Source organism: Somniosus microcephalus, chromosome 12 (genome assembly GCF_052327205.1).
Source record: "Somniosus microcephalus isolate GS21.2 chromosome 12, FLI_Smic_1.0, whole genome shotgun sequence".
Classification (NCBI taxonomy): Eukaryota; Metazoa; Chordata; class Chondrichthyes; order Squaliformes; family Somniosidae; genus Somniosus; species Somniosus microcephalus.
The window spans coordinates 88,970,277-89,114,455 of NC_140998.1; positions in this window are offsets into that span (position 1 = coordinate 88,970,277).

Sequence of the window (144,179 nt, forward strand, 5' to 3'; positions counted from 1 at the left end):
TCCATGTGAGGCCCAGGGATGCACTCCTGCTTCTCCTCGCCCACAAGGAAACTTATATAAAAAAATAACTTACCCAGGCCTCTTCTGGCCCTGGATCCTGTCTGTCGCCTGCTTTCTCTTCTGTCTTCTGTCCATTGTGGGCGTCTGCAACAGTTGGTCACCCAACATCTCCAACGTTTCTCATGTGCAAACTGTGTCAACTTGCTAGAACTCAGGTATGTCCTGTCCAACACAGAAAAGAGAAGGCTGAGGGGTGACCTGATAGACGTCTTTAAAATTCTGAAAAGGTTCGATAGGGTAGACGTAGAGAAAACGTTTCCACTTGTGGGGAGTCCAAAATTAGAGATCATAAATATAAAATAGTCACTAATAAATCCAATAGGGAATTCAGGAGAAACTTCTATACTCAGAGAGTTGTCAAAATGTGGAATGCGCTTCCACAAGGAGTAGTTGAGGCAAATAACATCGACGCATTTAAGTGGAAGCTAGAAGAGTACATGAGGGAGAAAGGAATAGAAGGTTATGCTGATAGTTGAAGAGGGAAGATGGGAGGCTCGTGTGGAGTACAAATGCTGGGATAGACCAGTTGGGCCAAATGGCCTGTTTCTGTGCTGTAGACTTGATGTAACTCGATGTAACACACATCACAGGACCGCAACCCTTTCTCACCACCTCCTTTTTATAATTCTATTTCAAAACTAAAAATCTTTACCATCTCTTTTTCTTCTCTTCCTTCTGCTCAAAATGCTTTCATCATTTTTTATTCTCTCTCCTCTTGTGCATACCCCCCTGCCCTTGTGAAGGAATAGCCATATTCAGAAAAATACACCATCCTATGAAAGAAAAAATCTTATTAAAACATGACATACTGGGTCTGGAGGTCTGGAAGCCTTAACAGTCAAAAGCTGTAAACAGCATACAGGCTTTTGAGATAAGATAAGTTGTTGACACTGAATCAATAGCCTTATTGAAGTAAAAGGCTAAAGGTTCCAAAAAGTCTGAAGCCTTGGAAAGAACACAATAGCCATACCCAGTTTAGGTGTTATAAACCAACACTTCGGAAAGAAACACAGAATATCAAATGAAACACGGAGACACGAACCAGTGTTACAACCAACTGAGGTAAATAAGAATTGCATAGATCACCCTAGTTGAGGTGTTCTAAATGCAAAAGATACAAACAGAAGACCTTTGTAAGAATGACATCAAATAGATACAGCCATCACATTGTTTTTATGATAAATTTTGAACATCTAAAGGTAGAGGCACAAGTCTACTTGCTACAGCTGAACTAACTGTAAGAATAGAAGGAGTCAACATAAAAATGACTAGAGATAATTAGCTTACATCAGCAGAAAATTTCAAAGGATATACCACTGAGAAAGGGTAAAAAAAATGGACTTCCAAATGGGAAGATAGATTCGCTGAAAGGGGCAAAGCTCTGTAAGTTTTCAACTCTTTGAGTCTCGGGTATCAAAGGTATTTGATTTTGGTGGATATCCTGGAATAAGACTAAGAAATGTAAAAATGTAACGAAGAATATCTGAGAATAAGAATTGTAAGTTTTTGTATTTGGAACTGTTAATGTTGCGACTGAATCACCAACTGTAATTACATGTTGGTTCTTTAATAAATCTATATTTTTTTAGAATTGTCTCAAATAGTACTTCTGTATCAAACTCGCAAACTCAATCTCTGTACACTTTTTGGTGAGGAGTTGCAGAATTCTGGGGGAGTTTTCTGGACCCTCAAAATATCCGGAAGGTTACAGTCTAGCTAAACTTATTAAAAGTGCTATCTGGAGGATGGTAACATCTTCAGGCTGTTCCTTTCCTTTAGGGAGAGATAGTCTGGACCTTTAGACCCAATTAAGCATCTTTAGGATTCGGCTACCTCTAACTTTAGTTGAAAGTGAACGTCTAGGGAATACGCCTGATCTGGGCTAGCCCAAAAGGGGCTAGGACTAGTAATAATCCCTTTCAACCTGCCCCCTTTCCATGGATAGCAGCAAATAGCCCTATTCTCTGGAATTCCTTCTTTAAACCTCTATGTCTCACCACTTCTCTCTTTCACTTCATCCTTTAAAATTTCCTCAAAATATTTCTCTTTGACCAAGCTTTGGCCACCCCCTTTTAATCTCTCTTTTCCTGGCTTGGTGTCTGTTTTCCATAGTTGTGACGTGCTCTTGGACTTTGTTAGTTAAAGGCGCTATATAAATGCAAATTGTGCTTGATTATTAATGTCACTCCTCATATTTTTCTGTGGTTGTTGTATAGGGGTTTTCACTTCCCTATCTCTTGGTTTTAATTTACTGGGTGGAGTAATGAGTCTCAAACAAATTCAATTCTTCTCACAGCAGTCTCCCTATTGCCGTAAGTCATACAATTCTTAATGTAATATTACAATACAGTCCCCTCAACTTCAATTGATTGGACATATACAACCTCGATTGGGCTGCACTGCACGCAGAATGATAAGCTGATCAGTCTCTTCGTTTGCGAGGGTTCTCCCAATGCCTATCTTCTTGGACGGTATCTTCCCACTGCCTGCTAGCATTGGAGTGTCTGATTCTATGTTCTTTTATCCTTCTTTAGCGGCATGGGACAGTGTGTGATGGCTGGCATGGTTGTCCTCTTCGACTGCTCTGGGTTTGTTGTTTGGGTGGTCACCTCTCTTGATAGGTTACCTTCACTTGTGTGTCAAGCTTCTTCCAGTGATTTTTGCCCAGTTCTTCTGTTAGTAACATTTCTGCTATTCTAGACACACCACACCCTGTGCACTCACAATTTCAACAGGATATGGTTAACTACAATTGGTAAACAAGTCCAGAGTGCATCGCGCAGTTCTGCTGACTCACTCTAAGTCCTTTCAAGATATGTCAAGTTAATAGTCCCAGAATTCTTCAGTTGACAGCTCTAATATAGATGGTGTGCTTCTGGCAGTCTAAAGTTGTGTCTTCTGACTGGTTCATATTGATAACCTCCAATCACAGTGAAAAAGCTCATTTTTCTTATGAGACACTGACAAGCTGCCACATGGATTGAAAAGCTGACAGTTAACAGGTTTGATTTAAAATAAAAATCTATATAGATAGGACAGCATTGATTGCATTTTTAGGGACATTAGTATGACATTTACATCGTTCTGACTGATAATCACAAATAATAAGGTTTTAAACTTACCTATTTAATCAATTAGTAGATATCTATTAATCAGTTGGTTAAGTGACCATTCTGTCTAATGTGGCTGTTGGAAGAGAATTTGGGCTCAAAGCGGGTATACATTTAACAGCAATAGAATTAAATGAACACAGTTCAGCACACATTTCGTTATATGGGACCCTCGGGAAGAGTGCAACACTGTGGTATGCTTTATCTCACTAATTTTCTGGTACCTAAAGGTTCTATTTTCTCCCATTTGTGCAAATGCCAAATACTGTTTGCAGAAGCACAAATGCATTGTTGACAGCAGTAAACAAAAGAATTTGTTTCATAAAATCACAGAATGATACAGCATAGTAAGAGGCCATTTGGCCCATCATGCCTGTGCCGACTCTTTGGTACAGCTATCCAATTCGTCCCCGCTCCCCTGCTCTTCCCCGTAGACTTGCAATTTTTTTCCCTTCGCATATTTATCCAATTCCCTTTTGAAAGTCGCTATTGAATCTGCTTCCACCACCCTTTCAGGCAGTGCATTCCAGATCACAACAACTTGCTGCATTTTTTTTATGTCGTCTCTGGTTCTTTTCCTAATCTCTTTAAATCTGTGCCCTCTGGTTACTGACCATTCTGCCACTGGAAACAGTTTCTCCTTATTTACTCCCTTAAATCCTTCATGATTTTGAACAACTCTAGCCAATCTCCTCTTAACCATCTCTGCGTGTTTACTTTGTCCAAAGTATATTTGTGCATGCAGGCATTGTAAACAGCAGATTTTGTGCATCTTATAAATCTAATTATTAGGGTCATAGCTGGTCACGTATTCATTTCTCCAGTCTAACCTCAAGTAAAGTGTGTGCTAAAAAATGCCTGTTGAATCAGGTTTCCAGAGTGTACTGAAGAAATGGTCATTTTGCAGCATGGAACTGCAGAGTTCAATTACATGGATGCTACGGCACAGAAACAAGCCATTTGGCACAACTGGTGTTCATATTCCACATGAGCCTCTGCCCACTCTAGTTACCTCTTCCCACCTTGCCCTAATAACCCTCTATTCCCTACTCCCTCAATTTTCCAAACCAGGATGCAACAACAGGACAGGGAAGGAAAGCAGAGGAACATTTTGCAGGTTGAAACACTGGCTCTTATGTGTCACTTGCATGCGTATGCATTAACTGGTGAGAAATTCTGAGAACAGTGCATAACAGAGGTGAAAATGTGTTTATTGTACTACTCCTTGTATTCATCCCAAGATTAAACAGCTGAGAGGCAATCAATGGAAAAGCAAAAAAAAAATGTTGAGGCCTTGTTCATTGGAAGTGACAAGAGTTACGTGCAGAGTTCGAACAGCTGATGGGAGCAGGTGTTCAAGAAGGAATAATGAATTTTGTAGACTGCTTTGAATAGTGACCACTTGCAGTATTTCTGCTTGTACCATTTTGCTACTCTAAAGCAAAATAAGGTTGTGGGTTCAAGCCCCACTCAGGGACAGGAGCACATAATGTAGGCTGACAATTCAGTACAGTAGTAAAGGAGAGTTGCAGTGCTGAAGATGCCATTTTCTGATGAGACATGTAAAAGATCCCATGGCTCTTTTTACAAAGAAATGCAGGGAGTTGTCCCAGTGTCCTGGCCAATGTTCATCCATAAGTCAACATCACCAAAACAGCTTAACTATTGCTTAATCGCATTGCCATTTGTAAGAGCTTGCTCTGTGTATATTGGCTGCTGCGTTTTTCTTCAAAACAACACTAACTAAACTTCAAATTCATTGGTTGTAAAGCACTTTGGATCATGGGATCATGAAAGGCACTATATAAATGCAAGTTCTTTCTTTCTATGCAGCAGAAGTGCTGACGTAGCTATTAATTACTCCATTGTGGAGGAGCAGAAGTTAGAGGAGTAAAGAGTTGTTTTGGCTGAGGAGAGCTGAGGCAATTGATTACAGCAGCTGCCCAAGGGGGCATGTTGACTGTTCCCCTCCAAATAAACCTTATCACAAAAAGATGGGTGGCACAGTACTTACCAGAGTGCTACCACTGAGTTCACACTGACAAGAAACCTTTTAAATGTTCTGACTGTGGGAACTGCTTTAAGATCACTGCAGATCTAATTAAATAGATCAGTGGTAGCACTCTTGCCTCAGAAGGACATGGGGTTCAAGCTCCACCTGAGACTTGAGCACGTAACTTAGGCTGACACCCCAGTGCAGTGTTCAGGGAGTGCTGCGCTATATCATTACTGTTTGTGGGATCTTGCTATGTGTAAATTGGCTGCTACATTTCCTCACTTCAAAAAGTGCTTTGTTGGCTGTGAAAAGCTTTGGATGTCCTGAAGTTGTGAAAAGTGCTATATGATTGCAAGTTCTTTCTTTCTTTCACAGTTTTCAACAACAAGTCCAAAAGTCCCTAAGCAACAAAACCAATTTTTATTCAAAAAAACAAAAAAAGCCCTTCTGACAATACCAGCCTGTCCCTTAAAACAGATAGCACCAACATGGCTGTTCTGAAGTCAGTAACACCAGGTTTTTCTGGGAGCAGTTTCAGCCTGAAATGTACCTGGGGTTAATAGAGGAAGCTTGAATGAGGAGATCTCTTACACTGATTTGCATTGCTACCCCTATTCAGACACAGTCAAGTGCAGACACAAAGGAAGTTTCTGCACAGTGTTATTCAAGAACAAAGAATGAATGCCCATTTTTCCTCGATATTATACCCATTTTTCAGGCGTTATTTGGGGGCAGGGTAGAAGGAAATCAGTCCTACTGTCTATCCATCCCCACTGCTGTTATGTTTAAATGCAAAACTCACACATAATACAGGGATAGAGGATGGAACAAGTGAGATACCCCATGCCATTATAGAATTTGTTTCATTCACATATCATTGATTTATTTGAGAGCGAGAGTTTGGAAGGTATTGGGATTTGGGGATTGGAGGGCTCTGCAAAACTAGTGTATGCACTATATTAATAGTATAATCCATGATTGCAAGTTACCTTACACACTAATTGTTGACAAGTGCATTGTAGCCCATATAGTTGCATTATGTAACCGATATCGATACATGCATTTGTATATTATTGGTACAGGGCAAAGAGCCAGTATAGTGAATGCCCCAACTGTGGTACATAACAATAGACATAGAAGCAGCACCAAACTAGGGAGCCACTTGCCTCCATACATATGACAAAATGGTCTGAGCAATATAGGGGAAGTTCAAAGAGGGTTTGTCTTTTGTCCAATTATGATGAAGGTTCCATAACAAAAATATTAACATACCTTCTTCTCTTTCCCAGAAAGAACTGTTGTGCATTTTTGCCTTAATTCTGAAGATTACCCCTAACTGCCCCTTTCCATTTCACTCAACAGCCAGGCTCAAGTCTCCTCTAAGTGAGACTGCAAATATAATGCCAAATTCTGGACTTTTTTTTTGTGATAAGACTCAACCCAATGGAAACTAAGAAGCTAATCCCATAATCCCAAAAAAGCAGGAACTAAGTGTCACAAAACATATTTGAAAGTTCTTTATCTGAATGCACGTAGCATTCGTAACAAAATGGATGAGTTAACGGCACAAATATCTACATATGGGTATGATCTTGTGGCCATTACAGAAACATGGCTGCAGGGTGACCATGACTGGGAATTAAATATTCCAGGTTATTTAACAATCAGGAAGGACAGACAGGAAGGAAGGGGAGGTGGGGTGGCTATGTTAATAAAGGAAGGAATCACTGTAATACAGAGAAATGATATTGGGTCAAAGGATCAGGATAGTGAAACAGTTTGGGTGAAGATACGGAATAATAAGGGGAAAAAAATACTAGTGGGCGTAGTCTATAGGCCTCCGAACAGTTGCAACTCTGTTGGACGGAGTATTAATCAGGAAATAGTTGAGGCTTGTAATGAGGGAACAGCTATAATTATGGGGGATTTTAACAATCATATTAACTGGACAAATCAAATTGGGCAGGGCAGCCTTGAGGATGAGTTCATTGAGTGTATTAGGGATGGGTTTCTTGAGCAGTATGTAACTGAACCGACCAGGGGGCAAGCAACCTTAGATTTGGTCCTGTGTAATGAGACAGGATTAATTAAAAATGTCCTAGTAAAGGATGCCCTTGGAATGAGTGACCATAACATGGTTGAATTCCATATTCAATTAGAGGGTGAGAAGGTTGGATCTCAAACAAGCATGCTGAGCTTGAATAAAGGAGACTATGAAGGTATGAGAGCGGAATTGATTGGAGTGGACTGGGAAAATAGATTAAAGGGTAAGACGGTACATGATCAGTGGTGTACATTTAAGGAGTTATTTTACAACTTCCAAAAAAATATATTCCACTGAGGAAAAAAGGGTGTAAAAGAAAAGATAGCCATCCGTGGCTAATTAAAGTAATTAAGGATAGTATCCGACTAAAAACAAGGGCATATAAGGTAGCCAAATCTAGTGGGAGGATAGAAGATTGGGAAGTCTTTAAAAGACAGCAAAAAATAACTAAAAGATTGATTAAGAAAGGGAAGATAGATTATGAAAGTAAATTAGCAAAAAATATAAAAACAGATAGCAAAAGTTTCTATAGTTATATAAAAAGAAAAAGGGTGGCAAAAGTAAATGTTGGTCCCTTAGAGGATGAGACCGGGAAATTAGTGGTGGGAAACATGGAGATGGCAAAAATGCTGAACAATTATTTTGTATCAGTCTTTACAGTAGAGGACACTAAGAATATCCCAACACTGGACAAACAGGGGGCTCTAGGGGGGGGAGGAGCTAAATACGATTACAATCACTAAGGAAGTGGTACTTGGTAAAATAATGGGACTCAAGGCGGATAAATCCCCTGGACCTGATGGCTTACATCCTAGGGTCTTGAGGGAAGTGGCGGTAGGGATTGTGGATGCATTGGAGTCTTAGTTGCGGCTGCCACTGGTGAGGCGGCCGCAACTGAATTTCGGCTTGGGGCCGGGTTACCACAGCAACCGGGACGCTGCGCACACCGATGACGTCATCGGTGCCGGCGCAGCGCTACCGGTCTACCGCCGCGGAAGGGCCCCAGGCAATTTAGGAACCGGCGCCAATTGCAGCGCTAGGCCCTCTAGCGCCGCAAAATCGGTGCTAAGGGCACTGAATTTCTAGGCCAGTGTATTTAGACTTCCAAAAGGCATTTGACAAGGTGCCACACAAAAGATTATTGCTCAAGATAAAAAATCATGGGATTGGGGGTAATATTCTGGCATGGGTGGAGGATTGGCTATCTAACAGAAAGCAGAGAGTTGGGATAAATGGTTCATTCTCAGACTGGTAATCAGTAACTAGTGGTGTTCTGCAGGGGTCAGTGCTGGGTCCCCAACTCTTTACAATCTATATTAATGATTTGGAGGAGGGGACCGAGTGTAACATATCAAAATTTGCAGATGATACAAAGATGGGAAGGAAAGTAGTGAGTGAGGAGGACATAAAAAACCTGCAAAGGGACATAGACAGGCTAAGTAAGTGGGCAGAGATTTGGCAGATGGAATACAATACTGGAAAGTGTGAGGTTATGCACTTTGGCAGGAAAAATCATAGAGCAAGTTATTATCTTAATGGCAAGAAACTGGAAAATACTGTAGTACAAAGGGATCTGGGGGTCCTGGTGCACGAAACTCAAAAAGTTAGTATGCAGGTGCAGCAAGTGATCAAGAAGGCCAATGGAATGTTGGCTTTTATTGCTAGGGGGATAGAATATAAAAACAGGGAGGTATTGCAGTTGTACAAGGTATTGGTGAGACCGCACCTGGAATACTACATACAGTTTTGGTGTCCATACTTAAGAAAAGACATACTTGCACTCGAGTCAGTACAAAGAAGGTTCACTCGGTTAATCCCAGGGATGAGGGGGTGGACATATGAGGACAGGTTGAGTAGATTGGGACTCTACTCATTGGAGTTCAGAAGAATGAGAGGCAATCTTATTGAAACATATAAGATTGTGAAGGGGCTTGATCGGGTGGATGTGGTGAGGATGTTCCCAATGATGGGTGAAACTAGAACTAGCGGGCATAATCTTAGAATAAGGGGCTGCTCTTTCAAAACTGAGATGAGGAGAAACTTCTTCACTCAGTGGGTAGTAGGTCTGTGGAATTTGCTGCCCCAGAAAGCTGTGGAAACTACATCATTAAATAAATTTACAACAGAAATAGACAGTTTCTTAGAAGTAAAGGGAATTAGGGGTTACGGGGAGCGGGCAGAAAATTGGACATGGGTCTATGTTCGGAACGGTCATGGCCCTGTGGGTAACGGAGCGGGCCCAGGGGCCGTGTAGCCTGGTTCTGCTCCTACTTCTTGTGTTCTAATTATGTGTTAGATTTCAGGAGATGGTTCTATTACTGTTTCTGGCTGGGGTGGAGATCACCTTTTACAGAAGGTAAGTACTGTAGAAAAGATAGGGACAGAGTGATCTCCTGGACGAGTTACGATCGCCTATATGGGTCGGAGAGGAATTTCCCAGGTTTTTTTTCTCCCAAATTGGCCATTGGGTTTTTTATCTGGTTTTTCGCCTCTCCCAGGAGATCACATGGGTTCGGGAGGGATGTAGAGTGTTAGTAGATTTGAGGTTAGGATCAGATCAGCCATGATCTTATTGAATGGTGGAGCAGGCTCGAGGGGCCAATTGGCCTACTCCTGCTCCTATTTCTTTTGTTATTATGTTCTTATTTTCATGGGTTCCTTATAGACAATGGAGAAAATAAATTATCCTCTCGTCTGCCTGGCCTAGATTCAAACCCATGCTAACCTATTTTGCCACCAAGTCCTCAGGTGCCAAAAATATTTACAAAATTATTAGAATTTTTCTAATTAAACTGCTTTGAATCCAATCACCACCTTTTCCTGAGATTACCTTTGATGCCCTCTACTCCAGAAAATCCTTCACTGTCTCTCATCCCCGTCATTCTCTAAGTATGGCCTCTCATCTTTGCTCCCTCAGATCCAAGGGGTGCATAGCTGGCAGCCTGGCACACAACTGTTTTGCCATCCATTGCCCGATCTGGATGGACCACATCAAGATCCTTCAGGCCTTACTCTCCACTTCCCAAACCACCCACGACTCTATGTTTATTCTGGAGGGTAAAGGTAATCCCAGGCTCTTTTCCTTTACAAGCAACTACCTCCTTAAACTCCTATCCCCTGCCCTCTCCACTTCACCTCTAATAAGTTCGAGGAGCTCATGGATTTCTTTGTCACCAAAATATAGACTATCTGTTCAGTTGCACTTGCAGCTTCTGCCCCCATCTCCAGCATTCCAAACCTCACTGCAAGTCCCACCCTGCTTGGCCCCCATGATGGTTGACAGTGGGAATGGTGCCATCTCCTCAGACATTGTCTCACTCCATTTCAAAAGTATCATCACCTCAAAAACCCATTCTCAACCTCTCTGACCTTGCAAACTATAGCCCCATCACCAAACTTCCTTCCTTCTCCAAAATCCTTGAACATTTTGTCACCTCTCAGATCTGTGCCCATTTCTTCCTTAACTTCATGTTTGAATCTTTCCAGTCGGGTTTCCATCCCTCCCACAGTACTGAAACAGCCCTAACCAAAGTCATGAACAATATCCTGTGTGACTGTGACCATCGTGCTTCCCAACCTCTATGCAGCTTTTAACATAGTCAACCACACCAACCTCCTCCAACATTAGTTATGCTGAACCTTTATAAAGCTCTGGTTAGGCCACAACTAGAGTATTGCATCCAGTTCTGGTCACCACACTTTAGGAAGGATGTGAAGGTCCTTGAGAGGGTGCAGAGGAGATTTAGCAGAATGGTTCCAGGGATGAGGGATTTTAGCTACAAGGTTAGGTTGGAGAAGCTGGGGTTATTCTCCTTGGAGCAAAGGAGATTGAGGAGAGATTCGATAGAGGTGTACAAGATTATAACAGTTTTGGATAAGGTAGACAGAGAAAGGCTGTTCCCATTGGCTGATGCTACAAGGACTAGGGGACACAGATTTAAGGTTTTGGGCAAGAGATGCAGGGTGGATGTGAGGAAGAACTTTTTTATGCAGGTAATGACCTGGAACTCGCTGCCAACGAGGGTGGTGAAAGCGGAGATGATCAATGATTTCAAAGGGAAGTTGGATAGGCACTTGAGAAAAATAATCCTGCAGGGCTACGGGGATAGAGTGGGGGAATGGGACTGACTGGATTGCTCTACAGAGAGTCGGCATGAACTTGATGGGCCGAACGGCCTCCTTTTGTGCTGTATAACTCTATGGCCTAGAAATTCAGTATCGCCACATTTGGGGCGCTACAGCCGGGCGTTCGCTAAATTTAGCGCCCGGCGTAACTTAGCGCCACCTTCACCGAAATTGAGTTGCATCACCCCAAGAGGTTGCTGCTGCGCTAAAGCAGGCGGTGCACGACTATCATAAGGCGCTAAGCCGGCGAGCCGAGGCGCTACCACCGAGGGCGGGCGCAGCGCAGGTGCGGCGAGTTATCGATTGCAGGCAGACACGCTGGCGCCGGTCAGCTCTTAAAGGGGGAGGGTCGATTTGTTTTGCAGCCACGCCCTGCACACTGGAGCCCTGAATCTAGGCCTGGACAGACCTGCTGCGACATCGTTATGCCTACGACCATGGAGAAGGCCAGGGAGCGAGCGCAGCGCTTCAGTGAGGGGGCCCTGAAGGTTCTGGTTGGCACAGTAGAGCGCAGGCGACCTATCCTCTTTCCGGACAGTGGCAGGAGGCCGCTGCCCAGCGAATATAGAAAAGCTTGGAGGGAGGTGGCACACAGAGTGACCTCCAGCAGCATGGTCCCTAGGACCCCAACGCAATGCAGAAAGAAGTTCAACGACCTCACTTGGGTTGTCAGGGTGTGTACCCTTTCCAGTTTCCTCTTCATCCCTGCATGTGCACTTGACTTTCTAGCCAAAGGGTCCTGAAAGCCCCAATGCCCAGCCCTCATCCAACACCTATGGGACTCTCATGAAAATCACATGCACATTCACGACTTTACACACTGTCAGGGCTATTCCACCATGGGAGGCAGTGCAGGCAAGATCAGGGCTTGACACTGTCAGGGCAATTCCACCATGGGAGGCAGTGCAGGCAAGATCAGGGCTTAAAACTGCCAGGGCAATTCCACCATGGGAGGCAGTGCAGGCAAGTTGAGGGCTTGACACTGTCAGGGCTATTCCACCATGGGAGGCAGTGCAGGCAAGATCAGGGCTTCACATTGTCAGGGCTATTCCACCATGGGAGGCAGTGCAGGCAAGGTCAGTGTTGTATCCGTGTGTTAATGGAGACACGGAATGCAGGAGTTGGTTTAACAGGTGTTTACTGAACAAAGTCTGGAGGTGAACTAAAAGATACAAGACGCTATACAGGCTTATATACCCGAGTGATCACTACCGGTATTACAGTACACAGGGGCTCTTAAAGGTACATACACTACAATTCCTCCCCTTTTAGATAATTAGTACATAACATTTTAAGTAATCATTAATTAACATGTTTACAAGAACAATAATCTACACATTTGCTGCAGTTAATCAATTATAAGTCAGTCTCTCTGGAGGCTTCCTGGCTCGGTCCGGATAATGCCTCGGAGGTGTAGTAGTTTTCGGTGGTGTAGTAGGTTCTTTTGGCAAGGTCGATTCGGCTTGAATGCCAGTGTCGGGTTCATCTGGTTCCAGTATCACCGGATCGGAGGTAGATACTATGGGTATCTCTGCTTCATCATTAGGCGTATAGAGTTGTGGTGTAGGTTGTCCCTTTTCAGATGACTCTATGATCTGGTCAGCATGGCGCCTTATTATGCTTTCTCCAATGTCCACGGTATACATCAACGGTTCTAGTCGTGTGCAAATAGTTCCAGGCTGCCATTTCTCGGTACGGTAGTCCCGGGCCAAAACTTGTTGACCTATCTGGAAGGTTCTAGTTGGCCTTTCATTCATGCCTTGAAATTGCCGGTTCTCTACGTCCCTTCTGATGTTTGGCTTGATCAAATCCAGCCGGCATCTTAGTCTTCTGTTGAAAAATATCATGGCGGGAGTTTGGTTTGTAACCACATGTGTTGCATTCCTGTGCGCAAACAAGAAGTTATCTACCTTATGTTGTAGATTTATGTCTTCATTACCCATGGCCTTTATGGCCTTCTTGAAGGCCTGGACAAACCTTTCAGCTAATCCATTGGTGGCGGGATGGTATGGGGCGGACGTGTAGTGCTTAACCCCATTGTTTTTTAAGAACTTCCTGAATTCTTCGGACACAAATTGCGGTCCATTATCAGAACAGATCTGTTCAGGCAGCCCATTCCTGGCAAATATGGTCCTTAATACTGTGATGGTTTTTTCCGTGGTGGTGGAGGACATCTTTATTACCTCCGGCCACTTGGAGTGTGCATCAACCGTGATTAAGAACATTGAGTCCATAAATGGACCAGCAAAGTCGATATGCACCCTTTGCCATGGAGATGAGGGCCACTCCCATGGATGTAGAGGGGCTTGTGGTGGGGCGTTTTGGACCTTCTGGCATCCGAGACAGCTCTTGGTCATTTCTTCGATGTCTCCATCAATACCTGGCCACCACACAAACGCTCTGGCTAGGTTCTTCATTTTCACTCCACCCAGATGCCCCTCGTGAAGCTCCTTTAGCACTTTATCCTGGAGTTTGGGTGGAATCGCCACTCTGGATCCACACATCAAGGTTCCTCGGCACACTGACAGCTGTTCTCTTCTTTGCGAGAATGCTGGCAACAGTGGTTCGCCATGTGCTGGCCATCCCTTCACTGTTAAATCGTAGACTCGTGAGAGAGTCGGGTCATTTCTCGTTTCCTTTTCAATGGTAGAATTTGTTACTGGTAGACATTCCACTATGGTTGAGTGGAACATCTCCACTGGGTCTACTGTAGGTGCCTCCTCTACCATTGGCAATGGTAGGCGCGATAAACCGTCAGCATTCCCATGCTGTTTTGATCCTTTGTATTCTATGTCATATTGGTGTGCCCCTAGGAAAAGGGACCACCTCTGTAGCCTTTGCGCTGTCATAATGGGAACGCCCTTTTTAGGGTTGAATATGGAGACGAGGGGTTGATGGTCAGTCAACAAGGTAAATTTTTGTCCGTGTAGGTAATGGTTGAATTTCTTCACTCCCCACACCAGGCTGAGTGCTTCCCTGTCGATCTGGGCATAGTTACGCTCAGCTGAGTTCAATGAGCGTGACGCAAAAGCTATCGGCCGCTCTGAGCCATCAGGGAATCTATGCGATAATACCGCTCCTACGCCGTAAGGGGATGCATCGCACACCAGTCTGATTGGCAGTGATGGGTTGTAATGAGCCAACACTTCCTTGGACGTGATCAAGCCTTTGCATTTATGGAAGGCACATTTACAATCGTCGCTCCATTTCCAAATAACTCCCGTTTGTAGCAGTGCGTTAAGAGGGTGCAGAACAGTTGACAAGTTCGGTAAAAATTTATGATAGCAATTTATCAATCCCAGGAACAACCTTAATTGTGAGACATTTTCAGGTGCTGGGGCCTTTATGACCGCTTCAATTTTTTCAGGTGACTTATGCAACCCTTCTTTGTTAATTATATGGCCATAATATGATATTTGTTTCTGGAAAAATTCGCACTTGGGGCGATTTGCTCGTAGGCCCCGTTCTCTCAGCCTAGTGAGCACCTGCTCCAAATTGGCAAGGTGCTCGTTGTCGTTTTCTCCTGTTACAAGGATGTCGTCTAGGTAGCATTGAGTCCCCGGAATCCCCTGCAGGACTTGCTCCATAGCTCTTTGCCAGATAGCTGGAGCTGATGCTACTCTGAAAACCAGTCGATTTTACTGGTACATGCCTTTGTGTGTGTTTATCGTGAGATACTTTTTAGAGGCCTCCTCAACCTCCATCTGTAGATATGCCTGTGCCAAGTCAATTTGGTGAAACGCTTCCCTCCGGATAGTGAGGCGAAAATATCTTCTATCCTCGGAAGAGGATACTGTACCGTGTGAAGGATCGGGTTTACAGTCACCTTGAAGTCCCCACAGATGCGAATTTTTCTCTGTTCTTCAGATTTATCATTATTCAACGTTTTCTTCATGACCGGGATGATGGGTGTTGCCCACTCGCTCCAATCTACCTTGGATAACACGCCTGCCTTTTCCAAATTCTCCAGCTCTGCCTCGACTGCTGGACGAATTGCGTATGGCACTGGCCTTGCCTTAAAAAACTTGGGGATTGCCGCATCTTCTACTTTTATTGAGGCGGTGATGCCTTTCAAGGTTCCTAGTTCCTGTTGAAACACTTCTTTGGCGTTGGCCAAGATGTATTTTAATCGTTCAGGTATGACGTTATCATCATTTTTTTTCTTACTTGTCACCGTCAGTGCCTGAATGGAGTGCCAGTCTAAACGTATCTTCCTGATCCATTCACGTCCCAACAGCGGTGGACCACCATCTTGCAGAACGTATAAATACAACTTCTGTATTTCCTTGCCGTTGTATACAACAGGCACCCTTATTTTCCCTCTGGGGTATACTTTCTGCCCCGTACATGTCTTCAAGATAATGGATGTGTCTTTCAAAGGTATATGCGGAAATAGCCACTCGTAATCCCGTCGACTTATGACGGTCAGAGCTGATCCTGTATCTAGCTCCATTTTAACTGGGGACCCCGCTATCGTGAGGGTAACCCAAATGGTCTGGTAATCTTCTTTGGCAATTACATTATGTAATTTGAGACAACTTAGTCTCTTGTTTCCAGAGTCGCTATCGTTCTTCTGGTCTTCGGAGCTACTGTCCGTCATCATTTGTACCTTTCTGTACTTTTCCTTATTGATTTTTTTTCTGTCAGTGGATTTTTTGTTTCCAGATCGGCATACACGTGCAATGTATCCCATCTTTCCGCATTGCCTGCATGCTTTGTCCTTGAACCAGCAGTCCCTCTGGTCATGGGTGGCTCTGCCGCAGCGATAACATCTTCTCGAAACCCCGTGTCCTTTCATGGGTGCCGAAGTCCTGTGGCTTTTGCTGTATCTCTGCAGCTCCTCTTGCTGCTGCTTCGTATGATACAGCCACACTGAAAGCCTTGTCCAGTGTCAAATCTTTCTCAGAAAGTAGCCTTTTCTGTGTTCCTTCACTTAGGAGACCGCAGACGAATTTGTCTCGTAGAGAATCTGCCAGTCCTGCCCCAAATTGGCAGTGCTTTGACAGCTTTCTTAATTCGGTGAGGTAATCAGCATTACTTCCATTCTTGTGCTGATTCCTCCTGAAGAATTTGAATCGTTCCGCTATCAGCAGCGGTGTTGGGTTTAAGTGCTCCTGTAGGGTATCAACAATCTCCTTAAAATTCTTGTCCATCGGTTTGACTGGAGTGATTAAGTTTCGTAACAGCCCATATGTCCTTGCGCCCATCAGATTTAGAAGTACCGATGCCTTTTTTATCATCCTTTACTTCATTCGCTGTGCAATATACCTCCACTCTTTCCACATATGTGGTCCAATCCTCTATATCACTATCGAAAGCAATAATATTGCCAGTCTTAGGCATCCTGAAAATCAAAAATGGCGCCTCCCGCGCTTTCCTTTCTTCCCTGCCGAGAAAAAAAAGGCGCCTCCCGTGCTTTCCCGCCACTGCCGCTGCTGACAACGCTGTTCTCCGCGGTTTTTATTTACACAGATATTTTTAATAGTTGGAGACTCGTTCCCGCCGGACTCTCTGGGACCCTTCCCTCCCTCTGCTTGGTCCGAATGCCGACCTGCTTTGCAGCGCCGGCCGTCTCCCGAGTGCTCCACCCTCCGTCTCTGTTTGCCTCCGCCTTCTGATTCGCTGCTCGGCCCCGCTGCAGAGCCACCCGATCGAGCCCCAGCCCGCCGCCCAGGAAGGATTAGTGCAGTATCTGCCACCAGCCTGGCTAGCTGGTGAACTCACAGTTTTTTTTTTTCTTCGACCTTCGTTTGAGGAATCGATCTCCTTGAGGTGCTGCCGAATTGCAGGTAAGTCTGTTTCCAATTCGTCGCCACTGTTGTATCCATGTGTTAATGGAGACACGGAATGCAGGAGTTGGTTTAACAGGTGTTTACTGAACAAAGTCTGGAGGTGAACTAAAAGATACAAGACGCTATACAGGCTTATATACCCGAGTGGTCACTACCGGTATTACAGCTCACAGGGGCTCTTAAAAGTACATACACTACAGTCAGGGCTTCACACTGTCAGGGCTATTCCACCATGGGAGGCAGTGCAGGCAAGATGAGGGCTTGACACTGTCAGGGCTATTCCACCATGGGAGGCAGTTCAGGCAATATAAGGGCTTGACACTGTACTCAGAGCCCGTCCTTTCTCTTGCAGGGCAAGCTGGCGCACAACAGGAGGCAGCAGCTACGGACCGGGGGAGGCCGTCCTGAACTTAAAGACCTCAGCGACCTGGAGCAGCAAGTGGAACGGATTATGGGAGGCTGGCTGATTGGCCCCGTCGCCACTGGAGATGCCGACCCCGTTCTGGACAGCAATGGTAAGGTCATCACCTTTTTGACCTCTCTCTTTCCACTTGTGCCTCACACCAGCATCCTTTGCCACTCTCGAACCAATGCAGTGCATTGCAGCACTCATGCCTCCCTCGCTGCCACCCTGTCCTCACTCTAAAGCAACTCTTGTGCCTCCCTGCTTTCAGATGCTGATTCGCCAGGTGAGGAGGCGGGCACTCAAGCTGGCACTGTGTGTGAATCGGATGGCGAGGAGGAGGAAGAGGAAGCCAGACCATCAGTGCCATCCTCAGCCGAGGCAGCCCATGGCCATGATGGGGACATGTCTTCCCTGGAGGGGAGCAGGGGGGAAGGGTCTGATGAGGGTGAAGCTCCGAGGCCCAGCGAGCTGCAGCAACGCGGGAGGGGTAGGGAAGCTCGGCGGCCTTCTCACCGGAGGCTGAGTGCAGCCTTCAGTCCTGCTACAGTGAGCGCAGAGGAGGTGCGTCTCCTTGGTGAAATGGGCGCCCAGGCTGAGCGCAGTCACATTGAGCTCATGGCTGCAGTGGCAAGGATGCCTGACTCCATAGAGTCACTGGCAAGGAGCGTGCAGGAATTCGGGGCAGCACAGGCCAGGAGTCTGCAGGACTTCGGGGCAGCACAGGCCAGGAGTCTGCAGGATGTCGCTGCATCACAGGCCAGGAGTCAGCAGGATGTCGCTGCATCACATGCGGCTTCCAGCCAAGTGCTTAGTCGTGCTATGCATTCACTGGCTGGTCTGATGCAGACACAGATCAGGGCCACACGGGCACTAACTGCTGCCACCCTCGCTGGATCGACCAGGAATCACCGGGGCCCTCACCTCGCCGCAGCAGCCCAGCAGTCTGTGCTTCAGGAGATTGCTGCGCATGCTTCAGTGCTGGCCCGTGCGAGTGCCAGTGTCTCGGCCGACCAGGGAGTACCTGTGCTCTGTCAGGTTGGCAGCCCCCTGCTGCCAACACTGTCACTCCTCCACTGCATCCGCCACCACCCGTAGGATAGACTGCTGCTGCCCAAGCAGAGTTGGAGCAGTCAGCAGCCGGGCCCTCCAGGCCCAGAGCTGGTCCAGGCCGTCCCCCAAGGGCATCTGCCGACTCACTATCTGACCCTCAGCAGCCTTCCCCCAGCCTTGCTGCAGCCACTGGGGTCCCATTGAGGAGGAGCTGCAGGGCGGGAAGGGGCCAATCGCGCAAGCGAGGCGGATCACCCTCGCAGGCTAAAAAGTAGGAGGTGTGGCAAAATGTTGAGTTTTTTATGAAGGCCGAGAATGTTGTGTTACTTTTTTATGAAGGCCGAAGATGTTGTGTTAGTTTTTTATGAAGGCCGAGGATGTTGTGTTTGTTTTTTATGAAGGCCGAGGATCATAGTCATTTTTGTTTCACTGTTTTGTTTATTTTCTCCAGGTTGTGAGAGCCAGTTATGTGTCTGTTTTTTGGGGGGTTTCTCTGTATTTGTTTGTCATGCGGGAAGGGCACAGAGTTTGTTAAATAAAAAATTGTCTTTATTCAGATTGTCCATGTTTGCACTTTGAACTATTTGTTGCCTTGACCACCTCAGGGTTTGCGGAGCGGCTCCATTCATGTTCTTTCAATGGCACAAGCCATTCCCTGAGAGGGGGCCTAGAACCGACTTGCAATAAGCCGCTGATGGACGGCCCTTGCACTTTGTGCCTCCCTCCCGTCTTGGTGCTCCTCCTCCTCCTCCTCCTCCTCTGGTGGTCCTCCAATGTCTGCTGGCAGTGGCTGAGCCCTGAGGATAGCCAGGTTGTGCAGCATGCAGCACACTACAATGAAATGGGAGACTCGCTCAGGCGAGTACTGTAGGGCTCCCCCGGAATGGTCCAGACAGCGGAATCGTTGCTTTAGCATGCCGATTGTGTGCTCAGTGATGTTCCTGGTCGCTTGATGGCTGTCATTGTATCGTTCTTCAGCAGGGGTGGTGGGCGCACGGAGCAGGGTTGCCCTTGTCCCTGAGAAGCCAGCCTCCTGGGTGAGCCGGGGCTTCAAAAAAGTCTGCCACAGAAGTCTGGCGCAGGATGAAGGCATTGTGGCTGCTGCCTGGAAAGCGGGCATTGACAGCTAGTATGAGCTGCCTGTGGTCACACACCAACTGCACGTTCAGCAAATGGTAGCCCTTCCCGTTGTGGTAATCCTCGGCATTCTCTAGTGGCGCCCGCAAAGCCACATGCATGCAGTCAATGGTGCCCTGGACCATGGGGAAGCCCGCTATTCTTGAAAATCCCATTGCACGCTCTTGCTGCTTGTCCAGGGTCATGGGGAAGGAAATGTACTGACGTCTCCTTCTGAAGAGGGCATTCGTGACCTGGCGGATGCAGCAATGCACCGCGAACTGAGAGATATTGGCAATGTCCCCAGTAGCGGATTGGAAGGAGCCGGTGGCATAGAAGTTGAGAGCCACTGTCACCTTCACTGCCACCGACAGAGACGTCCTGCTCCTCAGCTGAGGCTGCAGATCTCTCTGAAGCAAGTGGCAGATCTCAGTAACCACCTACCTTCTGAATTGAAGCCTCCGAATGCACTGCTCCTCAGACATGTTGAGGTAGGAGAAGTGCTGGCGGTATACCCTGGGAGGGTAAGGCCTCCTGTGCCGACGCCTGTTGGCCCTTCTCCGTCTGGCCACGATTGGCACTCTCTCTCGGCGTCTCTGAGCCCTTTCAATGCAATGCAGAAACCCAACGTTTCCACCCATTGCAGCCCCCATTATATGTGGCCACTCAAGGCTATGGCACTGAAAAATAAATCCAACTGCAAAGCTCTGGCCTGAAGCCAGAAGTACCTGTGCGAGCGATGAGTCAAAGCAGAAAGCTCTCTCCCTTTGTCTCTCTCCAAATCTCTCTCTCTCACACAGAAGGAGTGGAACAAAATGGCTGCCACAAAGAATGCAGGAAGAGTCCCCTTTAAATAGCGCCCCCCCAGCCCCACAGCGACTGGGAACCGTTCCACTCAACCAGTCGCTGGGAGCGCCAGGCAGAAAGAAGGGGGGCGCCACTGAAGTTCCGGTTCAGGGTGCACCAAGGGCGTTGCACCATGAAATGACGTCAGGATCTGTGCGCGCAGCTGAGCGGGCACTGCAGTTTTGCGCCGCCGCTAATTCTTGACTCAAGTTCGCGAGAGGTGCAGGTCGCGCCGCGCCCGGGCGCTAGCCACTTCGCGCCCCACTTCTCACCCTCTTAAGGCACTAGCGGCTGGCGCTAACAACTGAATTTCTAGGCCTATGTCTCTATGGGGGAGAAATTCGGTATCGCCCCGTTTGGGGTGCAATTACCAGCCGGGTGCAAAGTTTACCGCCTGGCGTTAATTATCGCCTCCGACTGCAAACTTGGCCTCTATCACCCCTGGAGGTGATTGGAGCACTAAATCAGGCGCTACACACCTCACTTGAGGCACTAACGCCGAGGAGCAAGGCGCTACCTCAGAGCACTGGCGAAGCTCATGTGACGTCAGTCAGCAATGGAACACAGATACACTGGCGCCGGCCAGTTCTTAAAGGGAAGGGTCGACCTTGCTCTCCATCCACACCCTGCTCATTGCAACCTTGAATCTCGGCCTGAAGAGACCTGTACATCAAATCTGCTGGAAAGAACAATGGAGAGACCTAGGGAAAGAGCTCAGAGTGCAGCCCCCAAAGTCTCTTCTAAATCGATGCAAGGAAGGTCAAATCAAAAATGAACCTGCAACGTGCTGCTCAGTACCCTAAACTCCTTCACACAGCGTTGAATATCTCCAGGAGTCTCTCTCTCTCAGAATGCGTGGTGCAAAAATGTCACCGACAAAAAAAGGCAGGAAGCGGTCGCCTTTAAATAGTGCTCCCCCGGTCTCTTCCCGACCGCAAAACATTCTCTCTACCTATCGTTGCTAGTGGCAGGTAGTAAGGCAGGGGGCGCCACTCAATATCCGGTCCAGGGTGTTCCCGGGGCGTTGCACGTTCGACTGACGTCACGATCTGCGGGCGCAGGAGATCGTGGAGGTAGTGTTTAGCACCGCCGCAAAATGTCTGGTCAATTTCGCGAGCGGCGCAAACATCGCCGTTCCCGGGCACTAGTTGCTTTGCGCCCCATTAGCGCCCTCTTATGGTGCTAACGGGAGGCGCAAAGCAACCAAATCTTTCCCCCATGACTCTATAACACCGTTCCTTCACTTTATCCAACTCAATGGGACTGTCCTCATTTTGTTCCACTCTTCCCTATTTGATCATAGTCAGACCAGCTCTAACAATAACTTTTCTTCCCACCACTACACCATCACCTCAGGATCTTTGCCCCCCTTTCTTCCTCATCCAAATTTTGCACCTTTGTGACAACCAGTCTTATCTCTCTCGACCCCTCCACTGTCTTTGTGTTGTCTGACTGCTTGTCTGAAACCTTGGATGAGCTGCAATTTCCTGCAGCAAAATACTGGAAAGACCAAAACCACCTTCTTTGGACCCCGCCACTGAACATCCCCTGCCTGGCAACTGTCTTAGGCTTAAGCAGACTGCTCACAACTTTAATTTCTATTTGACCCTGAGCCGACCTTCTGACTCCATATCCTCTCGATCGCAAAGACCAAGATTTTTGTTCGGTAAGGGTATCAAGAGATATAGAGCAAAGGCGGGTAAATGGAACTGAAATACAGATTAGCCATGTTCTAACAGAATGGTGGAACACGCTCGAGGGGTTGAATGGCCTATTCCTGTTCCTGTGGCCATTTATTTCCATCTCTGTAACATCACCAGCCTCCACGTTAACCTCAACCCCACCTGCTGCCTAAACCCTCATGCAAAGCTTTATCAGCTCCAGACTCAATTACTCCAAAGCTCTCCGGGCCAGCCCCCCCATCGTACACACTTCCTATAAACTTCAATTCAACCAAAACTCTGCTGCCTCTACCCCATCCCACACAAACTCCCACTCGCCCACTGTCCCTGAAGCAGAATTTTAAACCTGTCTTGGAGCTTTTGTTCTAGTCTCTAATACTACTTTAGATATTGGGTCAGAGTCGTCCATATCCTTAGGAGTTACACAATGTGAATAATTCATTTTTCTTGGCCTGCTTATCTCACAAATTCCATTGGGCATAAAATGTTACTTCAGACAGTCAGTCAAATTTCACCGAACAATAGCTATCTGAGCACAGCTTAACAAACACTTTTGCAGCTCTTCAACATGGTCTGTCGTGAAATATTAATTCCCTCATGTGGCCATTCCAGACTAACTATATTCATAACAATTATTGGTTCTCCTGATCCTAGCACCAGGGGAATTTGAGACTAATAACAAAATGACCTTCTCTTTCAGATTACTATTAAAGCATACACTAAAGAATGGCATATTCCAGTGCACAGAATAAATGATCATTCACCCCATTAAATGCTCAAACTTCACTCAAAAAGTCTTCATCAAGTGCTCCATTATGGAGTGAGAGCATTTCCTTATCGATACTGTCACTTTGCTACAAGTACAGAAATGATAAACAGTCAAATGTTTCACTGATCAGGACCACTCTCACCTTTTATGGGTTTTTAACCAAGTTTCATCTTTTGCAGACTGATTTCTTCAAGGTTTTCCTCATATTTCACTGTCACTGGCTTTCAGCCTTTGCCTTATTACTGCAGCTCCAGCCATGTATTTAAGACTGCATCTTTTCGATCAGGCACTGATCGGAGGCTGGGCGGGGGGGAGGCAGGGATTCAGGGGGTTGGCGAGGGGGGCGATCAGCTGAAGGATTGGGGGTCAAGGGGTCGACAGCGGGGGGGGTCGGCCGGAGCACTGGCAAGGGGGGAGAGAGGATCAGGGCCGGCCACCGGAGGATTGTGGTTGGCCTCAGCATCTTCGGTGGGGTGGGGGTGGGGAGGTCTCATGGTGGGGATCGGAGGCCTGGGGAGGAAATTGGAGACCTCGTGGTGGGGTCTCCGATCGCGGGCGGTGTGTTAGGCAGGGACCCTGGATCCAGGAGGTAGGTATAAAGCCACTTACCTCCCGGATGCAGCAATCCCCGCCTCGCTTTAACTGCCAGGTTTCACGAATTGTGTGAAACCCGTCCACATGCAGTTAAATTCAAAATGGAGGTGAAAAAAGGGGATTTCAGCCTCATTATAATATTTAAATTGATGTACTGCCCTGTGGGGGTAGGTTGGTCGCCCGCCCCCGTCCCGCCCCCGTTAAAACTGGAAGTGGGCGGGTTGGATGCGGGATCAGGTCGGGAGTCCCATTTTTAATAACTTAACTGCCCCCCACACGCCAAACTCACCCGTTTTTTGGGGGGAAATTCTGGCCAATGCATTTGCCTTTCTTACTGTAGCTTAACGCACAAGGAAGCAGAGTGCTGCATGTATCCAAAGCAGAAGAGGAACATCTTTTACTCCTTCACAGCAATTACTTTTTTAATCTGTTTCCCTCCTATTCTTATACCAGCATCCTTTAGATTTAACAACAGAACTGAATTTTCGGTGACAGATATCCTTAGTAGTTTAAACAATGGCCGCAAATTTCCAGGCAAAACACTGGTGAGGCTAACAGCGCTCACCGTTATTTAAGTGTAAATCACACAGCAGGCGAGGGCAGGTGTGCGGTTGAATGTCAAAAAATGGAAGTTGCTGTCAGAGATGCGCTCCCCCGCCATTAGCTTCACAAAAACTGAATCACCATTCAAATGCATTGAACAGCATGAAGTTCCTGTACTTGCATGGTAGATACGAACTAAACTCACCACAGAATGTTAGGGCTTGTCCATTTCTGTCTAAGTACCCTTTTTAACAGTGTGATAAGTCATAGGGCTGGATTTTGCGGGGGGTGGGGGGGTTGGGGTGGGTGGCGTGGTCAGTGGGTGCGATTGGTGGCGGGTCGGGTGGGAAAGTGTTTTTTTTCCCCAGCAGGTTGGGACCCCACCGTGAACCCACCACCATGCGGGCAAGGCAATTAAAATCATTAATGGCTTGGTAACAGCCACTTATCAATGGTTTTTTCCCAGCTTTTGGATTTGACAGGTCGCCCACTGGTTTCCTGCTGTGCCTACACCTTGTCTGTGAAGCTGAGTGGGAGGTCAGTAGCCATTGAATCAGCTGATGAATTGACAGCTTCAAATGTCAAGTCAAAGCTCCCAGCTGATTGAGATATGATCCCTTAACCACTAGCTTCAGTATGCTGTAAGTCTTTGCGCAAGTCTCCATCCAGTCTGACCTCATTACCTCTCCCATCATTGACAGATCGCTTCTGTCATCTCTACTTCATCTGCCATCTATTCCATTAGTATCAGTGCCCTTTATACTCTTTCACCTTGGTCCTCAGAATCCCACCACGATCAGCCCCAACACCAACATCACCGGGCACACCAGCAGCACCAACAACAACACTAACCTTCTCCGCAATCAACTGATGCTGCACAGGACACAGGGCATCATCACCTGACCACATTGCTGCCCGGGAGGCCAGGAATGGCCTCACTGTGGCCAGATTTACTTCACTTGATGCTGTTCACCCTGGCTGCCACATGATGCGCCAAGTTGGCACCACTCCCACACCAGCACCATAAAGCATCCCTAAAATGCCCAAGCCATTCCTTTCACACTCATTACTATTGCGGGGGTATCCTTATGTCTCACCATTCGTTGTAATTCACTAAGCCACTTCCAAAGGTGCACACAAATCTGTCCAAGAACGCAAAGTGTTGAAAATAAAGGTTTCAATGTTTGATAGCACAGTAACAGAAAGTTTACATGAACATTGCATAAAACATCCAAGTGCCTACCCTTGTGTGTTGTTAGTTCGTATGATTGGACTAGGATGAGGGCGAGTGTGAGGGGTGGCTAGTGAGATGGGGAAGTGATAATGTAGATAGAGAGGGATGGGTGGAGATGCAAGGTAAGTTGGTGTGGGTAAGGATGTGCAGGAGTAGGGTAGGGAAGGCAGAGTGATGGTGATGTGATGAGAGGCACAGCAGGATGAGGTTGAGTGTGGCTTGGCAGTAACGTTTCGTGATCTACTGAGATCATTGAAACATTTGCGGCACTGCACCCAGGTCCTCCTGAACACATCTCTGCTTGTGCCCTCCTCTGCAATGTGCAACCAGTCTGTGTTGATCTCCTGGGGAGGTCACTTCCACCCATGGGAAGGGAAGACAACCTCCCTGTGTGCTGTGGCTCCCTCCATAAGCATATGGAGAGAGTCATGGGAGAGCCTGGGTGCAGCCCTGCACCTCTGTGCACTGTGCAGTGCTTGTCAGTGTTTGCAGCACCTCAATGCTGCAGAACACTGACAGCACAGATGTCAAAAGAAATTTGGCCATGGTTCCTTTAAGGCAATTGGCTGATGACGTATCATCAAATGACATCACCAGACCCGCTTCTTCTAATTGGCCGGTAAATGCGCTGGGCGGGCTTAAAAAGCCGAATTAGGGTAAATTAATTTCAGAGGCTGGGATGGAGACAGCAGTGGGGTTGGGACTCGCCACTGACGTCCCCCGCCGCGGACCTGTCGAGGTTCATAAAATCCAGCACTTAATTACCGCTGAATAATCTGTCTGGCACTGAAAATTAACCATTAGAAATGTGGAATCTTATTCCTTCAGCTTTTAATTGTTGGAGATATCTGTCTCTTTTTTAATCTCCTTCTTAATCCAACCTTTCTTTCCCTGTTTTTATTTCTCTTTCTGTACTTGATTTGACATTTAATTCAATATTCTAACCTACGCTTCCTGGTTCAGACCCTGCATTGTTTATTTAACAATCCTTCAATCTGACTGGTTAAGGAGATACCCAGTTGCTTGTCCTGTTCACACAGATCCCAGATGCCCTGTAGAGGGCACTGTGCCATTTCCATCTCACATTTACAGCAACTGCCAGTGCAAGATCTCATTGAAATTAAACGGATAAGGGAAAATCTAACTAATGGTGGGTGCCATTTATTCACTGGCTACAGTAAATTCTGGCCCGTTATTTCCATGGGGAATACAAAGACAAGGAGGCTGAGCAGTTGGCTTAATCAGCACCTCAATGGAAAAGCTTCCATTCACACCAGTGGAGCATTAAAATTTCAAAGTACTGATAACACTACCCTTCTTTTGTAATCTACATAAAATTCGCAGCAAGCAACATTTAGAACTCAGAACATCAAATATATTCTGTACAAAGCAAAATCACACATTTAAAAATAATTTTTAGTGGTGTCATTGATTTTGCTGCCTAAATATTTGAAGGGCACAATTGTTATATTTTTACAACATAAAAATATTATTTTAGGCTCTGAAACAAATATACTGAGACTGTTTGGATCTGTCATAGATATAAGGTACCAGGGGCCATAGACTTCCCAACCCAATGAGCATGAGCTGGTCATTGATTTACAAGATAGGTTAATAAAATATTTATTCTTTGCAGTCTTTGGGGAAAACAACTTCGATGTCTAGCCCATTATCATTTTAATCTGGTAAACCTTTTGATCCGGTGCTTTAAAAAAAAGTGTGTGAATACACTTTGCTTTCAAAGCCCAACATTTAAAAGTAAACTCTTTTTCCAAATCCTTTCTGTGCAAAATGATCAAAAATCCTGAAATATGACACAGTTACCAGGATACTTTAGAGAGAAAACTCACTGCATGCTTTGCACATCTTTTAATATCTATGTATGGATAATTTAACAGAAATATATTAAACCAATTGATATATTAAAATGAACATGAATTAATACAGAACATATCAAATATATTAAAAGTCTATTATGAATGATCCAGACGGTTCCATGCTGGAATAGGCGGGTTGGGGATGTAGAAAAAACTATTTAAAACACCACACAATCCTCACTACTCTGACACAGAACCTGCTAGATTATTTTTATACCACATGCAGAAACACTTTTTAAATTCATAGTTTACACAAGGATGCAAGATTATAACATTGATCAATGATGGTTAATTAGATCTTTTTTGGTTAATGTCTATTAATATGTAATTATTGTGCATTGTCCATTACTGAATATTCAATCACCCTCATTCAGTCCACACTGTATAATGTTCACAATTATTCGACATACTTATACAACTGTAGAAATTATAGAATGTTCTATCTTTAACAGAGTTTTCCTGTTGAGCTTGACAATTTTCAAGAACTGGATTAAACATTAAAGCAGAAACTATCCTGAACATAAATAAAAGAAACTATGATTGCAAGTGATAATGAAGTACAACTAGCTATCTTTAGTATTAGGATGATAATGGAAAGGCTATGTCATCCTTCTAGAAAACAGAGTACTGCATTGTCACCTGTTAAAAGTCAGGAAGTTTATTTTATCTGTGTACAAATGCTGTTAGATAAATAAGTTTGCCCTGAATTCTCCCATGCATGGGTGCAAGGCATGTTTTGGCCTATGTATGAACTATAAGTGCACTTTTTGCACTCATTCAAAGTAATTTACCATTAATAGTAAGTGGAGAAACTCCAGAACTGTACAGTCTTTTGAAAAGTATTGGATAAGATTGCTGAGTAGTTGAAATTTACCTTAAGTGATCAAAGAACCTAGCTGAACGTCAGAATGCTCTTCAATTACATCAAAAAAAACAGGAAAAAATAGATTGAGGCAGTTATAAGAGTCACCTCAGGCCGCTGTACATAATAAGGAGATATCATCACAATTTAATGACTGGCATTCTTTAAAATTAATACTGGCATTAAAATAATTCTAATAGAAAAGCCTCAGCTGTGATCTTTGAAGCGATCACAGGAAGCTGGGGGCTCTGTTGTTGATGAGATTACCACAGATTCTGGTGTCTCTAAGTACATGTTTAAATGTAACAAATCTCAATACTTTGCACACACAAAGTAACATTTAACTCAATGTTTATAAAAAAGTAATTTTTGTTAATCCACATATTGTGTTCATGTTCCCTCATCTGTGATATTGGGCTGAATAGCCTGTATCTGCGCTGTAACAATCTACAGGTGTAGTGGTGTGCTGGGAGTGAGCCTTTGGCGCAGTGCTACGATTCCCGCACTCTGGGCCAGGAAGGTGCAGGTTTCAAACCCCACTCCAGACAGTCCCACTGAGTGGAGTCAGAGCTCTGGCTTTGAATTTGGGATACTTGTGTGGTGTGGGTGCCCCACCCCCCCCCCCCATTGTAGGAGCCCATAAAACTCTTCTGCTGTATGGGACTAACCACCCTATTGGCTGGTATAAAGATGGTTACAGCCATGGAAGGAGCTGTGCTGCTCTGCCAAGGACAAACAGTTGGTTTGTAACCCAGCAGTCCTTTGGAAAGGATAATCTTTGCTCCAGTCTTTTTCCCATTTATCTATTCTCTCACCATTGTTATAAAACATTGGCAATTAAAGTAAACTCTGCTTACATCAGACATTGCAGAGCTCATTAATCCTGGTAAGACCCAGTGTCTGTTTCAATTGTAACTTATATTTTGTGTTGTATGAGGAAATTCAATACCAAAAATGACAGGTTGGTTTATTTCAGTCAGATCTGCTCACAAATAAATGGCTAAATTGACATTTTAGGCTGCAGCATTAATGTATAAAGGCTTGGTTAACAGTACAGGAAATATGGGCCCATAATATTGATTATTGTAAATTTAAACATTTTAAACATTTTCCAAATCTGCTACCATTGTAAAAGGATAAATCTAACTTTTGTTAAAGTACCAAGACTCATATCTAAATGAACAAATCATTCTTTGAGAGAGCCTGGTTTATTCAGTACCTAAATATTACAAACATTATCGATATGCATGCATTTTTCAGTTTATTTTTAAAACATCACTGATATAGACATGTTCTATTTATTGGACACGGTCATCTCGTCCTCTATAAATTTGTAATGGTGAATGGTACTGTTAACAACACTGTACTCTGCCATAAATCTCCCTTGTTTGTCAAAGTAACTTCTTATTGGAATTCTGGAAAGACAAGCATGAAGAATTATGTAGTTATTTCCACTGATAACACTATGATCCGATGCTGTTCTTCACAATTATCAGAGGTACTTCAGTTATGTCAACAGTGGTACAGTGGACCAAAGAGGTGAAACTGGTGGGTACAGTGCTACGGCTATATTTTATCACATTTTTACAGTAGTAGATTCAGACAGGTAACAAAGTTTGGGTCTCGCTCCTAGGCTGCGATTTCACCTACCGAGGCAGGCTCTGTGCGGCCGAGGTAGGTGGCGAGTTGCGACCCCACTCCTGGCTCCATTCCGCTCTGTGAGGAGAATTTTTCATTGATGGGGCTTGTTAAGCCCATCCTGCAAGGTTCCTGGCCAATTAAAAGGAAGTGGATCTGATGACATCATTTGATGACACGTCATTAGGTTTCCTTAAAGGGACCATGTCCAAATTGATTTTGACAGTTGTTCTGTCAGTGTTCTACAGCATTGAGGTGCTGCAAACACTGACAAGCACTGCAAAGAGGTGCACGGTTGCACCCAGGCGCTCCCATGACTCCCTCCATATGCTTACAGAGGGAGTCACAGCACGCAGGGAGGTCCTCTTCTCTTCCAACGGGTGGAAGAGACCTCCCCAGGAGACAAATGCAGCCTGGTTGCACATTGCACAGGAAGACACAAGCAGGGATGTCGTTAGGAGGACCAGGCTGCAATGGCGCAAACCTTTCAATGATCACAGTAGATCATGAAACGTTAATGCCAAGCCACACTCAACCTCATCCTGCTGAGCCACTCATCACATCCCCATCACCCTGCCTTCCCTACCCTACTCCTGCACATCCTTACTCACACCAACTTACCTTGCACCTCCACCCATCCTTCTCTACATTATCACTTCCCCATCTCACTAGCCACCCCTCACACTCACCCTCATCCTTATCTAATCATAGCAACTAACAACACACAAGGGTAAGCACTTGGGTGTTTCCGCCAATGTTCCTGTAAAGTTTCTGTTCATGTGTTGCCAAACATTGAAATATTTATTTTCCGCACTTTGCCTTCTCGGACAGGTTTGTGTGCACCTTTGGAAGTGGCTTAGTGAGTTGCAGTGAATGGTGAGACATAACGGTATCCCCGCAATGTGATGAGTGTGAAAGGAATTGCTTGGACATTGTAGGGATGCTTTATGGTGCTGGTGTGGGGGTGGTGCCAACTTGGCACATCATGTGGCAGCCAGGGTGTACAGCATCAAGTGAAGTAAATCTGGCCATTGTAAGGCCATCCCTGGCCTCCTGGGCAGCAATGTGGTCAGGTGCTGATGCCCTGTGTCCTGTACAGCATCAGGTGATTGCAGAGGTATTGTTGGTGGTGATATTGGTGTGCCTGGTGATGTTGGTGTTGGGGCTGATCGTGATGGGGTTCTCAGGACCAAGGTGAGATTTTTTCAAGGGCACCGATGCTGCTGGAAGAGATGGCAACTGAAGTTGAGATGACAGAAGCGATCTGTCAATGGTGAGAGAGGTTGCTCCAAGGACGTGACAGTGGATAGATAGTTTACTCCAAAGATTTCCAACCTACATAAAGCTGAAAAGTGTATTCCAAATCCAGAAGGCTCTAGCTTCTAATATTGGAAAGTGAACAGCTGTGAAATGTTAGCTTTTATACCACTTTTGCATCTGTCACCTATTCAAAACAATGGAGAGTCATTGAAAACCCGACCTACTTATCTGACGTGATCCCCGAGCGCCGTGAAACTCGTCAAAAGCTGGAAAAATGGTAAGTACAAGTGCTTAACTATGTCAATTGGCTTCCCCACTGCTTGGTGTCGGGTCTGTAAAGCGAAGACAATACCGGCACTTGGGAAACTGACATGGAAGTGGGTTGTCAGCGGGATCCCGACCTGCTGTCAATCTTTTCTATTTTGACAGGGGACCCACCTCTGAACCCTCCCTCTGAGCCCCTTGCAAAATTCTGGCCCTAGTGTCAGCTGTGGTTCAGTGGTAACACTTTTGCCTCTGAGTTAGGTCATGGGTTCAGGACCCACTCCAGAGAGTTGAGAACAAAATCTAGGCTGATACTCCAGTGCAGTACTGAGGGAGTGCTGCACCGTTGGAGGTACTGTCTTTCAGATGAGATGTTACACTGAGGCTCTGTCTGCCCTCTCAGGTGGAATTAAAAGATCCCACGGCACGATTTCAAAAAAGAGCAGGGGAGTTCTGCCTGGTTAATATTTATCCTCAACCAACATCACTTAAAAAGCAAAAATAAAAACAGAAAATGCTGGAAATACTCAGCAGCATCTGTGGAGAGAGAAACAGAGTTAACGTTTCAGGTTGATGACCCTTCGTTAGCAGATTATCTGGTCACTATCACATTGCTGCTTGTGGGACCTTGCTGTGCGCAAATTGGATGCCAGGTTTCCTACTTTACAACAGTGACTACACTTCAAAAGTACTTAATTGGCTGTAAAACGCTTTACAGCATTGTGAAAAGTGCTATATAAATGCAAATTCTTTCTTTCTTCTTTATTATTCCTACAGATGGACAAAATGTCTAGATTTGAAACAGCTCTTAAGAAACAGCTTTAAGAAAATGATAAAGTGCTGTTTTTTCTGCAGGATAATGGAAAGGTAGTAAAAGTTCAGAATAGGCTGAGCTGTCACCATAGTAATAACACCAACATAGAAAAATCAAAGGTAAAGATTGTTTCTGACCATCTCAAAGATTTTGATAACATTTGAGAATGAGTTCTCCTCATATAAAAGTTTTTATATGAAACAGTCATCTTTCAAAATAGGCAGAAAACATTTGGATTGTAAGCACTTGCATGCCTACCAAAAAAATACGAGCAAAAACTGACACAGCCCAAAAAGCCAACAGCTCATAATATAGACCCATGACACATGAAGACAAGGAAATAGACTGAAAGTACAGTGGCACACAGCTTAGAAGCAGTGGTGATTTAGAAATTACTGAGGGTGAATGTGAGTGCTGATGGCATCAGGTTTATTTTCTTCAGGGTATGCCTCCCTCAGTAGATTTTGATTTTTGATGCCTGATTTGGTACCTTTCTCAGAATTCTGGCGCCTGCTGTAATTCCAAGTGTAATTTTCAATTTTTTTCGTATAAAAGAAAAAACATTATCACTCCAAACCCACTTCCTATCTTATTTCCAAACACTGGTAATTCCACAAAGATAGTGGCACAATTATCAAAATAAGCCAGCTAGTGCATTCACATGAGGGAAGAGCCACCTTATCAAAAAAACTCCACAATATCAAAGGTAATAAACTTTCACACAAGACAAGGGCTAGGTATGCTCCAGAAAAGAAAACAAAAAATTAGAAGTTGCACTTTAAGCAACTTTTTTGTTATATATAATTTCTCATAAAATATAACTTCTAGTATCAGCTGTGGCTCAGTGGGTAACACACTTACCTCTGAGTTAAAAGGTTTTGGGTTCAAGTCTCAACTCCAGGAACTTCAGCACATAAATCTAGGCTGACTCTCCAGTGCAGTACTGAGTGCCGTCTGTCAGATGAGACGTTAAACCGAGGCCCCGTCTGCTCTCTCAGGTGGACGTAAAAGATCCCATGGCACTATTTTGAAGAAGAGCAGGGGAGTTATCCCTGGTGTCCTGGCCAATATTTATCCCTCAATCAACATAACAATGCTATTTGTGGGAGTTTGCTGTGTGCGAATTGGCTGCCGCATATCCCACATTACAACAGTGACTATACTCCAAAAGTACTTCATTGGCTGTAAAGTGCTTTGGGACGTCCGGTGGTCATGAAAGGCGCTATAGAAATGCAAGTCTTTCTTTTTTCTTTTCTCTGATGGCAAACGCTAAATAATCACACTGTGACTTCTCAGAAACGAACAGCTCATTTTAAATTTTCTGCCTTATGTTTGCGATAAACAAAGAATGAGATAAAGTAACACCAGATAGGTTGGAGGGCGAGACTGGAACCAATCTGTTTTTGACATCTCACCTCCCATACGATTGGAATGGTTGATACGGACAATCTCCAATGCCAGTAAAAAAACTGACACAGAGTTTGAAAAGGGGAGAAGCTCATCGGTTAAAAATGCTGATGTTTGGTATGTATGTAAGCACTACAACTGTTGCGATTCTGCCATTTATCTTAAAGAGCAGTTTTCCCCATTTTAGTGGAAATGAAAGTAAATCTTAAAAACATCAGCAGGAAAAAAAAAGGTGCTAAAAAAAACCCACCTGAAAAGCCATACATGAGATTCGGCTGCAGTGCTATTCAGGTGCAAAACAGGGACAAAAGATTAGCACCTATTTTGTCTGTGCATAGCATAAGTATTTAAGGTACTACTTGGGTGCTAACCTAAAGAAACTTGTCCCTACAGTATTTAAATAATTCTTGTACAGTGTTCCCTAACTTTCTACTTTGATTTTAGGTTAAGTTGAATATTATGGGAGATAGAAATTAAACGTGCACGTGTTCAAACACCAATAAACAAGTGACTGGTATCATTAAGTTATGAACTTTATTCGATTTTACAGAAATTACGTGACACTTGTACTAAAACACATTAGGAATGAAAATTCATAGCTCATCTGGTGCACTCCTGCTGTAACTCCCGACATCAGCAGTTCCCGTGCCTCTGGCTCTCGCAGTGTAAGGCTGGTGGCTGTTAACATGTGACAAATAGTGAAAGTGGGGCCTACCTGAAAGTCCAGGTTGAGATTGTGACATGGACCCGCGAGGAAAAGGTCAGGACCTTTCCTTAAATTATCGAAGTGGCCCCCTTACAAAAGGAGGGACCCAACAGCCCCTTGGACAACCACTGTTCTGCTGCAATATGCTCCCTTATTAGCAAGGGTACCCACCATTGGAATTCCAATCAAGAGACCATCCCCTGACCTCGTGAACTGTGGTGGGATCAGCAGAAGTCCCAGGTGGATGCATCATGATACCTGTCCCACTATTAGTTTTTGGCCCTATTTTCTGTATTTCACCACTGCAATAATATTTTAAAACATTGATTAATTTGTAGTTATATTTACCAATCTGCATGTATTCTTGCTCCTGATATTTTAACATTTGCACTACGAATTAATTTCCTGGTAGATGTTGTGGAAATTTAAAGGCAAGTAACGACAATACGAGAAAGTTTTCCTCCAACGGTAGTAAAGGTTAAAAATGACTTTTCTGGTGATGCAATGGCAGATGTGAGTTAATACCCATGATTATCCACACTTTCGTGGTTTTCTGTCTGATTTCAAAATACCTGCTTCATATTTCATAAATATAACTTCAGTGATATTCAATAATATTCCGTAAACTTCAGCTCATTCAAAACTCTGCTGCCCGTATCCTAACTCACACTAAGTCCTGTTGACCCATGACCCCTGTGCTCACAGACCTACATTAACATCTGGCCCAGCAACGCCTCAAATTTAAAATTCTCATGCTTGCGTTCAAATCACTCCATAGCCTCTTGACTCCCTATCTCTGTAACGTCCTCCAGCTCTACAACCCTCTGAGATCTCTGCTCTCCGCCAATTCTGGCCTCTTGAGTGCATGTATTGTGTGTTCTCCTCCCACCTGTGGTGGCGCTGTCACAGCAGATAAATGGTTGGGTGTTCTCGGTTAAGTTTAGCTCTCTTTGTTCGGAACTTGCCAGAACTTCCTTTCCTTCCAATAAAGCACTTCATGTTTGAATCTCTGAGTTCTGAGTCCTAAATTGTGTCTAGGTAGAAAGGTACCAACACAACAAGAGGCGACGAGGATCGGATGAATCTGTGTTGTGGGAACTTTCTTGTTTTCGACTACAAAACACTCGGAACAGAGACGGGTGCAGTGAGTAATCAGAAATTTTAATTTGAAACGTGAGATGGCTACTATATTAGGAAACATCGGTGATTTTGATGAAAATGTGGAGCAATGGAGTGCATATACGGAATGTTTTGACTATTTTGTATTGGCGAATGCGGTGGCAAATGAAAAGGTCGTGCCTAACTTTTTGAGTGTAATCGAGCCGAAGACATTCAATTTACTTCGCAGCCTCGTGCAACCAGATAAGCCAGGAACTAAAACATATAAGCAACTAGTGGAAATTCTTAGAGCACATTTTTCACCAAAACCTCTGGTTATTGCTGAGAGATTTAGATTTCACAAATGGAATCAAGAGGAGGGGGAATCAGTGACGATGTTTATTGCTGCTTTAAAAAGGTTATCAGAACACTGCGAGTTCAAGGAGGTGCTGAAGGACACCATTAGAGACAGACTCGTGTGTGGTCTGCAAAATGCAGCCACACAGAAGCGCCTTCTTACTGAGGACAACCTTCCTCTTGAAAAGGCCATTGAAATTAGTGTCTCCATGGAGATGGCGGAAAAGGAGGCTCACCAGTTGAGTTCAACAGGGAGAGTTCACAAGGTGTCGTCTAAGCCTAAAGGTGCGCGGAACGGCACATGTTACCGTTGTGGGAAAATGGGCCATCACGCTAATGACTGCTGGTGTACGGAGCTGGAATGCCAAAATTGTGGCAAAAAGGGTCACATTGAACGTGCCTGTAGAGGTAAAAAAAGAACAGACAGAGCTGGGAAGCATGGAAGCCAAATGTCTGTATTTGGACAAGAGAGGAAAAAGAGTGTTCATACAGTGCAGTATGATGGAACAAGCAAAACCGAGGGGAGCGACACCTCTGAGGAGGAAGAGGTGCACATACTGATGGTTGCAGGTGATTCAAATGGCTACTGGGTGTCACCACTGGTGGAGGGACAATCAGTGCGGATGGAGGTGGACACAGGCACGGCTGTGTCCCTTGTTTCAGACACTGTCTACAACAAAATGCTAAAGCATCTTACCCTTCAGCCAACAAACATTGTGCTAAAGACGTATACCGGCGAACCTGTGGCCATGAGAGGCGCCATTGAGGTGACAGTTAAATTGAACAGACAGACTGCAAAACTGCCACTGTATGTGCTAAAGGGAAATTACCCATCGCTACTGGGATGTGCGTGGCTAGAGAAAATCACGCTGGACTGGCCTGCGGTCCGCATGATGTCAAAAGGGGAGTCAGGTCTGACTGCAGTGTTAAACAAACATGCAGAACTCTTCAATGGAGAACTTGGGAGCATGAAAAAGATTAGCGTGAGACTGGACATTAAACCTGACAGCAAGCCGAAGTTTCACAAAGCCCGACCTGTACCCTATGCAATTAGGCCAAAAGTTGAGGCTAACTTGGAGGCCTTAGTCGAGAATGGAGTCCTGGAGCCTGTGAGTGTGAGCAAATGGGCCACACCCATTGTTCCTGTCCTGAAAAAGGATGGATCTGTTCGAATCTGCGGGGATTTTAAAGTGACTATTAACCCGGTGCTGTCTGCGGAACAGTACCCTCTTCCCCTCATTGAGGATCTTTTTACGGGCCTGGCCGGAGGGCAAAAGTTCAGCAAAATAGACTTATGCCAGGCTTATCTACAAATGCATGTCGATGACAAATCAAAGGAGCTGCTGACAATTGTGACACACAAGGGGCTATACAGGTACTGCCACCTTCCGTTTGGAATTACGTTGGCCCCTGCTCTATTCCAAAGGGCAATGGATCAGATTTTGAGTGGACTGCCAGGAGTCCAGTGCTACCTGGACGACATCCTTGTCACTGGGACAAATGAGGAGGATCATCTTCTGAACTTGGATGCGACACTACAACGACTGAAAGAGTACGGACTCAGAGTTTGTAAAGACAAATGTGAATTCTTTCAGTCTTCAGTTGAGTACCTGGGGCATGTGATTGACACTACTGGCCTGCATAAGGCGCCGTCAAAGGTCAAGGCGATCGTGGAGGCCCCAGCACCCCAGAATGTGAGCCAGTTATGTTCATTTCTGGGGCTACTTAACTACTATGGGAAGTTTATTCCAGACTTAGCAACATTGCTGAAGCCATTACATCAGTTGTTATGTCAAGGCAAAACATGGAAATGGACTGAACTGTGCAACGAAGCTTTTGCCCAAGCAAAGAAAGCATTGCTGAAATCGGAGGTCCTGACACACTTCGACCCAAAGCTACCCGTGCAGCTAGCATGTGATGCATCACCATATGGTGTGGGAGCAGTCATATCCCACATCATGCCTTCGGGTGAAGAGAAACCTATCGCCTTCGCATCACGCACCTTGAACAAGGCCGAGAGTAACTATGCGCAGATCGAGCGCGAGGCCTTGGGAATCGTTTTTGGAATTCGAAAATTTCATCAGTACCTGTTTGGGAGAAGGTTCACACTCCTGACGGACCACCGTCCATTGACTTCAATCTTCGGGCCCCACACCGGAATTCCGTCTCTCGCTGCAAGCAGGATGCAAAGGTGGGCTTTACTGTTGTCAGGACACACATACGACATCAAATATCGCAAATCAGACTTACACGGCAACGCAGACGGTCTCTCGAGGCTACCCTTGCCTGTTACTCCCCCAGAGCCTCGTCAGATAGACATCTACTTTAGACAAGTGGAGGGAGCACCTGTCACTGCAGTTCAGGTGCGAAGGTACACCCGCAACGATCCAGTCCTGTCTGAGGTAATGGACAATGTCATTCGAGGGAGAGCTATAGGAGATTCTCCTAGTTTGAAACCTTACGTTTCAAAAAGAAATGAGCTCTCCGTCCAGGCAGTTTGTCTTCTTTGGGGACGCCGTGTCATCATTCCGCCTCCTCTGAGGGAACCTATACTGCAACAACTTCATACAAGCCACAGTGGGATGGTTCGGATGAAGGAAATGGCAAGAAGTTACTTCTGGTGGCCAGGTCTCGATGGGAATATTGAGGAGAAAGCCGAAACATGTTCCCCATGTCAAAGGGTCCGGAATGTTCCACAGCTGGCAACCCTACACCCCTGGGATTGGCCTGCAGAAGTGTGGCAGCGAGTACATGTGGACTTCGCCGGTCCTTTCTGTAGTGTATGTGCCTTTAAGTCAGAACTACTTTTACAGCTTCTGTATACTGTAGTACCGGCAGTGACCACACCGGTATATAAGCTTTGCGCATGCCTCTGTACCCCCAGTCTAGAGATTACCCTCCTCCAGTAAAGACCTGTTATTTGTTAATGTACAGCATCCGTGTGATTATTTAATAATAGCATATCCACTGAACCACGGATCCAACAGTGGCAACGAGTGTCGATTCGAATCTATCTGCAACATAAAAAAAAATTAAAAAAATAGTCGAGGCCAGGAACACGGGCGTCGACCATGAGCAACCGCCCAGCAGTCAGGCAGAGATCCAACTTTGCAGGGGAGGCTGTGGAGAGCCGGGCTTGGTTCCCCAGCCACAACGAGCAGTAAGAGACCGACGACAGGTCCAGCGCAGACCCTTCCCGAGCAGCGGCGGCTGGAGCCGACCGACGGCGGAGAGAGAGCCGAGCAGCGTCGATGGGATAAGACAGGAGTGAAGAGCGCAGGGCGCAGCCGGGGGTTGAACACCGAGCGGCGTCGAGGCAAATAAAACAAACCGGAGAGAGAGAGGGTAAGAAACAGCCGGGTTCTAGACTGAGCGGCGTCGAAAAATATAAAAAGAAGAACGCGCAGAGCACAGCCAGTGCTCACGGGCTGAACAGGGTCCGCGGTGTGAAGAAGGGTGAGCGCGGGAAGGAAGGAATGCGCGGGAGACGCCATTTTGTGCCAGCGGAGAAGAAGGGGAAGCGCGGGAGGCGCCATTTGTGATAGTTAACGCACACCCAAGGATGCCGAAGAGTGGCAGTATCTCTACATTCGACAATGAAGTCGAAGATTGGGCGACATATGTGGAACATATTGAGGTGTACTGCAGGGCAAATGAAGTGCCAGATGCTAATAAAGCACTGGTTCTGTTAAATTCCATGGGTGCAAAAACTTATGGGTTACTGCAAAATCTAATAACCCCAGGGAAGCCGGTAAACAAGAATTTTGAAAGCATAGTAGAAATCCTACAGGACCACTTAAACCCCACACCGCTGCTGATAGCAGAACAATTTAAGTTCCACAAAAGGAACCAACACAAAGACGAAAGCAATGCTGAGTACCTAACGGAACTGCGCAAGCTATCGAAACACTGCCAGTTTGGAGCGGGACTAGCAGACACGTTAAGGGACAAGTTTGTGTGTGGGCTTAAAGTGAAGGAACCCAGAAACGGCTTCTATCAGAAAAGGACCTTACGCTGGACAAAGCTTTCAGTATGGCAGTATCACACGAAGCAGCGGCAAGGGGTGCTGCAGAGATACAACGGAGACCGCAAGAATATGGCACCAATGAAATGTCCTATGGAACAGGGAAGTGCTATCGCTGCGGCAGAACAACACATGACCAGAAAGATTGTTGGTTCAAGGACCAAGTGTGCAGACAGTGTGGGAAAGCAGGACACATAGCAAGAGTCTGCAGGTCTGGGAAGAAAACCAACAGTAAGAAATCTCCACAGGAGAAGTACAAAAAGGTACACCAGGTGATGGACAGTGGTTCAGACGAACAGAAAAGTGACACAGACTCCGGAAGCAAGGAGCTGGGTTGTCTGAAACTACATAAGGTAACCGAAATGGAGGATCACCAGACTATCTGGGTTACACTCAAGATAGACGGAGTCCAAGTGGAAATGGAATTGGACACAGGGTCAGCCCTAACCGTCATAAATCAAAGAGACTACAAGCGGCTATTTTCACACATACCCTTGAAAGCGACAGAGATTGTCTTGAAGACGTATACAGGGCAAAAAGTCTACCCCAAAGGAAAAATAAGGGTGAAAGTGACATATAAAGGCCAGGAAATACCTAAAATGGATATATATGTATTACCAAATGCAGGACCACCACTGCTAGGACGTGAATGGATCCGGAAGATACAATTAGATTGGCATTCCATACAGGTGCTGAAGGTTGAGGCAAAAAAAGGATGACGACGTCACACCGGGACGACTGTCAAAAATGCTAACTGACGCAAAAGAAGTGTTCCAGGAGGGACTAGCAACACTAAAAGGAATAACAGCAACAATTAAAATAGAGGAAAATGCAAGCCCAAAGTTTCTGAAGGCCAGACCAGTGCCTTATGCGATCAGACCAGCTGTTGAAGCAGAGCTGGAAGGGTTGGAACATTCAGGAGCACTGTCCAAAGTGGACTGGAGCGAGTGGGCTACACCCATCGTTCCTGTAATGAAGAGGTCGTTGAGTAATACACCTGGGGAACCAAAGAAGGTCCGCATATGTGGGGATTTTAAGGTGACAGTGAACCCAGTCCTTCACACGGTGCAATATCCGCTTCCATGAATTGAGGATATTTTCGCCTCGCTATCTGGAGGTAAACGCTTCACCAAAATTGATCTAGCCCAGGCGTACTTGCAAATGGAGGTAGAAGAAGCTTCGAAACATTACCTTACGATCAACACTCATAAAGGTCTCTATCAATACAACCGGCTGGTGTTTGGAGTAGCCTCGGCTCCGGCTATCTGGCAAAGGGCGATGGATCAGGTCCTGCAAGGGATTCCAGGGACCCAGTGTTATTTGGACGACATCTTGGTCACGGGCGAAAATGACGGTGATCACGTCGCCAACTTGGAGAAGGTGCTCACCAGATTAAAGGAGTATGGGCTACGAGCTAATCACCCACAAGTGCGAGTTTTTCCAGAAACAGATCTCGTATTGTGGCCACGTCATCGATGAAGAGGGGTTACATAAGTCCCCTGAAAAGATTGAGGCAGTAGTCAAGGCTCCAGCACCGGAAAATGTGTCACAACTGAGGTCGATCCTCGGGCTGGTAAACTACTACCACAAGTTCTTACCAAATTTGTCTACGGTATTACACCCGCTGAACACCCTACTGCAAACAGGGGTACCATGGAAGTGGGATGATGAACGTAGACGAGCTTTCCAGAAGTGTAAGGAATTGATCACATCAAAAGAGGTGTTGGCCCATTTCAACCCAGCACTAACAATTCGTTTAGCATGTGATGCATCACCCTACGGTATTAGAGCGGTGCTGTCGCACAAATTCCCTGACGGGTTGGAGAGGCCAGTAGCCTTTGCGTCTCGGTCACTAACCTCAGCCGAGCGCAACTACGCCCAGATTGACAGGGAGGCCCTCAGCCTAGTATGGGGAGTAAAAAAATTCAACCACTATCTGCATGGGCAGAAGTTCACCTTGCTGACTGACCACAAACCACTTGTCTCCATCTTTAATCCTAAGAAGGGCGTTCCAGTGATGACTGCACAGTGGTTACAAAGATGGTCCCTGTTTCTAGGGGCGAATCAATATGAAATAGAATATAAAGGCACGAAACAGCATGGGAACGCTGATGGGCTATCGCGCCTGCCACTGCCTACTGTGGAGGAAGCACCAGCAGTGGACCCTATCGAGATATTTTATTCGTCAATAATTGAATGATTGCCAGTAACAAACGCGGATATAGAGAAGGAGACCCGCAATGATCCGATGCTGTCACGGGTATATGAATTGACGGTGAGGGGATGGCCAACACATGGCGACTCACTGTTGCCAGCATTCTCATCCAGAAGAGAACAGCTGTCATTATGACAGGGGACAGTGATGTGTGGATCCAGAGTGGTGATTCCACCCAATTTAAGGGAGAGAGTGCTAAATGAGCTACATGAAGGTTATCTGGGGGGAGTGAAAATGAAAAGCCTTGCTAGGGCTTATGTGTGGTGGCCGGGAATCGATCAACAAATCGAAGACCTAACTAAGAGCTGCTTAGGATGCCAGAAGTTCCAAAATGCACCACCACATGCCCCTCTACACCCATGGGAGTGGCCCTCCTCTCCATGGCAACAGGTGCATATTGATTTCGCTGGTCCATTCATGGACTCAATGTTCTTAATAGCAGTGGATGCTCATTCAAAGTGGCCTGAGGTGATAAAGATGTCTTCAACCACTACGGAGAAAACGATTGCAGTCCTACGGACCATATTTGCCGGAAACGGTTTGCCAGAGCAGATTTGCTCTGATAATGGACCACAGTTTGTGTCCGACGAGTTCCAAAAATTCATGAAAAGGAATGGGGTAAGGCATTACACATCTGCCCCGTATCATCCAGCCACAAATGGATTGGCTGAGAGGTTCGTACAAACCTTTAAGAAGGCGATAAATGCCATGTGCGACGATGAAATTCCACTACAGCATAAGATGGACAATTTCTTATTAGCCTACAGAAACGCAACACATGCAGTTACCAACCAGACCCCGGCCATGATGTTCTTTAACCGAAGGTTGAGATCTCGTCTGGACTTGCTCAGACCAAATGTGCGAAGAAATGTTGAGGACAAACAATTCCAGCTCATCAATGAGAAGCCGAGAAGGGGCTTCAATGTAGGGCAACCAGTCTTGGCCCGTGACTATCGAACAGAGAAGTGGCAACCCGGAACAATATGTACAAGGCAGGGGCCATTAATGTACACAGTGGATGTCGGGGAGAACATTGTGAGACGCCACGTCGATCAGATCTTAGCGTCACAGGAACGCGTCAACCCCATGTCTCGAGTACCTGGGGATGAACCCGACATACCGGTAGCATCTACTTCAGACCCAGTAGCAGTGGAACCCGATGAACTACCCGATGAAAAGGGGTCAGAATCGCCTCTGCACCAAGAACAAGAACCTCTGGAAAGGCGCTATCCCAAAAGGGTCAGGAAGCCGCCCCATAGACTGAATCTATAAATGGACTTTTGTTGTTTAAAGTACATGTTGAAATGTTAATTGTTATTTGAATGTTAGGGGTATTACTAATCTAAAAGGGGAGGAATTGTAGTGTATGTGCCTTTAAGTCAGAACTACTTTTACAGCTCCTGTATACTGTAGTACCGGCTTTGCGCATGCCTCTGTACCCCCAGTCTAGAGATTACCCTCCTCCAGTAAAGACCTGTTTATTGTTAATGTACAGCATCCGTGTGATTATTTAATAATAGCATATCCACTGAACCACGGATCCAACACTTTCGAAGAGAAGATGTTTATGGTGGTTGTAGATGCTCGTAGCAAGTGGCCGGAGGTCGCTGTGATGAGGTCTACCACGGCAGAGAAAACAATTGAGAAACTTGGTGAGATGTTCAGCCATTATGGCTCACCGGAACAACTCGTAAGTGACAACGGTCCACAATTTGTATCACAGGAGTTTGCAACCTCCCTGCATGTGAATGGTGTCCAACACATCAGGTCTGCGCCCTATCATCTCTCTACTAATGGCCAGGCAGAAAGGTTCGTGCAAACTTTGAAGCATGCCTTGAAGGCATCGCAAGGTCAGGGCTCAATCCACCAACGTCTGAACAGCTTCCTGTTGTCCTACAGGAACGAGCCGCATGCCACAACCAAAACTTCCCCCGTTTCGCTCATGATGAAGAGGCAGTTGCGGACAACTTTTGACTTACTCAAACCTCCAAGGGCAGAGCAGGTTGTCCATTGTCAACAACAAGCTCAAGTTGAAAAGAGAGAGAAATGATCCAAGGAGAGACGGTTTCATCCGGGAGAGCACGTCCCAGCTCGAAACTACAACACTGGACCGAAATGGGTTCCTGCTACGGTGATCGCGCAGATGGGCCCGGTGTCTTACACAGTTGAGACTGCTGAGGACGTCGTCTGGAGAAGACACACAGATCAACTGTCGCTAGGAGCAGAGACAGCCACAGAGGCTCCAATGGCTGGTTAGCCTGAACTGTTTCCGGATGATACCGCAAACCAGCATCCCTTGCCACAGTGCTCTTCTCCAACACAGGAAGTCAAAGAGACTGTTCCACCTGTGCAAACTCCTGACTTTCAACTGACACAGGCACCTTCTCCATCTAGGCCTGTGTCAAAGCCTGCTGCTGTGGAAGCCAGCAATGACCGCCGGTATCCTGTCAGAGAGCGGCGGCCTCCAAGACGCTTGGATCTGTAGGCTTAGCGACTTACCCACAAGACTGGGGCAGAATAAACCCCAGGGTAAAGTCAGGGTTTGAGGCAGTCTACCTCTACCCTAGGTTCGTTGAGTGCATTGAAAGTAACTTACCTGTTGAGGAATAATGTGGACCTTCCATTTAAGAGGGGAGGAAATGTTATGTATTGTGTGTTCTCCTCCCACCTGTGGTGGCGCTGTCACAGCAGATAAATGGTTGGGTGTTCTCGGTTAAGTTTAGCTCTCTTTTTTCGGAACTTGCCAGAACTTCCTTTCCTTCCAATAAAGCACTTCATGTTTGAATCTCTGAGTTCTGAGTCCTAAATTGTGTCTAGGTAGAAAGGTACCGACACAATATTGAGCATCCCCGATTTCCTTCGCCCTTCTAGTGGTGGCCGTGCCTTCAGCTGCCAAGGCCCCAAGCTCTGGAATTCCCTCCCTAAGCCTCTCCGCCTCTCTACCTCTCTCTCCTCCATTAGGACGCTCTTTAAACTGAATCTCTTTGACCAAGCTTTTTGTCATCTGTCCTATATCTCATTTGGCTTGGTATCAAATTTCGTCTCATTACGCTCCTGTGAAGCGCCTTGGGACGTTTCACTGTATTAAAGGCAATATATGAATGCCAGTTGTTGTTTTAATGTGGTGCCACAAGTTATACTCAGTTTTCAAATTCGTGTTGATCCTCTGTGACTGATACCGCTTGCTCTGATGGCATTTATTTACTGAATATTAAATAAAATCTGTTTGGTCTGTCCCAATAATCTATTTCTTTACTATTCAGCAAATTACAATGTGAATTGCATCGTTTGCATACTTGTCTTAGCACATTTTCACTTAGGATATGAAGGAAAATGATCAGAGACTCCCAGAAAAAGATAACACAGGGGGAAAAACAGGCAGAATGAATGAGAGCCAAGTGTTTATAATATGCGAGCACTGCTACTTCCTGATCTCAGCCTGGTCTTCAGGGTATCTATTAAGCAGATTTTAGGTGCTCCACCAAGGTTGAAGAAAATTAATGGGCAAACTCACATATCTCCTGCCAACGAGTGACTGAGTAGTAAAAGAGCGAGGTCAGAGAGCGAGGTCAGAGGGCGAGGTCACCTGTCTAGTCACGTGGTTGGGAAATTATGTAATGCTTAGCAACCCGAAAAGGGGGATCATCTAAACTAGATAAAGATTGTCTTTTCAGGAAAAATACTTCTCCCTCTTATATTCCTGGGAAAATAGGAGGTAATGAGATCTTTGAGGAAGAGGAAAGCTGTCAGTAAGTCTCCAATTCTTTGCATAGGAATGTGTTGGCACACTTTTATTCTTGGAAAATTACCAGAACGATTATTGCCACGTATTTTCCCCTCATTTCTCTCAGGAAATTTACTAGAAAGACTGTCCTCATAATCCAGTTTCCACAGGCATGGCTGTGATGTCACATAGCAACAGATACCAGTGCTTAGCAACAAGGCTAAGAAACTCCAGCTCACTCAGTGAACAACTAAAATCTCTCTGTCATTAAATCAGGTGTTAGATTGTAACAAATCAGGGTAATTATCTCAAAATACAATTGAAAATTGTTGTTCAAATTGGCTATGTGACAAAGGTAAACTATCCCTTCTTGTCCCTCTCAACCTGTCTGCAGCCTTTGACACGGTTGACCATATCATCCACCTCCATCGCCTCTCCACCATCATCTAGCTGGGTGGAACTGCACTCGCCAAGCTCCGTCCTTATTTATCCAGTCGTAGACAGAGAATCACCTACAATGGTTTCTCTTCCCGCTCCTGTACCATTACCTCTGGTGGGAAGGATCTATCCTTGGGCCCCTCCTATTTCTCATCAACATGCTGCCCCTCGGCGACATCATCCAAAAACACAGCGTCAGTTTCCACGCTGACGACACTCAGCTCCACCTCACCACCACCTCTCGACCCCTCCACTGTCTCTGATTTGTCACATTGCTTGTCCGACATCCAGTACTGGATGAGCAGAAATTCCCTCCAATTAAATATTGGGAAGACCGAAGCTATTGTCTTCAGTCCCCGCCACAAATTCCGTTCCCTAGCCACCGACTCCATCCCTCTCCCTGTCAACTGCCTGAGGCTGAACCAGACTGTTCGCAACCTTGATGTCATCTTTGACCCCAAGATGAGCTTCTGACCAGATATCCATGCAATCACTAACACCGCCTACTTCCACCTCTATAATGTCACCCTGCTCCGCCGCTGCCTTAGCTCATTTGCTACTGAAACCTTCATCCATGCCTTGTTACCTCTGGTCTTGACTATTCCAACACTCCTGGCTGGCATCCCACTTTCTACCCTCTGTAAACTTGAAATCATCCAAAACTCTGCTGCCCGTGTCCTAACTCGCACCAAGTCCCGTTCACCCATCACCCCTGTGCTCACTGACCTACAATGGCTCCCAGTTAAGCAACGCCTCAATTTTAAAATTCTCATTCTTGTTTTCAAATCCCTCCATGGCCTCGCCACTCCCTATCTCTGTAATCTCCTTCAGCCCCACAACCCTCTGAGATATCTGTGCTCTTCCAATTCTGGCCTCTTGAGCATCCCTGATTTTAATCGCTCCACCATTGGCAGCTGTGCTTTCAGCTGCCAAGGCCCCAAGCTCTGGGATTCCCTCTCTAAACCTCTCCGCCTCTCTACCTCTCTTGCCTCCTTGAAGATGCTCCTTTAAAACCTACCTCTCATGAAGCATCTTGGGACGTTTTACTACATTAAAGGCACTATATAAATACAAGTTGTTGTTGTTATGGTATAATCTTTATAACATAATTCAAATTAGTGAGCCATAAAATCCTCCTTAACATTTCTGTTAAGTACTTTAGAAAGTTGAAGACAATACTTTAAACAATAATTTTGATGGATTTCCTTTATACAACTTTAGAAACTAGTGTATTTTCATATATCTCTCACATGCCAAAGAGGGCTGGATTTTGCCGGTGCTCAGAGGGTGGGTTTGGAGGCGGGTCAAAGGTTAAAATCATTTTGATTGACAGCAGGTTGCGATCCCGCCGTCAACCTGCCTCCAAACAATTTTCCCAAGTGTTGGGTACCCGATTTGCGCATGGACCCGACACCTAGCAGCGGGAAGACGATTAAAGCCTATTAACAGGTAGTTGCTAGTAGTTGACAGGCTATTTTTGGATTTTGCCGCTTCTGCCTTGAGTTTCCTGATGTCCGGACACCACGCCAGGTAAGTGTGGTGTGTTGTGAGTCTGCTTTAATGTTTCTGGATTGATGACAGCTGCAGAAGTGGTGTGAAGGTTCTAATGTTGCACTGGTGAGTCTCAGAGGTAAGAAAATGTTGGGAAATGCATTTTTAGTACATTTACATTTGTTTAGGTAACAAGTTTTGAAATTCATGTCCAGTGCCACCTCACTGGGAGAACCTCTCTCACCAGCGACAGATCACTTCTGTCACCTCACCTGCAGCTGTCATCTATTCCAGCCTATGGTGGGAGTCATTGGAGAGCCTGGGTGCAAGAGGTCACCTTTGTGCAGTGATTGTCATTGTTTTCAGCACCTCAATGCTGTCAAAAACTGAGAAATCAGCAGCCAAAAAAAAATAGTGTGTGGTCCCTTTAAGAAAACCGGCAGATGACGCATCATCAAATGACGTCAACTGGCCCGCTTCCTCTTAATTGGCTGGCAAGCCCGCAGGGCGGGCTTAACAAGGTCAATCAATGTAAAATCACATCTGTGGGCCGGATGCAGCTGGGGGCGGGAATGGAAGCCGGAAACCACCTGACCCACACCCAACCCGCCTCCATTGATAAAATCGCAGCCTAAATGTGGGCTTTCACATAAAGTATGCTTAAACATAGAGGAATAGATTGATTTCTGGAGTGTCATCATTCAACAATCTTGGTGTCATAATCTATATCTGTACAGGGCCATTTTGCTATTCTGCATATGATTTTTTTCAAAAGGGGCTTGCCAACTTGAACATAGATGTTTTGAATTTGATAGAAATCAGTCAGTAAATTGGAAATACGCATGAACTGGGTGAATTTCATTCATCCTGGTTCATAGTTCAGTTGCCCCCTCGTTTCTCCATATTGATGTGTACTGCAATCATTAGCTTGCATTGTCACCTAATAGACGTGTAAGATTCACAAAATTGATATTGTATTAATAAGGGTCGAATGGCAGAAGAGGCCATGATTTTAAAGACTGTTTTAAAAGAAGCCCAGGAAAAAGGGGCATTCAAAATGGCCGCCAGACCCCGTGACCAACTTATTGGGACACTTTAAAATGGTTCCTGCAGTCCTCAGACAGCTTTGTGGATTCAACCCACAGTAGGTTCTGGAAGCCGTTTCTGAGAGAACGAAACCAGACACCCACACATACATAAAGATTGGATGCAGATCCAGTCAGATCGGCCTGTAGATAAAGGCCATCTAAATGTTTACCCAGACAAAGGGGAACAGTTCCATATTCATAAAGAACGCATCAAGGACCCATTAAAGACATCAAGAAGACATTAAAAACAATGAAGGTCATTCCAGACCAGAGATGGCCCGTTACCGGCCATCCAAGAACAGTTTAAAATATAATAACTACCCCGTTGTGCAACCAGCCCGCCAAAATTAAAACAAAAGACTAACCTGATTTGGCGCGAGATAAGGGCTTCTGCTGAGAAGTATAATTGGGAGACACTGGGGGTCGCGAAAGGGAGGCTTCATCTTAGATATTGGGAAGAGAGAGGTTCCTTTCTTCATCATCTTCGTGGGATCTTCGGTAATAGCCGTTACCTTCGATAGCAGCTGGAGTTCGGAGAAGAAGACGGTTCGAGCCGGCGTCCCGCCCCGGGATAAAACATCGCGAGATCATCGACCAACCCCGGGCCATTGACGAAATGGGTGGTAGTAAAAGTACCGAAGAAACCTTTTCATAGATTCATAGAAGATAGGAGCAGGAGTAGGCCATTTGGCCCTTCGAGCCTGCTCCGCCATTCAATGAGATCATGGCTGATCATCCAATTTCAGTACCCTGTCCCTGCCTTCTCCCCATATCCCTTGATCCCTTTAGCCTCAAGAAATATATCCAACTCTTTCTTGAATATATTTAATGAACTGGCCTCCACCGCCCTCTGTGGCAGAGAATTCCACAGGTTCACCACTCTCTGGGTGAAGAAATTCCTCCTCATTTCAGTCCTAAATGGCTTACCCCTTATCCTTAGACTATAACCCCTGGTTCTGGACTCTCCGGCCATCAGAAACATCCTTCCTGCATGTAGTCTGTCCAGACCTGCCAAAATGTTATAGGTTTCGATGAGATCCCCTCTCAATCTTCTAAACTCCAGTGAGTATAAGCCCAATCGACACAATCTCTCCTCATACGTCATTCCTGCCATCCCAGGTATCAGCCTGGTGAATCTTCGCTGCACTCCCTCCATGGCAAGAACGTCCTTCCTCAAATAAGGTGACCAAAACTGCACACAATACTCAAGGTGCGGTCTCACCAAGGCCCTGTACAACTGTAGCAAGACATCCTTGTTCCTGTACTCGAACCCTCTTGCTACGAAGGCCAACATACCATTTGCCTTCTTAACCGCCTGCTGCACCTGCATGCTTACCTTCAGCGACTGGTGCACAAGAATACCCAGGTCTCTTTGCACTTCCCCTTCACCCAATCTATTGCCATTCAAATAATAATCTGCCTTCCTGTTTTTGCCACCAAAGTGGATAACCTCACATTTATCCACATTATAGTGCATTTGCCATGTTTCTGCCCAATAACCCAAACTGTCCAAATCGTACTGGAGTTTCACGACATCCTCCTCACAGCTTACCCTCCCACCCAGCTTTGTGTCGTCTGCAAATTTGCATATATTACATGAACCTACATGAAAGCCGGCTAGGGGCTTCCAACCGTGGTCAAGCAGATGATCTCCGCCGACATCCAGGCCCGTCAGTGTCCAGCCTGTCTGTGACCTTCACCTTGAGAGAGAGAGAGAGAGAGGTGTGGCGCAGCCCGCTGTGGCTCCACTGACCACGAGGAAACAGGACGCCTGAGGGGATCAAAACGCAGACCTGTTTCAAAACTCTATATTTTTCCAACTGGATTGGTGAGCATGTTTCTGGCCCTTCATAATCGGATCTAGCTAGGTTAAAGAGGGTGGTCATTTTGGGTATAATTAACATGAGTTGTTGTCCCTCGATGTTCCGTGTGTTTCCCCATTTTATGATGATCTTTGTAAGGTATAATATGCCTGTATCCTTTTTTGTTAGTACTGTATTGTTATGATTTGTTTTTCCCTCCCATGTACCCTTTTATTTGCTTGCATTTGATTTGTTTTTCCTTATGCAATAAAATATCATTTCCTTTCATTAAACCTGGTCTATAAGAGTATTCTCTACATTGTAGTTCCTGCACTTAAGACCAGTGTCTAGAATCTAAGGGGTGAGTGGGTCGAACCACTCAAGGTTTTTCTGTGCAAAAGAGAGAAAGAGAGAGAGAGAAAGAGAGAGAGAGAGGCCTCTGAGAGAGAGTGACCTCTGCGATCTGCGAATCTCTTGAGAGAGAGAGAAAACCCCTTACAGAAAATGGCGACCGCGGCAGGACAGTGGCAGCAGGATTGCAATGGTTTAGACCCAGGTTTGAATGGGCGAAATGTTATGGATGAGAGGATAGCGGATTATGTCTTTGGCAAGATAAATCTCACTAAGCAGTGGATTTCCGATCTCTTACTGGATGGGCGTCCGGTAGACGCAGCCATCAGGTGGACAGAGAGCAAAGAGCATAAGAAGTCAGTGGAAAAGGCAGTGTGGCTGATGTGTTCCAAAAACAAGTCCAGATTCTGGACAGAGTCGTTGCAGCACAGGCAGCCAAGATCACTGCCCAGACAGCAGAGATAGAGGAAAAGGCCATGGGTGGGGAAAAACTCATCACAGCGCTTCACGCGCTGAATCAGGAATGCCAAGTAGTAGCCAGCCAACATCAGGCTAGAATAGAGTACCTGGAGTGCCAGGTTACTGAGGCAAAGATCCATGAGGCGAGAATACGGGAGAAAAACGCCCGCCTCACACAACAGCTAAGAGCGCAGGAGGAGAGAGTATTGGAAGTCAAGGCAGCTTACAAGCTATCCCTTGAACATGGGTTTGAGAGCACAGACCACGGCCCCTGCCAAAAGACCATAGAGGACCTGAGAATGGCCCTGGTTAAGGCAAAAGGCATGGTATGCCTCATAAGCCCAAAAGCAAGTCAGATTGACTTTTTGCAGGAATCCAAACATCCGGTTCCTTGCGAGGTAGCTATGGCACCAGCCACTGAGCCCTCAGCCCCGCCGAGTTATAGCGAGGCTTGGCAGGAACCAGCAGGGGTGGTAAAACAGGAGGTAGCCAAGATGGTACAGGAGGAGGAACAGCCCCTGGTAGCAAAGCTGGAGGCGGCACCAATGTGTCCTGCTCGGCACCAGAGGTTCGGTCCCAACGAGGACAATGGTGATCCCGGACCCCACATGAAACAGCTCGTGGTGCCCTACGCTGCCCCACAACTAAGATCCATGGTGAGCCACCTCCCAAGACTCACGGTAAAGGGAGATCCCTCAGTTCATTTCAGGGAGATAGAGGAGACAGCCGCCATCAATGATTGTGATGATCTTGAACAGGCAAAGATGCTGCTCTTCTCCCTGGATAGCACAATCCTTCAGTGCCTCGCAGACGAGAGTAAGAGGGGGCGAAAAGGGTATACAGATCTCAGGGATGAGGTCTTGGAAGTTATGGGAGTGGACGACGGTAATCTGTTCCAACGGGTGGAAGGGACTGTGCAGCTAACTGGAGAATCCCCACGGGTTTTCGCAGAAAGACTGTGGCCAGTATATCACGCAGTTGTCCGGGCATGCCAGAACGGGTTGGAATGAGTGCCGAATAGCGGGTTCATTGGCTCCGTTGCTTGGTTGCTAACAGCTTGCCACAGATACAGGCCTTAGCCAGGTCCTGGTTTGACCCCCAAGGTCCCGGCGTCACGGGGGAGACGGTGCTCCGCCAGCTCACCGTAGCTTACAAGAATTGTAGAGGTCAGGAGACACCTCCCTCTAAGGGAAAAGTGCATGAGGCAAAATCCACAGCCCCAAGTAAGAAGGAGTGGCGTCAGGAGGGGAATCACCCTGCCCAAGCCAAGCTCAATTGCTACGGGTGTGGGAAGGATGGACATTGGCGCAAGGACTGTAAGAATCCGTGGAAGGATAATAAAGGGAAATCTCCCACAGCCCAAAGCCAAGCCCAAACCACCGCCCCAGCACCAGCCCAAACCCAAGCCGCAGCTCCTGTCCCAGCTAAGGGAGCTGGTGCGGCTATGGATCCCGCTGCGATAGAATCGATCATAGAGACAATGCGGTCTCTGATGATCGCGCAGGGGAAGATAGCCGCCACCACCGGTCTTGTCGTTCCCGAAACCCTGACCGCTGCACCCAAATGACTAGAGCCGGTGCAGCCCATTTACTTGTGTGCGCTGCGATATGATGAATGGAGACGGCCCCTCATGGAGATGGAGGTGGAAAAGGTAAAGGGGATCTATCTGTTGGATAGGGGGGCATCATGCACCGTGATCCACGCAGATAACCCCACCACCTCACCTCTATCCACCGGGGTTCCATATATTCTGTCGGGCTTCACAAGCAAGGAACAGGCTGGCGTGCATTCCATTCCCCTCTCTATTCATTTAGGGCCACTCCGCACCACGTGGAAGTGTATACTGATGAAGTGGGAGGTGGAGGGTGGAAAGGGGATCCTCAGGTCCGATTTCTTAGCAGAACACGGGATCCTCGTGGACCTAAGAAATCACTGTCTTTGGGGAGCGATTAAGGGTAAACGAGGCGAGGTAGTCATCATCCCAGGGAAGGGTGAAAAGGGGACCCTGTGTACTGTGAAGCCGAAAGAGGGCTACGGCCTCGAGCTCATGGTAGCAAGTGTCCCACAGGGTCTGCAGGCATTCGTGTCAGACCATCTGACCACGTTTGCCACTCACAAGCACGATTGCAGGAGGGTCACCGGGTTTGAGGTCAGAGTAGACGGAGACCCCATGGCCCGACCCCAAAAGCAGTACAACTTCCCCAAGGAAGCGGAGTCCGACATGGAGACAGCAATGTTTTCACTGGTGCAGCAGGGCGTGTTGAGACTGATAGCCACCCATGTAAACTCTCCTTTATGGCCGGTGAGGAAGCCGGACGATTCATGGAGAGCCACGGTGGACTACAGAGTCCTCAATAGTAACATCCCAGCCTGCGCACCGACAGTAGCAGCAGTTGCAGACCTGATAGGGAGTATTCCAGCCTCCACGACCACATTCACGGTTCTGGATATTTCCAATTGGTTTTGGTCCATCCCTTTAAGGAGGGAGGACCAGTACAAGTTTGCCTTTACCTTTAAAGGGCAACAGTACACCTGGAACTGCTTGCCATAAGGTTTCCACAACAGCCCCAGCATTTTCCATCAGTGCATGGCAGGGTGTTTAAGAGAGTTCAGCCAGCCCAATCAGCTAGTGCAGTATGTGGACGACTTGCTCCTGTTCACAGATTCCAGAGAGGAGCATGGCCCACTATTAGCCGAGTTATTGGAGCTGTTAGGCAGAAAGGGTTTTAAGGTAAACTCAAAGAAGGCACGGATCGGCCAGCAGGAAGTAAAATTCCTGGGTCTGACCATCCGCGCTGGAAAGGGAGTCATAGACCAGGGTGGACAGAAATTGGTGCAAGACCCACCGGTCCCTCCCACCGTAGCCCAGAGTTGGGAAATTGGAGACAAAGTCATGGTGGGGAGTCACAGCCAAGAGGGGAACCTAGAACCGCTGTACGTGGGGCCCTACAGTATTGTAGACAAAGCCAGCCCCATGGTTTACGCAGTGAAGTTGCCCCGGCGCACCAAATGTTTCACGTCAATCAGTGCAAACTGTTTAAGCCAGGTGCAAAAGAGCCAGCAACTGAAGCAAGGTCTGAGGGTGAAAATCCTCAGCCCGAGGCGTGCAGTAAGTCACAGACCACACAGGCTGGAACTACAGCCTGCATGGAGGGAGAAGCTGTCCCACCCACCTGGGAGGTTTCCCCTATGGCCTGGGACTCAGACGAGGAGGAGCCCAAAGATCAAGGCCCTCCCCTTTATCCGAACGCCATTGGGGGGGAACCCAAACAGGAGGGGGGGCCCGAACAGCAAGGCCCCACCCTCGACACGATTCTGGAGGAGGTGGAGTCGGAGGACGGCGATCCCGCCCTCAACTCAAGCTTAGGGGAGGTAGAGATTGGGGGCGGAGATCCTCCACCTGTAAGGACAGGTGAGGAGGAGTCGTCTGCCACAGACCCAAATCCCAAAGGGGCGGAGCCTGAGGGAAGGGAGCCGAAGCCGGCAGTCGTGGAGGTGCCACGGGCTGTGAGGGCTGAAGTCCCAACCGAAGGTCCACTCGCGATGGGAGCCACACCCAAAGTACTCCTTCGCAGGTCATCCCGAATGCCTCAGCCAAAGAAACCTTAGCCCGATCCCCCCAACTTCAGTAAATGCAGGCTTGGGAAATCCCCAGCAGAACGCAGTCCCCAACCGACAGCAGAAGGCTGCGGGGAACCCAAGCTGCAGGTCAGTGCAGCCCCGCCACAAGGAGCGGCAAGCTGCAGTCCGATCAGGGATTAGGTAAGCTGCCCGGGGACGGGCGGCGCTGTACATAAGTTAAGTTTAAGTTTAATTAAGTTAAGGTGTGTATATTAAAGTGATTAGTGTTGCAAGTAGTTTTGGAACCTACCCAGTATGTGTGCTGTTTTGGATCGAGGTCGAACGACCCGATCATGCCTTCACCTAAGCCAGAATCTCTCGGAAGCCTGGCTATATCGTTTAATTTTGTTACAGGAACCAGAAAGATGAGAAGGATTCTTGTCGCGTTCGTGGTGATCGGGTACAGCGTGGCCTACCGGGGCCGCACTAAGGACTCCGCGATCTACAGGTGCTCGGGAGACACAGCCCCCACCGCGACCGATGGGACGGGCACCCGGGAGGTCGAGGAGACAGCCAACTACTTCTGCGAAGGAAGGTGGCCAGGATGGCTGGGGTCGAACTCTACGGAATACTCCAGTCAGTTCGGTTTTAATTACCAGGAAGCCTTTTTGACATGCCCTTGAGTAAGGATCATCGCACCCAGAGTCACCGTCACCGTTGGGAAAAGGATTTGCCTTGTGTGTTCCGGACGTGTTCCTTTGGACCGTTGGTGGTGGATCAGGAAGCTGAGTAAAACCATGAAGAACTCCACGGTCGAGTGGGAGAGACTGGGTAACAATACCCATCGGACAATTACAGGGACTCATGGGGGATTGAGTGTCTGTTGGGACAAATGGTGGGAACCAGATGAAGGGATTTACATCTGTATGTGGGGTTCAGAATGTAATGATCAATAACATGTCATTCTATAGTGGACATTAGATGGAGCCGTAGAGCTGTATAGAGCTGTATATAGCAGTATGTATATAAGACTACACTACCCAGCTGTATGTATATTAAGACGACATTACCCATGAGGCACTAGGCTACCCACAAGGCAGCAGTCAAGATGGATGCCTCTACAGATACTGTACCTAGTCCACATGTGCTCAATAAAGTGTCTAGCAAAAGCTAGCTGTGTTCACAATAAGAATGTCTATTTATTAATGAACATAAGATGGTACCAGAATGGTGAAGATCTGCTGAAAATTGTGAAAAGCGACATGGAGAATTTGAAGCCACCAGAGCATTTGAAACTCACAGGAAATATCGACTACAATTGGCAGACTTTTAAACAACAATTCGAACTCTACATTGCAGCCATCGGATTCGGTACGAAGCCAGACGCAAGGAAGATAGCGTTGCTGCTTACGGTTGCAGGCCCACAAGCGATAGAGGTATTTAATACATTTGTATTTAATCCAGAGGAGAACAGAGAAAAATTAGAAGATGTGCTAAAAAAATTTGATGCACATTGCTCTCCCAAAAAGAATGAGACGTATGAAAGATACATCTTCCGTTCAAGGACACAGCAGCAAAATGAGACTTTTGATAGCTTTATAACTGATCTGAAACTGAAAGCACAGACATGTAATTTCTCTGAGCTCAAAGCATCCATGATTCGTGACCAGATTGTGTTTGGTATTCATGATAAAAAAGTCAGGGAACGCCTGTTGAGAAAAACCGAACTAAATTTGGAAAATGCTGTGAAAATATGTCAAGCCAGCGAGCTAGCTCAAAAGCACGCGAAGACTTTCAGTGAAATCAATAATGATGCGATTGTAATGAGTGATAATGCTGCTGTCGGTGCTGTGTCCTACAAGGGGAAGAAACGTGGGCAGAACAGAAATGAAAAGCAATCGGAGGATGAAATTTTTAATTGTAAACGCTGTGGTTACAAACACCAGTTAAGACAATGCCCAGCATTTGGAAAAAATGTGCACAAAGTGTAATGGAAAGAATCACTTTGCCAAACAATGCTTTTCAAAAGTACAAACTAAGAAAGGGCAACGAGTTAATGTAATTGAGGACACTGATTTAAGTGAGACATTTTTTGTAGGAATGGTGTCATGTGACAATATCAAAAAGGATACAGAAAATGTGCAGCCCTCAGAAATGGACAATGCTGAACATAAAGTTAATGCAGTAAAAGAGGACAAATGGATGATCCCACTGCAGGTAAATGGAGCATTAGTTACCTTGAAACTAGACACTGGGGCAAAAGCAAACTTAATCAGTATGAGTGACATTAACAATATGAAAGTGATGTGCCTTCAATAACCACAAAACTAGAAGTTATAGACTTTAACAAGTTGGCTTTTAATCACTAAGATCAGAGCTAACATCTCAACACACCGACTGGCTCACAGGAATGAGTCATACAGATCCTGAGATCTTTAAGTTAGAGAAGTCAGGGGCGGAGCCAAGAGCCAAGACCTGGAACCTTCCAGGTTAGTCAGGAAAGAGGAAGTGAAACTATACACCGTGTGGGGGAGGGTAATATACATGAGTGCAAAACGGATACAGGCAAGACAAACAGATTTAATTACATTCACCCCTTCTTTAGATTTAGTCCATCGGGGTGATGTTTCTTAAAAGTTGGTATAAGTGAGTCTGTCAGGAGGTTTTGTGGTTCTCAGTGATCGGCGCAAAGCCGGTTGGGGTGCCTCTAGGGGAATGGATTCTGGTTCCTCCGCTGTCCGGGCCTCCGCAGTGTCTTCCAGGTTATCTGCAGTGTCCTCCAGGTTAAAGTTGGGTATTGATACCTCTGGGCGTCCTGTCTCTTTTTGGTGTAGGTCTTCCTCGGGTAGTCTCTCATCGTTCTCTCCGCTCCCCGAGGGAGCGAGGTCTTTTATGGAAACAGTGTCCTCTCGCCCGTCAGAATATTCGATATAGGCGTACTGAGGGTTTGCATGGAGGAGCTGTACCTTTTCCACAAGGGGGTCCGTTTTATGGCCTCTCACGTGCTTCCGCAATAGTACTGTCCCCGGAGACGTCAGCCACGCGGGTAGAGATATGCCCGAGGTGGATTTCCGGGGGACAACGGACATCTTTTCGTGAGGGGTAGCGTTAGTGGCTGTACATAACAGAAACCTTATGGAGTGGAGCACGTCTGGGAGGACTTCCTGCCAGCGGGAGGTCGGAAGGCCTTTTGACTTTAAGGCTAACGTGACAGCCTTCCAAACAGTAGCATTCTCCCTTTCCACTTGCCCATTACCCCGGGGGTTGTAGCTAGTGGTTCTGCTAGTGGCTATCCCCTTTGAGAGCAAGAACTGGTGCAGTTCGTCACTCATAAATGACGTCCCCCTATCACTGTGTATGTAGTTCGGCATGCCAAACATGCAGAATAGATTACCGAGACACTTGATGACCGTGGCACTGGTCATGTCTGGGCAGGGAATGGCGAAGGGGAAGCGGGAATATTCATCGATGATATTGAGGAAGTATACGTTATGGTCGGCAGAGGGAAGGGGTCCCTTGAAGTCCAGACTTAGGCGCTCGAATGGCCGTGTGGCTTTGATAAGGTGTGCACGGTCAGGCCTGTAGAAATGAGGCTTGCATTCCGCACAGATGCGGCAGGCTCTGGTCATTGCCCTGACCTCCTCGATGGAGTGGGGAAGATTGCAGGACTTTATAAAATGGTATAGTCGGGTGACCACTGGGTGACAGAGGTCGTTGTGGAGACCCTGTAATTTGTCCGTATGAGTGCTGGCACACATTCCCCACGATAGGGCATCTGGGGGTTCATTAAGGGCTCCCGGTCTGTACATAATATCATAGTCGAACGTGGATAGTTCGATCCTCCACCTGAGTATTTTGTCATTCTTGATTTTCCCCCTTTGTTTGTTATTAAACATGAAAGCCACCGACCGCTGGTCGGTGAGCAGGGTGAAACGCTTGCCGGCTAGGTAGTGTCTCCAGTGCCGCACTGCCTCCACTATAGCCTGTGCCTCCTTCTCGACAGAAGAGTGCCTGATTTCAGGTCCCTGAAGGGTTTGGGAGAAGAAGGCCACAGGTCTCCCAGCCTGATTGAGGGTCGCAGCTAAGGCAAAGTCTGACGCATCGCTTTCGACTTGAAAGGGAATGCTTTCGTCCACTGCACACAGTGCAGCCCTTTCAATGTCCTGTTTGATACTGGTGAAAACCTCCCGAGCTTCAGCTGATAGTGGGAAGGACGTCGATTTAATGAGGGGTCGGGCCTTATCAGGGTAATTGGGCACCCATTGGGCATAATACGAAAAAAATCCCAGGCACCTTTTTAAAGCTTTGGGATTGTGTGGCAGGGGCAGTTCCTTTAGGGGGCGTAATCGGTCAGGGTCCGGTCCAATTACCCCATCTTCCACCACACAGCCGAGGATACAGAGACGGGTTGTGTTGAAGACACATTTGTCTTCGTTGTAGGTTAGATTCAGCTTTAGGGCAGTTTTTAAAAATCTCGCAAGATTTAGATCGTGGTCTTGCTGGTTGTGCCCGCAGATAGTGACATTGTCCAGATAGGGGTAGGTAGCTTGTAGTTTATTCTCGTCAACCATGCGGTCCATCTCACGTTGGAAAACCGAGACCCCATTTGTTACCCCGAAGGGCACTCTGAGAAAATGGTAGAGGCGTCCGTTCGCCTCAAAGGCGGTGTATGGGCGGTCCTCCGTTCTAATGGGGAGCTGGTGATACGCGGATTTGAGGTCGATAGTCGAGAAGACTCGGTATTGCGCAATCTGGTTGACCATTTCTGATATGCGGGGTAAAGGGTAGGCGTCCAGCTGGGTATAAATATTAACAGTCTGGCTGTAGTCAATTACCATCCGTTTCTTTTCGCTATTTTTAACTATGACTACTTGGGCACGCCACGGACTGGTACTGCATTCAATAATGCCTTCCCGCAGGAGTCTGTCCACTTCCGCCTTGATAAAGTGTCTGTCTTCCAGACTGTACCGTCTACTTTTGGTCGCTATGGGCCTACAGTTCGGAGCGAGATTAGCGAATAAAGAGGGCGGGCTGATTTTTAAGGTTGATAGGCCACAGACTGTGAGTGGCGGCTGGGACCCGCCATATGCTAGCGTGACACTTTCGTGGTGGCACTGGAAGTCCAGGCCCAAGATTACATTAACACAGAGCTCTGGCATCACGAGGAGTTTAAAATCCTTGTAGTCCGTGCCTTTTACAGTCAGTGTTACCACACAGTAGCCCAAAATGTTCGAAGTGTGGGGCTTAGCAGCCATAGCAATTCTGCTCCATGTAGGGGTTACCGTTAATGAGTGCCGCCGTACCAGGCTAGGGTGGATAAAACTCTCGGTACTCCCACAGTCAATTAAACATTTCGTTAAATTCCCGTTTACCTGTAAGTCCATCATGGATTTTGTCAACGGGTGTGGCCTGGATTGATCCACCGTGATCGAAGCCACTGTTGGGCCCTGGGCGGCCGTTGAGTCGGGAAAAGATGGCGGATCCCAAGATGGCGGCCCGCACGGCACGCACGAGGCAGTGACGGAGTTGGAAATCGGATTCCCCCTGCAGGCATTGCTAAAATGCCCCTTTTTCTTACATTTGAAGCATGTAGCGTCCTTCGCTGGGCATCGTTGTCTGGGGTGCTTGGCCTAGCCGCAGAAGTAGCATTTCGGGCCTCGAGACATTGCCGCTGTAGTAGGACTCCTGGGTGAACTTCTGTGTGGGGACTCCGGCGGTGTAGAGCTGGTCTGAGACCTGGATGGGGAAGATGGCTGATTCCAAGATGGCGGCCCGCTCGGTGCACATGAGGCGGTGAGGGCCGCATGGCCGGAAGAATAAGAGTCAGAGTTTTTCTGGGCCACGTCCAGTGATCGCGCAGTGGCCACTGCCTTTTTTAAGTCCAGGACCTCCTTCTCCAGCAGTCTCTGCCGGATATAATTCGATTTGAGGCCCGTGATGAAGGAATCGCGGACCAATTCGTCAGAGTACACGTTGGCCGTCACGGCTTTGCAGTTACAGTCCCGGACCAAGTCCTTTAGGCCCTGTAAGAAATCGTCCATTGATTCCTCAGGTCGCTGCCTGCGTGTAGCCAGCAGATGTCTGGCGTACACTTCGTTTACTGGCCTCTGGTATTGGGCCTTCAGGATAGTGATGGCCTCCGTGTAAGAGGTGGCGTCCCGGATGAACGAATAAATCCGATGACTAACGCGAGTAGTCAGTAGACTCAGTTTATCTACCTCGCTAGCGGATGAGGCCCTCACGAAGAGTTCAAAGCATTTGAGCCAGTGTCCAAATTGATTTGATGCTTCAGCAGAATGTGGATCCAAGTCCAGACGCTCTGGTTTTAGGAGTCGATCCATCCTAGTATTCTTTAGTGATTAAAATTGATGTGCCTTCAATAACCACAAAACTAGAAGTTATAGACTTTAACAAGTTGGCTTTTAATCACTAAGATCAGAGCTAACATTTCAACACACCAACTGGCTCACAGGAATGAGTCATACAGATCCTGAGATCTTTAAGTAAGAGAAGTCAGGGGCGGAGCCAAGAGCCAAGACCTGGAACCTTCCAGGTTAGTCAGGAAAGAGGAAGTGAAACTATACACCGTGTGGGGGAGGGTAATATACATGAGTGCAAAACGGATACAGGCAAGACAAACAGATTTCATTACAGAAAGAAAAGCCCAAAATACAGAAAAAGTCAGTACTACTGAAGGACTATAATGGACAGAAAATAGATAGCTTAGGTGTATGCAGACTTAAAGTGACAGTCAAAGACAAAGTGCATCATCTCATGTTTTCTGTTGTGGCTGAAAGACTTGATTCACTGCTGGGTGACAAAGCTTGTGAGGACTTAGAACTGGTCAAGAGAGTCTACCGTATAAACTGTGCCATAAGCAGACCAGATGACTCGGTGGATTCTGTAGTGAATAATTTCCAGGATGTGTTCAAAGGATTTGAAGTTCTACCATTCACTTACAAGATCCAGCTAAAGGAGAATGCTCAGCCAGTGGTACATGCTCCACGAAGAGTTCCAGCACCCCTGCGTGATCGGCTCAAGAATGAACTGGACAGAATGACCACACTAGGAGTCATCAGGAAAGTCAAAGAGCCAACAGACTGGGTTAACTCCATGGTATGTGTAAAGAAAAAGAACAATGATCTAAGAATATGCATGGATCCAAAGGACTTAAATGCAAACATAAAACGTGAACACTACCAGATTCCCAAGCGAGAAGAAATCACCAGTGAAATGTCAGGTGCCAGATACTTTACAAAGCTCGATGCCTCACAAGGATTTTGGCAACTAAAACTGGATGAAGAGAGCACCAAATACTGTACCTTCAACACACCATTTGGCAGGTATTGTTTCCTCAGAATGCCTTTCGGGATAATATCTGCATCTGAAATCTTTCATAGAGCGATGGAACACATAATTGAAGGTCTGGAAGGAGTTTGGGTCTATGTTGATGACATCATCATCTGGGGCTCCACACTGAAAGAACACAATGAGAGACTGACTAAAGTGCTACAGAGCATACGCCGGAATGGTCTGAAGCTCAACAAAGCCAAGTGCCAGTTTGGCATCCAGGAAGTCACTTTCCTAGGAGATAATCTATCTGGTAAAGGAATAGAGCCAGATATGGAAAAAGTAAACGCCATACTCAAAATGCCCCGACCTACTGACAAAAAAGGAGTGCTACGCATCATGGGGATGATAAACTTCATTGGAAAGTTCATTCCTAACTTGTCAGCCAAGACAGCCTGTCTGCGAGACCTGCTACATAAAACAAATGAGTTCGCACGGACAGAAAGACATGAACAAGAGTGGATAAACCTCAAAACAGTGCTGACAACCACACCTGTACTCACCTTCTTTGACCCAACAAAAAGAATCAAAGTGTCAACGGATGCATCAAAAGATGGCCTAGGTGCGGTCTTGCTACAAGCAGAGGGTGAAGATTGGAAGCCTGTTGCCTATGCCTCCAGGTCTATGACTGATACTGAGTGTCGATACGCCCAGATTGAAAAGGAATGTCTAGGCTTGGTAGTTGGACTAGAAAAGTTCCATGGCTACATATATGGACTTCCCACCTTCACAGTTGACGCAGACCACAGCCCACTGGTTGCCATCATAAAAAAAAACCTGAATGAGATGTCTCCAAGGATTCAATGACTCATGATGAAGCTGCAAAGGTATGACTTTGAACTGATCTACACACCAGGCAAATACATAGTGTTAGCAGATGCACTATCCCGAGCACCCACAATGAGTCATGTGAGCTCTACTGAAGAAGACGTGGATGTTCATGTGAGTATGGTCACTGCTGCGCTGCCCGTGTCAGACACAAAATCAAAGCAAATAGCAGAAGGAACAGTAAAGGATACAGTATTACAAACAGTAATAGAGAACATTCATCATGGTTGGCCAAAAGGTTCCTGTCCAAAATATTTTCACATAAGGTCAGAATTGAGTGTCGCAAGTGGACTATTACTAAAACAGAACAGAATAGTCATTCCACAGGCTCTACGTCAAGACATGCTCAAAAGGATTCATGAGGGACACCTCGGAATTGAAAAATGCAAAAGGAGGGCAAGAGACACTGTTTATTGGCCTGGCATAAATAAGGACATTGAGAACATGATAGGCAAATGTGAGACATGTCAGAAACACCAAAACAAACAAGCAAAGGAACCAATGATAGTAGCTGACATACCAACAGCACCATGGCAAAAGGTTGGTATGGACCTTTTTCATTTAAATGGTAAAGACTATCTAATAGTGATTGACTACTATTCTAACTATCCTGAGATGGCGCTGCTCTCAAGCACCACAGCAAGCAGTGTCATAATGCATGTAAAATCCATCTTCGCCAGACATGGAATTCCCAGGATTGCCATTAGCGACAATGGTCCGTGCTTCAACTGTAAGGAGTGGCAACAGTTTGCAGCACATTATGACTTTCAGCACATCACATCCAGTCCTTTGTATGCTCAGTCAAATGGTAAGGCAGAGAAAGGTGCTCAAGTTCTCAAGTAGCTACTGAAGAAAGCAACAGAAAGCAAGTCTGATCCTTATCTCGCCCTGCTGAGCTACCGAGCCTTACCTTTAGACTGTGGTTCTTCACCTGCTGAACTACTAATGGGTCGCAAGTTGCGCACCACGCTACCCTGCTGTGCAAAAGAACAGCAAAGTGAGGAACTGAGACAGAGACTTCAACTGTTAAAGCTGAAACAGAAATCATACTATGACAAGTCATCCAAAACTCTAAAACCATTGACAAGGGATGATGTTGTCAGGATTGAGGATCCAGATGCATGGAACAGGAAAGCTACAGTTCTTGAGGAAGTAGGACCAAGGTCATACACTGTTATAACTGAGGAAGGACAGATTCTCAGGAGGAACCGCCGTTCCCTCCTAAAAACACAAGAGACTATTCAAGACCAGATTGATGACAATGCCGCAACTGCATCTTGTCATTCAACGCCAGAACAATCTCATGAAGACACATCAGACTTACCCGTGTTGAGAAGATCCACACGTGAAGTAAAAAAGCCTGATAGACTTAATCTTTGAGTACAATGTAAAGCTTTGAAAATGTGTTGACTGTTTTGAAAATGTTTATGTGTATAGAGCACTAACCAAAGTGTTACTGATATTATCTTTATTGTTTTCTTGAAAGTTGATTGATACTGATTTTGTTAAACCTCAAAGAAAGGGGGATGTAATGATCAATAACATGTCATTCTATAGTGGACACTAGGTGGAGCCGTAGAGCTGTAGAGAGCTGTATATAGCTGTATGTATATAAGACTACACTACCCAGCTGTATGTATATTAAGACTACATTACCCATGAGGCACTAGGCTACCCACAAGGCAGCAGTCAAGATGGATGCCTCTACAGATACTGTACCTAGTCCACATGTGCTCAATAAAGTGTCCAGCAAAAGCTAGCTGTGTTCATAATAAGAATGTCTATTTATTAATGAACATAAGACAGAACACGCTTGCCCCACAGGCGTCTCCATCTTTTTCCAAAGGCAGTGGCAGGATGCTGGACAAGAGATGAGATGGGACGTCAGCACACGGGTGTGCAGAGTCCCATATTCTCAGATCCCAGTAAATGCCACCGAGCTCATTACCCGCCCATGCAAGCCCCTGCCCACGATTCCGGTAGCCAAAACCCGCAAGGAAGGGTGCCCCACCACTACCAAGGGACCCGGGAACGGATTGGTGATAGTGCCCACAGGTCAGGTGCTGTACCAAGGGGTGCACTACGCGGTGGCCTCGGTGATTTTAAACCTCACCGAGGTGCGATTGCCAGAGTGGAGCCCCAAGGAAACGGAGCAATTGTACCAGGTCCTGTTAACATGTTCAGACAATTTTATGAATTCAACTTTGCCGATGTCGACAGAGCCGAATTGTACACCACACCACACGAGGTCTTGGGCAGGATAGGGAGACAAAGAAGGGGTGCAGTAAATGATATTTTCACAGCTTTTATCACAGGGACTTCCGTCATCAACACTCTGGATGACGTGGAGCTGCAGACCCAGATCAATGGTTTAAAAACACAGTTAAGAAAGATACTGACTGATGAGAATAATGTAGTTGGTTCTGAGTTACATGAGGACCAGGCCATGACACTACACTTAAAGGAAATAATAGCTGAGCTGGAGAAACACGCTAAAACGGTAAATGCTCTCATCAGGGAGGATCGGAATGCGTCCGATCAGGCTGCGCAGAGCGAAGCTTGTGTGCTGTACGGGGCGTGGTTACTGGGCGAGGGCCGCAGTAATCTGGAGGATTTAAAACAAGGTTTAGTCCCCTCCTGGATCAGCAATAAGCACCTCGCAGCCCTCCACCCTTTTGAGAATGCATTGAGTCCGTGCCAGCTCAGACTAGCTTCAGAGGCCTACCCAGTCCCAGTGGACTGTGGACAGTCTAATCACACCATTATGGGTATAGTGGTAAGAACGCCGGTTATGGGTAAGACAGCTAAACCTGCCCCGGTATACAGGGTGGAGAACATTGGAGTCATTCAGGAGGGTGCACACATTCGCTACACAGCGGTCCCACCGTGCATCATTCGATGGGAGCATGCAATGATGGGTACCGACCTCTCGGGGTGCCGGAGCCGGGGAGCACACATCATCCTGTGTCCCCAGCACTTGAATGCCTATTCAAAACCACAGTGTGGGTTCAGAACTGCTGGCGCGAAGCCTATAAATTGCACCATGGAGGCAATGGCACAAGGCCATGTGCCCCCACAGGTGGCATATATAGGAGGGGGGACATACTGTGTCACCACTGCAGCGCCCCACTACCAACACGGACAGCACGGCTGGTGTCCGGTGAGTGACAGCAGTTTCTGCTTCAAACCCAAGGCAGAAGTTCAAGTGGCCCAAGAGCAAATTGTCCCCATTCCTGAACCTTCCACTGTTCACATCACTGTCAAAGAGAATTTCACCGACCTGCAACGATTCATTGCACATTTTGGATATATCATTCCCCCTCTCCCTGAACACCTCACCAAGATATTAAAGGCTGTTGTCATTTCACAGAAACATTTTTACACACTGGAGCAGAAACCTTAGAAATAGGGGCAGACATATTGGATATAGTGACCCCACCATGGTGGAACCTGTTCACTAATATAGAAGTCCCTTCTTGGATTAGGACAGCCTCTCATATCCTAGTAGTGTGTCAGATTTTTATTGTGATTTATTTACTGTTTGTACACTGCAAAAAGGTAAAATATTCACAGAGGTACGAGAACAGGGGAGAATGGAGGGAGCATTATGTGCAGGTAGAAGAGACACCCGTTTAGATTTATGCTGCTATGTATTAAGTTAAAGTTTCCCTCCCTCCTCTATTTGATAATATTCATGTGAGATTTTGTGTATTTTGCTCTTTATTGTTGAAGTATATTAAGTAAGTTGTGATTATTCAAGATAATAAGGTGTTTGAACCAAGTGGTGTAGGGGTATTAGGCCCCCCTCCACACCTGGAAGAATGTGTTTCAAACTTTTAAACCCAATGTATTGCCATCTATAGATGCTTTATGTACACTGTAGGTTTTCTGAAATGGGAAATGCATGTGTCGTGGAATCGCAGATAGGTAAATACAGGGGATGGTTTGATTGTGGAAGGTCAGAAAATTTTGCTCACCCAGAATTATGATACTTCAAGCAAGTTATAGTATCATCAGGGGGACTGTAAGATTTGCAAAATTGATATTGTATTAATAAGGGTCGAATGGCAGAAGAGGCCATGATTTTAAAGACTGTTTTAAAAGAAGCCCAGGAAAAAGGGGCATTCAAAATGGCCACCAGACTCCGTGACCAACTTATTGGGACACTTTAAAATGGGTCCTGCAGTCCTCAGACAGCTTTGTGAATTCAACCCACAGTAGGTTCTGGAAGCCGTTTCTGAGAGAACGAAACCAGACACCCACACATACATAAAGATTGGATGCAGATCCAGTCAGATCGGCCTGTAGATAAAGGCCATCTAAATTTTTACCGAGACAAAGGGGAACAGTTCCATATTCATAAAGAACGCATCAAGGACCCATTAAAGACATCAAGAAGACATTAAAAACAATGAAGGTCATTCCAGACCAGAGATGGCCCGTTACCGGCCATCCAAGAACAGTTTAAAATATAATAACTACCCCGTTGTGCAACCAGCCCGCCAAAATTAAAACAAAAGACTAACCTGATTTGGCGCGAGATAAGGGCTTCTGCTGAGAAGTATAATTGGAAGACACCAGGAGTAGCGAAAGGGAGGCTTCATCTTAGATATTGGGAAGAGAGAGGTTCCTTTCTTCATCATCTTCGTGGGATCTTCGGTAATAGCCGTTACCTTCGATAGCAGCTGGAGTTCGGAGAAGAAGACGGTTCGAGCCGACGTCCCACCCCGGGATAAAACATCGGGAGATCATCGACCAACCCCGGGCCGTTGACGAAATGGGAGGTGGTAAAACTATTGAAGAAACCTACATGAAAGCCGGCTAGGGGCTTCCAACCGTGGTCAAGCAGATGATCTCCGCCGACATCCGTGCCCATCACTGTCCAGCCTGTCCGTGACCTTCACCCCGTTGTGGCTCCACTGACCATGAGGAAACAGGACGCCTGAGGGGATCAAAACGCAGACATATTTCAAAACTCTATACTTTTCCAACTGGATTGGTGAGCATGTTTCTGGCCCTTCATAATCGGATCTAGATAGGTTAAAGGGGGTGGTCATTTTGGGTATAATTGACATGAGTTGTTGTCCCTCGATGTTCCGTGTGTTTCCCCATTTTATGATGATCTTTGTAAGGTATAATATGCCTGTATCGTTTTAAGTTAGTACTGTATTGTTATGATTTGTTTTTCCCTCCCATGTACCCTCTTATTTGCTTGCATTTGATTTGTTTTTCCTTATGCAATAAAATATAATTTCCTTTCATTAAACCTGGTCTATAAGAGTATTTTCTACATTGTAGTTCCTGCACTTAAGTCCAGTGTCTAGAATCTAAGGGGTGAGTGGGTCGAACCACTCAAGGTTTTTCTGTGCAAAAGAGAGAGAGCGAGAGAGAGAGAGGCCTCTGAGAGAGAGTGACCTCTGCGATCTGCGAATCTCTTGAGAGAGAGAGAAAACCCCTTACAGACGGGACTTCAATTTTGAACTCTAAATGCAAAAAAAATGCATAAAGTACTTCAATTGATCTTTTAATTGCTAAGAAGTGTAATATGTAGATGTAATTTACAGTTACATTTTTAGAAATACAGACAAATATTTCTGCAATTGACCCATCCCCTTTTTGCACATGCCGAGGGATATCATTTGCCTTAGTGCTTGAAATGCTAAAGCAAAGACTTTTTGGACCTTGATTACCTCGGTGCACAGGAGGTCGATGAGTCATCATGTGATAAGTGGTCCTTTTTTGCAGCTGACTTCTTTCCTTTTCTGCCACACAAATGTTTGAGGAAAATTAAGGACAGGATCTCATTACTCTGACACTCAAAAATTTATTGTAGCTCTTGTAATAAGGGTAAGAACCTTTTCTGTCTGATCATGCCCCTGGCTGCAATACCAGTGCAACTCAATGGGGAAAATGTATCTGTTCAGGGAGAATGACAGCTGATCTGTCATCTTGTAAATTAAGCTACCCATTTCCCCAAGCAATGACAACTGCCCTGCCACTGGTATTCCTAAAAAGGTGAAAATCAAACCCCTGGCAATAGTCAAACAGAACGTAAGCTTATTGTTGGTGCAAAGCCAGTGTGAATCTCACACACACTTTATTAAGACTTTACAATGTTACTTGTTGTGCGATGTCTTACTGTACTGAAACTAAAGCCGCACCGCAATATCGATGCCAAGACATTCTAATATTAAATATTCTAGTATCTGTCTGAAAGATAGATTAGTTGTCAGCAGGAATATCGCAGGTGGAATTTAATGCCTCAAGTATAGGACATTTCAGCTGATAGTTTTAAGATAACTTTTGAGTGCCACATGCTGTATTTTCAAAAGATTATTTATTCACATTAAAGTAAAATTGTACGTGATAGAGCAGAAAATATTCTGATAATAGCTGTTTTACCAAAATAATAAATATTCATCAACTAGTAGAAAAATAGATAGCAGAAAGAAATTAAAATGCTAGATATTCATTACAGGCTTCATTTAATGCTTGTTTACTGCCTGCCCAAATTAAACCTGTCACAAGGCATAAACTAGAAATGTTCTTTTTGGAATCAGAAAGACAAGTGAAAAAACAACCGTACAACGCAAGCTGCTAAAACAATTCATCACTCAAAGACTAAATAGAGGTAATTATCTGATTTGGACTACAGAACAGGACATTCCATCAATCAGAGTATTGGGCTAAATCAGGAATCAACACAAAGCCTAAAATGCACTGATTAGAAATGGTGTATTGTTCAGCACATCCCCCAGCACAGTAAAGAGAACTGTCTGGTTTTGTGCATGTCCTGTCTCATGCAGTTAATAACAAGCCCACTTCAAATAGAAAGCGAATTCTGTGTTTTGTGAGTAAAGAAGATTAGATGTTCTGTCAGTCCATAAAATTCTTCTGCCTGTGGATCTCTCTCCCAGACTGCGCTGTTATGGGGTGGATAGAGTTAACCATCACTTGCTGAATGATAACTGATGGAGCTTACTGAAGGCTGTGGGAAATCTGCAACATGTCCAGTGCAAGTTCTCCAAATCTTTCTGCTATCCTAGCAATCATCAAAGTCAAACTTGTGAGGCATCTGTCCACAATAACCCAGTTGCAGCTTAAGACACACAAAAAAGAATACTTTGCACTCTGTCGGGGAGGTTCTCCTGGGTCTGCGTCCAGGTTCACTGATCACCTGGGTGCAGTGAAAATCGGATGGGCAGAACGCAATTCCTACAAAGGAAGGATGCTCCTGATGGCAGGGGAGTCCAGAACCAGGGGTCACAGTCTAAGGATAAGGGGTAAGCCATTTAGGACAGAGATGAGGAGGAATTTCTTCACCCAGAGAGTGGTGAACCTGTGGAATTCTCTACCACAGAAGACAGTAGAGGCCAATTCATTAAATATATTCAAGAAGGAGTTAGATATATTTCTTAAGGCTAAAGAGATCAAGGGATATGGGGAGAAAGCAGGGACAGGGTACTGAATTTGGATGATCAGCCATGATCTCATTAAATGTTGGAACAGGCTCGAGGGGCCGAAGGGCCTACTCCTGCTCCTATCTTCTATGTTTCTATGTTTCTATAAATCACCCAATTTCCCTCCATTCATTTAAATCTAAGAAAATCAGACAGGTTTATTTCCAGGCATGTGCTTCAATCTACCTAATTTTCCAACATTAACTGTGCCCAGGGGATCCAGTGTGCCAGGAAAATTGCCCCTTGTGCATTATGGCAGGTCATACAATGTCATCCATTTTTTTTCCCTAAGGATGAAAATTCTGATCCAGTTCAGGCTGTGCATTATGTCAGGCCTTAATAACTCCATTAATTGGTTCAATAAATGTTAGAAGACTCAACATATTTCCAGTTAAATTCCAAAAATTTGGCCTAAAGACATCCTGTTACTATCCTGTGGTATAACGACACAAAGCTGGGTGGGCGTGTGTGCTGTGAGGAGGATGCAGAGAAACTCCAGTATGATTTGGACAGGTTGGGTGATTGGGCGGATGCATGGCAGATGCAGTATAATGTGGATAAATGTGAGGTTATCCACTTCGGTGGCAAAAACAGGAAGACAGATTATTATCTGAACGGCAATAGATTGGGAAAAGGGGAAGTGCAACGAGACCTGGGTGTCCTTGTGCACTAGTCGCTGAAGGTAAGCATGCAGGTGCAGCAGGCGGTTAAGAAGGCAAATGGTATGTTGGCCTTCATAGTGAGAGGATTCGAGTACAGGAGCAAGGATAGCTTGCTGCAGTTGTACATGGCCTTGGTGAGACCGCACCTTCAGTATTGTGTGCAGTTTTGGTTGCCATATCTGAGGAAGGATGTTCTTGCCATGGAGGGAGTGCAGCAAAGATTCATCAGACTGATACCTGGGATGGCAGGAATGATGTACGAGGGGAGATTGGGTCGATTAGTCTTAAATTCGCTAGAGTTTAGAAGAATGAGAGGGAATCTCATTGAAACTTATAACATTCTAACAGGACTAGACAGACTAGATGCAGGAAGGATGTTCCCGATGGTGGGGGAGTCCAGAACCAGGGGTCATAGTCTAAGGATAAGGGGTAAGCCATTTAGGACTGAGATGAGGAGGAATTCCTTCACCCAGAGAGTGGTGAACCTGTGAAATTCTCTGCCACACAGGGCAGTTGAGGCCAATTCATTAAATATATTCAAGAAGGAGTTGGATATATTTCTTGAGGCTAAGGGGATCAAGGGATATGGGGAGAAAGCAGGGACAGGGTACTGAATTTGGATGATCAGCCATGATCTCATTAAATGGCAGAGCGGGATCAAGGGGCCGAATGGCCTACTCCTGCTCCTATCTTCTATGTTTCTATGTTATCACATGCCCACTATCGTGGGTCATCTTTTTGTTCAGAAGGTCAGTTTGAAAGCCAGGCAAGTACCACAATAATAACAATGATTTAAAAAAAATCTTTGATGAATCTTTTGCACTCAAGGTGAAGGATATTTGTGTCAGGATAGTGAACATTCCCATTTCAAGCATCCAGTGTCAGTATCAAGCATTCTCTGGTCAACTATAGCACAGATTAGATGTAGAGTAAATTGTGCCCCAACCTCACAAAAGTACTCTCTACTGCACCAATGTGAATATTTCCTCTTTCTATACTAAATATTCTGTGGTTTCTCTGACTATAAATACAAATCAATTCAAAAGTAGTGGCAGTTTTGAGGAGTGTCCAATAATTCGGCTGAGATGCCGAAAGTGATTTGTTACAACCAGCAGGGAGGCGAAGCTTTCATTTGATCAATCTGGACTGGAATGAGCCCAAGCCACAAAAATGAAAGACCAGTGCCTAACCTACTGAATGACCAAGTCCCCATAGGCATGAATGTTAGATAACAGCTAGTGGGGATCAGTTCTCAGTTCTTTTTGACTTCAGCCACTGGGGAGCATGTAGATGACTAGGTTCAAGAGCGCATAAATCATACAGTTTCAAAAAAGAGGAACTTGCTGATGCACAACAGTAGGTCCCATACATAATATACATAGGGATAAATAATTGCTAGTACTCAAGAAGTTCTGCGTTCAGAGAGTATTCTTAATGCTGTCTTGTCCATCAGAGGTTAGGAAGGGGACAAATGGGAGTTGAGATGCAGCATTGGCCAATATTGGCTAGGTAATTGGCGATTTTATGGAGCAGATGAAGATGGAGCAGTTTATGTATTTGGGGGTCATAGTGCACTTAGTATACACTCAGTAGACTGCCAGATGTGCATGATGTCCCCTATGGGAAACTGGAAGGATCTTGATGTATAGAAATTGTTGGCAGAAGTGACCTTTACTGCCACTGACTGTGCTGTACCTATGCTGCAGCACAGCTTGTCATCTGCTTTAAACATGCAACAGAACACGGTAACAGCCTCTCTAATGATTAATTAATTGTGTCAACAATGTTATTATGTTTTTGAGATGTTAATGCTTGTGAGCCTCTAGTTTCTTATCAGTGCCAAACAACCTGTTTGAGGACAGTCAAGCTATTTGCTGTGTAAGTCAGGTGTCAAAAGTAAATCAACCTATTATAAAACAGGAAATCCAAGATCAATAACATGATTGCTGCCTGACCTGCTGAGTGTTTGCAGCATTTTCTGTTTTTATTTCAATAACATGATTGCTGCCTGACCTGCTGAGTGTTTCCAGCATTTTCTGTTTTTATTTCAATAAGATGATTGCCTGCCTGGTGGGACAGAATTGTTTTGATTTGAAGTATCACAGCCTGCTTGGAACAGTATACTGTAACTTCTCCTGATTTTCCTATTCTCCAATTCCTCTGTTTCCATATCATCATGTTGAGGTAGGATTCTTTGGAGCAAAAAATCATTCACATTATGTTCAAAGACTCAGTTAAAAAGATTTTAGACACTATTATAAGTCAAGACAACTTAAAGCATTGTGTAAGTCGAACACTGTGGGGGCGATTTTAACTCAGCCGTGAGGCGGGCTTTGAGGCGTGTGGGGGGTTAAAATCGCAAAAACTGGGGGTCGGGACCCCCCGCCTGGTTCCCGACCCTGAGCCATTTTAACCCAGGCGTGTCTGATGGTCCCGAATCAGTCCCGCCTCCAACAGGCGGTACTGGTCTTTAAGGTCCTTAATCAGCAATAATTGGCCTTTATAATCCCATTTCAACAAGCCCTTGCATTTTTAACCCTTTTCCCACGTAAAACACGCCTGGTGGGGATCATGCCTGTGAAACCTGGCGTGAGCACTATTGGCTTGCTGACTATCAGCTGCAAGTCAACCATTAAAGAGGAGATTTGATCAGTCATCATTTGCAGATGTCAGGACTGGGGCAACTTTTACCAGGCTTAACCACACCTGTGGAAGGTTGGAGCCTCACACACATTTCCAGTGTGACCTCCTGGGAAAACCCGCTCACCACCTTCACTCAGCGCTTCCTCAACGGACGCATATAGCGGAGGCATGGGAGCCATTTATTTCCTTCCCTTCTGGGCATTAGATGAGCTCGAACACCAGCCGCGGCACCAGCAGAACCAGGAACAACAGCAGCAGCAACAGGAGCGCCAGGCTGCTGCTCACCCACCTGAAGCTGCACAGGCCAGAAGGGGCCAGCGCTTGGAAGTGGCTTGAGAGCACCTTGCTGCACATCAGGGGGCCATGGGGACCCGTATCTGCACTGGTAGTCCTACTCAGAAGGACTTCCATGAAGGTCTGGTTTCTCTGTTCAATAGATGACCATCGCTTCTCAAGAGACGTCATTCTATTATGAACACTCACCATGTTTTCCATACCCTGGCGACTTATCTCCTCCATGGAGGTTGCCATCCTTTCCATGGTGATGCGTTCATGTGCCAATGACTCCACAAAGGCTCTGCTCATGTTCGCTATGGACTCCTCCATTCGCTCCACACTCACATCGACCCTGGAGACAAAACCTGCCAGAGACTCCTGCATCTGTTCCTGGAGTTCCAGCCCCGCTGATCTTATGGATGGACCCAGAGGCAGAGGGTCGACATGCAGCTGAGCTGAGCTGGCAGAGTCCTGCGCCCTCCGACTAGCACTCTCCACTGCTGCCCCTGTCTCCACAATCTGCTGATGCTCACTTGTGAGCTGTAATACACCAGGTGACAACACTACTCTATGTCCTGAAGGTCCCACCAAGGTGTGAGTGTCTGCGCTGGTGCTGGGTGCGCTGAATTCTGCTGACGCTGCGCCCTCAGAGGTTGCAGATTCCTCTGAGGAGTCTGGAAACTCAGGCTCTTCCTCCTGGACAGTGAGGACGGGGGCTCTGGATGGTCCTGTGGGAGAGTAAAGGAAAGAGTTAGAGATGTGAGGTCAAGGTTACATGCACATTGCATATTGCAGATGATCATAGGTCCATCTGTTATAGCTTCAGAATCATTATCAGTGACTCATGCAATGTCAATGAGAGAGATGGAAAACTATTCTGTCACCAGCTTGCTGTGATGCACCCGTCTGTCTGTCCCCCACTTGCGCCTCATCCTCCAGTCCTACGATCTCCAGGACTGCCTCCTCCCAGGGGGTGAGGTGGGCTACTGAGAGTGGCCCTCCTCCTGCCCTCGCTCGTTCTCTTTTATTGTGAGCTCTCTTTTCCTGCAATGAGGGAGACAAGTGGAGTTTGAGTGAGAATGAAGGAGCGAGTGTAGAGAATCCATAGCATAGATGCTTAGAAGGAGACAAAGATGGAGTGAGGTGGCAAGACCAAGGGCCCTCCCTGTGTGTTGTCAATTGTTTTCATAGCATCAGAGTGATAGGGAGTGTGAGGGCTGCATAGTCGAATAGTTGGGTGAATGTGAGCATAGAGAGAGAGGGAATGGGTAAGGGTGCATGGATGTCAGTGTCAAGTGGGATGTGGAGGAAGAGATTGCTAAAGCTGAGTGCTGGTGAGGAGAGGCAATGGAGATCAGATTGAGAGTGATGGGAACTTCATACTCACTTTTCCAGTGTGCTGAAGGTCATGAAATCTCTTCCTGCACAGTATCCAGGTTCTGCGGGTAACCGATAAGGAGTTGACCTCCTCTGCCACTTGCAGCCATGCAGCCTTTGTCTGCTGGGGAGGCATCTTCCTCCCTGATGAAGGGAAGAGCACCTCCTTGTGAGCTCTTGCTCCCTCCACTAAAGCCTGCAGGGCAACGTCGTCAAAATGGGGTGCAGACCTCGGTCTTTCTCTTGCCATTCTGCTTCCAGCTCAGTGTGGCAGAAAATGCCAAAAGGTTGGCAGCCTGCAGAAGAAGCAAGGCTTGTTGCAGACCCTGAATGCAGCAGCAATAATGATGTCATATTATGTGACTTTCTGACTGGAAATACTCATTTGCCAAGGGTTCCCACACATTGGAAATCAATTGGCCAATTGAGTTAAAATTGCATCAATCTCACACACCCATTTAGATTCGTGTGGGAAACACCAAATTCGGGGAACTCGACAATTCCCCGCACCTGAGTTAAAATCGACCCCTGTGTTCCTGTGTGTCTCTGAAGATTGTGTTGCCAGTTCCGACGAAGGGTCATTGACCTGAAACGTTAACTCTGTTTCTCTCCACAGATGTTGCCTCTCCTGCTGAACCATGTTCCCCCTAAGCTGCACAGGTGCGTGGCCGCGCAGCGATCGGGAGGTCCCACGCAGGTCGTTCGCCAGCTGTTCCGCTAGAAAAGATAGCACATTTAAAAGGGACCGCACACCAAACATAAAAATTAGAGGGAACATTGCTGCTGAGTATTTCCAGCATTTTCTGTTTTCATTTCAGATTTCCAGCATCTGCCCATGCAACCCATGCAACTTCTGCTGTGTAACACCATGATAAGAGGGAAATTGCTAATTGTTACAGTAATTCACATCACAAACAAGGATGTAAATCTCTGATTGTAAAAGACATGGACCTCCTCCAAAAAATGATTTCAATCATACCTTCTAAAATAACGCAAGCTTCCACTTCAATTTCTGGACATTGCAGTGCAGCTTTACAGGAACTCTACACTCTGTATACACCTTTCATTTTCCTATGCACCTTTTTGGGACACTGGATGAAGAGTGTGTGTTGACATGAGAAGGTACATTTACTTCTCGTTCTCATATTAAAATGAGCTTTCTGCCAGTTTTAGATGAAAATATTTCGTGTCCGAAATGGGAGGCAGGGGTAGGTGGGACAAAGCAGTAGAAAATCAGGACTCGCATGTTGAACAAATAGCTTTTTTTGGATAAATGAGTTCTCATTGACTCCCACAGTTCGCTTATTGCTTGCCATATACAGATCATTTAATAAGCAGTTATTTACACACCTACTAATGTATTATTTAATTATCAACACTTTAACCTAGCAAACAGTACAATAGCCCCAAACCTGTCACTGATTGTAATCAAAGTATTGGAGTTTCTTTTTACTTTTTTGTTACCCAGTTGCCTCTGTGTTTCAGTATCATTCTTACTTTTTGTGGACATGAAAGGACTGAAAGGGTTCACTGAAACCATCATAACTTTTTATGTTTGACTTTAGCACACTTCAAATTACAGAGCACTTCTACAATTAAGGCTGCAGACACTTGCTTCCTTGAAAAAATATGAATGTCATCTTGTTTTGTTTTCACATTCTCCTGGTTTGGTTTCATATCTTTACATAAGAACATAAGAACATAAGAAATAGGAGCAGGAGTAGGCCAATCGGCCCCTCGAGCCTGCTCCGCCATTCAATAAGATCATGGCTGATCTGATCCTAACCGCCAATCCACTATCACAGAGCCATCTCCTGAAACTAACAGAATTAGACACACGGAATAGGAGCAGGATCAGGCTACATGGCCCCTGGGCCCGCTCCGCTACCCACAGGGCCATGACCGATCCGAACCTAGACTCATGTCCAAATTCCTGCCCGCTCCCCGTAACCCTTAATTCCCTTTACTTCTAGGAAACTGTCTATTTCTGTTTTAAATTTATGTAATGATGTAGCTTCTACAGCTTTTTGGGGCAGCATATTCCATGGACCTACCACCCTCTGAGTGAAGTAGTTCCTCCTCATCTCAGTTTTGAAAGAGCAGCCCCTTATTCTAAGACTATGCCCCCTAGTTCTAGTTTCACCCATCATCGGGAACATCTTCCCTGCATCCACCCGATCCGACCCCTTCACAATCTTATATGTTTCAATAAGATCGCCTCTCATTCTTCTGAACTCCAATGAGTAGAGTCCCAACCTACTCAATCTCTCCTCATATGTCCATTCCCTCATCCCCGGGATTAACCGAGTGAACCTTCTTTGTACTGACTCGAGAGCAAGTATGTCCTTTCTTAAGTATGGACACCAAAACCGTACGCAGTATTCCAGGTGCGGCCTCACCAATATCTTGTACAACTGAAGCAATACCTCCCTATTTTTATATTCTATCCCCCTAGCAATGAAAGCCAACATTCCATTGGCCTTCTTAATCACTTGCTGCACCTGCATACTAACCTTTTGAGTTTCGTGCACCAGGACCCCCAGATCCCTTTGTACTTCAGTACTTTCCAGTTTCTTGCCATTAAGATAATAACTTGCTCTACGATTTTTCCTGCCAAAGTGCATAACCTCACACTTTCCAGTATTGTATTCCATCTGCCAAATCTCTGCCCACTTACTTAGCCTGTCGATGTACCCTCGCAGGTTTTTTATGTCCTCCTCACTCACTACTTTCCCTCCCATCTTAGTATCATCTGCAAACTTTGATATGTTACACTCGGTCCCCTCCTCCAAATCGTTAATATAGATTGTAAAGAGTTGGGGACCCAGCACTGACCCCTGCGGAACACCACTAGTTACTGATTGCCAGTCTGAGAATGAACCATTTATCCCAACTCTCTGCCTTCTGTTAGATAGCCAATCCTCTATCCATGCCAGAATATTACCCCCAATCCCGTGATTTTTTATCTTAAGCAATAATCTTTTGTGTGGCACCTTGTCAAATGCCTTTTGGAAGTCTAAATACACTACGTCCACTGGTTCACCTTTATCCACCCTATACGTTACTTCCTCAAAGAACTCTAGCAAATTTGTCAAACATGACTTCCCCTTCATAAAACCATGCTGACTTTGTCCTATTAAATTATGATTATCCAAATGTCCTGTTACTGTCTCCTTAATAATGGACTCCAAAATTTTACCTACCACAGACGTTAGGCTAACTGGTCTATAGTTTCCAGCCTTCTGTCTACTGCCCTTTTTAAATAAGGGTGTTACATTAGCAGTTTTCCAGTCTGCCAGGACCTTTGCCGAGTCCAGGGAGTTTTGGAAAATTATTACCAATGCATCCACAGTCCCTACCGCCACTTCCCTCAAGACCCTAGGATGTAAGCCATCAGGTCCAGGTGATTTATCCGCCTTGAGTCCCATTATTTTACCGAGTACCACTTCCTTAGTGATTTTGATCCTCCCCCCTTTTAGCTCCCTGTTTGTCCAGTGTTGGGATATTCTTAGTGTCTTCTACTGTAAAGACTGATGTAAAATATTCATTCAGTGTTTTTGTCATCTCCATATTTCCCACCATTAATTTCCCGGTCTCATCCTCTAAGGGACCAACATTTACTTTAGCCACCCTTTTTCTTTTTATATAACTATAAAAACTCTTACTATCTGTTTTTATACAATTGAAGCTTTGGCCCAGAAATTAGTGTCCCAACGCGCGAGTAAGCACCGTGTACTCACGCGTGGGACCGATGGAAGTGCCGGAATCTTGCATGCACAGCGCATGCGCGGGAAACCGGCATTTCTGATCCTCTGAACCAAGGGGTTCAGAGGTCGAACGCGTGCGCGCAGGAGTCTGCACGTGCGCGTTGAACTTCCTTTTTTTTTCCAGGTTTGCCCGTGCGTGAAGGCCTCCACTTTTTACACTTTAAAAAAGCAGACGTAAGGACTTAATTTTAAAAGGTAAGTGGTCTATTAATTAAAATTAGAATTTTTTTTCCACAGGTTTATTATTTTTAAAGACTTTATAGTAAGGTAAGTGTATTTTTAGCCCCGATTTTTTATAAAATTATTTTTTTCAAAAATTTAAATTATTGTTTAAAATAGTTATTTAAAGTTATTTATGGTTCATTTAAATAGTGTGATTTAAAATTTTTTTTATTTCAAGTTTAAGTACTGTTTTGGGCACCCGGAGTTTTCATGAGTTTGACAGTTCTTACTGTCAAACTCATGAATGAACTTTTGCATCCTCCGATTGGTTGCCCAGTGCTCACGTGATCCCAGCCGATGCATCGCACTAAGTACGCTGCTGGATCACGCAAGCACAGCGCGCCAGGAGCTGAACCGGGCCACAGACAGGAAATCCACGCAGGCCCAGGCTTCAACTGCTGGCGCGCTAGGTAAGTGTAGGTCGGGGGCTTGCACCCGCGGAAAGCCCCTGACATGAATTTCTGGGCCTTTATCTTTCTCAAGTGACTTGTGGAACTCTGGCGGGTGACCGGCAGAACCCCTTGGAAAATTTCCAGCAGTTTTCTTATTTGACTTCTAATTGGCAGAACCTCCGTCTGTCCCTTACAAGGCAAATGATGGAAAAGTGTTGGAGCGAGCGGTGGGACTTCCTATGCTGGGAGTTCCCACTCCTTTGGCTCAGTCAGAACCTGGTGTATCTGTGGAGCATGGATTTTTTGGCTCAAAGTCTTGGATATGCCCTCCTGAATTTATCCTAGATTTTATATTGCTGCTTGTGACTTTTTATAAGTTTAAGATCTCAGGCTTCAAAGGAGATGGTTGGAGACGATTCAGGGAAGAGCACCAACTTACATGGACCAGCTCACAGAACCGATTTTGATTTCATTGGTGAATAGATTTAGCAGGGGCCAGGACTTCACGGTGAATAGAGTTAGAAAGACTGGGTCTCAAATTGCTCAATCATACTGGTAATGTAGATGCAAGCAGACTATTTAATTTAAACTCCGAACACAGAACCAAAGGACAGATTGGTCAGCCTCTAAGGATGCAGGAGATCAGAGATAAGTGAGCCTTTTGTACTAATAAATTAGTTGATAAACTAATTGACTTACAGTCTAATTTCTTTGAGGTCCCTCCTGGTGCTTGAATCTCTTCATTAGGAACAGCTTTACATAGTTTGGAAATTTTCAGTAAATAAGAAATAATTGGATCTAGATTCTATCCTTTTCTCACCCATTTATTAGGTGCACACCTTGAGGTAATTTTCCAGCTTTATGCTCCTGACGGGAATCCTCGGCGGCCAGGTACCTATATCAGAAATTGAGGCACATACTGCACACAGCTTTCCAACCATATTAAGTTTCAAATGAGAAATGGCCAGAAGTATGCTGCCCGCCATATTGGTATAGGCAGAAAAATAGGTGTCCAGGGTCCACGCCTGAAACAGGCGTTGATTCTTTGCATATGCAAGTAAGAGACCCAACCCCTGTTTTGAGGCCCCCTGTGCAAAATCGGGTTGCCCTGAATGCAGCATGGGTCGGCTGCATTCAGAAAAAACAGGTTTACTACGGCCTCACCAGCGGTCCATAAAGGGACTGCTACAGGCCGCCATCAAATGGTAAGTTTGTTAACAATACTAACCTGAAAGTGGAGCTGAGAGGAGTCTGCCGGCACAAACAAATTTCTAGGCCAATCCTAAACTACTTCTGGTATACACTATTAATTTTAATTCCGTCCAATTACTAACAATGTACTTCATGGTGACAATCACGTTTGCCACTTGGAATCTCTTTCTAGATATGAAAAGTTCTTTCTTTTCCCTTTACTCTTAAAGTCATTATATATCCTTATTGTAAGAACTATAATATTAGTTAGTCTTCTGACTCCCTCCTCATTATTCAGTGGAGGAACGGACCTCACTAATAATCTTTCACTCCAGGTTTGAAAGGACGTAGTATTGAATTTCAAAGCAGCTCTATCTTTTTAAAATTCTCTATGAATCTTATCATCAATATCTAACAGCTGAAGGCCAATTACCAGGTGAAAATTAATCTTAATTTGAAGCTCTATTCATCCCTTTCAATAATATTGGATATTGATAATAACCTTGACATTTGCAGGTTTGCAAAATGTAATATATATCCGAGCTGGTATTGCTGTTACCAAATAAATATTTAATAAGATACCTTGCTCTGTACAAAGTCCTTTATGATTGGACAAGAATATTATAATATTTGTCTTATTGTCAGCCTAGCCAAGATATAAACAACAAAACTTACAAATCACAAATTCTAAACAGAAACTTTTGACTAATTGATTACAGATTTTTTCTTAATGTCTGATCATTCGATAATACAATTATCTACTTCTTTAGCGAAGAGCTCACGAGGGATATTGCAGGGTGCATGGAGGACTGACCTGCAGAGCTGTCAAAACTGTCAAAATTGTTAGCTTTCATTAGAATTTCCACAATTCTACCAAATTAATTACAGGGAAAAGAGCAGTAAGCTTGAAAAACATAACAAGATGGAGAGACAGAAAGAGAGAGAGAGAGAGAGAGAGAGAGAGAGAAAGCAGCATGGATTGATTAAGGTCAGTTGTTCTCTTCTAGCTGCAGTTATATATCGTGTTCCCAGATTGTGAATTATTTTTAGTCTTCTTGGAAGAAATAGAAAAGGCAAAAAGAAAATCCTGAAAGCTAATTAGTAAGACCCCTCTTGACTTCTGGGAATTCTTGTATATTGAAATCTGTAGCTGCTACCAGCCTGACAAACATGGGTGGGGTGGCAGCATTTAGGTTAGGTAGGCAATGCAGGTGCAATTCATCACTTGGATGGATGCAATTATTTACAAACTGCAGTATCAGCACTTAATGATATGTCTTTGTAAGCTAGGATGAAAATAAAGTTCCTTATACACAACATTCCTCAAGGTCAGGCTATCAAGGGAGCGGACAAAAAGGAGCCTGTAAGCAGTAATGGAAGTTTTCTCTACCACGCACACATCATTTACTCTGCAAGTTTGAGAATTACAAAATGTTGTATTGTTTCTTTCCCTTTACTCTTATGCATCTAGACATGGATCATTGTGTCTGTAATTGACATAACATTTCACCGGTGTGGCAGAATTTCATTTAAGTATTGAATTAGTAGAAACAAAAAGCTCCAATTTCAGAGAATTCATAGAATCATAGGATGATACAGCACAGAAGGAGGCCATTTGGCCCATTGTCCCTGTGCTGGCTCTTTGGTAGAGCTATTGGCCCAGAAATTTGGGTCTCCACGGGTGAGTACGCATGGGGTACTCACCCATAAGCCCAATGGAAGTGCCGGTTTCGTGCATGCACTGCGCATGCGTGGGAAAGCGGCACTTCCGTTCCCCTAAAAGAAGGGGTTCAGAAGTCGAACGCATGCGCAGGAGACGCAGTGCATGCGCATCGAACTTACATCTTTTTTGCATGTTTTCCCGGGAGGGTAAGTCGCAAGGCCTGCTTTTTACAAGGTAAGTGGCGAATTAATAAAAATTAAAACATTTTTTCCACAGGTTTATTATTTTTAAATACTTTAAAGAAAGGTAAGTATATTTTTAGCCCCATTACAAAATGCAATTAATTTTTTCAAAAATTAAAATTATTGTTTAAAATAGTTATTTCATGTAATTTATAGTTTATTTTAAAAATGTGATTTAAAAAAAAATTAATTTGAAGATTTAGTAATGTTTTGGGGCTTGTAGTATTTATAGGTTTGACAGGTCTTCCTGTCAAACTTATGAATGAAGCATTCCCTGCTACCATTGGCTCTCCATGGCCCACGTGATCCCAGGGGACGCATCAAACTAACTATGCCCCTGGGATATGCAAGCACTGCGCGCCGGCAGTTGGAGGAGGCCCAGGATCGGAATCCCATGCGGGCCCACAGCTCAATGGCCGGCGCGGTAGGTAAGTGCAGGTCGGGGGCTTGCACCCGCGGGAGGCCCCCGACCCGAATTTCTGGGCAATTCAATTAATCCTGCTCTTTCCCCATAGCCTTTAATTTTTTCCCTTAAGTATTTATCCAATTCTTTTTTGAATGTTACTATTGTATCTGCTTCCACTACCCTTTCAGGCAGTGCATTCCGGATCACAATAACTCACTGTGTAAAACAATGTTTCTTCATGTTGCCTCTGGTTCTTATGTCAATCACCTTAAATCTGTGTTCTCTGGTTACCGACCCTTCTGCCATTGGAAACAGTTTTTCCTTATCTACTCTATTAAAACCATTCCTGATTTTGAACACCATATCAAATCTCCTCTTAACCTTCTCTGCTGTAAGGAGAACAATTCCAACTTTGCCAGTCTCTCCACATAACTTATGTCCCTCATCCCTGGTACCATTCTAGTAAATCTCTTCTGCACCCTCTCCAAGGTCTTGACATCCTTCCTAAAGTGTGGTGCCCAGGACTGAACACAATACTCCAGCTGTGGCCTAACCAGTGTTTTATAAAAGTTTAGCATAACCTTCTTGCATTTGTACGCTATTCCTCTATTAATAAAGCCAAAGATCCCAAAGTTTTCTAACTGCCTTCTCAACTTGACTTGTCTCCTTCAAAGATTTGTATACAAACACCCCCAGGTCTATTTGTTCCTGCATCCCCTTTAACATTGTACCATTTAGTTCATATTGCCTCTCCTCATTTTTCCTATCAAACTGTAACACTTCACATCTCGTTGTGTTAAATATCATCTGCGAGGTGTCTGCCCATTTCACCAATCTGCCAGTGTCCTGCTGAAGCCTGTTAATATCCGCCTCATTGTTTACTACATTTCTGAGTTTTGTATCAACTGAAAACTTTGAAATTATGCCCTGTATGCCCAAGTCGAGGTTTTTAAATATATATCAAAAAGAGCAGTGGTCCTAATACCGACTCCTGAGGAACACCACTGTTTACTTCACTCCAGTCTGAAAAACGACAGTTTACCACTACTCTCTGTTTTCTGTCCCTTAGCCAATTTTGTATCCGTGCTGCCACTGTCCCTTTAATCCCATGGGCTATAATTTTGCTAACAAGTCTATCATGTGATACTTTTTCAAATGCCTTTTGAAAGTCCATATACACAACATCAACCACACACCCTCATCAACCCTCTCCATTACTTCATCAAAGAACTTGAACAAGTTAGTTAAACACGATTTGCTTTTAACAAATCCATGCTGATTTTCATTTATTAGCTCATACTTTTTCAAAAGCCAGTTAATTTTGTCCTAAATTATTCCCAATATGCTGGGCTTTGGGGGGTCTGGTAGCACATGGGAAACTTGGAAGTCTGGGTTTCCCTGCATGCTGTGGAGATTTAACTCCACAGCATGCGACTCTTGGCCCTGACCGGTTCCCTGCCTGGGAGTCAGCCTGATCGATAGGCTTGGCTTCCAGTCAGGCTGGGAGCACTCTGGAGGAGGCCATGGGACCAGGTAGTTCCGATCCCCGACCGCTGACCCAGGGGGGCGGGGGGAGAGTCTGATCCCCAACCCCTGACCCCGGTGGGGGGGGGTTGGCTGATGGTGGGGGAGCTTGTGGGGCATGGAGGCAGCAGTCAGGCTCCTCCTGGCCCACAAGGAGTGTCCCCTCCCCCACCGAGGCTGTCCTCGTCTCGCTGCAACTGCCAGGTTTCTGGGAAACCCGGCCGGCCACAGTAAAACCTGTAAAGCAGTATAAATCCAAGGCTTCCAGCCTCATTAACATATTTAAAATGCCAACCCACCTGCTGGGAGCGAGTTGGCTGCTCCCCCCCTTGTCCCACCTCAGTAAAACCCAGAAATCACCAGGTTGGAGCTGGCTTGGAATTTTTGCCCATTTAACCCCCCACCCGCACCCACTCCCACCCGCTCACCCATGTTAAAATTCCCCCCTTTGTCTTTAAATGTTTCTCCACCACCAGCATTAGGCTAACTGGCCTGTAGTTGCTGGGTTTATCCCTCTCTCCTTTTTTAAATAGGGGTGTGACATTTGCAATCCTCCAGCCCTCTGGCACCAGCCCCATAATCTAAGGAGGATTGGAAGATTGTGGCCAGAGCCTCTGCAATTTCCACCCTTACTTCCCTCAGTAACCTAGGTTGCATCCTATCCAGACCAGGTGCCTTTTCTACTTTGAGGACTGCCAACCTTTTTAGTAGATCGACTTTATCTATTTTTAGCCTATCCAATATCGCTACTGCCCCCTTCTTTACTGCTACATTAGCATCATCCTCTTCTCTAGTGAACGCAGATGCAAAGTACTCACCTTAGCCATGCCCTCAGGCTCCACAAGATCTCCTTTTTGGTCCCTAATCAGCCCCACCCTTCCTTTGACTACCATTTTACTATTTATGTGTTTATAACACTGTGCTGAAATATGTCATTCATCAGACTCTGTAGTTAACTGTATATATTGTATTGCCTGCTCCGGTGTTTGTACCTTGTATTGTGTATAGGGCACCGCCCCCTTTGTGTGTCGGCTCTGCCCATACCTGGCCCTACTTAAGACAAGTCCAGGCTTGTTCTGCAGTAGAACAGCAGCACGCCAGGTGAAGCTAGGTGCAGCCACCGGCATCTTTTCTTTGCTAATAAAAGCCTTGTTTTATTCTGCTAACTTCGAGTCTTGAAGTTATTGAGGCACGTCAATTTTATTAGCAAACTTTTAACGATGGATCAACTTTTGAAACCGGAACACTTGGATTTGGACCCGCATGCTTCGGATGCATCGGCACGGTTTGGACACTGGTTCCAGTGCTTGGAATTCTTTATGGCCAACTCCGAAGCCGTCACAGCCTCTACAGCCACCGGAGATGTGAAACTCGGGATCCTACAGAATCGGGTAAGCCACCGGGTTTTTCCACTCATACAAGACGCCGCCAGCTACCTGGATGCCTGTAACATCCTAAAGGCCCACTATCAGCAGCCTACCAATGAAGTGTACGCCAGGCACCTGCTTGCTACCTGCACACAGCGACCTGGAGAGTTGCTAGAGGACTTTCTAGTCACCCTAAAAGTGCTTGGCAAAGACTGCAAATGCAAAGACGTGAAAGCCACGGTGTACACAGACGAGCTGATTCGGGATGCCTTTATCGCAGGCCTTAGCTCTAATTATATCCGGCAGAGACTGCTAGAGAAAACGGGCCTAGATCTGACACAGGCTGTGGACACAGCGCGATCATTGGATGTGGCTCAGAAGAACTCTGACTCCTACTCGGCAGGCCGCACGGCCCACGCCGCCTCTGTTTCCCAGCCCGGTAGCCCAACACCGTCGGGGCCCTGCTCTCCCCCCAGAAGCCCTACGACCGCCGCGACGCATCGGGGCCCCAAATGCTACTTCTGCGGGCAGCCGAAGCACACCAGGAACCTGTGCCCGGCGAAAGGCACCACCTGCTTTAAGTGCGGTAAGAAGGGGCACTTTGGGAAGGTGTGCAGAGGGAACCCCGCAGGCAAAACCGCCACCGCCGCGTGCGCACCATGGGAGCGGCCATCTTGGATGCCATCTTGTCCGACCTCGTGGGGTCAACCATCTCGCGAGCAGACAGCGTGGATGCCATCTTACCCGGCCTCGTGTGGCCCACCATCTTGTCCCGATCAGGGCCCTACAGTGGCGTCGATCACAGTGGACCAGTCCAGACCGCACCCACTATCCAAATCGATGGTGGACATTGAGGTAAACGGGTGCAAGGTTAAATGTTTAATTGACAGCGGGAGCACAGAGAGCTTCATTCACCCTGATCTGGTACAACGACTCTCTCTAATGATAGTCCCTACTCAGGGCAGGATCTCTATGGCCGACAAAACCCAGATATCGACTATTGCGGGTTACTGCGCGGTACGATTGTCCGTTAAAGACACTGGCCTAGAAATTCAGTTGGGCGCGCCAGCCGTTAGCGCCTTAGGAGGAGTAGATCTCGAGCGCTAGGCGCTTAGCGCCCGGGCGCAGCGCGATCTGCGCCTCGCCCCAACTTCAGTACACATTTAGCGCCGGCGCAAAGTCTTAGCGCGCGCCCTGCTGCGTGCGCAGATCATGACGTCATTTACTAGTGCAACGCCCTTTGTGCGCACCAAACCGGAACTTCACTCGCGCCGGCCCATTGTGCGCTGGGCGGCCCTAACGACTGTGAAGTGGAACGGTACACAGCCGAGCCGGGCCGCGGGGAGCGCTAATTAAAGGGCACTTACCCTGCACTATAAAGGGCTGCCATTTTGCAGCATTCACTCTTGTGCAACGGTTTTTTGGACAGAGACCAAGGAGGAGAGCTTACTGGTTTGGACCAACACTAGGACAGGTATTTTTGGCTCAGGCCAGAGCTTAGCAATTATCTTTGCCTTCATTGAGAGCTCAGTGTTTGCCAGCATATAATGGGGGCTGCATTGGGTGGCAATGCTGACTTTCAGCCTTATGCCAGAAGGGCTTACAGACGCCGTGAGAGAGTGGCAGCCCTGGCTAGACGCAGAGGGGGCAACAGGCGTCGCCAACTGAGGCCTTACCCACCCAGGGTATACCGCCAGCAGACCTCCTATCTGACCATGTCTGCCGCGATGTGTGTTAGGAGGCTGCGATTCCAAAGGGAGGTGGTTGCAGACATCTGCCGGCTGCTTCAGAGAGATCTGCAGCCACAGCTGATGCGCAGGACGTCTCTGTCTGTGGCAGTGAAGGTGACGGTGGCTCTCAACTTCTATGCCACCGGCTCCTTCCAATCCGCTACTGGGGACATCGCTAACATCTCCCAGTTCGCCGTGCATTGCTGCATCCGCCAGGTGACCGAAGCCCTTTTCACAAGGAGACATCAATTCATCTCCTTCCCCATGACCCTGGACAAGCAGCAGCAGCGTGCAGTGGGATTTGCAAGAATAGCGGGCTTCCCCATGGTGCAGGGTGCCATTGACTGCACGCATGTGGCTTTGCGGGCACCTCTTGAGCATGCCGAGGATTACCGCAACCGGAAGGGCTACCATTCCCTCAATGTACAGCTGGTGTGTGACCACAGGCAGCGCATCCTAGCTGTCAATGCCCGCTTTCCAGGCAGCAGCCACGATGCCTTTATCCTGCGACAGACAACTGTGGCTGACATGTTCCAGGCACAGCCTCCCCCAAGAGGATGGCTTATCGGGGACAAAGGCTATCAATTGTGTACCTGGCTCATGACCCCGCTCCGCGCGCCCACGACCCCTGCTGAAGAGGCATACAACGAGAGCCATCAAGCGACTAGGAACATCATAGAACAAACAATCGGCGTCCTCAAGCAACGGTTCCGCTGTCTCGATCGCTCCGGGGGAGCCCTCCAGTATTCGCAGGATCGAGTCTCCCAATTCGTCGTCGTTTGCTGCATGCTGCACAACCTGGCTATCCGCAGGACTCAGGCACTGCCACCTCACGTTGGACCACCACCTCAGGAGGAGGAGCAGGAGGAGCATGAGGAGGAGGAGGACGAGGAGTACCAGCCCAGGAGGGAGGCACAAGGTCCAAGGGCTGCCCGTCGGCGGCTTATTGAACGTCACTTCTAGGCCCCCTGTCAGGGAATGGCTTGTGCCAATGAAAGAACATGATTGCAGCCGCTCCGCAAGCCCTCAGCCGGTTAAGGCAACAAACAGTTCAAAGATCAAACATGGACAATGTTAATAAATAAAATGCTTTATTGTTCAAACTCAGGTCCCTTCCCACATGAAAACCAAAAACAGATGAAACCCCCAAAAAACACTCAAACACATTACTCGCTCCCACAACCTGGAGAGGATTAACAAAATAGTGCAACTAAAATGTCCGTCATTCTCGGCCTTCGTAAAAAACAAACATCACATCATCGGCCTTCAAAAAACAAACATCCAATTCTCGGCCTCAAAAAACAAACAACTGGCCACACATTCGACTATTTGGCCCGCTAGGGCGATGCCTTGGCCATCTTTGTGTGGCCCCTGCCCGCCCTGCTGCTCCTCCTCAAAGTAAGGCCATTGGCTGCTGCAAGGCTGGGGGCAGGCTCCTGAGTGGCACATGTCGTGACGGCAGATGCCCTTGGGGGTCGGCCTAGTCGAGGTCTGGCCGTCGAGCGGGCGGCTGTTGATTGCTGCAGCTGTGGCTGGCCAGCATCAGTCGCTGCAGCAGCTCCTGGCAGCTACACTGGGGGAGTGGCAGTGGCGGCTGGAGGAATGGGGGCAAGCTGGCGGATGGCAGGCGCTCGCTGGTCGCCTGAGACACTGGCACTCGCCCGGGCCAGCACTGCAGCATGCGCACCAATCTGCCGAGGGACAGACCGCTGTGCTGCTGCAGCGCGCCGGGTGCCCTGGCGATGCCTGGCTGACACAGCGAGTGTGGCAGCAGTGAGTGCCCGTGTTGACCTGTTCACTGACCGCATCAGAGCAGCCAGTGACTGGACGGCACCACTGATCACCTGGCCAGTCGCTGCCAGAGCTGCCCCGAATTCCGCCCGACTCGCTGCCTGATCTGCCCCGAATTCCGCCCGACTTGCTGCCAGAGCTGCCCCGAATTCCGCCCGACTCGCTGCCTGATCTGCCCGGAATTCCACCCGACTGGTGGCCTCTGAGGGCCCGAACTTGGTCACACTCCGAGAGAGGGACTCGATGGCCTCAGGCAACCGTGCCACTGCTGCCATGAGCTCCGTGTGCCGGCGCTCTGAGTCCGCGGACAAGTCCTCGAGGCGTTCCATCTCCTTGGCGAAGACCATCTCCGGACTGGAGGCCGGACTCTCCCTCTGGGGAGAAGGCCGCCGAGCTGGCCGACCCTTCCTGCGTTGCTGGACGCCGCTGGGCCCAGCAATTGGACTCCCCTCTGACGCATCCCCCCTCTGGGGAGAAGGCCGCCGAGCTTCCACCCCCCTCCCGCGTTTCTGCAGGCCGCAGGTCCCATGAGCTCCCCTCCCCTTCGACACTTCCGCCACGCTCCCCTCCAGGGAAGACGTGTCCCCTACATTGGCCTGGGTAGCCGCGGCTGAGGGTTCCCCTGATGGGCCGCCTTCCTCTTGCTCCTCCTCCTGCTCCTCTTCTGAGGGGCTGTCACTGGCAAATTCAGGGACCTCCTCCTCACCATCTGAAAGCAGGAAGGCACAAGAGTAGCTTTAGAGTGAGGAGAGGGCGTCAGCGAGGGATGCATGAGTGGTGGCATTCAGCGCATTGGTCGGACAGTGGCAAAGGATGTAGATCTGATGCGCAAGTGGGACGAGAGAGGTCCAAACGTGGATGTCCTTACCATTGGTGCCCAGAACAGGGTCGGCATCTTCACATGCAACAGGGCCAATCACCCGGGCACCCATGATGCGCTCCACGCGATGTTGAAGCTCGGTGAGCGGCTGGATCTGGGGTCGGCCTCCCCCGGTCGCAGTCCGGCTCTTCCGATTATTAGCCAGCTTGGCCTGCAAGAGAAAAGACGGCCTCTAAGTACAGTGTGTCGCCCTGATCTTGTGTGCACTGCCTCCCATGGTGGAATAGCCTGGCCAGTGTGTCGCCCTGATCTTGTGTGCACTGCCTCCCATGGTGGAATAGCCTGGCCAGTGTGTCGCCCTGATCTTGTGTGCACTGCCTCCCATGGTGGAATAGTTTGGCAAGTGTGTTAAGTGCAGAATGTGCAATTGATGTTCATGCCCGTCCCATCGCTGCTGGATGAGGGCTGGCCATTAGGGCTTTCAGGTCCCTTTGCCCATAATGTGAGGTGCACATGCAAGGATGAGGAGGTCACTGGAAAGGGTACTCACCCTGACAATGCGAGTGAGGTCATTAAACTTTTTGCGGCATTGGACACCGCTCCTGGGGACCTCGCTGTTGGCTGACAGCTTGCTGGCGACATGCCTCCAGGCTCTCCTGTAGACGCGGAACGGCGCCTTCTTGCCATTGTCCAGGTACAAAACATGGCGCCTCTTCTCCACAGCACCAACCAGCACACTCAGATCACGCTCTGAGAAGCGCTGCGCACGTTCACGGGCCTTCTGCATGGCTTCAGGCGCTATTTGGGTCCAGCAGCAGTGTTCAGGCCTAGCTGGAGGGCTCCACTATCCAGGGCGTGGCAGCAGACCCTTCCCCCTTAAGAGCTGGCTGGCGCCAGGGTGTCTGCTGTCAATCACGAGATGGCCGCACCTGCGCTGCGCCCGGCCTCGGCGCTATCGATCAGCACCTCCGGCTTAGCGCCCAAAGAGAGGCGTCCAGCACCAGTTTTAGCGCTTGAGCGAACTCTTAGGGCGAAGCTAATGAATATCGGAGAAGTGGCCTCGATTTGGCGGCGGGCGCAAACTTTAGCGGCCGCCCCACTTTACCGCCCCAAAAGTGGCTACAATGAATTTCTAGGCCACTGTATGTAATAATTTTAAACTGTTAATTATGAAAGACTTGTGTGAGCGTGATCTTGGGCCTGGATTTTCAGTGCCACCACCAAAGCATCACGCTCAATTTCGGTGGGACCCAGCCGCCCCTCACAGTGTGCGGTCTGGCTACCCTGAAGGTAAAGCCGCCTTCGCTATTCGCGAACCTTACCCCTAACTGCCGGCCAGTAGCGACCAAAAGCAGGAGGTACAGCTGGGAGGACAGGCGGTTTATCGCGACCGAGGTAGACAGGCTCCTGAAGGAGCGCATTATTGAACGCAGCAACGGCCCGTGGTGCGCCCAAGTGGTGGTGGTGAGGGGTAGCGAGAAGAAGCAGATGGTGATTGACTATAGTCAAACAGTCAACATCTATACCCAACTAGACGCCTACCCGCTACCCCGCATATCCGAGATGGTGAACCAAATCGCCCAATACCGAGTGTTCTCCACCATCGACCTCAAGTCAGCGTACCACCAGCTCCCTATCAGACCAGAGGACCATTTGTACACCGCCTTCAAGGCAAACGGACGCCTCTACCAGTTCCTCAGAGTCCCCTTTGGGGTGACGAATGGGGTCTCGGTCTTCAGAGGGAGATGGACCGCATGGTCGATGACCACCACTTGCAGGCAACCTTCCCCTATCTTGACAACGTCACCATCTGCGGCCACAACCAACAGGACCACGACGCAAACCTCGCGAGGTTTCTGAAAACCGCACAAAAACTCAACCTCACCTACAACGAGGACAAGTGCGTTTTCAACACCACGCGCCTTTGCATACTAGGCAGCGTGGTGGAGAATGGGGAAATCGGACCAGACCCCGACCGATTGCGCCCCCTACAGGAGCTGCCCCTGCCCAACACTCCCAAAGCCCTGAAAAGGTGCCTGGGGTTATTCTCGTATTATGCCCAATGGGTCCCTAACTACTCCAATAAAGCCCGTTCCCTCTTGAAAGCATCCTCTTTCCCGCTCTCTGCTGAGGCCCATGCTGCCTTCAAAAGCATTAAGCAGGATATTGAGCGGGCCACGCTACAGGCAGTGGACGAGAACACTCCCTTTCAAGTGGAAAGTGATGCGTCTGACTTTGCCTTGGTGGCCACCCTCAACCAGGCAGGGCGGCCCGTAGCTTTCTTCTCGAGGACCCTCCAGGGGCCCGAGATCAGACACTCCTCCGTGGAAAAGGAGGCCCAAGCCATCGTGGAGGCAGTGCGCCACTGGCGGCACTACCTAGCCGGCAAACGCTTCACCCTACTTACCGACCAGCGGTCGGTAGCGTTTATGTTCAATAATAAACAGAGGGGGAAGATTAAAAATGATAAGATTCTTAGGTGGCGGATCGAGCTCTCCACCTTTGAGTACGACATCATATACCGGCCGGGGGCCCTTAACGAATCCCCCGACGCCCACTCACGAGGGATGTGTGCCAACGCCACCGGGGATCGGCTACAGATCCTCCACAACGACCTCTGCCACCGAGGGGTCACGCGGCTGTTCCACTTCATAAAGTCCCGCAACTTACCCTACTCGATTGAGGAAGTTCGGTCTCTGACCAGGAACTGCCGCACTTGCGCTGAGTGCAAGCCTCGGTTCTACCGCCCTGATAGAGCCCACCTAATCAAAGCTACACGGCCCTTTGAGCGGCTTAGCTTAGATTTCAAGGGCCCCCTCCCGTCCGTCGACCGCAATGTTTACTTCCTGAACATTGTGGACGAATACTCCCGTTTCCCATTCGCCTTCCCCTGCCCAGACATGACCAGCGCCACGGTCATTAAATGCCTCAACAGCCTGTTCTGCCTGTTCGGTATGCCAAGCTATATCCACACGGATAGGGGGGCGGCCTTCATGAGTGAAGAGCTACGCCAGTACATGCTGTCCAAGGGGATTGCCACGAGCCGTACCACCAGCTACAACCCCCGGGGTAATGGTCAGGTGGAGCGAGAGAACGGGACAGTATGGAGGGCAGTCACCTAACTCTAAGGACCAAGGGCCTCCCTATCTCCCACTGGCAGGAAGTCCTCCCAGATGTGCTCCACTCAATACGGTCACTATTGTGTACCGCCACTAATGCCACGCCTCATGAGCTAATGTTTGTGTTTCCCTGGAAATCCACCTCAGGCGTATCCATACCGTCATGGCTCTCCACCCCAGGTCCGGTACTTCTGCGGAAGCATGTGAGGGGCCACAAGACGGACCCCCTCGTGGAGCCAGTGCACCTGCTCCACGCCAACCCACAATATGCGTATGTCCGGCACGCCGACGGACGGGAGGACACTGTGTCCATAAAAGACCTCGCCCCAGCCAGTAACAACAGCAACAACGACAACGACTACAACAACAACAACAACCACAACAACTATTACCCACCCACTCCACCCACTAATTTTTCATCACCCCCAGAAGAACACCAGCCAACGGTACACCCACCACCTACTCCCCCACCACCTACTCCGTCAACAACCCCGGTGGCGCCCCCGGCAGAGACCCAGGAGACCACCCGGGACACCCAGCCGGCACCCGCAGCACCGCAACCGTTACGTCGGTCACAGAGGACTATCACACCCCCGGACAGACTAAATCTGTAGAAGGGGTGAATGTGATGAAATATGTCATTCATCAGACTCTGTAGTTAACTGTATATATTGTATTGCCTGCTCCGGTGTTTGTACCTTGTATTGTGTATAGGGCACCGCCCCCTTTGTGTGTCGGCTCCGCCCATACCTGGCCCTACTTAAGACAAGTCCAGGCTTGTCCTGCAGTAGAACAGCAGCACGCCAGGTGAAGCTAGGTGCAGCCACCGGCATCTTTTCTTTGCTAATAAAAGCCTTGTTTTATTCTGCTAACTTCGAGTCTTGAAGTTATTGAGGCACGTCAAACACATTTTGGGTTTCCTTTTATGTGTCAGGTGTGGCTCAGTTGGTAGCCTCTGAGTCAGAAGGTTGTGGGTTCATAATCCCACTCCAGGGACTTGAGCACATAAATTTAGGCTGACTCTCCAGTGCAGTACTGAGGGAGTGCTGCACTGCTGGAGGTGCTGTCTTTTGGATGAGACGTTAAGCCGAGGCCCCGTCTGCTCTCTCAAGTGGATGTAAAAGATCCCATGGCACTATTTTGAAGAAGAGCAGGGGAGTTATCCCTGGTGTTCTGGCCAATATTTATCCCTCAACCAACATAACAAAAACAGATTATCTGGTCATTATCACATTACTGTTTGTGGGAGCTTGCTGTGCGCAAATTGGCTGCTACATTTCCCACATTACAACAGTGACTCCACTTCAATTGGCTGTAAAGTGCTTTGAAATGTCCGGTGGTTGTGAAATGCAAGTCTTTCTTTAATCTATTCTTATACTCTCTCTTTGTCCCTCTTATTTCCTTTTTTAGATTTCCTCTATATTCAGCTTGGTTCTCTACTGTATTATGAACCTTCCAATTGTCATAAGACTCCTTTCTCTGTCTCATTTTAACCTCTACATCTTTAGTCATTTAGTCAGCTCTAGCTTTGGGTGTCTTTCCTTTCCCGCTCGTGGGAATGTGTCTACTCTGTACCCAAACCATCTCCTCTTTGAAGGCCTCTCATTGTTCAATAACTGTTATGCCTACCAAATGTTGATTCCAATCCACCAGAGCCAGATCCCTTTTTAACTCACTGAAGTTAGCCCTCCTCCAGTTAAGTATTTTTGATTGATTGTACCTTTTCCTTTTCCGTAACTATTCTAAACCTGATGATACGATCACTGTTTCCCAAATGCTCCTCCACGGAAACATGCTGCAATTGCCACACTTCATTCCCCAGCACTAGATCCAGCACTGCTGCCTTTCTTGTTGGGCTGCAAACACATTTATCAAGAAAGTTCTTGTACACATTTCAGGTATTCCTCCCCTTCTTTGCCCTTTACATTGTTATTACCCCAGTCTATATTAGGATAATTGAAGTCCCTCGTTATCACTACTCTGTAGTTAATAACATAAGGACATAAGAAATAGGAGCACCAGTAGGCCATTTGCCCGCTCGACCCTGCGCTGCCATTCAATAAGATTATGGCTGATCTTCTACCTCATCTCCACTTTCCTGCACTATCCCCATATCCCTTGATTCCCTTGATATCCAAAAAAAAAGTTATTGGATATTTCTGCAATTTGTCTGCAAATTTGCTCCTCTCTCCTTCCGACTATTTGGTGGCCTATAATACACATCCAGTAGCGTAACAGCGCCTCTATTGTTTCTCAACTCTAACCAAATAGATTCTGTCTTTGACCGTTCAATTACATCTTCCCTCTCCAGTGCTATAATAGTTTCTTTGATCAATACTGCCACCCCACTGCTCCTTTTTATCCTTCCCTATCTTTCCTGAATACCTTTGTAGCCAGGAATACTAAGTTCCCAATGCTCCCCTTCTTTGAGCCAAGTCTCTGTTATTGCCACTATATCAGAGTCCCATCTGACGACTTTAGGCTACAGCTCACCAATCTCATTTACCATGCTATGTGTATTTACGTAAATGCACTCTAAACCCATCTTAGGTTGCTTCACTTTTGCCCACTGTCTGATCTGTCCTATTTCTGAACTGTTCTTTATTCTAATGCTAGTTGCCTCTCCCAGTGCTTTGTGCATCATGTTTCTTCTCTCTAATGGCCCTGAAATTAGGATCGGGGGCTTGCCGCGCGTGCAAGCCCCCGATCTGCACTCACCCTGCGCGCCGACATCTGAAGCCTGGGCCTGCTTGCATTTCCTGTCACTGGCCCGGTTCAGATGTCGGCATGCTGTGCTTACCTGATCCAGCAGCGTAGTTAGTGCGATGTGCCGGCTGGGATCAGGTGAGCACTGTGCAGCCAATCAGGGGAGGGGAAACTCATTCATGAGTTTGACAGTAAGAGCTGTCAAACTCATGAAAAGTATGGGCTGCCAAAACACTACTTTAACTTGAAATAAAATTTTTAAAAACATCCCACTGATTATATTAACTATAAATAAGTTTAAAAAAATGTTTTAAACAATTAATCAATTTTTTGAAAAAAATAAATTTTTTAATAATAGGGTCTAAAACTAAACTTACCATCCTGTAAATTCTTTAAAAATAACAAACCTGTGGAAAAAAAATTTCTACACTGTACTAAAAGCCCACTTACCTGAAAAACTAAATACTTACGTCTTGTTTTTCCACGTGTAAAGACCGGAGGCCTTTACACGCGCGCAACTCTGAAAAAAAAAAGGAATTTTACTGCGCACGCGCTGCCTGTGCAGTCGCGTGCGTTCTGCCTCTTAACCCCTTGGGTCAGAGGACAGGAAATGCCGGTTTACAGCGCATGTGCTGTGCATGCTGAAAACCGGCAATTCCTCCGGGCACACGCGTGAGTACCCCGTCCGTACTCACGCGTTGTGCCCGGAATTACTGGGCCATTGTTTCATTCTGGTGCCCATCCCCCTGCCAAATTCTTAACATATAGGCCTAGAAATTCACTTGCGTTTGCGCCCAATAAGGGGCGAAAGAGTGGGTTGCGCCGGAAGTTGCGTCGCGCCCGAAATTAGGTGGGCCCTAACATCGGCGTTAGCCGGTAGCGCTGCGCCGGCACCGATGACGTCATCGGTGTGCGCAGTGCCCCGGTACCGCCCGAAACCACGCTGATCCCCATCTTCAGTAGCGGCCGCCTCATCCGTGGCGGCCGCTAACAACATTGGGAGAATGGGTCCTTACTGCAGCCTTAGCGGCGCAAGTTAAGGTGGAGGTGCGGGGCGGCCGCCTGCCCGTACCTCCTTCCCCGGCCTCCTCCACCCCCCCCCGCGGCATTGCCGGCTGGTTTCCGTGGAGCCCGGCACTTCTCCGTTGTGCCGAGCTCTTTTGCCGGCACTTGCAATCGGGGCTCCGGCCGTTGCAGGCACCTCCCCCTTAAGAGAAGGGGGAGGCCTGCAGTACGGCAGCCTGCCGCACCGCATCGGGTGGCGCAGCGGGACCGGCAGCGCTGAAATTCACTTTCAGCGCCCCAAGCGGGGCGGCCAAACCCTGGAACAGCGCCCGGTTCCGCTTTGGGGCGCTGAAAGTGAATATGGGGCGGGCACAACTGGCTCCGCGGCGGGCGCAAAATTTACGGCGCAAACGAGCTGGCGGGGCTATACCCAATTTCTAGGCCATAGAATCATAGAATGGTTACAGCATGGAAGGAGGTCCTTCGGCCCATCGAGCTTGTGTTGGCTCTCTGCAAGAGCACTTCAGCTAGTCCCACTCCCCCACCCTTTCCCCGTAGCCCTGCAATTTCTTTCCCTTCAGGTACTTATCCAACTCCCTTTTGAAAGCCGTGATTGACTCTGCCTCCGCCAGCCTTTCAGGCAGTGAATTCCAGATCCTAACCACTCGCTGGGTAAAAATGTTTTTCCTCATGTCGCCTTTGGTTCTTCTGCCAGTCACCTTAAATCTGTGTCCTCTGGTTCTCGACCCTTCCGCCAATGGGAACAGTTTCTCTCTATCTACTCTGTCCAGACCCCTCATGATTTTGAACACCTCTATCAAATCTCCTCTCAATCTTCTCTGCTCCAAGGAGAACAACCCCAGCTTCTCCAGTCTATCCATGTAACTGAAGTCCCTCATCCCTGGAATCATTCCTGTAAATCATTTCTGCACCCTCTCTAAGGCCTTCATATCCTTCCTAAAGTGTGGTGCCCAGAATTGGACACAATGCTTCAGTTGAGGCCGAACCAGTGTTTTATAAAGATTCATCATAATTTCCTTGCTTTTGTACTCTATGGGCTCGATTTTGCCAGGCCCGAGGAGGTGGGAATGGAGGCGTGTGTGGTGTTAAAATTGAAAAAGTGGCGGGCGGGCCTGACCCCGCCTCCATCCCGCCTCCAAGCAATTTTCCCAAATGCGTGGTTTCTGATCCCGTCTCCGTCCCGCCTCCAAGAGGTGGGATAGGCCCTTACGGCCCTTAACAACCATTGAATTGCCTCTACAATCCCGTTTTGAGAGGCCTTTCTGATTTTAACACTTTTCCGACGTGATGCACGCCTCCTCTGAAACACGACGGTGAAACCTGGCGGGAGCACAATTGGATTGCTTACTACCAGCTGCAGCTCCACCATTAAATAGGAGATTTGATCAGTCATCATTTGCAGGTGGCAGGACTTTGTTGTCTCAGGTCTGGGGGAACTTTTAGCAGACATAACCATAGCTGTGGAAGTTTGGAGCCTGGCACCCATCTCCAGTGTGACCTCCTGGGAAACCCCTCTCACCACCTTGACTGCGCGCTTCCTCAGCTGAGGCATATACCAGAAGCATAGGAACCATTTACTTCCTTTCCTCCTGGACATCAGATTCGGACGAAGACCAGCCGCGGCAGCAGCAGAACCATGAACAACAGCAGCACCAACAGCAGCAGCAACAACAGGAGCTCCAAGCTGCTGCTCACCCACCTGAAGCTGCACAGGCCAGAAGGTGCCAGCGCGCGACCACATTGCTGCCCGGGATGCAAGGGACGCACTCATCTTGGCCAGATTTGCTTAGCCTGCAAAATCAAACAATTTTGTCTCGCATCTTCTTATCAGACTATCGACAATGGCCAAGAACCTGCGGATTTCTAGCATTCTGACCACCATACTAACAATTGCAAGTAATTCTAAGCCCTCAATTTGGAAGTCCCATTAGCGAAGTGACACATGCCACAACTGCAACAGTTACCATCAGAATTTTTATTTACAATAACCAACTGATGGCTTCTCAACATTAAACATCACATTTCACCCAAGTGACTACCCTTGTGACTATTGGTGCAGTATCTTTCTCTTACGCGTGCTCCTACGTGGTGGTTCCCCCTTGGCATCAGCAGATGTGGAGGCCCCTTGCTCACTTTCTTGCTTCTCGTGTCTTGACACCTTTGGTAGGCGACCCCTGGGGTTGCAAACCTGTGAGGGCTCAGCAAAAGTCTGCTGCTCCTGCTGCTGTGCAGGGGTTGAGACGCCGATCTCAGTTGGGTGGGGACTCTGGTGGGGCTCTGACCGAGGACTTGGCAGTGGCATGAAAGTGTGAGTGCTTGGAGAGGAGCCCCCACTTCCTTGTTCTCTGCCACCAACATCACTCTCATGAGTCAGGTCCACCTCAGCGCTTGCAGGTGGCTTGAGAGCACCTTGCTGCACGTCAGGGGGGCCATGGGGACCCGTATCTGCACTGGCATTCCTACTCAGAAGGACTTCCATGAAGGTCTGGTCTCTCTGTTCAATAGCTGACCATCGCTCCTCCAGAGATGTCAGTCTATTCTGAACACTCACCATGTTTTCTACACTCTGGCGACTAAGCTCCTCCATGGCCATAGCCATCCTCTCGTCTACTGTAGCCATCCTTTCCACGGAGGTTGCCATCCTTTCTGTGGTGCTGCGTTCATGCGCCAATGACTCCACAAAGGCTCTGCTCATGCTTGCGATGGACTCCTGCATTCGCTCCACACTCGCAGCGACCCTGGAGACAAAACCTGCCAGAGACTCCTGCACCTGTTCCTGGAGTTCCAGCACCGCTGTTCTTCTGGATGGACCCAGAGGCAGAGGGTCGACATGCAGCTGAGCCGAGCTGGGAGAGTCCTGCGCCCTCCGACTAGGACTCTCCACTGCTGTCCCTGTCTCCACAATCTGCTGATGCTCACTTGTGAGCTGTGATACCCCAGGTGACACTACTCTATCTCGCGATGATCCCACTGAGGTGTGAGTGTCTGCGCTGGTGCTGGGTTGGCTGAATTCTGCTGACGCTGCGCCCTCAGAGGTTGCAGCTTCCTCTGAGGAGTCTGGAGGCTCAGGCTGTTCCTCTGGATAGTGAGGACGGGTGCTTGTGATGGTCCTGTGGGGGAGTAAAGGAAAGAGTCAGAGATGTGAGGCCAAGGTTAAATGCACATTGCATATTTCAGATGATCATAAGTCCATCTGTTAGAGCTTCAGAATCATTATCAGCGACTCATGCAATGTCAATGAGAGAGATGAAAAACTATTCTATCACCAGCTTTCTCTGATGCACCCGTCTGTCCGTCCCCCACTTGCTCATCGTCCTCGAGTCCCACGATCTCCAGGACCGCCTCCTCCCAAGGGGTGAGGTGGGCTACTGAGGGTGGCCCTCCTCCTGTCCTCGCTCTTTCCCTCTTATTGTGAGCTCTCTTTTCCTGCAATGAGGGAGACAAGTGGAATTTGAGTGAGAATGAAGGAGTGCGTGCAGAGAATCCATAGCATAGATGCTTAGAAGGAGGCAAAGATGGAGTGAGGTGGCAAGACCAAGGGCCCTCCCTGTGTATTGTAAGTTGTTTTCATAGCATCACAGTGATAGGGAGTGTGAGGGCTGCATAGTCGAATAGTTAGGTGAATGTGACCATAGAGAGAGAGGGAATGGGTAAGGGTGCAAGGATGTCAGTGTCAAATGGGATGTGGAGGAAGAGGTTGCTAAAGCTGAGTGCTGGTGAGGAGAGGCAATGGGGATCAGATTGGAGGGTGATGGGAAAGTCACTATTCCAGTACGCAGAGGGTCATGAAACCTCTTCCTGCACTGAAGCCAGGTTCTGTGGATCAGCGACAATGAGTTGACCTCCTGGGCCACCTGGATCCACACAGCCTTCGTCTGCTGGGGAGGCTTCTTCCTCCCTGAAGAAGGGAAGAGCACCTCCTTATTAGTTCTTGCTCCGTCCACCAAAGCTTGCAGGGCGACGTCATCAAATCTGGGAGCAGACTTAGGTCTCCCGCTGCTCATATTGCCTCTAGGTCCCTCTCACAGCAAAGGCGAAAAGGTTAGCAGTCTGCAGAAGAAGCAAGGCATCTTGCAGACCTTAAATGCAGCAGCAATGATGATGTCATCGGAGGCAAGTTTCAGACTTAAAAAACTAATTGGGCCATGGGTTCCCACACGCTGGAACTCAATTGCCCAATTAGGTGAAAATCGCATCATTCTCCCACATCGATTTGGAATCGGGTGAATAACACGAAAAGCGGATGACACAACCCCAGCCCACCCCAGTGACAAAATCGAACCCTATGCCTCTATTGATGAAGCCCGGGATCCCGTTAGCTTTTACATTCTATTAAAATGACCTTTAAAGCTGCAGTTCTACTTATATATTACATTACGTTTCCTACATTACAACAGAAACTACATTTCAAAAGTACTTCATTGGCAGTAAAGCACTTTGGGACATCCTGAGGTTGTGAAAGGTGCTATATAAATGCAACACTTCTTTCTTTCAGCTACTGTTTTCAAACTGATACTAGTGCAGTACAGTCAACAGATGCGAGTTATACTGTTGACTGCACTTCATACTGAGGCTGATGAGAAATTAGCTCAAAGATCTCAGCACATGAGCTCATGCATGTGCAGAACACCTCTCCCCAAGTGGCTACTTTAATTTTATGAGGACAGGAGCAACTGTTTTCTCCGAACAGGAAAAACATTTTTAAAATAAGGTTATAAAGTTCCCAGGAGATCCAAGGGCTCACCATGGCATTTCTGAAATGTGTCATTGAACTGAGCTTGGGTTATATTGCGTCTTGCACAAATTCCAAGTAGTGTAAGGCTACCTCCTGGAAGTGGTTGGCTATCTTCTCCTTTAGTGCACCCACAAGTCAAGTTAATGACCTGACTTGCAAGTTTTACTGGCATTACACATGTGACACTGCTTTGAATCAACTCAAAATGGACAGTATAACTGCAGCCTAAAAGATTTATCCCACACTTAAATTGGTTTCCTACATTGTCAGAGTATCAGCCAAGCAAATTCAATAATGCATTTCTCAATGTTATCAGATTAGCAAAACAGATCCACAATACACTGGCACTCAACCAGCTGGTTTTGCATTTTAGGAAATGTTATCACCTTGCTGCAAACAGCTTTAAACTTGAGGAAAAGGTAAGTTATACAAATTTAAAATTACTTTCATATAGTCTTATGGTGAAGAGCAAGAGGAGAAATTGTGCTCGTGCTGTGTTGTATTTTCCCTTTGTGCCTTTATCCTGGTGCTATTTTTGCCTCTAAATTTGCTAACAAGTGTGTCAGAGCGTGGAGAATATGCCTGAAGTATATACCACTGGCTGAAGGTGATCTTGATACAGAACAAACTCATTGAAAAAGGGAAGAACATCACTAAGAAACAGCATACTGCTAAACAATGGCTGCAGACTTCATGTAAATAGAGGATATATGCACAAAGGGTAAAACGGACTTGGACTAATGTCATGATCATGTGTAACTAAGTAATGTTTTACCTCCTGTTGACTACATAAGTAGACTCCACAATCTATGGAGAAAATTGCAAGTGGATATTAAAAACTACAGAAGTAAAATACTGTGGATACTGGAAATCGGAAATAAAAACAGAAAATGCTGAAAATACTCAGCAGGTCAGGCAGCATCTGTGGAGAGAGAAACAGAGTTAATGGGCTGGATTTAAGGAACCTTGGTGGGTCCGTGGCGGGTGACGTCGGTGGCGGGTCCCGGCCCCATTGCCGGCTCCAGCCGCTGTGTAGAATGAATTTCCCTTGACTGGGCTTGTTAAGCCCGCCCAGCGAGTGTCCCGGCCAATTGAAGGAAGTGGGTGTGATTACGTCATTGGATGACGTGTCATCAGCCAGTTTTCTTAAAGGGACCATGGTTAAGTTTAATTTGAAATTTGTGCTGTTAGTGTTCTACAGCATTGAGCTGCTGCAAACACTGACAAGCACTGCACAGAGGTGCACCGCTGCACCCAGGCTCTCCCATGACTCCCTCCATATGCTTGTATGTATGTACCGGAAAAAGAGGTGAGGGAGAGGACCTGTGTAGGATGTATCCCACGAAAAGATAGGCAGAGCTATGACCCATATGGGCTCCCATAGCAGCACCTTTTATTTGCAGGAAGTGAGCCGAGTCTAAGCAGAAGTTGTTCAATGTAAGAACAGGTTCAGCAAGTCGGAGAAGGGTGGTGGTGGATGGGGACTGGCAAGAAAGAAGCGGAGGGCCCTTAGGCCATCCTGGTGGTGGATGGAGGTGTAGAGGGATTGGATGTCCATGGTGAGGAGGAGACGGTTAGGGCCAGGAAACAGGAAACTGTTAAAGTGGCGGAGAGCGTTGGAAGAGTTGCGGATCTAAGTGGGAAGAGACTGAACAAGGGGATAAAATTAGAGTTGAGATAGAAAGAAATCAATTTCATGGGGCAAGAACAGGCTGAAACAATGGGTCTACCAGGGCAGTCTTGTTGGTGGATGTTGGGAAGGAGGATGAAGTGGGCTGTACAGGGTTGGGGGATTATGAGGTTGGAAGCCATGGAGAGAAGATCTCCAGAAGAGATGAGGTCAGTGAAAGTCTTGGAAACGATGGCTTGATGTTCGGTGGTAGGGTCATGGTCCAGGGGGAGGTAGGAAGAGGTGGCAGAGATTTGGCGTTCAGCTTCCGCAAGAGGTCGGTACACCAAACAACAACAGCAATACCCTTGTCAGCAGGTTTAATAAGAAAGCGGATGCTGCAAGTTCAGAGGGAGGTAGGCTAGAGTGAGTGAGGGGAGCAGAGAAATTGAGAAGGCCGAAGTCATGCTGGCAGTTCCCAATGAAAACACCTAGAGAGAGTAAGAGGCCAGAGGGAGGGGAACAAGAATTCTGAAAATGGGAGAAATGGTCTGCTGTGCAGGGGGGAATATTCCTGGCCAAAGAAGTGGGCACGGAGGCGAAGGCAATGGAATAGGAGCTCAGCGTCGTGCCGAGCTTGAAATTCATTGAGGTGGGGGCTTAAGGGGATGAAGCGGAGGCCTTTGCTGAGGACCAATCGTTCGAGGTCAGAGAGGGGTAGGTCAGAGGGGATAGTGAAAACATGGCAGGGGGTGAGATTGGAAGGAGGGATGGTACATCGCTACCCAAGACAGCTGAGGGGATCTTTTACAGAAGTGTTCAAAATGATAAAAAGATGACACAGTAACTATAGATAGATTACTTCCCTTGGTAGGTAAATCAAACAACAGACCATCATCTCAAGATAAGCACTAAATAAATAATGGGGGAAATTAGAGTAAACCTTTTTATGTGAAGGGTGATTGGTGATAAAGTGATTAAAGCATTCATAAAGGTGCTGGATAATTACTTAAAGCAGAATGTTAAATGTGAGAAAAATGAGAAAATGGGATTGTGTAAAATTAACTCCTGAAAGGGACATAAATTTTCGAAGGACCAAATGGCCTCCTCTTTTGCTAAAATGTCTATATTTCTGTTACATTCTTAAATCAATGGGGACAATAGTGCAGGAGTGATGTATATAATGGGCTGCAAGAGTGCCGTATGAAGAAACAGGTTTAAAGGGTCTAGTAAAACCATTCATTCATCAACTTTAAGGCCATTTCTGCACTGTTTTTCTTCTGGTTGGCACTTAGTATCTCATGAGCCTTTGTACCTTGGTAGATTGGGAGACTACACTAAAAGGCATGAAGGTGGACATACAATGGCTAACATTCAAGGAAATAATGCATAATTTGCAACAAACATATATTCCTCTAGGGCATAAAAACCCAAAAGGAAAAGTGATCCAACCATGGCTGACAAAAGAAATTAAAGCTAGTATTAAGTCAAAGGAGGAAGCTTATAAAGTTGCCAGAATAAGTGGCTAGCCTGAGGATTGGGATCTTTTTAGAAATCAGCAAAGGGGGACCAAGAAATTGATAAAGGGAAAATGGAATATGAGCACAAACGAGCGAAAAATATAAAAACGGATTGTAAAACCTTCTATAGGTATGTGAAAAGGAAAAGACTGGCGAAGGTAAATGTAGGTCCTTTACAGTCAGAGATGGGAGAATTTATAATGGGGAATGAGGAAATGGCAGAGAAATTAAATAAATACTTTGTTTCTGTCTTCACGGAGGCAGACACAAAAAACCTCCCAGAAATACGAGAAAACCAAGGGTGTGGTGAGAATGAGGAACTTAAAGAAATTATTATTAGTAAAAAAACAGTACTAGCAAAAGTAATGGGACTAAAAGTCAATAAATCTCAAGGACTGGATGACCTACATCCTAGGGTTTTGAAAGAGGTGGCTAACGGGATAGTGGATGCAATGGTTGTCATCTTCCAAAATTCTATAGATTCTGGAACGATTCCTGCAGATTGGAGGATAGCAAATGTAACCCCGCTATTTAAGAAAGGAGGGAGAGAGAAAATGGGAAACTACAGATCTGTTAGCCTCACATCAGCAGTTGGGAAAATGCTGGAATCTATTATAAAGGATGCAATAACTGGGCACTTAGAAACTAATAGTAAGATTGGGCAGAGTCAACACGGATTTATGAAAGGGAAGTCCTGTTTGACAAACCTATTGGAGTTGTTTGAGGATGTAACTAGTGGAGTAGACAAAGGTGAACCAGTAGATGTGGTGTATTTGGATTTTTAGAAGGCCATCGATAAGGTCCCACACAAGAGGTTGGTGAACAAAATTAGGGCACATGGAATTGGGGGTAATATACTAGCATGGATTGAGAATTGGTTAACAGACAGAAAACAAAGAGTAGGGATAAACGGGTCTTTTTCAGGATGCCAGGCTGTGACTGGTGGGGTACCGCAAGGATCGGTGCTTGGGCCCCAGCTATTCACAATTTATATCAATGATTTGGATGAGGGGACTAAATGTAACATTTCCAAATTTGCTGATGACACAAAGCTAGGTGGCAGTGTCAGTTGCGAAGAGGATGTGAAGAGGCTTCAAGGGGATCTTGACAGGCTCAGTGAGTGGGCAAGAATATGGAAGATGGATGATAATGTGGATAAATGTGAAGTTATCCACTTGGTAGAAAAAACAGAAAGGCAGAGTATGTCCTAAATGGGGAAAGATTGGGGAATGCAGATGCTCAAAGGGACCTGGGTGTCCTTGTACATGAGTCACTGAAAGTGAATGTGCAGGTGCAGCAAGCCATTAGGAAGTCAAATGGTATGCTGGCCTTCATTACAAGAGGATTTGAGTACAGGAGTTAAGAAGTCTTACTCCAATTATATAGGGCTTAGGTGAGACCACACCTGGAGTATTGTGTACAATTTTGGTCTCCTTACCTAAGGAAGGATATACTTGCCATTGAGGGAGTGCAACGAAGGTTCATGAGATTGATTCCTGGGATGGCGGGACTATCATATGAGAAGAGATTGAGTAAACTAGGCCTGTATTCTCTTGAATTCAGAACAATGAGAGGGGATCTCATGGAAGCATACAAAATTATTACAGGGCTTGATAGGATGGATGATGGAAGAATGTTTCCCTTGGCTGGGGAGTCTAGAACCAGGGGCCATAGCCTCAGGATAAAGGGTAGGCTATTCAGGACTGAGATGAAAAGACATTTCTTCACACAGAGGGTGGTGAATCTTTGGAATTCTCTACCCCAGAGGGCTGTGGAGGCTCAATCATTGGGTATATTCAAAACAGAAGCCGATAGATTTCTGACTAGTAAGGGCATCAAGGGATATGGCGATAAGGCCAGTGAATGGAATTGAGGCAGAAGATCAGCCATGATCTCATTGAATGGCGGAGCAGGCTCGAAGGGCTGAATGGCCTACTCCTGCTCCTATTTCTTAAGTTCTTATGTACCATTCGATGGTTTTTGTCCGTGCTCTCACCTTAAGGAATGGAGTAAAATGGATGGGGGAAAAGGGGTTGGTGACTGCAGGCAGCTAACGGTGGTTAATCTCTTGAGCTGCACTTTGCTATTGTGCTTTATTAAATGTCGCAGAATGTACCTGATTGTTACAGAAAGGAGGGAAGCTGCATAATTTACATTATGTTTGACAGCTTAATGCCATGTTTCAATGCAAATTTCAAGCTGCATTATGTATTTATCAAAAAAAAATAAGAGGTTGGCTCAACACTTCTGCAATACATCAGTCTCCCTGTAAAGCATAGCATAAAGATTTTGAAATGAACAAAACTTTAATTCTAAGAGAACAGATAAGAAAAAACAAAGGTAATACAGGATTATTTTCCAAAGACAACCCTGACTGTAGACACCTTGGATTCTCAGTTGCTTTCACCGTCATTGAAAGTAAAAGCTGGTTTTTCTCTACTTTTATAGACTGATATTCAAACCATCAATAATGTATTATACAAAGTCTCCCATTAAAATAACCGAGTCTCTGCACAGGGTTTCAGGCAATACATGACGTTTTAAGTTCTGTAAAGGATGACTGCAATTGAAGATCTGTTGATGTTGTTCTGAGCCCCTATTTGTCTGCTGTTGGGTTTCCTGGAAAAAATGTTCTGCATCAGCAAAATTAATCTTTTAAAACAATTAGATCCAATACACGTTAAGAGGGATATTGTGCTGATTTGATTTTTCAATTGATCTGAAATAATGGTAGGCCCAGAGGTTTTTGCAGCTTAATGCTATTTGCCATCTCGACCACTCAGGAGGTTTTGTTCCTTGGCCTGCATAAAAGAAGCCAATAAAACAATCTCTATCTATTTCTAAAGTCGGGTTATCAACTCAGTGAAAACAACTTCCCAATGTTTTGTTTCGATCCTGGTATAAAAGCACATAGGTATATTGGAAGGACCAATTTTCATCTCTTAGATGATGACACAATTTGATAGATTATGTTGAAAGTAAAAGGCAAAACAAGAACCATTCCATTCTGTTAAGTGTCTCACAACATTTAACTGTTGGTTACCTAGATAACTAAAACAGGGTCTAAATTCCAGGGGGAAGAAGAGAAAATGGCTCACTTACGTGATATCTCGGTATTTGAACTAAGCTATTTTGAGCTGAACAGAATTCAAATTGGCTTTTTTGAAAAATCCCAGAATATCTAACTGTGTATATGTAAAACACAATACATGCTCATTTGTGGTTTTGATCATATATTATTTATATTATGGCAAAATTTTATTTAGGGTGAATGGAACACGGGAAGAGATGCTTGAACGCAAACTTAATTAAGCATTGGGCAATGAGTGTGGGTGAGTCGACTGTAAGGATTTTGCAATAATTTCGAGATTTCCTACAGTTCTGAAGATTAATTTTGATTAAAAGATACCTGGGGTAATATACCTTTAAAAAATCCAGGGATCAAAATGGCTGTCAGACCGCATGACAAAAGACAAAAGGACTTGGAAAGAGCAGCCTGGGTCTGTGGAAAAAGATTCAATGGAGCAGTCAAATCTGCCAATCAAAGGGGAGTTCCCCGCCCTGCCGCAGACAATCGATGTGTTTACAGAAACTGATACTATGTTTACAAACCACTTAGGCTGCGGTTTCAGCCTGACCACAAAGGACAATGGCTTTGTTTACACTAGCCTCCAAAGCTGTTTACTCAGCAATCACAGAAAGACCTGGGGCTAGATTTTCAGTATAGACAGTTTTGGGGCGCTAAGCTTAGCGCCCGCCCGAAGTTATCGCCCGCCCCAAAGTAGCGCCCCGTTGCCGGAAATTCAGTGGCTTCGCCCTAAGAGGTTGGTGGAGCGCTAAAAGAGGCGTTCCACTAGTATCTTTAGGCGCTAAGCCGGCGGTGGAGAGCGCAACACCCGAGCTCGGGCGCAGCGCACGGCAGACACTCTGGTGCCAGTGAGCTCTTAAAGGGGAAGGGTGCATGTATTTTTTTCAAATGCAAAGTCTGGGAGGAGGAGGAGGAGGAGGAGGAGGAGGAGGAGGAGGAGGAGGAGGAGGAGGAGGAGGAGGAGGAGGAATTGGTGCCCGGAAAAATAGACCGTTCAGAACAACACAGCTTACTTCCACACAACACATGCAGAGTGCCTTTTGTACGAGTGCCCTTTAATTTGCGCTCCCCAGGGTGTGTTGCGTTCCATTTTACAAACGCTCTGGACGCCAGGCGCACAATGGGGCGGTCCGACTGAAGTTTGGATTCGGGGCGGCCAAAGGGCGTTGCACGAGGATGTGACGTCATTTTCTGCGCGCGCATCCGGGCGGCCGCTAAACTTTGCGCCGGCGCTAACGGGCAACTTAATTTGGGGCGGGGTGCAAACTGCGCTGCGCCCAGGCGCTACACGCATAGCGCCCGAAAATCACTTCTCTTAAGGCGCTAACTGCTGGCGCAAGCAACTGAAAATCTAGCCCATGTTTTTTTCAAACCAAGACAGCTCCATTCAAACTCATCATGATGAATGGAAATACATTCAAAGCCAATCACAGACAATTGAAGAGACATTTAAACTGAGAAAAGGAACAGTTTAAACGAATGGGTAATTCATCCAAACCCATCCCAGACAAGTGGACAGTTTGGATCTCTTTTGTTTAGCCCAGATACATCCGGATCTGGGCGGGAAGATTTTGGCCCCAAATGCGGTATAAAAGATAGCTTCTCAGAAGCATCTCTCTCTCTGGCCTCGCCGCCATGCTCTCTACAATGTAGGAGCCTGCCTAAAGAAGTGGAACACCAGCAGTTTACTTTTAAAATACTGGGGTGTTTTTTACTTCGGGGCAGTGAAGATCAAAGATCGCAGGGCACGGAGCAGGCATTTTTTCATTGGTGAGCATATATTTTTCTGGCCCTTTACAAGGCAACTTAGAATAGGTATAGGGGTGGGAATTTAAGTGGGAATTTTGTTAGAACTGTGATTTTAGTCAATTTTCCCTCGTTGTGTCCGTTCTCTCCTCCCCTATTTAAGTAAGACAGTGTTACACTGAGCAGAGAAGTGCTCCAGTGGACACTGAGCAGCTGTATTTAAAATTACTGTATTTTAATAAAAGGAGTGTTGCACTGAGCAGAGAAGTGTTCCAGTGGACACTGAGCAGCTGTATTTAAAAGTACTGTATATTTTAATAAAAGGAGTGTTGCACTGAGCAGAGAAGTGCTCCAGTGGACACTGAGCAACTGTATTTAAAAGTACTGTATTTTAATAAAAGGAGTGTTGCACTGAGCAGAGGAGTGCTTCAGTGGACACTGAGAATAGCTGTATTTAAAAGGGCTGTATTTAATTAAAAGGGTGTTGCACTGAGCAGAGGAGTGCTTCAGTGGACACTGAGAATAGCTGTATTTAAAAGTGCTGTATTTTTACTAAAGGAGTGTTGCACTGAGCAGAGAAGTGCTCCAGTGGACACTGTGTAGCTGTTTTTAAAGTACTGTATTTAAAGGAGTGTTGCACTGAGCAAGGAGCGCTCTAGTGGACACTAAGTGTACTGTGTTAAGCAAAAGTGCTGTACCAGGCATAGGTGTGTTGTATCGTTTATTTTAAATTGTTTCTTTCTTTTTTTTGTTTCAATAAATAATGATCTGTTTTGCACCCAAACCACGAGTCACGTTTTTCTGTCTACATCGCTACCGAATAAGTCCGGCGGTCAGAACCAGGAAAAGGGGAGAGCTTCGAAACTGCACGTGGGTCCCTGGAGCAGCTCAGGGGCTTCTGACTGGCCAGAGACAAATAACCCCAACCCCGCTGTTAATTCCTACAAAAAAGGATCCAATCAGTTCAATTGCCCCCAAGCAAGTATAATCAATAAGATAAAGATCCATGACACCAGATTTCGGCCCATTTTGCATTCTGTCCAAGTTCCTGATAGCATTGCTGAAGGATGCCAGAAGCACCTGCTAGTTCATGATAGATCCATGCAAATGATGACCTACATGCAATTTCTCAGTGTTCATGCTAGCATAGTGCTGTTTCATGTTCCCCCTCCCCTGTAAAATGGGCTTGTATGCCTGCAAGAGGCTGTGCTGCTGGTGGAAGAAGCTTCAAAGAGCTCTGTAACATTATTGGGAGAATATGACGACTTTTTCTGCTTCTTCTTGTTTCTTGGATCTTGCTTTAAGGAGGTACTGCCATGTTTCATCTGTGGCTACAACTGTATCCCCAGACTTGTTCTCTTTAGAGGAAGAGGAGTACCAATAGAGACACATTAGGCAGGTTAGATTGAACCAGAGGTGCTTTGCAACCACCATTGCAGCCACAGCTACAGACAGAGATGCACATTCCTCAACTTTTCAGAAGAGCAGTATCTGCAAAGGTTGATTCACAAGGGAGGCTGTGACAGAGATGACCTGCAGACAAACTCCTCCACAGGCACGGCACTGCCAATAGCGGTCAAGGTCACAAGTGCCTTTAGCTCTATGCTGTAGCATCATTCCAAAGGTCACTGGTAACATCAGCAACGGAAGCCAATCAGCTATTTATAGATGTATTAAACAAATGACTAATGTGTTGTTTGATCAAGCAAGCAAATTTAATTTCCCTCTCAAGCACGAGAAGGTACTGCATTCTTTATGGAATGGCAAGATTCGCTTGCACAATCCCTCTACCTACATCAATTGGAAAGAATTCTACTCTATTAATATGCAACTCATATGTTACCATAGCATTATATTATACGAGTCAATGCTTGCTGTCCAGGCAGCTGCCATAATGCTTTTATTTTAAGGCAGTCACCATGCATTCAATATTTGACTCACAAAGTAAAGTGGTAGGATGGCTCCCGAGTACTCTCTGAAGCCCTGCCTCCTGACGCTTCTGCGGGTACCAGCTAGAAATGGGTATAATGAAGGCTGTTTTTCCACAGGAATCACCATAGAGCACATTGTTGACATGTTGAAGCAGAGCTTCAGCTGATTTTTCAGATCTGCATGCATCTTACGTTACAGCCTTCCTAAGGTGTCAAGGGTCATGATAATTTGCTGCACAACTTCATCCTGGAAAGAAGCATCATCGTGGCTGCTCTGGAGCAGGAAAAAAACCAGCTGCATCAAGGGGACCATAAACAACAACAGCACGAAGAGGCTGAAAGAGCCCCTTTTGGGGCTGCTTGAATTGTTCAGCTCTCATGGAGGCGAGCTTCTCCTAATGTGAAAATCTGCCCATTGCATGAACAGTTTCATCTGCGTCTTCCCCTAGCCCTCCACTAATATGTCTTCACCAAAGTACTTGAACTCTCCCACTCAACTGTCAAAACTCCTATCTGTGGCAGCCGCAGCAAAACATTAGCAACAACACTCTCTAGTCCAACATAGTACAACTTCAGTTACAACCTTTTCAGTGAACAACTTTTCAATTCTACATGTAATGTGTGTATATGCCTACTGTTTGTTTGCACAGTGCTTCCCATTGGTGACAGGGTTCCATGTATATAGTAGTTGGCGGCTGTGTGCCCATAGGGACTTTGGGGATTGAGGTGGGCTCTCCACCAGCAGTTATGGTGCAAGAGAGCTCTCCATTTAGATGACACCATGGGCAATGTGGTCATTCTGATTGTCCAATCATTTGGCAAACCAGAGCCGATTCTGATGGCCAGGCCTTATTTGCACTTCGCTGGTGGCTTCCTCAGGCTTTGGGACTGATCACAGGAAGTCCGCACAATTGTGGGGGGATTTCTGCCAGCCATCCTTGATATTTAAAAGGGTGAATGCCCTTCTTAGATGTCAATTCTCCCCAACATCAGTGCTGAATTTTTCTGCTCTGAATTCGGAGCAATTGCTGTATAACTGATGTCACTTGGCAAGCTCTTTGGCTGCTGATTTGGTGTGTGCACTGATAAATGGCTGAAGTCACTTTGTGAACAGATTGGCCTACTGTTTCTCCGCTCGTCTGCAGAATGTCAAGACAACAAACTGCAAGATATAGGTAGATCTGGCAATGGAGGTGCTGCTGGAGCAAACGAGGGAATGGAGGTAGGTCCTCTTCCTCAGGGATGGCACCAAGGTGCCAGCAGCAATGCTGGAGCACATGGAGTATCACTCTGCAGACCTCAATTTAGATTAACAACTTGACCAGGACAGCTAGGGTGATATACTGGTTTTTCTGTCTCCATTGCTTTGTCTCGCACCTTTCCATGGCAGTTTCTTGACATCCCACCCTACCCCCTCCCCCAGCCCCAGTCTAAGCCCCATTCCCCCCACCAAGCACACTGAACTTTTCACCCCCACCCCCCTACACAACCTGCATCCTTCTTCTCCTCTTCTCTACTCACAGCAGGTCAGGGCAACACCTTGCCTTCCTGTTACAAACAAACACTCTTCTGCTGCCTATGCCCTCACAACAGTCACAAACTGCGGTCTAGAGTCACCTGCTCACAACTGGAAGGCCTTTCACTGTTGTTCTTATTGATTGAACCTTTTCTCATTGCAGCCACTGTCCTGCACAAATCCACCTCTAGGATGTACAGCAGGTAATGTTAAGCTGGTCGGTGGTGCAGAGTCGGCTATGCTGGCAAATAAGAGGACAAGCCGAGCTAAATTTTGTGACAGGAGTCCCGTCCTCTCAGTCCACCTGCCCCACCCACCCCCCTTTAATCCCCAGACTACCTGGCAAAACTAGTTCATGCATGGAATAAGAAGCAGTGAAATATAATTACAATGCAGAAACAAAAATTAAAATGAACATACACTTTTACCAAAAGCTCAAACTGTAATCTTACTTTACAAAGCCTACTAGGTTCCAGGATCCCGATGTGCCTATTTAATATGGGCAAGGTGCATGATGTGGGTAGAAAACTTGTCAAGATTCAGTGTGGGATCTCATTTTAGCAATTGTACGATGATAATGAGGCTCGCACAGGTCTGGAGTGCGGTCTAATTGTAACCCCTCAAAATCGAGTGGCACAAATTGCTCGCTATCAATGAGGCTCCATCCTGCAGACAGAGCCTCGCAAAATTTAGCCCAAGATATTAACCCGAACTTCTTTTTAAAATTCATTTGAAAAACAGTACAGTATATGGGAATTCAACCAGCAGATGGTGCAGAGACTTCAGGTGAAAAAGCAATAGGGTCCATTTGTAGGTCATCCATATTGCTGGGCACAGCACTTGTTGACTTAAATATTCAAACCTCATTTTGCTAGCTGGTGTTTGTTCCACGTTGATTCCACAAATAAAAAAACCCAACTTAAACCGCCTGCATTATAGGGGGGAATTTTTCGGGGCGAGGGGGGCAGCAGGTGCGCGCGGTGGTGGGTTGGATGGGAAAACATTTTTTTGACTGTGGGTTGGGACCCCGCTGTCAACCTGCCGCCAAGCACCTTTCCCATATGTCGGGTATGTCAGCGCTGAACAGACCCGACACGCAGTGGCGGGGGAGGCAATTCAGGTCATTATGACTTTGTTAACAGCCCATTAAGAAGTATTTTGAGCTCACCTTCAGAATTTACAAGGTCGCCCATGGGATCCACGCTGCTCAGGGATCATGTCAGGTAAACAAGTCGGGAGTTGTATGATCATGGAATCATCTCATTACTTGACAGCTGCAAATGTGCTAAAAAAGCTCCCAACTCACAGCTGTTCACTTTCTAAGTTCAGAAGCTGCTGCTTACTGTATTTGGAAGACAGATTGAGTTTTATGCAGGTTGCAAGTGATTGGAATAAACTCTCTATCCAATGTCACCTTATTGGAACAACCTCTCTCACCATTGACAGATCGCTTCTGTCATCTCAACTTCACCTGCCATCTATTACATCAACATCGGTGCCCTTGAAATGATCTCACCTCACTCCACAGAATCCCACCACGATCAGCCCCAACACCGGCAGCACCAGGCACACCAGCAGCACCAACAACACCAACCTTCTCCACAAACAATTGACGCTGCACAGGACAGAGGGCATCAGCACCCAACCAATTGCTGCCCAGGAGGCCAGGGATGGCCTCACCATGGTCACTTGACGCTGTACACCCTGGCTGCCACATGATGCGCCAGGTTGGCACCACCCCACACCAACACCATAAAGCATCCCTACAATGCTCACGCCATTCCTTTCACACTCGTCGCCATTGTGGTGGGGGGGGGGTTACCGTTATGTCACACCATTCACTGCAACTCACTAAATCACTTCCAAAGGTGCATATAGATCTGTCTAAGAACGCAAAGTGTTGAAAATAAAGGTTTCAATGTTTGACACCACGTTAACAGAAAATTTACATGAACATTGCATAAAACACCCAAGTGCCTACCCTTATGTGTTGTTAGTTGGTATGATTGGACTAGGATGAGGGAGAGTGTGAGGGGTGGCTAGTGAGATGGGGAAGTGATAATGTAGATAGAGAGGGATGGGTGGAGGTGCAAGGTAAGTTGGTGTGAGTAAAGATGTGCAGGAGTAGGGTAGGGAAGGCAGGGTGATGGGGATGTGATGAGTGGCACAGCAAGATGAGGGTGAATGTGGCTTTGTACTAACATTTCGTGATCTGCTGAGATCATTGAAAGGTTTGCGCCATTACAGCCTGGTCCTCCCGACCAAATCGCTGCTTGTATCCTCCTGTGCAATCAGGCTGCTTTGGTCTCCTGGGGAGGTCTCTTCCACCCACTGGAAGGGAAGAGAACCTCCCTGCGTGCTATGACTCTCTCCATAAGCAAATGGAGTGAATTATTGGAGAGCCTGGGTGCAGCCGTGCACCTCTGTGCAGTGTTTGCAGCACCGCAATGCTGTAGAACACTGACAGCAGAACTGTCAAAATCAATTTGTGCATGGTCCCTTTAAGGAAACTGGCTGATGATGTGTCGTCAGATGATGTCATCAGACCTGCTTCCTTTTAATTGGCTGGCAAACTCGCTGGGTGGGCTTAACAAGCCTGTATTCTGTGGCTAGTGTCTCACCTCCTGACTCCCCAAAGCCTTTCCACCATCTACAAGGCACAAGTCAGGAGTGTGATGGAATATTCTCCACTTGCCTGGATGAGTGCAGCTCCAACTACACTCGAGAAGCTCGACACCACCCAGTACAAAGCAGCCCGCTTGATTGGCACCCCATCCACCACCTTAAACATTCACTCCCTCCACCACCGGCATACTGTGGCTGCAGTGTGTACCATCTGCAAGATGCACTGCAGCAACTCACCAAGACTTCTTCGGCAGCACCTCCCAAACCCGTGACCTCTACCACCTAGAAGGACAAGGGCAACAGGCGCATGGGGACACCACCACCTCCAATTTCCCCTCCAAGTCACACACCATCCTGACTTAGAAGTATATCGCCGATCCTTCAGTGTCATTGGGTCAAAATCCTGGAACTCCCTACCTAACAGCACTGTGGGAGTACCTTCATCCTGCACATCTTTACTCACACCAACTTACCTGCACCTCCACCCATCCCTCTCTATCTACATTATCATTTCCCCATGTGCAGCAGTTCAAGAAGGCGGCTCACCACCACCTTCTCAAGGGCAATTAGGGATGGGCAATAAATGCTGGCCTTGCCAGCGATGCCCATGTCCCATAAAAATTAATTAAAAAAAAGCCCAATCAGGGGAAAATCATTATGGACAGCGGGCTGGAGCCAGCAACGAGGTCGGGACCCACCACCGACATCACCCGCCATGGCCCTGTTGAGGTAGGGGAAATCGCGGCCGTATTATAACTGACCACTTTCAAATAAGGAATTGCCTTTAATGGGAAATGCTGTCCACACCATTCTCAAACATATTTATCAAAAACAGTCCCATATCTGCTTTTTACTCATATTTCCCAAACTAATTAACTGAAATGACTATAATGTAATAGCCCCCTGTGCACAATGCATTTGACGATACCTATACATCAAATCTATTTGTTGCTGCATATTCTCAAGAGCACGATAGTGTAATCACCAACACAGCCAAATTAACTGGAGTGGCAAACAGAGCCCAGCTGCTCTAGGTGCGATAATTGAGAGCTTTCCGATTATTGGTGCGTACATTTCCCTCTGTTACATTTATCGTCAACCTGTGATAATAATGTCATTTAAATTTTATAGAATTGTCTGTATCTGTCACCTTTACAGTGTCACAGTACACTTCGACAATAAAGTCACTGGTTGATTTTTTTTTAAAGTTGTGAAAGATAATGTTTACAGGAATATAATTAGAACCTAATTTTTTCCAGCTTATTTTTTCAATGCACGAACAATAAGATTATACTACTGTGAATAATGAAGGAATCAAGCCTTGCTGCAGTGGGAAAAACACATTTACAGACAATTAATGTTTAACATACATACTGTTGTTGCAACTTAAAACTGTTCAGTTTACAGCATTAAGAAATATCTTTCCTTCTCAGCACAGCACTGTTGGTCTCAGGTTACTCAATTCTCTTTATGTCCTTCAACTCACAAGGAGATACAGAAATCTATGAAGCACCTCAGAATGGATTGCAAAGTTACAAGTTACAAAGGAATCCAGATGGCACAAGAGGCCAGAGGCCTGTTATTTGAGGCCTGGTCCCATCTAATCCGAAAAGACACACGAGATATATTTTCCCATTTCCAATCAGCTGTGCAAGTTACGCAGGCACAGAATAAGCAACGGCTAATTGCAAAATAGAAGGAACAAACCTGAGGAATGGTTTGCGCCTGATTTCTTCTGCACATGTTTTTTTGGCTGGCTGCATTTTATGCTCTAAAGTGGAATTTGCCTCATGCAGGCCCCAGAAGTCATGCAAAAATATTTTAAATGAATACCAGGTGCATTTCCCAACTACCGTGCCAGGATTGTGTCTTTTGCTTTTGAAGCTCATTTTGAATGGTCTTAGGAGAAACTTGATGTGCAATGAACCTCTTAAAAGGGGAACAGGCTTTGTATATTGTTTTTTGTTCACATTTTTGCAGTACCACTTGAGTATTGTGTTTTTATCAGAATTTTATTGCAAGAGGGGAGATGAGAATTTTTTTACCCAGTGAACTTGTTGTGATCTGGAATGCATTGCCTGAAAAGGTGTTGGAAGCAGAGTCAATCGTAACTATCAAAAGGGAATTGGATCTCTACTCAAAAAGGAAAAATTTGCAGGGCTACGGGGAAAGAGCAGGGGAATGGAACTAATTGGTAGCTATTTTGTTAGATCCGTGGTTCAGTGGATAAAGAATTACACGGATGCTGTACTTAAACAAACAACAGGTCTTTACTGGAGGAGGGTCATCTCTAGACTGGAGTACAGAGGCATGCGCACAGCTTATATACCGGTGTGGTTACTGCCGGTACTACAGTATACAGGAGCTGTAAAAAGTAGTTCTGACTTAAAGCACATACACTACAATTCCTCCCTTTTTAGATTAATAATACCCCCTTAATATTCAAATAACAATTACATTTTTAAATGTACATTCAATAACAAAAAGTCCATTTATAGATTCAGTCTTTGGGGCGGCTTCCTGACCCTTTCGGGATAGCGCCCTTCCGGAGGTTCTTGTTCTTGGTGCAGAGGCGATTCTGACCCCTTTTCATCGGGTAGTTCATCGGGTTCCACTGCTACTGGGTCTGAAGTAGATGCTACCGGTATGTCGGGTTCATCCCCAGGTACTCGAGACATGCGGTTGACGCCTTCCTGTGACGCTAAGATCTGATCGACGTGGTGTCTCACAATGTTCTCCCCGACATCCACTGTGTACATTAATGGCCCCTGCCTTGTACATATCGTTCTGGGTTGCCACTTCTCTGTTCGATAGTCACGGGCCAAGACTGGTTGCCCTACATTGAAGCTCCTTGTCGGTTTCTCGTTGATGTGCTGGAATTGTTTGTCCTCAACATTTCTTCGCAGATTTGGTCTGAGCAAATCCAGACGAGATCTCAACCTTCTGTTAAAGAACATCATGGCCGGGGTCTGGTTGGTAACTGCATGTGTCGCGTTTCGGTAGGCTAATAAGAAATTGTCCATCTTATGCTATAGTGGAATTTCCTCGTCGCACATGGCCTTTAATGCCTTCTTAAAGGTTTGTACGAACCTCTCAGCCAATCCATTGGTGGCTGGATGATACGGGGTGGATGTGTAATGCCGTACCCCATTCCTTTTCATGAATTTTTGGAACTCGTCGGACACAAACTGTGGTCCATTATCAGAGCAGATCTGCTCTGGCAAACCGTTTCTGGCAAATATGGTCCGTAGGACTGCAATCGTTTTCTCTGTAGTGGTTGAAGACATCTTTATCACCTCAGGCCACTTTGAATGAGCATCCACTGCTATTAAGAACATTGAGTCCATGAATGGACCAGCGAAATCAATGTGCACCCATTGCCATGGAGAGGAGAGCCACTCCCATGGGTGTAGAGGGGCATGTGGTGGTGCATTTTGGACCTTCTGGCATCCTAAGCAGCTCTTAGTTAGGTCTTCGATTTGTTGATCGATTCCCGGCCACCACACATAAGCCCTAGCAAGGCTTTTCATTTTCACTCCCCCCAGATGACCTTCATGTAGCTCCTTTAGCACTCTCTCCTTTAACTTGGGTGGAATCACCACTCTGGATCCACACATCACTGTCCCCTGGCATACTGACAGCTGTTCTCTTCTGGATGAGAATGCTGGCAACAGTGAGTCGCCATGTGTTGGCCATCCCCTCACCGTCAATTCATATACCCGTGACAGCGTCGGATCATTGCGGGTCTCCTTCTCTATATCCGTGTTTGTTACTGGCAATCGTTCAATTATCGATGAATAAAATATCTCGATAGGGTCCACTGCTGGTGCTTCCTCCACCATAGGCAGTGGCAGTCGCGATAGCCCATCAGCGTTCCCATGCTGTTTCGTGCCTTTCTATTCTATTTCATATTGATTCGCCCCTAGAAACAGGGACCATCTTTGTAACCACTGTGCAGTCATTACTGGCACGCCCTTCTTAGGATTAAAGATGGAGACAAGTGGTTGGTGGTCAGTCAGCAAGGTGAACTTCTGCCCATGCAGATAATGGTTGAATTTTTTTACTCCCCATACTAGGCTGAGGGCCTCCCTGTCAATCTGGGCGTAGTTGTGCTCGGCTGAGGTTAGTGACCGAGACGCAAAAGCCACTGGCCTCTCCAACCCGTCTGGGAATTTGTGCGACATCACCGTTCCAATGCCGTAGGGTGATGCATCACATGCCAAACGAATTGGTAGTGCTGGGTTGAAATGGGCCAACACCTCTTTTGATGTGATCAATTCTTTACACTTCTGAAAAGCTCATCTACGTTCGTCATCCCACTTCCATGGTACTGTTTGCAGTAGGGTGTTCAGCGGGTGTAGTACCGTAGTCAAATTTGGTAAGAACTTGTGGTAATAGTTTACCAGCCCGAGGAACGACCTCAGTTGTGACACATTTTCCGGAGCTGGAGCCTTGACTGCTGCCTCAATCTTGTCAGGGGACTTATGTAACCCCTCTTCATCGATGACGTGGCCGCAATACGAGATCTGTTTCTGAAAAAACTCGCACTTGTGGTGATTAGCTCGTAGCCCATATTCCTTTAATCTGGCGAGCACCTTCTCCAAGTTAGCGAGGTGATCACCTTCATTTTCGCCCGTGACCAAGATGTTGTCCAAATAACACTGGGTCCCTGGAATCCCTTGCAGGATCTGATCCATCGCCCTTTGCCAGATAGCCGGAGCCGAGGCTACTCCAAACACCAGCCGGTTGTATTGGTAGAGACCTTTATGGGTGTTGATCATAAGGTAATGTTTTGAAGCTTCTTCTACCTCCATCTGCAAGTACGCCTGGGCTAGATCAATTTTGGTGAAGCGTTTACCACCAGATAGCGAGGCGAAAATATCCTCAATTCGTGGAAGCGGATATTGCACCGTGTGAAGGACTGGGTTCACTGTCACCTTAAAATCCCCACAGATGCGGACTTTCTTTGGTTCCCCAGGCGTATTACTCAACGACCTCTTCATTACAGGGACGATGGGTGTAGCCCACTCACTCCAGTCCACTTTGGACAGTACTCCTGAACATTCCAACCCTTCCAGCTCTGCTTCAACTGCTGGTCTGATCGCATAAGGCACTGGTCTGGCCTTCAGAAACTTTGGGCTTGCATTATCCTCTATTTTAATTGTTGCTGTTATTCCTTTTAGTGTTCCTAGTCCCTCCTGGAACACTTCTTTTGCGTCAGTTAGCATTTTTGACAGTCGTCCAGGTGTGACGTCGTCATCCTTTTTGGCCTCCACCTTCAGTGCCTGTATGGAATGCCAATCTAAATGTATCTTCCGGATCCACTCACGTCCTAGCAGTGGTGGTCCTCCATTTGGCAATACATGTATATCCATTTTAGATATTTCCTGACCTTTATATGTCACTTTCACCCTTATTTTTCCTTTGGGGCAGACTTTTTGCCCCGTATACGTCTTCAAGACAATCTCTGTAACTTTCAAGGGTATGTGTGAAAATAGCCGCTTGTAGTCTCTTTGATTTATGACTGTTAGAGCGGACCCTGTGTCCAATTCCATTTCCACTTGGACTCCGTCTATCTTGAGTGTAACCCAGATAGTCTGGTGATCCTCTATTTCGGTTACATTATGTAGTTTCAGACAACCCAGCTCCTTGCTTCCGGAGTCTGTGTCACTTTTCTGTTCATCTGAACCACTGTCCATCACCTGGTGTACCTTTTTGTACTTCTCCTGTGGAGATTTCTTACTGTTGGTTTTCTTCCCAGACCTGCAGACCCTTGCTATGTGTCCTGCTTTCCCACACTGTCTGCACACTTGGTCCTTGAACCAACAATCTTTCTGGTCATGTGTTGTTCTGCCACAGCGATAGCACTTCCCTGTTCCATAGGTCATTTCGTTGGTGCCGTATTCTTGCGGTCTCCATTGTATCTCAGCAGCGCCCCTTGCGGCTGCTTCGTGTGATACTGCCATATTGAAAGCTTTGTCCAGCGTAAGGTCCTTTTCTGATAGAAGCCGTTTCTGGGTTCCTTCACTTTGTAGCCCACACACAAACTTGTCCCTTAACGTGTCTGCTAGTCCCGCTCCAAACTGGCAGTATTTCGATAGCTTGCGCAGTTCCGTTAGGTACTCAGCATTGCTTTCGTCTTTGTGTTGGTTCCTTTTATGGAACTTAAATCATTTTGCTATCAGCAGCAGTGTGGGGCTTAAGTGGTCCTGTAGGATTTCTACTATGCTTCCAAAATCCTTGTTTACCGGCTTCTTTGGGGTTATTAGATTCCGCAGTAACCCATAAGTTTTTGCACCCATGGAATTTAACAGAACCGGTGCTTTATTAGCATCTGGCACTTCATTCGCCCTGCAGTACACCTCAATACGTTCCACATATGTCGCCCAATCTTCGACTTCATTGTCGAACGTAGAGATGCTGCCACTCTTCGGCATCCTTGGTTGTGCATTATCTATCCCCAATGGCGCCTCCCGTGCTTCCCCTTCTTCTCCGCTGGCACAAAATGGCGTCTCCCGCACTTTCCTTCCTTCCCACGCTCGCCCGTCTTCTCCACTGCGGCTTCGCAAAATGGCGTCTCCCACGCTCTTCCTGCTTCTCCGCGGCTCAATGGCATCTCCCGCGCTCTCCCTGCTTCTCCGCGGCTCAATGGCGTCTCCCCTTGCTTCGCCCCGCGGACCCTGATCAGCCCGTGATCCCTGGCTGTGCTCTGCGCGTTCTTCTCTTGATATTTGTCGACGCCGCTCGGTCTAGAAGCCGGCTGTTTCTTACCCTCTCTCTCTCTGGTTTTGCAGTATTTTTCCACGACGCCGCTTGGTGATCAACCCCCGGCTGCACCCTGCTCTCTTCACCCTTTTTCTTACCCCGTCAACGCTGCCCGGCTCTCTCTCTCTGCCGTTGGATGGCTCCAGCCGCCGCTGCTCGGGAAGGGTCTGCTCAGGACCTGTCGTTGGTCTCTTACTGCTCGTGTGGCTGGGGAACCAAGCCCGGCTCTCCACAGCCTCCCCAGCGAAGTTGGATCTCTGCCTGACTGCTGGGCGGTTGCTCGCGGCCGACGCCCGTGTTCCTGGACTCGACTATTTTTTTTGTTTTTTTTGTTTACTGTTGCAGGTAGATTCGCATCAACACTCATCGCCACTGTTAGATCCGTGGTTCAGTGGATAAAGAATTACATGGATGCTGTACTTAAACAAACAAAGGTCTTTACTGGAGGAGGGTCATCTCTAGACTGGAGTACAGAGGCATGCGCACAGCTTATATACCGGTGTGGTTACTGCCGGTACTACAGTATACAGGAGCTGTAAAAAGTAGTTCTGACTTAAAGCACATACACTACATATTTCAGAGAGCTGGCACAGGCACGCTGGGCGAAATGGCTTCCTTCTGTGCTGTATGTTTCTATGATTCTAATCTTCAAGTATTGGAATAATTCTTATTTACTCATAAAAAGTATTATTTAAATATCCCAAAAGGTAGTGTTGTCCAGAAGTCACAGGAAAGCAGACTGCACGTGAGGCATTTACAGCAATTCAGCAGAAGCATATATGCTAAAGAAAGAGCTTATGAAAAGAGCTGTTCCAATGCTAACTTTCACAGGAGCTCATGGAGCCAGAAGGCATATAAATGCAATCTGCAAACTCCCATGACAATCAGCAAGTGAAGGTGAAATTAATAATAGAGGTTGACTTGGATGCACTCCAAATAGAATATTTAATTACAGATGCTCATAGGTGACATACACTTTGGCCAAAGGTTCGCCCAGCAGAGATGAAGGTGAGGAACACACACACACACATTGGGCCATAATTTGTGACCCCCACGGGTGCGTACGAGGCCTGTACGCGCCTGTAGGGGCCACGGAAGTTCCAGGTTTAGGCATGCGAAGCGCATGCGAGAAAACCGGAACTTGCGATCTGTCAAGAATTCTCTTGACAGATTGCAAGTTCCAGCCTGCTTTTACCAGCATAAGAGTTTTTAAAAATTGGAAAATAAAATGTTACCACTCATTTATACTTTAAAAATCCTGTCCAATAAGTTTATTTTTAGCCCCGTTAAAACATATCAATTTTTTTAATTTACTTTTTTGTTTAAAATATTTAATTAAATGGCATTTTAATTAATTTTAAATATGTAATTTAAAAAATATATATTTCATGCGTGCACACATTTTTTAAGTGATCCCCATTCATACTTATGGGGATTCCGTTTGCACGGAACTCCCATAAGTATGAAGGGGGATTGCCTTCTTTTATTGGTTGGGCCGGCCCACGTGACCCCAGAGGCGTTTGCGAACTGCAAATGCCCCTGGGACACACGGGCCTTGTAAGATTCGCAAAATTTCCACATTTCCCCAAGGTTATTATTAATAAAAGGGACCCTGCATGGACATTTTTAAGAAAAGGGGTATCCAAAAGATGGCATCCGCACCTCGTGACCAAAAGCCTGCAAGATTTTAAAAGCTTGGACTCTGTGGCACAAGCAGCTTTTGGGGAAATCGAAACCTAAAATGCAGTTTCTGTGAAGAAGGACTTTGTATTTTGGAAAGCAGACAGAACTTTGAATATGCATTAAGCCAAATCGTAGACAGACCAAAACCAGTTAGGCCTATACTTGAGGCCATCAAGTTGTTTGCATCTATAATCGGAAACAGCTTAAGGAAGCCATCGAGGCTGGACAGGCTGATTAAGATGCATTAATAACAATACAGCTCAGACATCAGGCCATTAGGTGCGATCAACGGCCATCTAAAAACAGTTAGTTTAGATTGCTACAATTATTTAAACTAGCCCGCCAAGATTGGGACAATGAACTACCCTGATTTGGTGCGCAGATAAGGGTTTTCGTGAGGAGTATAACTGCAGGCCCGGGTAGCAATCTCGCTCTGCTCTCTTGACTCTTGCTCTCTTCCCGCTCTGTGCTCTTGACTCTTGCACTTGTTCCTGGCTCTTGCTCTGCTCTCGTGGCTCCAGCCTCTTGGGCTGCCACTCATACTCATGCCCTGGCCTCGTGGCGGGTTCTCGCCCCGTAGCAGATTTTCAGTAGCCAGTTACACCATAGCAACTGCAGGGGAGGGGAACGAGACCCAACTCCGTAGCCATCCAGGATGCCCAGGCCGCAGAAAGGAGCGAGACGAAGTCGAGCAAATAGCCCAGGACTTGTATAGTAGTCTGGCGAGACGAGACGAGTGGAGACGAAGAAGACGATAATAACTTGATAAGGGCAGAGCAGGGCAGCGAAAAACGTATCGATAAGAAAACCAAGCGCCTAGTTATAAGCTGGCGCTTGGGAAGACAGGCATCTTGTTGAACACTGCAAAAACGCAGGTGGCCACGCCACGACGAATATACTGGCGTTCTTAAGCTTGGGTAGGAAAATCTAGGCAGTTAAAACTGCCAACTGCCCTGTAGGCACAACGGTGCTGCCGACGACTGCCTGAGGGAGAAGAAGAGGAGAACCCATCACGACGAGACGACGGCGGCAGCGGAGGGGAGAAGGTGTGTCGCAGTAGCAGACCCAGCACCGCGCCCCTGAAGACCACGTGGTGACGGGGTACCTAGAAGGACCAGAGACCAGACTACAAAACTCGCACTCGTTAACAGTTGGCTTTATTTTGGATTGGTGAGCATGAATTCTGGCCCCTCATAGCTTAATCTAGTTAAGTATAGGGGGTGGGATGAGGACATCAAAATGTACACTCTCGGGAGCCGCAAGCCTACATTTCGTTGTACTGCACTTGTGCACTAACAATGACAATAAAGTTGATTATTATTATTATTATTGTTAAGATATTTGTTTTCCCTCGATGTGCCGTGTGCTCCCCATTCCCTGTATAAGTATATAGTTATTTTGTATTTGCCTGTAATTTTATACTAGTAACTTCTCGTAAGATTGTGTTAGTTTCTGTTTTAATAAAATCTTGGTTTTCTTACATCCAAACCACCTGTCTACTCGAGTCTTTTCTGTATCGCCGCCTGTACCTAAGTCCGGTGTCTAGAACCCAGGGGCGTGGGAGCGATTCGAACCGCTCATAAACAGTCAGGGACATAACTGACTGGGCGCACGCGCCAACCACACCACCCCCTACAGAATGGCAACCGCGGTGGGACACCGGCAACAGGGTTGCGATACAATAGACAATGGTTCAGATGAGCAAACCATGATGGAGGAAAGGATTTCTGATTATGTGTTTAGCAAGGTGAATATCACTAAGAAGTGGATCACCACTCTGTTAAGGGCTGGGCATCCGGTAGATGCAGCAGCCAAGTGGACAGAGGGAAAGGAACACAAGAAGTCCTTAGAGAAGGCAGTTTGGCTGATGTGTTTTAAAAAGCAGGTCCAGCTTTTGGACAGGCTCGTTGCAGCACAGGCATTCGAGTTAAGGGAGTCAGCCCTGGAGATCCAGGATAAGGCTCTAGCAGGGGAAAAGTTATTAGTGGCTTTGCAGGCGCTGAATCAGGAGAGAGTGCATTTAATGGGAGAACACAAGGCCCAGTTGGAATACCTACGGTGCCAAGTCACCGAGGCCAAGGGAAATGAGTTAAGGTTGCGGGAGAAGAACGCCCGCTTGGCAAGGCAGATCAGGGAACAGGAAGAGAAAGTACAGGAGGTAAAGGCCGCTTCCAAGCTAGCGAGCGAGCAGGGGTTTGAGGAGGCAGACCACGGCCCCTGTAAAGAGAGGATAGAAAATCTGAGCCGGGCCCTCTGGAAGGCAAAAGGCATGGTATGCCTCATAAGTGTAGGGGTTCGCAAAATCCCCTCAGTCCCCGAAGATCGGGAAATATTAATCCACATCGTGGACGAAGACTTTGCGTGATTTAAATTGCCTCTGGGTTGGACAATGTTTTAAAACGTGCCCAGAACCGCAAAAGGCTGCGTTGAGCTAGGCAGCACTTGGGCAACACCGGAATCAAAGAACTTTGTAAAAGAAATTTCGCACACTTTAAGACAGTACATTTTATTAAAAATTGCACCCTTGAGTTTGGTAAAGTGCAAAGGGCTTTAAAAATGTCCATCAGAAAAGCATGGCCAAGGACAAAAAGGCTTGGAAGCAGCTCGTGTATGTCTGTGAAAAGGGGGAGGATCAAAGATGGCAGTCAAATTCTGTCAATCAAAAAGGGAGTTTCCCTTCCCTCCAGAGACAATCAATGTTTGTTTACAGAAACTGCTGAATGTTGACACAAAGGTTTATCCACTTAGGCTGCGGTTTCGACTGACCACAATGAATGGGTTTCTGTTTACATAGTAATACAGCCCCATTCAAAACCCATCAGGGTGAATGGAGATGGTTCGAAGGCTCAGCACAGACATTTGAAAAAGACACTCAAACTAAGAAAAGGAACAGTTTAAGAATGAATGGGTTTGAATCACCCATTACTCGACAATCGGGCAGTTGTATCCCTTTTGTTAGCCCAGAAAACTCCGGAATTGGGCGGGAACATTTCGGCCCCAGAATGAAGACACATTCAAACCACTCCAAGCTTTATTCGAAACCCATCCCAGAAAATAGGGCAGTTGGATCCCTTTTGTTTTAGCCAGATGAACTTGGATTTGGGCAGGAACATCTCGGCCCCAAAATTGGGGTATATAAAGATAGCTTCTGAGAAGCATCTCCCTCTCTCTGGCTTGCCTCCGTGTGCCTCTCTCTATAGAGTGGAAGTCTGTCTGAAGAAGTAAAAACACCAGCAGTTTACTTTAAAACACTGGGGTGTTTTCTTTACTTCGGGACAGTGACGATCTCGTAGGGCACGGAGCTAGCATTGCAAGTGGTGAGCATATATTTTTCTGACCTTCCACAAGGGAACTTAGGATAGGCATAGGGGTGGGGAGCAAAGTGGGATTTCGGTAAAATTGTGATTTTAGTCGTTTTCCCTCGTTATGCCCGTTTTTCCTCCCCTATCTAAGCAATTTTACCATAATTACATTGATCGTGTGGTGTAGTTTATTTAGTTAATAAAGTTTGACTTTCTTACATCCAGATCATTTGTCCGTTTTTAATATATCATTAATTATAAGTTCCTCCAGTCAGAACTGGAAGGGTGGGTTTAGCGATACGAAACTGCTGATTGGTATTGGTCTCAGTCTGTGAAACAAAAGGCTGCCTGACCAGGTAAATTACCATAAACCAGGTAAATGAAGGTAAATTACCGTAAACCAGGTAGAAGATGCCCCCCTACATAAGCCCAAAGGCAGGCCAGGCAGATTTTATGGGGAACGAGGGGAGGACAGTTCCAACATCACCGGTAGTGCTTAGGGATGACCCGGTTGAGAGAGAGGAGATCTCACGACCACCACCCGTAGCGCCAAGTTTCAGCGAGGTTTGGCAACAAGGGGGGGTGGAGCCAGAGATTGAGCTGGAGGTGGAGCAACCCCCGCCAGAGAGTTCGGAGCCGGTACCAATGTGCCCAGCATGGCATCAGAGGTTCGGCCCACCCGCCAATGGCGACAATGAGGGACCCCTCCAAAACCAGTTCTTATTACCCTTTAACAACCAACAGCTTAGGGCTATGGTCAACCATATCCCGAGGCTCTCCGAAAAGGGAGACCCCTCGATCCACTTCAGGGAAGTAGAGCAGGCAGCCAGCGTCAACAACTGCGATGATGCTGAGAAGGCCAAGATGCTGCTATTCTCCCTGGAGAGTAGTCTCCTCCAATCTCTCTCTGACGAGTGTAAAAGGGGGCAGAGCGGGTATGAGGAGCTTAGAGATGCAGTTCTGGAGGCCATGGGGATGAATGAGGGAAGTCCTTTCTCCCGTGTGGGGAAGACGATCCAGCTCCCAGGGGAAACCCCGCAGGCTTTTGCGGACCGGCTGTGGCCGATGTAGCGGAGGGCCTGTCCAGGGACGCCGGACCAAGTGTTCCTGAACGGGGATTTCCTGGCCCATTGGCTCAGTTGCCTGATGGCAAACAGCTTGCCACAGGTCCGGGCCAAGGCAGAGGCCTGGTTCAACCCCAAAAATCCTCAGACCACCAAACTTACGATGATTAGGCAGCTAACTCTGGCCTACAAAAACGGTAGGAGAGCCGATGCACACCCACCCAAGGGAAAGGTGCATGAGGTAAAACCCAGACCAGGTAGGAAAGAGTGGCACCAGGAAGGGAGTAGCCCCCCCAACACAAAGATGAATTGTTACGGGTGCGGGAAGGATGGTTGTTCTGGACTTATGGACTTTTTACATGCAGATAGCACCCTCTGGTGGTGGTTATTGTGTTAGCAGTGTTAGTATACAGCAGAGGTCAGTTGATCTTTCTTCCTGTTTGACCCCAGAAGTAGTTTCCCAGAAAGAATCTGGCAGAGTAATGGAGGATCTTCCATGAGGGATTCCATTCTCAATCCAATTGCATCTTATCTCATATGTTAGGCCAGACGCAATATCTGTGAGTATCTTTGTTTGTTAGCATGATAGCAACTTTGTCAGTGTCGTATTTGACAATACTTTGTTTATAAAAGGTTAATATTTGGTAGTTACAGAAGTTAGTCCAAATGTTAGTTAGTTATACAATTAGTCTATTCTACTGTTGTAAATATGTTTATATCTTATGTAACGTCTAATGTATAGTGCTCAGTTTTATGTACAAAACATACTTTGTCTTTGTTTACAGTTTCACAAATTTGTTCAAGTAAAGCTTCAAAACAGCAAACCGGCTTCACGAGGAATTATTTGAATAAGTGTTTAACTTGCTGGATAACTAGATAGGAGCACGTCTAGCGAGGCCAGAACAGTGAAAAGATAGCAATACGGCTAGCTGTGAAGAGTGGAGCAGCAGGAACTCAGAGTAAGCCTTCACCTTGTACACCACACCTACCTCACATCAACATGTCAGAAGATAATAACGAAAACGCTTTGCAGCGAGGAGAAGACCTTAAACAGGCAGACGAAACTGTAGAATGTGACAATCGGTCTATAAGCTCTGGTTACTACAGATCGCAAGCTGGTTCACGGTCATCAGGTGGTTCTAGAGTAAGCGTGTCCATCGCCAAAGCACGGGCTAAGCTAATAGCAGCTCAAGCCAGAGCTGCGCATGCGAACAGAGAAATAGAAATAAAAATAGAACAGGCCCGTCTCCAAGCTGAACTCCAAACTGACCAGGCCCGTCTCCAAGCTGAACTCCAAGCTGACCAGGCCCATCGCCAAGCTGAACTCCAAGCTGACCAGGCCCATCACCAGGTTGTATACCAGGTTGAACAGGCCCGTCACCAAGCCACATTAGATGCTCTGCAGCAACAAAAGGAGATGTATGCTGCATTAGCTGAGACACAAGTATTCGAGGCAATTTTGGAGGGAGCTGATCCTGAGACAGCTTACAAACCTTTAATTCCCGTTCCGCGGCAGAGTTGACAACAGTGCACCAGAGATTACGTGAGCGACCATGCCGACGTACAGTTTACGAGAGAGAGGGATGAAGGCCCGCACATCTCTACAGACGCAAGCACTTCATGTAACATGCTCCAAGTTGCCAACCAAGGTCAAAGTTGACAGCATGCCTCAAGCCGCAGAGTCTCCCCCAGCAGAACGGAAGACACGGTGCAGAGGAATAGAACACTGAATAGAGAAAGTCAGCAGCAAACCCCCTTTCGTTTCCTTGAGACCCCCCAACAGAGCCCTTACTCAAGGCAACCCTGGCACAGGTCCCAGCACCTATGACCTTGCCAAATACCTTGCACGCAGCCAGCTGGTGACTGCAGGGTTAACCAAGTTCGATGACAGGCCGGAGAATTATCGGGCTTGGAAGTCCTGCTTCCACTATGCCATATTGGGCTTAGACCTGTCGGCAGGAGAAGAGCTCGGCCTCCTTATCAAATGGCTTGGCCCAGAGTCCGCCGGACAGGCATGCAGGTTAAAAGCGGTCAATGTGGGACAACCACCAGCGGGGTTGAAGATGGCTTGGCGAGGCTGGAAGAAAGCTACGGCTCGCCTGAAGCCATTGAAAGGGCTCTCTTTGACAGGTTGGAGAACTTCCCGAAGTTGACGAATAAGGAACCCCAGAAGCTCCGCGACCTTGGAGATCTGCTGTCGGAACTCGAAGCCGCAAAGCAGGACGGCTACCTACCTGGCCTATCGTACTTAGACACTTCCAGAGGGGTAAGTCCCATCATTGAGAAGCTTCCATTTAACCTGCAGGAGAAGTGGATAACGTTTGGATCAAAGTTCAAGCTAAAGCACAACGTGGCCTTCCCACCATTCTCTGCGTTTGCCAAATTCATCCGTAAAGAAGCCAAAGCCAGGAACGACCCCAGCTTCAACCTCTTCTCCTCCCACCCAGCACTTGCCAGAAGAGACAAGTTTGACAGACATGGAAAGACACCAATATCTGTCCACAAAATGCAAGTGTCTTCAACTGAGAACACAAAGGTTCAGAAGAAACCTGAGGATATGAGCAAACAATGCCCTATCCACAACAAGCCCCATCCTTTAAAGAAGTGCAGAGGCTTCAGGGAGATGTCCCTGGAAGATCGGAAACAATACCTCAAAGAGAACTCTATATGTTTCAAGTGCTGCTCTTCCACGAACCATCTTGCCAAGAACTACAAGGTAGTTGCAAAATGCACAGAATGTGAAAGTGATCGGCACATTTCAGCACTCCACCCAGGCCCAGCTCCTTGGAAATCAGAGTTGCCTCCTCCCGCCTCAGAGCACGGTGGGGAGAGAGAGGGAGCTGCAGGTCCGGAGATTACATCCAAGTGCACCGAGGTGTATGGAGAAGGAGTGAGCGCAAGAGCATGCTCCAAGATATGCCTCGTTAATGTGTACCCTGTAGGACGTCGCCAGGAATCTGAAAAGATGTATGCCATACTGGATGAACAAAGCAATCGTTCTCTAGCAAGATCCGAGTTCTTCAACATCTTCACGGTCAAAGGAAGTCCGTCGCCTTACACGCTGAAGACGTGTGCTGGACTTTCAGAGACAGCCGGCAGGAGGGCCTGCGGTTATGTTGTTGAGTCAGCCGACGGGAAGATTAGCGTCCCCCTTCCTACGCTCATCGAATGTAATCAAGTCCCCGACAACCGTTCTGAGATTCCTACTCCGAATGCAGCTCATCATCACCGTCATCTGTGACGCATTGCAGACGAGATCCCACCTCTTGATCCAGATGCAGGCATACTTCTGTTATTGGGAAGGGACATCCTGAGGATACATAAGATAAGGAAACAGATCACCGGTCCACATGACGCCCCTTTCGCTCAAAGGCTAGGCCTCGGCTGGGTCGTTGTTGGAGACGTGTGCCTCAAGGGCACTCACAAGCCATCTCAGGTGAGCACACTCAAGACTTCCATCTTGGAGAATGGTCGTCCAAGCTACCTTACCCCATGCAGTAGTCAGATCCGAGTGACAGAGAAGTTCAGTCATAAGGCTCAGCCTCAGAACCCCCCAGCGCTGATCTCCACAGACAGCACACAGATGATGCTCACTGGAGAGAACCCGGGTCAGTCAGTCTTCTGCCGCACCGCCAATGACCACAAACTTGCTCCATCGATCGATGACATGAGATTCCTCCAGATTATGGACAATGAGGTCTCTCGTGACAGCTCTAACAGCTGGGTTGCACCCTTACCCTTCAAGAACCCCAGACGACGGCTGCCGAACAACAGGGAGTATGCCTATAATTGTCTTAACTCACTCCGTCGCACACTAGAGAAGAAGCCAAAGTTGAAAGCACACTTCCTAGAATTTGTCAAGAAAATGCTTGTCAACGATCATGCAGAGATAGCTCCTCCACTCCAGGAAGGCCAAGAGTGTTGGTACCTCCCTTCCTTCGGAGTCTATCACCCCAAAAAGCCGGAACAGATCCGCGTGGTGTTTGACTCCAGTGCACCATATCAGGGAGTCTCTCTCAACGACGTACTCCTCACAGGGCCCAATCTCAACAACAGCCTCTTGGGGGTACTCATGAGATTCGGGAATAGCCCATCCCCTGCTGTCACCATATACGGACTGAGAAGGGCTGCCAAGGAAGAAGACGACGACTTTGGCAGTGATGTGAGAGGGTTCATCGAACGAGAGTTCTATGTCGACGACGCACTGAAGTCATTCCCGACCAAAACAGAGGCCATCAGTACCCTCGGACGAGCCCAGGAACTACTTGCACTATCCAACCTCAAGCTGCACAAGATAGCCTCTAACAGACCAGCAGTGATGGAGGCATTCCCCCCTGAAGATCATGCTAAGGACGTCAAGGATCTAGACCTCTTCACTGATGACCTCCCCCTACAGCAGAGCCTAGGAATGTCTTGGAACATAGCAACAGACACGTTCACGTTCCAAGTCTTAGATGCCAAGAAACCCTTCACACGTAGAGGAGTGCTCTCTACAGTCAACAGCCTATACAACCCTCTCGGCTTCTTAGCCCGTCACCATACAAGGCAGGCTGCTCCTCAGGGAACTCACCACACGTGCTGAAGAGTGGGATTCACCTCTCCCTGAAGAGATGGAAGCAGAGTGGGACAGATGGAGAGACTCACTCCAAGACTTACAGGAGATCCGAATACCTCGCTCCTATACGTCTTTCTCTCCCTTAAATGCCCAATTCAAAGAGCTTTGTGTCTTTGCAGACGCATCCGCTAAGGCCATTGCAAGTGTGGCTTATCTGAAGGTCACCACTCAAGATGGACAAAGCAAAATCGGCTTCGTCTTTGGTAAGGCCAAGTTGGCACCCCAGCCAGACCTCACCATACCCGTATTGGAACTGTGTGCAGCAGTATTAGCAGTTGAGATTGCAGAGTTCATAGAAGAGGAGATTGTTCTGAAGTTCGACAGCATCACATATTATATAGACAGCAAAGTGGTGCTAGGATACATCCATAATCAAAGTAGATGGTTCTACGTATACGTGAACAACAGGGTCCAACGTATTCGACAGTCCACATCCCCCGACCAGTGGAGGTACGTCCCTACAGACCTGAACCCAGCTGACCATGGGTCTAGATCTGTAACAGCATCCCTACTCAGCAGCACGACTTGGCTGTCAGGACCTGCTTTTCTTCAGGATCCGTCCCCACACTTCTCTGAAATCAACGAGTCATTCGACCTCCTCAACCCTGTTTCTGACTCCGAGATACGCCCACAAGTCACAGCGAACGTTACTCAAATCTCTAGGGACCTGATGAGCACCAAACGCTTCGAGCGTTTCTCCAAATGGAACACTCTCATAAAGACGGTAGCACACCTAACCCACATAGCTCATACCTTCTCCCAGTCTACACAAGAGAGTAGCTGTCATGGGTGGCACGTCTGTCATAAGAGTCCCTCTGAAGAGGAGCTCGAGAGAGAGCCACAATCCTTGTGATAAAGAGTGTCCAACACGAGTGTTACTCAGAAGAGTTGAAGTGCATAGCAGCAGAACACAACCTACCCCCTCACAGCAGTCTATGGAAGCTGCATCCTATCGTCGACACCGACAGACTTCTCAGAGGTGGTTCTTCTCTTGTCGCCAGAGGACTCCAGTGACAAGTAGAGTTCGGACTATGTGGAGTCGTTAACGACCCTAGACGGGGAGTCTTCTGGACTTATGGACTTTTGACATGCAGCTAGCACCCTCTGGTGGTGGTTATTGTGTTAGCAGTGTTAGTATACAGCAGAGGTCAGTTGACCTTTCTTCCTGTTTGACCCCAGAAGTAGTTTCCCAGAAAGAACCTGGCAGAGTAATGGAGGATCTTCCATGAGGGATTCCATTCTCAATCCAATTGCATCTTATCTCATATGTTAGGCCAGACGCAATATCTGTGAGTATCTTTGTTTGTTAGCATGATAGCAACTTTGTCAGTGTCGTATTTGACAATACTTTGTTTATAAAAGGTTAATATTTGGTAGTTACAGAAGTTAGTCCAAATGTTAGTTAGTTATACAATTAGTCTATTCTACTGTTGTAAATATGTTTATATCTTATGTAACGTCTAATGTATAGTGCTCAGTTTTATGTACAAAACATACTTTGTCTTTGTTTACAGTTTCACAAATTTGTTCAAGTAAAGCTTCAAAACAGCAAACCGGCTTCACGAGGAATTATTTGAATAAGTGTTTAACTTGCTGGATAACTAGATAGGAGCACGTCTAGCAAGGCCAGTACAATGGTCACTGGCGGAAGGAATGCAAAAACCCTTGGAAGGATAACAAGGGAAAGAATTCCACAGTCCCAGCCCAAAAGGCGGAGGCAGGAATCACTCCCGCAGCGGTCGAGTCATTTCTAGATGCCATGAGGTCCATATTGACTGGCCAAGGGAGAGTAGCAGCCACTACTGGTGCTCTGACCCCATCAGCCCCATCCAACCCACAGCCCTGACTAGAACCAGCGCAGCCTGTCGACCTGTGTCCCCTTGAAAACGATGAGGGGAGCAGGCCCTGCGTCAAGATGCGGGTGGAGACTGTGCAGGGGAGATATTCGGTGGACACTGGAGCTTCCAGCACAGTACTCCATTCGGAAGACCTGACCAATCCACCCAGGTCTAATAAGGTCCCATTTAGCTTAATGGGAGTCACAGGGAACGAGCAGGCTGGGGAAATGGCCAAGCCTCTGGCCATAGATTTGGGATCCCTCCCTACCACGTGGGAGGGTAACCAAAGGACCAACGAGGTGACCGAGCAGAGGGCCAGGGAAGGAGAGTTATGGGATCCCTGTAGAGCAGGCCCGGTAGCCGCAGTCTGGGACAAGGGAGGCACACAGGGGGTAGCTTTGGCCCCGGACCTAAAGCAGGTGCAAGCCCGAGATCCCGTTTGTGAGGCTGTCCCGGTAAGGGAAGAAAACGGGGAGTCCCTAGAAGGCCCGTTCAGGGCAACGGACGAGGTTTTAAAACAGGCTGCTGGTTATATCAACCAGTGTAAGCTGTTCACACCTGAAAGGGGAAAACAGCCAGTTGGGGAAAGGTCTGAGGATAAAGATTCTTAGCCTGCAGTAGGAGCGAGCTCATAGACTGCACAGGCAGGCGCTGTGGCTTGCTTGAAGGGAGGGGCCATCCCGCCCATCGATTGGGACACTCCCCCACTCTTCTGGGATCCAGACGAGGGGGAGGAACATGAGGGCGAAAACCCCGCCCCTAACCCAGGTGTAGAGAGGGAGGGACCTGAGGTCGAAAACCCCGCCCCGGACCCAGCCATGGGACCTGGGGGCGGAGACTCTCAGCTCACAGCAGCAGGCTGCGAAGAGTTACCTGCCCCTTGCCCAGGTTCGGGAGAGGTCAAGCCTGAGGGAGCAGTGGTTCGGGTTAAAGGCCCACCGGCCAAGAAAGCCCCACCCGCCAAGGCCCCTAGAAGGTCCCCATGGACTCCCCAGCCGAGAAAGCCATGGTCACCAGCCCTCCAGTTACCAAGGGCCGCCCCTTGAGTCAGGGAGAGGTCACAAGGACAGAGGTCCTCAGCCAGCAGCCACGGGTTGCGAGGGACCAATAGTGCAGGATGGTGCGGCCACGCCGGGGGTAGCGGCGAGCCGCAGTCTAACCAAGGATTAGCCTGGCCGCCCGGAGATGGGCGGCGGATGTATATAGTTTAGGTATTTAAGTTTTGGATATTGTTAAGTTGAATTATTTAGCTTAAGTTTGGGTATTTTAGTTTAAGTTAAATAAGGTGGTGGGTAGCTTTAGGTAAGGAAGTAATCTGCTAAGAGTGCGTATATTTGGGTCGAGGTCGCGAGACCCAACCATGCTTCACCAAGCCAGAGAATCTCTTGGGGACCTGGCTGCATGTTTTTGTATCTTTTTGCAGAAAGACTTTCAGGATGAAGGGGATCGTAATCCTATTCGCCCTGATTGGGATGAGCATCGGAAGGCGAGGCGATGTGCAGGATTCCCACATCTACGGGTGCTCGGGAGACAGGGCGCCTATAGCGACCGACGGAAGCGGTGAACGGGATGCGGAGGAGACCGCCGTCTATGTCCATGAGGGAAGGTGGCCAGGATGGCTGGGGTCCAAGTTGTCTCAGTACTCCAGCCAAACCGGATTCACGTACGGGGAGACCTCCCTCCTGTGCCCCAGGGTATGGGTCATTACCACAAGGGTCAGCGTCACCGTTGGAAAGCGTATATGTTTAACATCCTCTGGATAGGTGGTGGTGGCTCAGAAAGCTGAGCAAAGATATGAGGAACCCCGAAGTCGAGTGGGAACGGTTGGGGAACAATGCCCATCGGACGATTACAGGGACTCATGGGGGATTAAGTGTGTGTTGGGACAAGTGGTGGGAACCGGACCAAGGAATTTATATCTGTATGTGGGGGTCAGAGGAGTTCTGCCCCGTAGGCATATCCATCGTTTTCCACCGGCAGTGGCACGACACTGGGAAGGGGATGAGGTGCGATGCCAGCTGGAAGGTGTGCACAGTCCCATTCTCCCCAATCCCAGTCAATACCACTGAGCTTGTAACCCGCCCCCGTAAGTCCCCGCCCACAGCGCAGGTGGCGAGGATGCACAGGGAAGGGTGCCCCACCACCACCAAGGGACCAGGGAATGGGTTGGTACTAGTACCTACCAATCAGATGCTGTACCAGGGGGTACACTATGCGGTAGCCTCCATGATTTTAAATCTCACCAAGGTACATTTGCCGGACTGGTGTCCCAAAGAAACAGAGCAGCTATACCAGGCCCTATTAAAGGACATGTTCAAGAAGTTTTACAAGTTCGATTTCGCCCACGTGGACAAAACCGAACTGTACACCACACACCAAGAGTTTTTGGGAAATGCAGGGAGGCAAAGAAGGGGTGTATGGAATTATGTTTTTACTGCGTTTAATACTGGGTCCTCTGTCATCAACAGTTTAGATGACATAGAGCTGCAGACCCAGATAAACGGCTTAAAAACACAGTTAAAGAAGATATTACTGGATGAGAACAAGGTAGTGGGCTCAGAGTTGCATGAGGACCAGGCCGTGATGGTCCATTTAAAAGAGATTATAGCCGAGTTGGAAAAGCATGCAAAGACGGTAAATGCTCTCATAAGCGAGGACAGAAATGCTTCTGACCAGGCTGCGCAGAATGAGGTGTACATGCTATACGGGGCTTGGTTACTGGGTGAGGGCCGCAGCAATCTGAAGGATTTAAAACAGAGTTTAGTCCCCTCCTGGATCAGCAACAAGCACCTCGCAGCCCTCCACCCGTTTGAGAATGCATTAAGCCCATGCCAACTCCGGCTAGCTTCAGAAGCCTCTACCCGCATGTGCCAGAGAAGCCCAGGATCGCAAGCCTCCGTATCTCCCGGGCCTCCAGGTAAATTCGTAGATTTTTTACAGGTCGGAGGCATCCGCCTGTGGGAAGCCTTCGACCACAGATTTTGGGCCATTATTTATATATATATACACACACATATACATATACCCACACACACACACATACATATATACACCCCCACACACACATATATACACCACACACAAACACACACACACATACACCACACACATACACCATACACACACACACACACCACCCACACACACACACACCACACACTTACATATACACATATATACATATATCTATATATATAAAAGACCTCTTCTGTCTGTCTTTCTGTCTTTCTGTCTGTCTGTCTCTCTGTCCGTCCGTTCTCTATACGTTTGAAAGTTATGGAGCGTACCGACGCGCGCGTCACATCAAAAGAAAACTTACGATTACGGACCGGTCATAGGCATATTTACGTTTCGGCCGGACAAAGATCGCGCCCGCGGTATCCAAAAAACGTTCAACATTCCGCTCATTAGCATCTCATTAGCGACCGTGTGACATCGAGGTCGACCAATCGTACGGCGGGTTCCTGGCGCGTGCCATCCTACAGTTGAGTGTTGAGTGACTTGACGATTGACCAATCCTACGCTTCGGTGACCTGACGGTCGACCAATCGGTGCGTGTGTGGGCGGGCCTTATCGTTCTGAACCGAGGTGAGTGGCCGCCATCTTGATTTTTCACAATTTTTTCCCCACACTTTCTGTGTGTTAGGGAACTAAGGTAAATATTTGAATTATGTGTTAGGGAATTAAATAACAATTTATTTGAGTTTTAAATTGTGTTTAGCAACAGTAGGAAATTAAGTGATCCCCTAACCGCCGCCGTCCCCCCCCCTCCTCCTCACCCTCGCGCAGGGGGGACTCGGGGCTGCTCTCCAGGCCCACTGCAGGCAGGCCTGAAGCTCAAAAAATTTCTCTCTCTCTTCCCTCTCTCTCTCTCTCCTTCTCCTCTTCCCTCTCTCTCCTTCTCCTCTTCCCTCTCTCTCCTTCTCCTCTTCCCTCTCTCTCCTCTTCCCTCTCTCTCTCTCTCTACTTCCCCCTCTCTCTCTTCCCGTGAGTGCGGGCCGCCCGAAGTTTGCCGCTCGCTAACGGCCGCCGGGCTGCGGGGTTTCCCTGCCTGCTCCCCGCGGGCCGCCTCGCGCCGCTGGCACTGGCCGTACCTGCGCCGCCCACCCGCCTGCGAGAGTTTGCCGCTCGCTAACGGCCGCCGGGCTGCGGGGTTTCCCTGCCTGCTCCCCGCGGGCCGCCTCGCGCTGCTGGCACTGACCGAGCCTGCGCCGCCCGCCCGCCCGTGCCTCGCGCCGCTGGCACTCACCGCGCCTGCGCCTGCGCCCCGCCCGCGAGAGCCCGCTCTCCCGCTCCCGGCGAGAGGAGGGGGGGAGTGTGAGGGAGAGGAGGGGGGGAGTGTGAGAGAGAGGGGGGTATTGTGAGGGAGGGGGGGATTGTGAGGGGGGGATTGTGAGGGAGAGGGGGGGATTGTGAGGGAGATGAGGGGGGGAGTGTAAGGGAGAGGAGGGGGGGAGTGTGAAGCAGAGGGGGGGATTGTGAGGGGGGGAGGGAGAGGGGGGATTGTGAGGGAGAGGAGGGGGGAGTGTGAGGGAGAGGAGGGGGAGAGTGAGGGAGAGGGGGGATTGTGAGGGGGGAGGAGTGTGAGGGGGGGGGGAGTGTGAGGGAGAGGGGGGGAGTGTGAGGGAGAGGATCAGTGGCTCTCTCTTCCCCCCCACTCGCTCTCTCTCTCCCCCCCACTCGCTCTCTCTCCCCCCCCACTCGCTCTCTCTCTCCCCCCCCACTCGCTCTCTCTCTCCGCCCCCCCACTTGCTCTCTTGTCATCATGCCAATAAAGTGATTTGAATTGAATTGAGTGTGTGTGAGGGAGGGGGGGAGTGTTATCGGTGTGTTTAGTTTTTAAAAATGTTCAAAAAAACTGACTAAATAACCTCATTAGCCGTTGACCAATTGGGGGGGTTTTGTTGTTGTTGAGAGAAACAGTGAGGTGAATTGGGAACCTCATCAGCCGTTGACCAATCGGGGGGGTTTTGTTGTTGTTGAGAGAAACAGTGAGGTGAATTGGGAACCTCATCAGCCGTTGACCAATCAGGGGAGTGTCATAGTCGTGTTTACTTTTTAAAAATGTTCAAAAAACAGACTAAATCCGCTGATTAGCTGTTGACCAATCGTAACGCTCATTAGTGGGCGGGGCCTGGGTTAGATATAGAGTAAATCTCCCTATGCATTGCCCCATCAAACAGTGCCAGTGCAACCACAGCACTGGTTAGATAACGATTAAAGCTCTCTACTGTTCTTAAAAACCTAAACTTTAATCCGGGAACTACAGGGATCACAGGGGACAGAAAGCGAGCAGGTGAGTGGTGGCGCACGGTGTGTTATTATCTCTTCCCCCCCCCACAGTCGCTCTCTCTCTCTCCCCCCCCAGTCGCTCTCTCTTCCCCCCCCAGTCGCTCTCTCTGTCCCCCCCCAGTCGCTCTCTCTTCCCCCCCCCCAGTCGCTCTCTCTTCCCCCCCCAGTCGCTCTCTCTTCCCCCACCAGTCGCTTTCTACGCCCCCCAGTCGCTCTCTCTTCCCCCCCCACAGTCGCTCTCTCTTCCCCCCCCCACAGTCGCTCTCTCTTCCCCCCCGGTCGCTCTCTCTTTCCCCCCCGGCCGCTCTCTCTTTCCCCCCCGCTCCCTCTCTCTTTCCCCCCCGCTCCCTCTCCCATCCACCCCCGCTCGCTCTCCCTTCCCCCCCCGCTCGCTCTCCCTTCCCCCCCCGCTCGCTCTCCCTTCCCCCCCCCGCTCGCTCTCCCTTCCCCCCCCGCTCGCTCTCCCTTCCCCCCCCGCTCGCTCTCCCTTCCCCCCCCGCTCGCTCTCCCTTCCCCCCCCGCTCGCTCTCCCTTCCCCCCCCGCTCGCTCTCCCTTCCCCCCCCGCTCGCTCTCCCTTCCCCCCCCGCTCGCTCTCCCTTCCCCCCGCTGGCTCTCCCTTCCCCCCCGCTGGCTCTCCCTTCCCCCCCGCTGGCTCTCCCTTCCCCCCCGCTGGCTCTCCCTTCCCCCCCGCTGGCTCTCCCTTCCCCCCCGCTGGCTCTCCCTTCCCCCCCCGCTCGCTCTCCCTTCCCCCCCCGCTCGCTCTCCCTTCCCCCCCCGCTCGCTCTCCCTTCCCCCCCCGCTCGTTCTCCCTTCCCCCCCCGCTCGCTCTCCCTTCCCCCCCGCTCGCTCTCCCTTCCCCCCCGCTCGCTCTCCCTTCCCCCCCGCTCGCTCTCCCTTCCCCCCCGCTCGCTCTCCCTTCCCCCCCCACTCGCGCGCTCTCTCTTCCCCCCCACTCGCGCGCTCTCTCTCTCTTTCCCCCCCCACTCGCGCGCTCTCTCTCTCTTTCCCCCCCCACTCGCGCGCTCTCTCTCTCTCTCTTTCCCCCCCCACTCACGCGCTCTCTCTCTCTTCCCCCCCCACTCGCGCGCTCTCTCTTGTCATCATGCCAATAAAGTGATTTGAATTGAATTGAGTGTGTGTGAGGGAGGGGTGGTGTGTTATAGGTGTGTTTAGTTTTTTAAAATGTTCAAAAAAACTGACTAAATAACCTCATTAGCCGTTGACCAATCGGGGGGGTTTTGTTGTTGTTGAGAGAAACAGTGAGGTGAATTGGGAACCTCATCAGCCGTTGACCAATTTAATATACTGTATTCGCTGCTCACGATGTGGTCTCCTCTACATTGGGGAGACCAAACGCAGATTGGGCGACCGCTTTGCGGAACACCTCCATTCAGTCCGTAAGGGTGACCCTGAGCTTTCGGTCGCCTGTCACTTTAATTCTCCACTTCACTCCCACTCTGACCTCTCTGTCCTCGGCCTATTACATTGTTCCAATGAAGCTCAACGTAAGCTCGAGGAACAGCACCTCATCTTTCGATTAGGCACTTTACAGCCTTCTGGACTCAATATCGAGTTCAACAATTTCAGATGATAATCCCTGCCCCCTTTTTTTATGCTGTATGATTTTGCCATTCCCATTTGCAACATTTTCACAGTATGTTCTTTCAATTCCTTCCTCCCTTCCTAAACCCCCCACCCCCTGTCTCTGCATCTGCTTAATATCTGTTATATTTCCAACTTTTTCCAGTTCTGATGAAGGGTCCCAGACCTGAAACGTTGACTCTGTCTCTCTCCCTGGATGCTGCCTGGCCTGCTGAGTATTTCCAGCATTTTCTGTTGGACTATTCTAATGCTGTCTGGAGCGGCCTCCCATCCTCCACGAACCTGAGCTCCCAGAATCAGCTACCCATATCCTATCCCGCACCAGGTCTTGCTCGGTCATCGTTCCTGTCCATACTAACTTACATTGACTCCTGATCTGCCAATGGCTCAAATTTAAAATTAACGGCCTGGAGTTTCCATTTCATTGTGCTGGTTTTATCGGAGAAATTCCCCGATATTGGCATAACCAATGCAAAGGAATTTTAAGCACAAATTGCGTTCAGCGCAACTCGAGTTTCCGCGATCTTTTGTGCTATTTTAACACCGCACTCGAACCAGGCCCCGCCCACAAAATTGGCCACGCCCTCAGGCTGAATTAATCACTATCAGGAGTTTCCGCTAATTGCCCTATAAAAGATTAAGCTGGATCTTTTGGGTGAAGGGACACTAATTTTTTTGAAAGGTTTTGAATAATTTTTAAAAAATTTACTGATGAACTCACTAGTGTACCCCAATCTAACTAGAAAATAGTTTTGCATATTTTTCAAAAGTCATTTTCAGTAAGTTAAAATCAGGTTACTCACAGGTGGTGGATTTTGTGATTAAACCCATTCTCAGCTGTATTAATCAGACTTTATAAAGTTACCACTCTTAAATATATCAAGGAATATCTTTAAAAGCAACATTAAAAAAAAAAATTATGTTTTAAAACGCTGCCCGATTGCGCTGGTTCATGGCAGATTTTGCATTGGGTGATATGCAAATTAGTTTGAGCGGAAACTCGTGGAAAAAACACTTTTCAAAACGGGTGTGATTTGCGCTAGAATTGCCAATTCTGCCCAAAGCAGAAACTCTACCGCAACATCTTTGGCCGCGATTTTGTTAATGGATGCATCTTGGGAGCGGATCAGCTGGTTTCCGGGTTCCAGTCCCGTCCCCAACTGCATCCGGCCAATGGGCGTGATTTTACATCGATTGGCCTTGTTAAGCCTGCCCTGCGGGCTTGCCAGCCAATTAAGAGGAAGCCGGTCAGATGATGTTATTTGATGGCGTGTCATGTGCTGGTTTTCTTAAAGGGACCACACACAATTTTTCTTTGACAGCTCATTTCTCAGTGTTTGACAGCATTGAGGTGCTGCAAAGACTGACAATGACTGTTCACAGGTGAGCTCTTGCACTCAGGGGCCCCGATTTTCGGCTTGTGTGGGAAATGTTCGGGTTTCCCTGAATGTGGGTTTTCTGACACACATAAAAAAAGTGTCAGCCAGCTCCACACAATTTTCCCTCAAGTGGCCAATTAATTCCCAGCATGTGGGAAGCCTTGCTAATTGTCCAATTCGAGTCAGAAATCCCCACAGTATGATGTCATCATTTGTGGTGCTTTCAAGGTCCATAGCAAGCACTGCATCCTCTGAAGGCTTCCAAACAAACCATACAGGATGGCAGAGGAGCCTGCAGCAGCTGTGGCCAGTGCCAGACCCCGAGCTGCCTTCAAATTCGACGAGGCTTCACTGCAGGCATTATTGGATGGGGTTAGGGCCCACAGGGAGGTCCTCTTGCCTAGGTCAGGGAGGAAGAGGCCTCCCACTGAGACCAATGCTGCATGGATGCAGGTGTCAGCAGATGCCAACTCACTGGGAGTCACCAGAAGAACCTTGGCATT